The 144,179-nt window shown below is 44.1% G+C and overlaps 1 protein-coding gene across 1 annotated transcript; it reads right to left on the reverse strand.

Moving 5' to 3' along the window:
- Positions 1 to 5,911: 5,911 nt before the first annotated feature.
- Positions 5,912 to 98,739, reverse strand: Hs3st3a1 (heparan sulfate-glucosamine 3-sulfotransferase 3A1). The gene is made up of 2 exons (XM_041665467.1): positions 97,750 to 98,739; positions 5,912 to 6,533 (listed from the first exon to the last, which is right to left on the reverse strand). The coding sequence occupies exons 1-2, from the start codon at positions 98,307 to 98,309 to the stop codon at positions 5,912 to 5,914; spliced, it is 1,182 nt and encodes a 393-aa protein (XP_041521401.1). The 5' UTR covers positions 98,310 to 98,739.
- Between the last annotated feature and the right edge of the window lie 45,440 nt (positions 98,740 to 144,179).

The raw sequence follows: 144,179 nt of genomic DNA on the forward strand, positions 1-144,179 counted from the left end.
GAGGAAAGCAGTTTGGTAAGACACCATATAGCACGAATAATAAAAATCCAGAGCTGGATATTGGGGTTCAACCTGAAGATCAGAAAGGCAAAACAGTCAACCACTGGCTTTTACCTCTACCTCAGACTGAAAATCCTGCCTCCACTAATCTTCAGAAAGAGACTGAGCTGAAACCTTTCTCCTCCTGTCTTAGACTCCTCCCGAGTGCTGGGATTAAAGGAGTGTGTGCACCACCACTAGTGTGGCTGCTGGGATTAAAGGTGGAAGCCACCACTGCCTGGCCTGTATGGCGGACTAGTGTGGCTGTTCTCTATTCTGTTCCTCAGGCAAACAATTCATTAAAATACAAATGAAATACCACTGCAACCCTGAGGAGTAAGCACTGAAGACGTGGTGAGGGAACCCGACAGTGGGTACCGTGAGTGCGTGGTGATTTGTAACCTCAGCCGAAATAGACGAGATGAGGCCGGTGGATCATATAATTGTTTTTAATCTGTAATGAAAGGAAAAGACACTCAAACCTTAAGCTGTGTGTGACTGTGCTATCTTATTCTATAGAAAGGTCCAGTATCACCATTATAGAATATTTAGTTGGTCTGTTAGTAACGGAACAACTGATGCGGGATTTAGGGTAAGATCTTATAGCCAGGGATAAAAACGAGGTTTGGTTCTAGGGGTATCAATTGATGTTCTTGATAAAAGACCTTTATTTCTATTGAAAAATTACAGTGAACTTACTAGAAAGCTTCCCTAATTACTACCCTTCTCTGGCTGCTCACTGTTAGAGGCTTGAAATAAAGAACTCCAAGCACCAGTGCTTTATGGGAGGACAGGCAGGAGAGAAAATCCACCAGCAGCCTGGCGGGAGACAACCTTTCAGAGTAGAAAGCCACGTTATTGGCTGGATTCCTCCTACAGGTGGTGAGAGGTGAGGTGAGGCACTGGAAGCCGAGTGTCTGTCCTTCTAATAAGAAGGACATTCCCGTCTCCGACAGAGAGTGTGCCTCATACTTTGACATTGATTCAATGTCTTCATTTGGGACATTTTCTCATAGTGAAATCTCTTGGGGACAGAAGCACCTGTAGCTTCTAGGCGTTGGCATCAGGCATGCTCATTGCTCTTTGAGCGCTGATGCTGACGGCAGCTGCTCAGGGTGCACTACACGACTCTCCCCGGGAGCCTGCAACAGACCGTGAACATCATTGAGTATGTGAATTTGGAGAGGCTAGGAAAGCCAGGGACAAGTGATCAGTCATACCAACAACATACAGTTGGAGGAGGCACCAGACAACCAGAGATGGGAGGCAATATGACCCGCCACACAATTCCCAACAAAAGCAAGATTCCAGGGGTGACAAACACTCTAGGCACACTACAAAGTGACCTGGAGAGAGACCTGGGGCACATGAGCCTTAGTGTGACAGTGGGGAGAGTAACAGATTAGCCCCAAACTAGAAATACAGCCTAGTCATGTGCCACCAAGCAGAGCTAACCAAGGACCAAAACTTCTCATGCCTGATCCTCGAAAGTACTGAGACTATTGCATCCAGCCGTGTAAAGAAGGAAAAGGCTCAACAGAATGTATTCCTCCACTGACTGTAAAACTAGGGGAGAGTAAGTTGTTGAGTATATGACGATTAAAAGGACACCACCAACTAAACTAAACTAAACTAAACTAAACTAGGAGTGTGGGTTATAACCCAAAACATACTAGTGTTGCCTAATACTTCACAATGGGTTCATATATTAGAAACAATTTCTGTATTTAGTTTTATTTTCTCCCAGCACAGTGAAACTCCACTATGTTATCACTTCACTCAGGATGCTACAAGGTCTCATAATTTCCCCAGATCCATCTTTTGTCAGGTCTTAAAGAGAAGGCCTGCCATCTCAGTGCTCCATTATCTAAGGAAGAAGTCCGTAATTTCCTGTTCAGATTCTCCTCGCACAGGACTAAGGCTAAATACAGATGTGTCTGCATGTTGATGGCATTGTTTCAAGGGCCAAGGATACTATAGTATCACTGATGTTTCCCAGAGGGGCTTGAGGTGCAGGATGGTGAAGGCCTCTTTTTGTTGATGCTGCAGAATTTGAGTGAATTCTCACAGAGCAGCTTGCATGGGGCTGAGTATCAGTGACTCTCGCCCTATGTTTAGAGCCATGGCTGCTTTCCCCTGGTTCTACAAAAAGAAAACACAAGGATTTCTGTGCTTGGAGGCAATAGGAATTTCCTGTCTTTGCTGTTACTTAGCAGCCCGAGGACATTGATAACTGTAAGACATCAGTCTGAATTGAGCCATTTAGGTGAAATGGGCTATTTGCTTCTCTCTAGTCACTCTGTTTTTGTCATATAACAAGAAATACTGTCATGGTATTATGGACCCAAATTGAAACTACAGTGTTTGAACTTGAGAATGCCTGTTTCGTTAGGTCATTATTTCCCTCCTGAAGTTTACTGATCCCGCTTCATGGAGATGTCCTTCTTTGTCTGTTAGGAGTTGCTCCTGAAACTACAACAAGAAAGGGCCGATTTTGTTCTCTTTAGTATGTCTCTTGACATGTGGATGTCCTCACTACAAGTTCTGACAGAAATGCTGGACTGGTGTTGGAGAGGCTAGTAACCAAGCATCAATACAAATGTAGCTTTTATTCATAGACACACACCGGCCTTATGACTGACTGACTTCGTTTTAAGCTGGGAACCTCGGCATGATTGGCATCTTGATTGACACCATTCTTTGTCTTGAAGGTCCATCTGGGTAGTACAGGGTATTTGGTAGCAGTCGAGATGACAGCCTTTGAGATATCAGTAGCTCTGACCTCTAGGGACACCAAAAAGGGCCCCTGGACATTTCTATGGATGGGAAGTTACCTTTTGTTAAGGACCACACTCTGGAATCTCAACTTCCTTAGCTGTAAAGCAAATGCTAATGAGAGTTGAGAGCTGCTGTTTACAGTGTATGTGTGTGTGTGTGTGTGTGTGTGTGTGTGTGTGTGTGTGTGTGCGCGCGCGCGCGCGCGCGCGCAGGCGCATGTGGGTGCACACTTGTGGTGCTTCCAGAAACTAGAAGAGGGCATCGGATCACCGGACTGGATTCACAGGTAATTGTGAGTGCCAGGAACTGAGTTCTGGTCCTCTGGCAGAGCGGTAATTGCTCTCAGCTGATGAAGGGGTAGTCTGCTCTCTGACTATAAGACATTGCTACTTCAGAGATCCATTTGTGGGTGACAGCTTTGGTATGGCTCAGCTGGCAGAACAGACGAGGATGCTAAGAGAAACTCGTTCCATTTGCAACTGTAAAATTGGGGGCCGGGCATTTACTGATGCATCTGTGTTTATAAACCCTCTATTGGAATGCAAGCTGAAGATTTGAGTCACATTGCCACTGAAGTTTATTTTAAAGTTGAAGATCTTACAAACATAAGAAAATTAGAGTGTGGTTAATCCTTGTAGGATAAAAGATATATATTTTCTAGGAGCCTGTTCCTGCCCAGATCTTGGAATAATATCAATGGATCTCAGCTGTTCAGTGATACTCTCATATGCTGCACCCATGGTCCAGAAGCTGAGGGTTCAGCCTGAAGCTGCTGTCCTGGACAATGTTTCAGCCCAAAGGGAAGCGTGGGATGGTGAGCATGGCTTCACAGAAAACAGCTCAAGGAAGGAGGGTTCACGTTCCACCTGAGATCAAAGCCTATTGTTTGGTGTAGCTAAAGGGATGGCATAAATGGGAGGCCAATTCCATTCACAGCAGGAGTGCGCTCTCCTGGGAAGGCAGAAACCCTTCTGTTGGCTTGTCGTCTGTGAAACTGAGAGAACCTCAGTCTTGTTCATTATCCCTTAAACCAACATTCAAAACTTTAGACCCCTTTAAGGACACTTACAAGCTCGAAAGTTTGCCTGGAGGACTCTTTTCATTTGTATCTCAAATCGTATGAACAAAAACATCCGCAAACTTTGACAAAGCAAAATTCAGATCCTTGGCACTCAATTTTGTTCTTTTATTATCTCTTCCATGGGAAAAGAGGAAGGTTACTGAGTGCAGCTGTTAGATACAATTCTGGCTTTGTGCAAGCCGCTTTTGCGTAATGACAGGCAGAGAGAGAGGAGTACAAAAGATTCAGAAGCACAAACAGAACAAATTAAAAGGTGAGCAGAGCTTAAAGCGAGTCTCTTGTGGCCGCTGGTGATGACTCACGTTGTCTAAAAACAGACTGCAGTGCTGGATGTTGAGGGCGCCGAGGGGAAGGAGACAAAGTGAAAAAGGGACCTGAGTTTGGGGCTTAATTCCCATAAGTGGGACATTAACAAATAAACCTGCAGATGACAAAATACACAGAAAGTTAAAAAGCAGTTTTCACTCCCTTTGAACCCGTATTAGTTTTCTTAAGAGACATGGACATTCGTGACGGAGCACCTACGACAAGCTTAGAGTCATCCAGCACATTGTAAAACAATATTAACTTGATTGGCAGCAGAGGAAAAAAGAATATTATTTTAGTATACTAGAGTATCTGGCCCTTTAAATTTTAGTACGTAAAGACAATATTGATGGAATAGCAAACATTTTCTTCCTGGTCTTAAACCTGTAATAAAATGTTGCTGACGGACTAATTAAGAATGCTATATATGTTCAGTGCCTATGTGCTCCTCGCTAAAGCAATTTAATTCCCATTAATGCTAATCTCGTTAATACCCACTCAGAGAGCAAGGCGCACTCTCAATAAACTGCTGATTCATTTGAGCCATTTAGACAGGGGACAGGCAAGAAGGGGTGGGATTCCACCCACAACTGTGCTTCTCTGAATGCTTTCCAGTCGTTAATGAACTTTAGGTTATAACTCCTATGGGAAGGAAATGAGGAGGCGGGCAGAGTGACTGGGTGATAGGTCTCTCAATCTGAAAACCGGGGGAGCCGGAAAGGCTTCCTAACTGGGGTCAGGGATGAGATACTACACAGAAAGGAAGATTTTGCTTTCAAGAACAAGGAAAGTAGCACTCTGTTACACACGTGGTTGTTTCTGCCCATCTTCCCTCAATAGAAGAATTCAGGAATTTCTCTGCAACTCAGATGACCACCCATGGGTCAGATTTCCTAGGCTCAGTGCTCTTTGATCAGCCAAGAGGCAAGACAGGCTCCCCAGAGAGCTTGTGTCCCATCTCAGTGACTTCGTGAATACAGCTATGTAATGAGGCTGTGTGCCATAGGCCAGCCTGGAACTCAGATTGCAGTAACAAGGCCCCTCTGCCCTGTGGGGTCACTCCAGAGCTTATAAAGCAACAGGTGTCTTAAGCAACCCCCTCTCCCTGTCATAAAATAAAGTCAAAGTGGCAGACAGGATTTTGCTCAGGATCCAGCACCAGGCTTTAGGACGAGTCATTCAACCTCCCTGAGACTCAGTTTCCCTTACCTCTAAAATAGAAAATGATGATCTCCGAAAATGCTCTACAAGCTTCCAGCAGTAGTGTGAGGGTCAAAACTACAATGGAAAACTGCCCTGTGCCCACGTAGAGTATCATTAACTGCGAAGTGACTTAGCAGAAAAAGTGGTACAGGAGAAAGATAGAAAAAGGGAAGGCCAGGTCTCAACTCTATCAGGTTTCTGTACTTCACAGAAGGGAGGTTTACTCTGAGAATTTTCTTAAACAGTTTAGCGGTGACTGGTGCTTATCCTTGCAAAAAAGTGCTCAGAACATAAACAAACTGAAGATGGGAGGGGCTTGGATAAATGAAATCTCTTTTCCTGCTGCGCACAGATTTGATGCTGGTTATTCATGGGAACAGGAGAAAAAAAAGTAAACTACTGCAACACATACTTAATACACAAATATTAAAATGTCTTTTCTCTACCGACTGGTAAAAAAATATATTATATTTTGATATTTTTTTTCTTTTTAAATTATATCTGCTATCCATCCCAGCCGAAGTCGCGGCCGGTCATCTGGTAGAACTTGCGGTTGAAGGGCCTGTAAAAGTCACGCAGCTGCCGCAGCACCTCGCGCGCAATGGCGGGGTGCGCGCGACCCTTAGTCTTGCCCAGGCAGTGCGGCTTGCCGCTGCCCTCCGCCTTCTTGAGGCACGGGAAGCCCTTCGTCTGGTTGAAGTAGAAGTGCTTGTCGGTGATGATGCGCTTGAGGCCCAGGAAATCCTGCACGCGGCGCAGCTCCCCAGCCGGGTCGCTGACCAGCCGCTCCCCGCTCACGAAGAGCATCTGGCCCAGCGGGAAGTGGCGCAGCCAGGGCTCCAGGTGCTTGGCGTACAGGCCGATCTGGATGGCGCTCCAGGACGTGTCGATGAGGCCCGCGCTGCGGTTGCGGAACGTCAGGCTCTCGAAGCTGGGGATGTCCGGCCGCTTGGACAGCGTCTGCGTGTAGTCCGAGATGGCCCTGGTCACGGGGTCGCGCACCACCACGATGAGCTTGGTGTCCTTGGACATGGCCGAGATGCGCGCTGGTGCCTCCCGAGTCACGAAGTAGCTGGGGGTCTTCTCCATGGTGATCTGTCCCTCCAGGGTTCTGGGCATCAGGTCCCTGTGGGAAGCAGAAAGCATGTTAGAATCTGGGGAGAAAGTAAGCCAAGTCTCCTTCTGGACCCCAAGAACGGGAGAAGCATCCAATCTGAGTTCACATGTTCCTGGCTGGTTGTAGTTGCAGCTCCCGGACTTCCTGAATGCCAACTGGCCTTAACTGCTCTAGATTCCTTGAGCATGGGCCTCGGAACATGCATATCGCTCCTGTCAGACAATTCTTGTGGCAATATATGCACCTCAAGCGCTCAGAAATGTTCCCAACACAGAATAAAGACTCTGTTAGTTATCCATCTATGATACTCGGCAACAGCGCTTTCTGTAGGTGAATTACAACGTCATAATATCAAATGACATTAAAATACCTGATGCCATCCTGTCCATACCTGCCCCAAGTGTAGCTTTGTCCTTTATACACATGCCAATAATTTCTCTCAAAAAGGGTTTCCTCATTAACAAACGAATCCTTTTAAGGACTTATTTTATTTTTTAACTCTATGTGGTTTTGTACAATTATGTGTGGGTTTGTGCAAATGACGACTGGTACTTCTGGTGACTGGAAGTGGCCCTTGGCTCTCCTGGGGCCGGAGTTAAAGATGACTGTATGCCTCCTGAGGCTAAACTCTGGTCCTCTGAAAGTGCAGAAGGTGCTCTGAATCTCTTAGCCATCTTAGCCCCTCCTTTGAAGTCGAATATCAAAATGTACAACTGTCTCCCCTTTCAACGATTTACTCTACCCTACTTTTGGTTACTTGTCTCCAACAACAGCCCAAAATGATTGCACAGAAATTTCAGGCCTAAGCAATCTGTAATTTTTAAATCGCATGCCGTTCTAAGCAGCACAGTGGAATCTCCCACAGTCCCCTTCTGTCTATCCAGGACACGAATCATTGCTTTGTCCAGCATATCCATTTTGTATACACTACCTGTCTGTTAGTCACTTAATCAAAGTCCCTGTGCAACGGAGGCCCCAAAAGCAAAGGACAGTGACAAGAACACCCGTGTACCGCACACAGGAGCACACATAATGCTGAAGCTGCATGCAAAGGAACATGGCATGTGGAGAAAACAAAGGGGGGGGGCAGCGGTATTAGCCTGTATTTCAGACCCCCACTGGGGCTCTTTGTGGGGCTGGTAAGCCTCATGAGTCCTGAGAAAATGACTTTTATATAACACAAAATGCTTGTCTTAACAGCTCCTTGGGGTTCCTTCCATCTCATTTGTAATGGTTTGAAAAGTCCCGATTGTCCTGGTCTAAATATCTTTATTTCCTTTCTATTCCTTTGGCGTTTGATAGGAGTCCCTTCCATCCAGGGCTGATAATGCCTGTGTTGGGAACAGGAAGGAGAACATGGGCGCTGGGTGCCTTCCTCTTTCCTGTACGGACACTGACCTGCTCTGATACTCTACCTTGTCTTGGGTGGATTTGAGACAATTATAATGCTTCTAAAAATCATCTAGTGAGCATTCTGTCTCCATTCTTGGCCACAGTTTGTGTATTCTGTCTTTCTTCATTCCTTCTTGGTCAAACCCCTGCCCCATTTTCTAATTCACTGATTTGCATTTTAGCTTTTTTTTTTTCAATGTTTTCTTTGTTTTTTTAAGCTGTGCTTTGTTGGTCCCTTCCAACGGGTTTAACTATATGCTTTTTTTTTTTTTTAACTTCCAGTCTGTCTTCTTTATTTTTCAGTTGGGACTTGATCAACTTTCTTAAACATCATCGTTTTTGTCAGTACCCATCGGTTACACTGAAGAGTGCTGATTTTCCTTTTGAGGCATGTATCACCCATGCCTGTTTATTTTTTAATTCTCACGGTGGTTTTGCTTTCACAGTTCTGTAGTATCTATTTTGCGGTTGTACTAAAAAGGATCTGCTCTGTGTTGGGCGCTTCTCTTTGCTGCTGCATTGCTATCTTCCCCACCTACATTATCTGCTAAGTACATATAAAGTGGGAAATGTCAAACGTAAAAGATGAAAATATGTCAAGTAAGCCTCACACACGTCATACCTCCTTTAAGAACACATAACGATGGCCAATTTCATTTATGAGCTTCCCCCCCACCCCATCTACTCCCTAACCATGCCAACTGGATTGTCTTAAAGCCAACTAGCAGACATGCGCTCAATTACTTCGCAAGTATTCGTGCTCCCATGTGGGTTATTTCTGGCACACATTCCTTGGCCTTTGCAGTGTCTAGTGCTAACAATGCCTTGGCTCATACAATGGAGTGAGTCTACCTCCTCTATTTTTTACTTTGGCAATTTTAATCACATGATTTTCCTCTTCTTTGAGGGAGAATGCTAGTCGGATGCTTGATTTATGTTGCTCAGTTCTTATTTTTAATATTAAAAGAATTTTGCAATTTATAAAAGGATATGCCACATTAACCATTTCTTAATCATACCTCGAGGGCTGGGTGTAGGTGAGCACAGAGTGCATGCCACATGGCTGAGATGCCTATCACCCTTCCTCACCTGTGTGTGCCAGATTCTCTGAGGAGCCAGACCAACCTGCCTCTGAAACTTACGATGCCCTTGTACAAGCCTGTCTCAAGATGGTGGGATTTCCCAGTGAAAGGAATTTGGTCAAATTTATGAAAAAGTGTTGGGCTCTAAGAAAACACCAAATACTCTGAAGAGGTGAAGGGTGTGCATTGTCTTAAAGACAGAGGCAGATCTCTGCCTCTGTCTGGACTCTTTGAGTTATAATGACTTGACTTCACATTTTGCCTTGGATCTTAAAGAGATAGCAGACTGCTCTCTGGAACTCCTGGCTGGCTTGTCTCTGGAAACCCCCAGGGAACCTTCCTCGGAGACTGAAGTTGCAGTCTGTGCTTGGCCAAAACAGACACTCCCAAACCTCAGAAAAAGGAGCCATATTTTAAAAAGCCTATCCCAAATCGGTGCTTGAAGAGAGATAGCCCAAACAGGACTTCCCAAGAAAGCTAGCCTCATCACCTCCTATAACTCATGGGATGGAGAAACTCAACTTGTTAGAGCAGGAGTAGAGATCTGCTGCATCATGGGTACCAATTCAAGAGCAAGAGTTCTGGAGATTGATGGCACTGCACATGTGTGGTCAGCGCTCCCGACCCATTAGGACACGGAGACGGTAAACTTTCCACTAAGCACAGTTTACAACGAGTCTTCAGTTTTAAGCACTCAAGAAGGAACAAAGGCTTTGAAAGCTGGATCTAACTAGATTGCATCTTTCAACTTAAAGATAACTAAGTGCAGGGGGTGAGTACGCAAAGGGGCTGTGGTTTTGTTTTCATCTTGCTAGACCAAAGGGAAATAAAATAATTTTTGACAGTTTGTCAAGCTGATCTGAAATCAGAAAATTGCGTTTGTGGCTTATCCCTTCTAAAGGCTGCCAGGGCTCAGGGGAGACAACTTAAGCTCAACTTATTCATTTCAACAGAAAAGCCCAGTCTAATGCCTCAGGAATCCGGCCTCTAAAGGACTGTCCATGTGACTGCTGCAGAGCTCATAGGAAGCATTCTTCTGAAGGGGGTGATGACCTGTGCCCTGATTCCCAAATGGCAGGAGAACCCCTCGGTCCAAATAATAGGGCTCCAGATACAATCACAAATACCTTGTTTGTCATGACCCCGGAGTATCTAGCATCAGCACAGACATTGAAGGTCATGAGCCGGTCACTGTCTTTGGAGAGACATAAGTTGGCTGGTTGTGCTGTGAGAGATGAGCACATTCTGTAAGTGGATTGGTTATCTCCCACAAGGGGCCATCACGCCAGAAAGAGCTTCGGACATCACGGCACCTTCACTTAGGAGCTGATCCATTACTGGGTGATCTCTATGGGACAATAGTTTATGGCAGAAGAGTTCTAACGACCTGGTGGGCGCTCCCTCTCCACAATGAGCAGGGGACGCACCTGTCTTTGTGGTGGGGCCTCACAGATAGTCTGAGGACTAGGATGCCCCTTGGATTAGGCAACTAATGCTTCACCATTGTCTGCATACAGATACCTCAGTTACCATGAGAACCATCTAGAAAGAGCTGTCAAGGCTGCTCGGCAACTACATTCAGTATGCATCTAATATACACAAGAAGATACAAAAAGGACCTATGTGCTCAGTCGTTCCTACCAATTTGGGCCCTTTCTACTGGGTTCCTACTACCCTCACACTGTCTTCTTGATCCCCACCTTCCCTATATAATTGCTGACAGCCATCTCTGGAAGTAGCTTCAAATGAATAAATGGATGGATGAATAAATGAACAGATGGATGGATAAACATTCCTCTCCTATTTGTTGTTAAAAAGTTGCATTTAATCAATCAACCTCTTGTTATACATAAAAGTCAATTCCATATTGCTTATAGACATAAGCAGGAGGGAAATTTCCAAGAGCAGCTTCGTGATTCAGATGGAGGGAAAATGTATAGACTATGTTGAAGAAGTAAATGGAAGAGGATGATAAGTTGGAGTAAATGAAAAATAAGGCTTTTTGTTTCATCAGATGATACTACCAAGTGGGTAGAGGCAAGCTCCAGAGTGAGAGAAAATGTTTACAAAATATCTCTCAAGAGCCGTATCTGTAATATAGAAAGGACTCCAAGTCAATAAGTTAAAGAAAAAATAAACCGGTTGAAAGAAAATGAGGTTTCCAAGTGCATGTGAGGATGAGCATTAACTGGCATCTTGCTGGTGGAGAGCAAGTTGACATGATGATTCCAGAGCTGGTTGGCACCATTTACCAGAGTGAGCATGTGTCTCCAGCAACTTCCCACCTCGTGATTTTGTACAGCCGTTCATCCATGTTCACATATTAATGATGGTCCCAAATTCAAGATCACCAAATGCTCACCAAAACCCAGAAACATCCAACACAGGGCAGTCAGAATGGGTACCTTCACATCTGCCAGTCACAGCTGCTTGTGGATGAATCTCATAAACAACACTAATAAACACGGCTGGTCCTGGCAATGCATCTGCTGTATGACTGTTGCAATGGTTTAAATGACACATCCCTCAGAGTCTTTGGCACTGGATAGTCCTCAGTTGGTGTTCCTGTTTGGGAGTGGGGATGATTGGAGGTGTAGCCTTGGTGGAGGAAGTATGTCACTGGGGTGGGGCTTGAGAGTTTAAAAGACCTGCTCCATTTCAAATTTGCTGTCTCTGTTTCCTGATGGTTTGAGATGTGAGCTCTCAGCTGTTTCTGACACCATGCATAGTACCTGCAGCTATGCTTCCTTTCTGAGAGGGTGGGGCTGGACTCTTATCTATCCCTTTGGATCTGTCAGCCACAAATAAACACTTTTTTAATGGCCTTGGGCATGGTCTTTTAGCATAGCAGCAGAAAAGGAGGTAATACAGCTTCCTCCATGAAAAGCTGAGGTCAGAGCTGGGAAGAAGGCTCAGTTGATGAAGCACTTTCTGTAGAAGCCTAACAACCTGAGCTCAGATGCCTAGAATATATGTAAAAAGCCAGAGACAGCATGGTATGTCTGTAATCCTGGCACTGGGGAGACAGAGACCAGTGGACCCTTGGGGCTTGATGGCCAGCCTATTCAGCCAAATCAGTGGACTCCAAGTTCCGCCAAGTTTAGTGAGAGACCCTGGCTCAAAAGAATGAGGTGGAGAAGCAATTGGAGAAAACAGGGGACACCTAACATCAGCCGATGACTTCCACGGGCATGTGTGTGCCTCCTCCATGACTGTACACATGCTTGCACGCAAATGCGTGCACACACACACACGTATCTGTGAAACACAAAGCAAAATAAAAAACCATTGTATCTGACTAGATGTCCAAAGGGTTGTTGCCCACGGGGAATCAGTGTGGAGAAGGAAGAACAAAAGCTTTTAACGTGATGGAGCACACCTGTCTGGATGTCCCTCACACAGCGCATCCACTTTGTGCAAACTTACAGTGGAGCTGTATCCTCCAATTTGTTTGGTTTTATGTATTTAAGTTAGAATTGAATAAATATTTTACTATGTTTATATAAAATAAATGGCCAGTTTCCCACAAGGCTCCAAGAAAAACACGTACTTTGTAAAGCCCAAAATAGAACAAAAATCACATTTGCCAAAATAGGCTTATCTCCGATTTGTAGAAATGTAGATGACAGAGGAAAAGGAGTGGGCTTTGGCCACCTAGGCCACCCATGACCACTTTGCTCTCACCCCAGAAAACCAGAAACACAAGAACTGCATAATTTCCATCTTACACGTGGATGGCTGTGCCCACAGCTGGGCACAGTAGTGGGGACTGCCACAGAGGAGATGCTCAAGAATCCAGCCAACAAAGAGAAATTATCTGAAGATAGTATTGTGAGTGGTGATTGCAAAATGTTTTGGAAATGGCATTCTCAGTTTATTGTTGCAGATCTGTAAGGTAAAGTGCGCCTATGACCTCCTCATGTATATGTGAATTAATAATAACACAATAAAACTAGACACTAATGATAATACAGCAGTTCTCAACCTGTGGGTTGCAACCCCTTTGGGCGGTCACATATCAGATACCCTGCATATCAGATATTTACATTATATTCACAACAGTCGTAAAGTTACAGTTATGAAGTAACAACAAAAATAATTTTATGGTTGGGGTTCGTCACAGCATGAGGCACTGTATAAAGGGTCGCAGCATTAGGAAAGTTGAGAACACTAACCTAAATGGTAATTGGTGCTTCCCTCTGTGCTTTGGACTTGTTTATATTGATTCAGACAAGAAGCCAGCAATTAAAGGGACTGACAAAAGAAATCCATAAACAAAAACTTAAAACAATAGCTTGGAACTGGGCGGTGGTGGCACAGGCCTTTAATCCCAGCACTCGGGGAGGCAGAGGCAGGCAGATCTCTGTAAGTTCAGGACCAGCCTGGTCTAGAAGAGCTAATTCCAAGACAGCCTATGGAGAAATCCTGTCTCAAAAAAATGACAAAACAAACAAACAAATGAAAAACAATAACTTGAACAATGGCTGGAGAAAATGAGAACCCAAGAGAGTGACCCAGAGCACAATGGAAGATACAGAAAGGCCTGGGCTCTGGACGGAGGATGGATGGGGTGTCAGCCTGCATGAATGGGGTGGTCTCAACTGACTGATGCATAATCACTGACATGGAAATGACTGGAACCAGTGGGCAGGATAGAGAAGAACATGGGCAGCTGTGTGATGTAGAAAGAAGCTCTCCCAGTGTAATCCAAATGAGAGGAACTCAGTGGCGATGGTGGGAATGACAGAGGTGGGGAAAACAAAGGGTCATGTTTAGAGCCCAGAAATGAGGATGCCCTAGGTGATTTATGTAGGGGTGGCCTGGGCGTTTCCAAGCAAGATTACTCAGGTTTAAAGGAAGAACATGATGACTACTTTGCCAACTAGCAAGCTGTTTGGGGTGGGGACTACCCCACCCCAAAATAGAAACATGTGTGTAGTTTTCTGGTTAGTGGGGTTGGAATTGCTTGCAAAAAGCGGTTCTTTCTTCCCAGAAACCCAGATGGAGACTGGGTTGCTGTTGTTCTGAAACATGGCTGTTTTATAGGCCTGTGAAGTCCAAGCAAGTCACTGTAGGACTTAGGGCCTCCATTTCCTCATCAGCAAAACACGACTCGTGTATGGTTCTGGACACTAATTTGCCTAATTTAATGCTCAGAAGAGTGGCAACAGAAAGAGCAGGGAGTCTAAAGCTGGTGCCTGACTACACTTGATAAAAGCAAGTTGGCGACAGAGGAGATCAGTATCTACCCTTGCTTCCTGAAAATACGATGCCGTGGCTACAAGACGAAGTTCAGAGACCAGGCTTCATTAAAAAAGACCAGATCCGGGCAAGTCAGGAGTTCAAGCCCAGGCCTTGGGAAGACCCTGGTCAGAAAGTAGACAATAGACACTTAGGAAGTATTCACCACAGACTGGTCTCACCAGAGCAGCTAAGAATTTAAATTTTAGTTTCAAAAGACAGAGAGGTAATACGGTTTGTCCCAGTGACAGTTGTGATGAATAGGAACAGAATAAAATTCTAGGTCTTTCTCGTGCTAGAGCGCATGTTCTTTCAGCCCTTCCGAATACCCAGGCGGCAGCAGTGTGACTCCTTCTGTCCGCATCACTGGCCAGCTTGCACACTGTGCCTAAATGTCTCGTTATTAAAAGCATCCCATGCCCCCATTCATCTTGGCATGCAAATTGTCTGCCCCTGTGTCTTGAAACAGGAAACAGCCTGTTATCTTGTTTCCTAAAGGCCCTCTTCTACAAGGGAAGCACAGCTAGCTGCAAGGGGAAATCCTCGGTTGCAACACAAGGACGATTTACCTTAAGGGATCGATAAATCTTGCCAATCTGCGTGTGCATACTCTCTGTCTGGGTCTGCGAGCTGAGCCTCCGGCAAAGAGTACGCCAGGAAGGACTTTCTTTCTGGATGGCCAATGTCTACAGGTAGTCCCTGGAGATCCCTAACCGTGCGTGTCTGAGAAGGGAGGAAACCACACTGAGTCGGGAGCTGTCAGCTCGCTGTCCCTGGGGCCAAGGCTCACTTGTGCTAATATTTCTTTTCCTGCTGTTGGGATGTGAGACCTCACTCTAAACGTGACTTGTGAAGTTGGAAGGAAAACTCCCTTCTGCTGATGTTTGAGTTGGCTTCTGAGGAGGAAGGAGACTGCTGCTACGAACCAGCTCCCACTCCGAGAAAACGTGTATGGGCCATTCTAATAATCATACCATCAGTGAGAGAAGTTAAATGACAGACTGAGCGACTGGAATACGATCCGGTGCTGTGGACAGTCAATGCCTTCCCAGACTCTAAATGATCAAAGGACAGGAGGGAAGCGAAACGATTCTGACAGTCCCAGCATTCAGGATTCAACCCGTACCAGGGTTTATTTAAAGAATGAAACTCCAGAGGAGTACAGAAAATCGAGGATTCTTATTGCTCATTGAGAAGCTTGGGAAAGGCAGAAAATACATCTGTTGTCATAAAATACCAAGGAACCACCCTTAACGGAGAGGACAAGATGTATCTTGGATCCCAAGTATAAAGAGTGACCACGCCTGTAGATGCTGAGAGTCTCCCAGCCAACCCCTTTGATCACATCATTGTCAGATGAGCTAAAGCAGCGGTACTCAACCTGTGGGTCGCACCCTCACAGGGTCCCATATCAGACGATTACAGTACAATTTATAACAGTAGTAAAATTACAGTTATGGAGTAGCAACAAAATAATTTTCTGGTCAGGGTCACCATAACACCAGGAACTATATCAAAGGGTCGCAGCCTTAGGAAGGTTGAGAACCACTGTTCTACAATTAGACCAGTGACCCACAAGTGTCACTGACCCCCTCTGAACTAAAGTCTCCTTCACCAGGGAACTGGTGTTGTCCTAAGTTTAAGATGACATTTCCACCTCTGTTTATGTTGTCCCAAAGCTTGCTCCAAGATGGTGACAGATTCATAGGGACCAAGCACTCCTTTTGGAAACCAAGAAACCACACTGAGGGGTAGAACTATGCCTAGGTCCCTCCACAGAGGGCTGAGGCTGGCTCTGGGTCAAAGCAGTTCCTTACAGGACTCTCTGCCACCTGCAGCTCTTGCTCCTTGCTGTTGCCCTTGGCCCCAGGAAGGATCCACATGGGCAAACTCTAGTGGGTATGATGGGGTTTGGGAACACGGAGTCTCCCAGGTAAGCGCATAGAAAGAGAAACAGAATAACACAGTTGGGCTTTCTTCCACAGGGGAGGAGAGTGGAGAATGTAGCTTTCAACTTTATTTAGTGGAAGTGCCCAGTGGCAGTAAAAGTTTTAATGGAAAAAAAAGGTGCTTTTATACTCAGCTAAGTTTTATTTCACCTGCAGTAGCATTAAAGTGATGTAATGTTCAGAAGTGCAAAGATTCAGGAAAATTCACACCCGCCTCTGCCTTTGGAAAAAATACTTGCAGGTTCATTTTCGCCAAAGAACTGAACAAGCCAAGTTAAAATGTCTTGAATGAGTCTGTGAATTTCTTGAATCAAGTGTATGTATTAAAAAATAAAGTTAGTAACTTCTAAAATCAGAACAGAATAAAAGTCTTACAAAAGCACATTTAATGACGTTAGAAAGGCCACAAGTAGCAGAAATAAAACACGACATTACATGTTCTCTGGAAGCAATGCTGGAAACTCTCAAGCCCTGAGGGGCGTGCATGTTTATGAGCAATAGATAGACATTCAACAGATAGAGAGACAAACTAAGAGATTACAAATAGACATTGGACATCAGAGATACAGATATAGTAAAGGGGGGGGGGACATACATCTTTCAAAGATGGGAAAACTCCCCACGTGCTCTCTTGAGAAGTTCAATGGAATCATAGACCTGGGGCTGGGGAGATGTCCCCTGAGCCCTCCAGTGCCTTCCTGTTGCACTCCGTTTCTCAGTTTCCCTGCCCCAGCGCTGGCTGAGATCCCAGGTATCTTCACTCTTAGTCCACAGTTCTATCTTACTTTATTTTGCCCTAATTCTAAAACATACTGTGCCCAGAGCATGGCCACTCTCATGCTGGTTCTTGAAGAGTAGAATTTGCCATCATGTGCAACAGACATACGCTAACACAAGATAACTCTAAATAAATCACAGTCCAGCCACAGAGGGGGAAATTCCCTGAAGGACTTGGAACCAGGAAGACTCTGTTAAACGTGGGTCCTCATTAAAGGAAGAAAACACTTTCTTCAGCTTCAGGTGCTTTGACTATGTCTTAGGCCCACTACTTAGGAAAGGGAAGGAGAGTTTTAATGAAAGCATGGAAACCATGGGTCCAGGGCAGATGAGCTCTTGGGTCCTCTGTGATTGCCTCATCAGGTCGCCATCTGAGCTCACCCTGGCTCCTGACAGGAGTTCCATAAAATATGAGTTTGAGAACTACCATTGGAGCTGTGTCACTGTGGGCAGGGGCTTCAGCCAGGCTCTGTCTCAGCCTGGAGTTATCAGGCCTGTGCACATGCACAGCTTGAGATAAGGCTGACCCTGCTTCCCTGACTTGGCAAGCAATGTGCAAAGCTTGTGGGGAGAAGAACCTATGAGGACACAAGCAGGGAAAATCTGAGATGACAGGGAATCCCTTTGCTGCATTTTGGCAATGGTGGGCTTTAGTTCCTTCATTCCAGCCCCTTCTGCTTCCTCCGTTTTTTCTTCTTCTTCCTGTGTCTTGGTCCTAGACACAGAGTAGGAACAAAATCAAAGGTCTTCTTAAGTTCGAGACGGAAAAAGAGCTGGAAGCTACAATGCTAGCAGTAGCTGGAGGCCTGGACACCCTGGATGTTCCTTTTACATTTATCTTCAGCATCCTTGGTGTCTCTCTATTCTCCTGATTTTCAAGCAATAGAAAACAATACTAATGTAATATTGAAACATACCAAAAATAATTGCAGACATCACAAGCCTCACTCTACAGCATGACATGGCCACAATTAGCAAATAACCATAGCACAATTAGCAAAATAACATCCTGAAATGAAGCTGCATACATGTGCGTATCCTGTTTGTGTGTGGTGTGCATGTGTCCTTTGCCTCTCCTGATCCAGCTCCTGATGGAAGGAGCTCCCACTCACTGTGAACTCACAGCACTTACACTTGAAGACAAGCACACACCTCACAAGGAGACCAGCAGTACTGCTCTGAACCAGTCTCTAGCTCAGGCAAGAGGGGCGCTCATGACATTGACTCTACGAACAACTAGGAGGTGTCCGAAGCGGGTTCTGCAAGCTCGCTCATTAAACAAAAAAAGGCTTGCTAAAACTAAACTGCACAGGTTTTTACTATTTAACGAGTCAATTTTAAAGAAGTTGAATTTTCAACAGTTTCCAGAGATTGATGCAATGGTCTGACAGAAGCCCATCTGGGCTCTTTTGCTGGCTTTCATTTTCTGGCAGACAACTTTTTTTTTCATATTTTTAATTCATTTAATAGACAATGTCCCATGAATTGACTAAAAATTACAAATGATGTTTAAGTACATCCTTTAACCAGCCTGGTTGTGACATCATTGAAGGTATATTAAGTTGTCCGTATGCAATCCACACTTGTGACTTTTCTCTGCTATTCATGAATTATGCAGTCTTGCCCAACTCATGGAAGTGAAAGTGCACTCACTGCCCACTGCCACGCATTGCCTCTTTCTGTGTCCTTGTGCACACATTTCCACAGTCCATTATTCATTGAGGCATCTATGCAAGTGCTAATTCACACATATAATGTGGAAATAGTCACATATGAGCAAACAGCAATGAGACTTTTATTTGCAGATATATAGCCTTCATTCCAAGTAAGCAAAACTGTTAAGGGGTACCTCTAGTTCTTCTTATGAGTCACAGGTGGTAAACAACGCAGACATAATAAATGTCAACAATGAAGGAATTTCTTCGTGTGGGCTCTACAATACAGAAATTGTGCCCTTCATCTTTGACAGTCTTTAGATTTTTTATTGTGCTATACATATTTCTCCACTCCTCTTTCTTCTTCCCCCTCTCCTCTGCTACCCTCTCCCATGATCCCCATACTCCCAATTTACTTGGAAGATCTTGTGTTTATCTCCTTCTGGCAGACAACTTTTAAAGACACGCAAAAATAACTTGATCTCTTAAGCTTTACATTTTTTGCATTTTACATTTTTGATCACAGTATATTATAATCTCCATACTTCAAAAATTCCTTATATATATCTGATCGCCAAACTCAGTTTCATACTCCAAACCTGTCTATTTTCTTTAACTTTCTGATTCTACCTGCATGTAACACTAATAACCAGCATCCCACAGTGCCAGGGGATGCGAGAGGGGAGAGCGGTGAGTGACAGCTTAACCAGTGTGTGTTTTCTCATGAGGTCACAGAATCGAGTAATGCTGATAATTAGCTTTTTTTTTTAATCCACAAACTTTTGTCAAAAGATCCATACCTATTTGCCTGCACACTGTCTATTCAGCTTTAGAACTGAGAGCACACAGACAGAGGGGCGGAAGACATATGGCATGCACGTCTAAACTGTTTACTCTCGGGATCTTTTCAGAAAACATTTCTCTGTCAGTGATTGAGACCATTACTGTCAATAGAATAAAATTAATATGAGGAATATTGATTGCAGCATAATTAGTATTTACTGAAAGTTGGGTTGAAAAATAAATCTTGCTGTGTGAGTGTCATAGGTCATGATTTGTGTATATCTTTATTTTATGGCTCATCCAAACATGGCTGGCCCATCCACAGAAAATCCCAAATGAGCACTAATAATTAAATTGAGTCATCTTTGGTGTTTTGCCAACTTTCAGACATATGAAAACAATAGATTTAAGCTTGTTTTTTTTTTGTTTTATTGTTACCAAGGAATATCTGTCAAAGTAAAGGAGAGAGCACGTTTCATCTAATAGTGTATTAGCTTGATTTATAACTTTTAAAATGTTTAGACACATGGTATGTGAGCCTTCATTGGTATCCTTGTCCAGAGACCTGGAGATGTGAAGGGTGGGCCTGGAGAACATGCAGAAGACCCGGGGAAGTCATTAGGAAGAAAAATGAGGCAGCCAAACAGGGCCCTTGCTGCCAAAGAAACCCGAGGGCTGTCAGGAGCAGCCCTTGCAGACGAAGCGTTTCGCATGTGCTGGTGCCTCAATGCAGCAGAGATGTCGCAGATGCCTTGTATCTGTGCACGGGACATGGACCCTTCCTTCTGCACCTCCTGGCCACACCACCTTCAACTTCCATGGCTTAATTTTTTCTTTTAAAACTTTTACATATAAGATTGTTTTGTTGCATGCATGTGTATCTATGTACATGCCAACTGCCTGCAAAGTCCAGGCGAGGGTGTCCAGTACCCCTGGGACTGTAGTGGTAAATGGTTGTGAGCTACCATGCAAGTGCTGGGAACCAAACCTGCAGCTTCCTTATGAGAAGCTAGTGATCTCAAAAGCTGAGCCATCTCTCCAGCTCCCCCTGACACCTGTCTCTCTGCCTCTCTCTCTCTCTCTTTCTGTGTGTGCGTGCGTGCGTGTGTGTGTGTGTGTGTGTGTGTGTGGTGTGTGCAGGTAGCCACAGATGGTATGTGCTCTTGATTACATGGGCCACGTCATGTCTAAAAGAGTATCACAGTTCTCCACATCTCTTACAATCTTCCTGCCCAAGTTTCCATGGCTGAGTTAGGATTCGAAGTCCTATTTCACTTACCTAGTCCCTATGTGCCACCAAAATTTTATACTGAATTTCTCTCTAACCCTTTTTGGTCCGTCAAGTTTCTTCCATTTTATGTTTGCTCTGCTTCTTGCAGAGTGTTGCTACTATTTCCATAGTCTCAAACCTTACATGAATTTTCCTACCTATTTTACTCTTGTATATACTCTATTAAGTGTTGTCTCCTCAAGAATTAGAAAAATATTTATATAAAGTCCCTTTCCCCTCCTCCTGTACACCAAGAGTAGGATTTCATAAAATGCAATGATGAATTCAGAAAGCAATGCCATTCTCTCCACCCTAAGCCCATCAACCTGGGGGAAAAAAGCAACTTCCAACTATACAAATTTCCTTTTATGTTCCCAAGCAAATTTTTGGTTTATATTAAACTAATATATAAGAAAATAGACTTGGGGTGGGGTTCAGCTCTGTATGAGTACTGTGCTAGAGGTTTGCATAACTAGCCATGATCAGACCACAAAACTCTCCTCACTCCACTGTCACAAACTGCTTTAGAGTCTTATTCTCTCTCACCCTGCAACTGTCTATCTAGATCTGGTCTCTGTTGCTGCTTGATGTGAGATGTCCTTCTGTGTATTTGTTATTTTTATTGCTCAATGAATAAAGCTGTTTCAGCCAATGGCTCAGCAGGTCATTTGCAAGCAGAGATTGTTCTTTTGTTTTCTGGCCACCCAGACACAAATAATCACACAGAAACTATATTAATGTCAACACTGTTTGGCTGATGGCTCAGACATATTTCTAGTTAGCTCTTCTATCTTAATTTAACCCATTTGTATTAAGCTATGTATTGCCATGAGGCTGTGGCTTACCAGTAAGGTTCTAGCATCTTTCTCCTTTGGCAGCTACATGGCGTCTCCTTGACTCTGCCTACTCTCCATCTCTCTTCGGATTTCCCAATTGGCTTTACTCTGCAAAGCCATTGGTCAAAACAGCTTTATTCATCAACCAATAAAAGCAACATGTATACAGAAGGACACACCATATCAGTTGCTATTCAACTGGGATCATATGGCCTCTGGTTTCCAAGGATTGGCTCACTTCATTCACATGGCCTCCATGTGTTGGAGATCCAGTTCAAGCTGCCGTGTGCACCCAGAGTTCATGGCTGAGGAGTGCTCTGTTGTATAAACGCACTGCAGTATGTTTTTATATGCTATATAGCATGTTTTAGGTGTTGTATAGACACACCACAGTATGTTTTTATGGCTGAGGAGTGTTCTGTTGTATAGATGCACTGAAGTATGTTTTTAGATGTTGTACAGTCTGTTTTTAGGTGTTGTATAGACATACCACAGTATGTTTTTATGGCTTGGTATAGCTGCACTGCAGTATGATTGTCTAGTCACCTATCAGAGAATATTGATTTGGTTCTGGTTTTCAGCAACCATAGACACAGCAGCCACAAACTTTTGTTTAAGGGTTATTGTAAACACAAGCATTCTTTCTCTGCTAAGTAGCAAGGAGGGAGGCTGCTGCTGGTTCACTGAAGAACCCTGTGTTTAACTTTCTGAAATTACTGGAGTTCTGTGACGGGTGTTGCTTTCTTGCTTTTCCAGTGCTCTGTGTGTTTTATTTGTCCCTCATTTCAGCACTCATCCTTACCAGAGGCTTTCCAGTTTTGTGGATGGCTGGGAGCTATGGTTCAGAGCTCACGCCCAACATCATTGGAGAGCTTTATGAACAACTCTAGACCAGGACAAAATACCAAAACTCCAAATGCAAAATATGGTTTTTTACTGAAAAGGTATTTCTTTCCAATCACCATAAAGTCAAAAACTCTGAAGTAGAAGCATTGTATGTTGGGGAGTATATTACATAATTTGCTGCTCATGTCTAACAGATACATACTGATTGACTAAGTAGGTCAATGTGTGTTGAATTATTACTGTATGCACAATGGCAAAATTATTCTCAACCAAGATTTTAACTAAGCAAACATACACAGAGAGTCTGCTTCTGCCAAATATCCTATTAGCAAATAGAACTACTTGGATTACACCATTCCTGCCTTCAAAGAGTTTGCCACCTTGAATGGGTAGGCATTGCAATAAATACATTTCCATAGCAGAACCACCATACTGAGGAGGTTTTTACATTCGAAGAACATTGACTCTGCCTAAGGGAGTTAGAGGGGGCTGACCAAACAAAGATATGAGAGCAGAGAGTGAGATGTTGATGAACAAAGGCACCATGTTGTATCATATTTGGTTTATGTTCTGACAAATAAAGTTTGCCTGGCGATCAGAGGGCCGAGCTAGCCACTAGTGAACCATAGAAGCCAAGCAGTGATTGTTAAAATAGGAGCGGCGGGGCTGCGTCCCCAGCACCCCGACCGCCTGGCTAGCTTATGCCCCAAAATAACAACACACAAACTGTATTCATTTAAACACTGCCTGGCCCATTAGTTTCAGTTTTTTATTGGCTAGCTCTTACATATTGATCTAACCCATTTCTAATAATCTGTGTAGCTCCACGAGCTGGCTTACCAGAGAAGATCTTAACCTGCATCTGTCTGGAGTGGGAGAATCATGGCGACTCCTTGACTCAGCTTCTTTCCCCAGCATTCTGTTCTGTTTACTCCTCCCACCTATGTTTTAACCTATGAGGGCCAGCCAAGTAGTTTCTTTATTTTTTAACCAATGACCTTCCTCCATCAAGTGATGACACAGACCTTTGATCCCAGTGGAGGTGGGGACAGGAAGTGATAAGGTAGGGTGAGATGCAGAAACAAGCAGCTGGTGGCTGCTCCTCTGGTTCTCTGATCCTTCAGGTCCCCCATCCCATATTTAACTCCCAATTCTTTATTGATTAAGATTAATTAGATTGACACTTTAGCACTACAAATGGCCTTCAGACAATCTCCTTGAACTTCAAAATGGTGGGGCTGCAGACACAAGCAAGGGGCCATCTCCAGCTACTTTATATACAAATAAATTTTATAACAGTGGTTCATTGGAGTCAACTGAGAAATGGAGGATTTTGAAGAAAGTGTTTGAAAACACAGAAGAATAAGAGACCAAAGCATTTCCTGCTGGAAGATGAATAATTTAAAGAAATACAAGTTCAAATACACTCATCTTCCTCATTTAGAAGATCATCAAAAGTAGCATTAGTCCTACATTCCTTAACACAGGAAAGATGTTAATCATTATTAATTAAGACTACAGTTAGGAAATTGATTTGAAAATATTAACACGTTGTGGTAAATGCAAATAAAAGAGCATTTCTGATGATAAAAAGACTGTGCTTCTTCTCTTAGCAGTTACTTAGACAGACCTACAAATAATACCAGGTTACTTTTTGGGTGTTTAATTTGTGTAGCTCTTTGTAGATTCTGGATGTTAGCTTCCTGTCTAGAGTATAGCTGGCAAGGATTTCCCCTCATTCCGTGATCTATCTGTTTGCTCTGCTGATATTTTCTTTACTGTGAAAAAAAGCTTTGTATTTTGATGTAGTTCAATTGGACTCTTGTTTAGACTTTCTAAACAAGTTCTTGGAGTTACATCTTAGTGTGTATCCCCTTAGCTTGGCTCTAGAAGTTTCCGTGCTTTAGGGTCTAAGTTAATCCACTTTGAGTAATTTGTGTGCGTGGTGAGGGATAGGTATCTAATGTCATCTTTCTGTGGTTAGTAACTAGGTTTGCCAGAACCATTTGTTGAGTACACGTCTTTTGTTCAGTGAATGTTTCTTGACACCTTCCCCAGAAATTAGGTGGTCATGGCTGTGTGTGTTTATTCCATTTCTATGACTTCTATTCACTTCTACTGGTCTGTAAGTCTGTTGTTGTTATTGTTTGTTTGTTTGTTTGTTTTGTTGTTGTTGTTGTTGTTTGTACCAGACTGTCTTTGTCACTATAGTTCTGTAGTATAATTTGAGATCAGCTATTGCATAATCTCCAAGTACTGTTCTTTCTCCTTAGGATTGCTGAGGCCATTCATGATCTATTGTTTCCTGTTGGAATTCTTGGTGTTTTTTCTAGTTTTGTGAAGAATATTATGCTGGCTTATCAACTTGACACTAATTAGAATCACCAAGGGAGAGAGACCCTCAGTTGAGGAATTGCTACCACAAGATTGCCCCATTGGATATATCTGTAGGTATTTTCTTTATTAATGATTGATGTGGGAGAGACCAGTCCCCTGTGGGCAGTTCCATCTCTGGGCAGGTAGTTCTGGGTTGTATTAAAAGCAGGCTGAGTAAGCCAGTAAGCAAAGTTTTCTCTGTATGACCTCTGCTTTATGACATTTGCTTGAGCTCCTGTCCTGGCTTCGCCAGATGGTGAACCATAACCCCTGCTTTAGTCCTTGTCTTGAGCTCCTATCCTGGCTTCCCCAGATGGTGAACCATAGCTTATAAGCTAAATAAACCTTCTCTTCCCAAGTTGCTTTTTAGTCATAGTGTCTACTGTAGCAACAGAAAAATCAAACGAATACAAATGTATTTGGAGTTTTTCTATGGACTTTCTTGAATTTGTAGGTTACTTCTGGTAGCACAGACATTTCCACAATGAACAGAACTGTCCATTGACACATGGGCTGACGAAACGAAGAGCTACAAATGACCAAAAACAATTTTCAAAAGTTTTTGACACCCCTGGTCATCAGTGAAATGCAAATTAAAATCAGAGATAGCACCTTACCCCAGTCATAAAGGCTATCATCGAGGAATATGACAACAAATATTGCAGAGGATGTGGAGATAGGGAGCGCCTGCTAGTGGGGGTAAAAAGTAATACAACAATTATTGAAAGCATTTTGAATGTTCTTCAAAATATTTTTAGAAATAGCATTACCATATGACCCAGCTATACCACTCCTGGGAGTACACTTCAAGAGTAAGGCTCTGCATTCTACTCCAGACATCATTACAGAGCCATGTTTATCACTATTCTACTCACAATAGTAACATAAAAAGAAGAACATAGTACTTCCCAGCTCTATCCCATTTCCCTGAAAATTCCTGTGCTCTACCATCATTGTTAGAACATGCCTAAACCAGTTTCTAGGGGAGGAAAGATGAAGTGATGTTGTGTCAACTCTGCTACACCAGCTAAAGCCTCTTAAGACAAGCCTTCAGAAACTGACTCTCCAGACGTGGAAGATAGTGCAGCCAATCTCATCAGCCATCTGGTTGACCCATTGGTGACCATATGACCCAAACTAGCTAAGATTCCAAAGTAGCACGCATCAGCTAAATGCCACAGATCTGCTTAACGAATAGCTGTTGTACGTCTGAGGGTTTTGATGATGTTAGGAAGCATTGTTTTAGCCATTGGTAATGGTATTCTAAATTTTTATTAATATAAATTTAATAAAATATGGCGCATTACTAACACTGGGTGCCTCTAGAGAATGCAACTGCGGGGCCAATGTTCTACCTCCAAAGAATATAAGCACCGATAGACAGAATTGCTACCCCCTCTGGCTTGATCCATTCTTTTTCCTTAACTGTGTTTAAAATGCCAAGAATAGATAAGATAAGAAAATCAGTTCTAATCCTGGTGGCTGCCCGAGCTCTAAAATAGTCTGAAGGAACATAGTACTGGCATTGTTTGCCAAAAGCTTTAGAGTAGCCAACTTTTACTCTTGTCTCAACGACGATGGCCTAACTATTCATCAACAAGCCATTTCATCACGGTTTTATTTCCATTTTCCTTTGTAGCGATATAAGTGGCTCCAGCTGGGAGTGGAGTCATTTAGTTCATGACTATGCCTACTACAAATGGAAAAAAGCTTGGTAAGAAACTGTTGCAATACCCAGCATATCCAAACATAAGTTAAAAGGCTTTCAGATGGTGGGGATGATGGTGGTGGCGGCACTAGTAGTGGTGTTGAAGGTGAAGACAGTGAGTTTTGGTGACAAGATCTATGAACTCCTCGACATTGGCCTTTCAGAGGCCTGAGACAGTTGAGCTATGCTACAACGAAGTGCCAACATGTAGAGTTATTCCACCCACACACCAACTATCTGAGAGAAGATATGGCTAGTGTTTAACTCTTGCAAGAACGGAAGTATAATGAAAATTATTGGTTGACTTGATTTGGTTGGTTGCCCTACATTAAATTTCAACAAATACGTTTAACCATCTGGAAGCCATTTAAAACGGTGGCACACCTACAAAGTATCTGAGGGCCACATCCTGGTGTGCAGCACAGGATGCTAAAGGGAAAGTAGGATGGGGCACACCATGAAAACAGGTCAAGGTCAGATGAGCTTCACTGGGGACAGCCCCAGCATTCCCAGTCCTCTTCAATCTGTAATGTGCTTAGGGGAAAACAAATCTAGGGATTCTCTTACCCTGACTACACATTGACATATTAGAAAATCAGAGCCAGGTAATGCAAAGTAACTGGTCTGCTGGGATGGGCAGTTTGCTGCCAACTAGAAATAAGCTAAAACCGTCAGAGGAGGAAACAAACTTCAGTTAAGAAAATGCCTCCAGGTGGATGGCAGGCCTGTAAGGCATTCTCTTCATTAGTGATTGATAGGGAAGGCCCAGCCCATTGTGGGATGGTGGTCCTGAGTTCTATAAAAAAAAAAAAAAGCTGAGCAAGCCATGGGGAGCAAGACAGTAAGCAGCACCCCTCCATGGCTTCTGCATCCAGCTCCTGTCTCCGGGTGCCTGCCCTGCTTAAGTTTCTGTCCTGACTTGCTTTGATGATGAACTGTGATGTGGAAGTGTAAGCTGAATAAATCCTTTCCTCCCCAACTTACTTTTTGCCATGGTGTTTCTTTAAAGGAGTAGAAACCCTAACTAAGACACTTGCCATTAAGCCAAACAAACAGGATCACGAGGCTATGGTCTTGACTGCTCTAGACTACTACAGACTTTGAAATTTTTCCTAATCTGTGCATGTCTGGAGAACCAGCCTATAGTGACTACTGCCAGCATCATGGAAGAATCCACACATGTGTCCACCTGGCTTAATAAGAGCTCTCTTGCTCATAAAACCAGACCGTCCTTTCTACATGCCGTTGCCATGATCTCAAACCTTGCATGCCAAAGGAGATCTACCCATTGCAAGCTCTTTATCATTTAGGAGAGGTTGCAAGTTTTCTGTGATCCACTCTTGGCCTTTCTTTCCACATGGCAGCAGCTGTCTACCATGGCATGCCCCCAACTCCTGCCTCCGCATTTCACTCAGAACCTACCTCTTGGCTGGGCTGACCTACAGATGGCATTGTGTGCTGCTTTTGGGTCCTTTCTAATAGCTGACTCCTTTTGAGGCATACAAAAGCAGCCTGCACTTCTCTGCCCCAGTGAGCAGGATGTTCTGTGCTTTCTGATGCCCCAGCCGTTCCCAATATAGACTTCATCTTGGGAAAAGAAGCAATTAGCCTGATGGGAATGAAACAGCCATTTCAGCAGTTTCCTCGCTGCTGGGTTTGGACGGAACAGAGGCCCAGGCAGGTCAGAAAGAACTTGAGCGTGCTCGAGTCTCAATGCCCCACTAAGCTCAAATACCAGCCACTGGCACCCGCAGCTCATTAGTTCTGACCAACACAGCTAATCAACCGAGTGATGAATCAGCTTTCCTGAGCGCTCAGGGAAGCAGTCACTAATGTTTTAACCTCAGAGTACTCTGGATGGCCTGGAAGACCCAAGTCTCACGCACGGCTATAAACCTGAAAAAACAGTGTATTCAGCGCTGTGATGTGGAAAAGCAGGTTCACTTGGTAAGGTCCTTATAAAGACTAATACCGCTCTTGGAAGAACCTGGGCATGCGTTATAGGCAAGGTGCGTGCTTCTTGGGAATCTGGAGAGGTGCTTTATGATTTGTGCACGCCATCGTTCATATCTGCATCTCTGCTTCAACACAGCTGGCATCGCAGCATGGATGGCTTCTTGTCGTACGGCTGTTCTTAGATCTATATAAGATACAAGGGGCTTGAGCAGGTTCTTACATCTATATAAGCTATAAGGGGCTTGAGCAGGTCCTTACATCTATCCTATGGGTGTTAGCAGCACTCTCCCTTTGCTAGTCTTCCTCTAATGTGTGACAAGCACCAGAAATGTCTCCAGACATGGCCAAAGGTCCTAAGAAATCAAAGTTGCCTCTTGGTTGAGAATAGCTGCTTGAAAACATTGCAACCCACCATTTCACAAAAGACTAGACATGCAGGGCATGGTGGTGACTGCTTCCCATCCCTATACTCCTAAGGCAGAGGCAGGGTGGCTCTCTGTGACTAAAACCCTGTCACAAAAAGAAAAATAAAAGTTGAGACTATAATAAAATAGAACCGTATATAAAATAGACACTGTATTCAAGACAAGAGAAAACATTATTCATAACCATTTGTTTATATGTATTAGTTCTTTTGTAAATTTGCATGTAAAAAGTATTGATAAGAGCATCTAATTTCTATAAGTCTGCTGGTTTATTTGTATTAGTGCTAAGGGGTTGACTTTGTTACCCACTTAGAAATTTCTCTCTGTCCTCTGTTAGTGTATTTTATGCTATTCTGGATTGGTTTTAATTTAATGTAGCTTTCCTTCAAAAATGCTGGGCAAGCAGATTATTTATTTTACCTCATTGAGGCAAGTCTGACATTGAACTACTTCTACCTTTGAGATTATAAGGTTGTAAAAACAGAGCGCCATGGGTCATCCGGGAGATCAATGGGTCTTTATTACATACCGAATGAAAGAATACAACAAAACTCTGTATTTGGTCCTGGTGCCTATTTCAAGATACGTTCATGGAACAGTGTCTATTTCAGTTTTCCTTTAGGGACAGATGATGCAAGGTTAGTTGATGGATACCAGGTGTTCTTGGTTAGCTTTTACTGTCAACTTGACAAAACCTGGAGTCACCTGGAAAGTGGGCACCTTTACAGAATTGTCTTAATTAAAATTTTTCTGTGTCTGTATATGTGAGAGATTTTCTTAATTATTAATGTAGGAGGGTTTAGCCCACTGTGGGCAGCAGCAACCCTAGGCAGGTAGGCCTGGACTGTGTAAGAAAGCTAGCTGAGGGAGTCAGAGAGGGATCTAGTAGTGTTCTTCCTTGAGCTCCAGTCCTGACTTCCCCGCGTGATGGATTATGTGTGACCTGGAAAGGAAGCTATATAAACACGTTTCTCCCCTAAGATGCTTGTGACTTAAACACATTGAAAATTTGAGCAAGAGTGTAATGGTTAGTTAGTTAGTTTTCCAGCAATGTGATAAAAAAAAATACCTGGGGCAATGAACGTATAAGAAAGAAAGCTTTATGTTTGAGAAGTTTCTTGGTAGTTGACCCACTGTTTGGAAGCTTGTGAGACAACCCATCAAGTGGGCGGTGCCTGGTGGAAAGCCAAGAGCTTCATCATATCTGAGAAGCAAACAAAGTGAAAAATCAAAGAGAAATAGCCACAATAATAACCAGAGACAGACTCCAGGCAGAAAGGCTGTCACCAAGAAAAGGAACAGCAATAAATGCTGGTGAGGATGTGGGGAGAGGCAAGCCCTTATTCACTCCTAGTGGTACTGTGAACTGACCGTTGTTATGGAAACTAGTGTGAAGGTTCCTCAAAAAATGACAAATAGAATTCACATACCACCCAGCTATACCGCTCCCCAGAATACGCCCAAAGGACTCTCTTGTCTTCCACAAAGAAACCTCCTCCATCCATAGTCACTGCCACTCTGTTCACAGCAGCCAGGAAATGGAACCAGCAACAGAAAGATGGATAACGAAAATGTGGCATATATACCCAAGGGAATTTTGCACAGCTGTAGAAGTATGAAGTATACAGAAAACAATAGATATATTTATAAAATATTGTCTTAGGTGAAGGTGACCCAGAAAGACAAGAATGGCATATTCTCTCTCCTGTACCCAACTCAGCATCGTGTCTAACTGTATGCATAGAAGCAGGGGTAAGGACGAGTCAAGGACGAGTCAAAGCTATGGGATTAGGAAATAGATGAGAGAAGGGAAAGAGAAGCGCTGAGGGGTGGGGCTATGGGGCATACACAACAGGACGCCGAGAAAAGAGGATGGGAGGGTGAAGTGGGAGAGTGGGTAGGGGTGATCTTGGGAATAGAGGGATGGACAAGGAAAAGCAACAAAAATATACTTTGTTTGACAAGCATCTTAATAAAACCTAATGTCGTATGTGTTTAATTTAAAACGGTTTTAGGTAAAAGTGAAAGAACCAAAAGCAGGAGGAACAGCCCAAGAGGAGCAGTCACACCAACTAGGACGGTCACAAGAGGCAGATGGAACCAGAGTCCAACTCCTAAAACACAGGAGTCTTTTAAAAGAACAGATGAAGCCATATGCATTTTCTTCTTATGTTATTTCCTTTCTATAAAGTGACCCAGTCTGTGGGCCACAGTGAAATAATAAGGAAAACACAAAATGATAAGGTCCATGTGCTTTATTTCTCAAGAAGGGGGCAGGAGGCAGGATCTGTTAACTAAGACAGAACAAAGGCTGGCCCACACATGTGGGCTGGGCTTAAGAACAAAGAAAGTGAAGAATGAGAAAGGAACCCACAGGCAACAAACCAAACAGACACAGGGACTAACGGGAGGAGCGGTCCACAAAGGGCGGTGTCCAATACCTAAGTCCACCAAGACACAAGTGAAGATGCTGAGCCATCGGAAAACATGGACACTGGCGTACAAAGAACACGTTCCCAGATCAGTGTGCCCCAAAGACAAGGGTTCCTCTTGATTGGGGATTTCAACTTCCTTCACCATGATCATGTGAGATACCTGATGTATGCACACGTGTGTGGAAACCAGAGGTCCATATCGGGTGTCTTCCTCTATCACTTCCTACTCTACGTTTGGGGAGAGTCTCGCTGAACCTGGAGCTCCTAGATTTGTCTAGACTGCCTGACAGCAAGCATGGGACTGCATGCCTCTTCCTCCCCATCACACTGTGCTGGGTTGGTTATAGGGGTACACCAGCGTCCCTGGCTTTCACATGACTGAGGAGATCAGCACACAGGTACTCATGCTAGCCCAGCAAGCACTTCGCCCACTAAGCTGGCTTCCCGACACTGGTGATGATGGTTAAAAATCCCCAAATCATAAACATGTTTTCCTTGAGGCTATTCTCTGAGGCCAGTGCTTTCTCAAGTATTACTTGGGGGAAGACATGTAATGCCAACTTCCTGTTTCTCCTTTGAGGCACCCCATTTGCCCTGTAGACCGCTGCGGGGGTTGGTTCTGTTTTGGTTTGGTTTTCAGCTTATTTACTTCCTCTATGTCTTTTGATTAAATATTTCCTTTTAGAACCGGGAGACTTGCGGGTCATTTTCATCATTTCTTCCCTATATTCAGTAAGCCTTTTAAATTGCTGGATGAAGTCTAGAGAAAACCAATTGGTTATTTTCTCACTCATTTTATGCTTTAATTGTGCATCACGGAAGGACGGAAGAGGAGGACATTCTCTCTCCGTCTCCTCCAATTGAGCCTGCCCTTTTAATGACACAGCCTTATGTCTGATCAGGTTTCTCCCCGCTGACCTCCAAGGCCATCAGAGGTAAATCTATATTTGCCAGTAGTTAGGGCTAAACAGGTTCTTTGTTTTCCCTTTGAGTTCTTGTGGAAATCTGTCCAGGCAAGAAGAAAAGAGAAATATCACTTTCTTCTCTGTGATTTCCTTTGTCAAGTTAAAAGTCAAATAACTATCCCCTTGGGGAGGAAGCCGTGTGTGGGTGCTGAAACAGCGTGCCAAGGAGGATGTTCAAGCAGAGCAGGCTGTACTGAGCTTGGCTGTCCCCAGTGTGACCTCCATCCAGGGTCTGAGGTTAGCACTGTGGACTCTGACCTTGCCATCTGCAGGCCTGAATGCCGCTGACTTGCCCTGGTCTTCTGTCTCCAAGGAGTAGTCTCAGATCTGGCCTGGTCACTGCACTGTGACCTGCTGTCCCTTAGGCCCTAGATGTGAGTTCCTGATGGCTCCTCACCTTCCTTCCTACGCCAGGCTTTGCATTCTTGGCTCCTGGTGTGATTGTGATTCCTCAGAACAGCCTTCCCTGAAGGCTGACCTAGTGAGGTCTTTGACATGTGGCCAGACGATGACAGCCCTTGCTTCATCAGTATGTTTTTCTTTATTGCTAACCATTGGATAAGCCTTTACCCTGGCATCTTAGAGAAGACCAGACACACAGACTATAAAGTTCAAATTACTAAACTGACCTGGGAGGCATCACCAATTCTCCTATTTTTCATGTCTGGGGTTGGATCATGCTATGGATTGGAAGTGTTTATACCCAAGTATTCACACACTGACTGGCAGTTTGATCCCCAGTGTGATGGCTTCTTTAAGAGGTGGGACCTAATGAGTGGTTAAGAGGGTTCAAACCTTTGGATTGTATCTGTGTTGGTTCCATGGCGTCTTATAAAAGGGAGAGTTCTTTCTAGAAGAGTTGTTGTAAAGCCAGGACACCCATGTGGTTGACTCCTTCTGCACATGGCAGTTTCTCTTCCATGTTATAAAACAGCCTGCATAGTCCCCACCAAGAGGCCAGGCTTGCTGATTGCATCCGAAGCCCTCAGAACCACACGAATAAAACTTTTTGTTTATAACCTCAGCCTCTGGTATTCTATGAGAGCCACAGAATGCAAGCCAAGACAGCCCACAAATAATTTTCATTTCTTTCAGATTAGAAATTAAAAAAAAAAACAGATTCTCTCCAGCAGAGGGGACAGATAAGTTCCAGGAAGTAGGTGGGAGGGGCTCACACATCTTTGACATCTTTGTTTTGTGATCGTCCTTCAGGAAGTCACACATTGTATCAGGCACCATCCCAGGGACAGAGTTACACCAGAGACCCCCAGACCCACTTTGGGTGCCAAGCTCTATAGACACTTCCCATGTCCCCTTTTGTAGTCCATGAACAGAGGTTGTTTGTCTGTGTGGCAGAAACCGTGCATCAGGGACAGAAATCAGATGGTCTGGGTCTGTTCTTATCTTCCATTCCCCACCTTCATGCTTGTCAATGGACCTTTCCCCCTGTCCCTGCGGGGTTTAAAGATTCAGAACAGAGGCCTGCTTGATCCCCAAAACGATGCTTTAAAGAAAGGCGAGGGAGGGCCTGAAACATGATGGAGGAGAGAGACACTCTGGGGACGGAGAGTTGATTCTGCCTAATTATACTTTTTAAATTGCCCTAATTGTTCTGTTTAATTATTGATGTGGAAAGTGTTTCCTTGTAGAGAGGGGAGCGGAGTAATCAAGAGCCCCGAGGACCAGCAGCCAGACATCACCTGCGCTGGGCTTGGTAATTAAGGCCTTATCAGTCACCACTCAAGTGGGCCAAGCCCCTGTGGGGCAGCTTCCTCCCCCATGAGCAAGAAGATGGCTCCAGCAAGGGGCACACACAGGGCCTATAGAAATGCCCCGAAGTTTCTTCTCTGAGAGCAGAGAGGGAGACAAAGGTTTTGGTTTTCTTCCATTCCTGCTCACTGATCTTTCTTTTGCTAAAACATCTTCCCAGAACACCACCTACTTGCTGCTGATGAGTTGGGTCGTGGGTTCCAGTTCCCTTTCAGTATCTGTAACTGTGTGGGGATTTCAAGGGACAAAAGCCAAATATTTCATGTCACTAAATACTGTTTATATATCTAATAGAACCTCAAGACCTAGTACAGGTTTTAATGGTTTTTCTCATGTTCTTACCCAGTGTCTATGCCCCTTGGTCACCCTGGAGAAGGCAGTGCCTCTGGGGTGGTTAGAAAAGTGGGCACTGATACATGCTATTGATAACAGAGTGGAGGCGGAGATGGTTGGGTCGGGTGCTAGATTCTGATTTAAGCTTCAGTGTAGGGTGGATCAGATCCCACAAAGCCAAAGCAAGGAGCTTGTGTCCCAGCATGAAGCCTGCTACCACATATGCAAAACAAGGAGCCATCAGACAGCAGGGCAGCTAAATCCCTTCTTCATCTAACATTCTGAACCCAGGCACCACAAAAGGAATGAGAAAGATCTAGGGACTTGCTGTATTCCTGGGTGAAATGTGTGGTCACGTGACAGGCCCCATGGGGTCATCTCAGCAAATGCTGGACTCCAGGTGAGTGTTGATCAGTGACAGAACAAGACAGCGGTATCCAGGGTTAGCACAATGTTGACCTACGATGAGGGTCTTTACTGCATTGCACATGGGGCTGGCAGGAAGTGATTGGCAAGGGGTTAGACCTGTCAGTCTCAGCTTTCTCCTTTACGGGTGCCTCCCTCCGAGGAACATTTCCTTCTTGCTCTATCACTAGATTTGGTTCTCAGAGAAACCAAATAGTAAAAGAATGAGTTAAAGGGCAGGGATGAAGCCAACCACCGGGGAAACAGGAATCAAGATCGTGAATGTAGGGCTGTTTGGAGTTGAACTCTAAAGGATGGATGAGGGCTTGAGAGTAGGAAACAAGAAAATAGACGTTTCAAGCCCAAAGACATGCACAAAAGACTGGTGATGGAAAGAAACAGGATACGGGCCACAATAGAGGGGGACACTAGACTTCACTGTGGGGCTGGCCTGGGGAGGAAAGTTGCAAAGTATGGGATCAAGTATAAACAGCCCCAGCCATTGTAGATGCCCCCCCCATACACTCCTATTGGCTTGTACACTCCAATAAAGACAAATGGTAATCCTGAGAGAATAATGAGCTCCCCAGTGCAATAAAGTATATGGAATTCCGTAACAGAGTACTTCTGACAGCCCCTCGAAAAGATATTTTACTTCTATGTAGGTGGTTTCCTTGAGCAAGTAGCACCTGCTATTTGTTAGGCAGAGAATGGACTGCTTGTCCCATTGCGCGGCAAAATCAATCATATCATAACGTCAATCTATCATGGAAAATTCTAGGCTTGCCTTTACAGCAGAGAAATTGGCAGCCTGCTCATTCAGGACAGAAAAGGGCTTTCTCATGGGGCCCTAAAATAATTTCCTTAAGACCTAATTCTAACAATAAGGACCACCCATCCTAAAGAAGACCTCGTTTCATAGACAGGAATTTACATTAATTAAACAAACAACAATAGCAAAAAAAAAATCCATCTTCACCCAGATTTCAAGCCTGTGGACACTGTCCTGTGACTTCTCTTGATAAATGCTCTCTCTTCACTGCAGTGTAGGAAGTGCCATGGGTCACAAAGCTGCTCAGTTTTTCACAATGATCTCTAGAAACACAACCCTTAAAGGACCACTGCAAAATTCCATTTACATTTGTTGAATTCATTTCCCATTTGTATTTGATCACTACCCCCCTGCTTTCCCACCATTGTGAACACTGTGTTAAAAACACTCCAGGGGCCAACTCTTAGGAGGTCAGGAGCATTTCTCACCAAACTTGGATCATAAGAAAGGAAAGACTTGCCTCCTCGCTTCATCTCTCACTCTTGAACGTGATGGGTCTATCCTCGGCCACAAGGTTAATGATGGAGCTTGGTCCCAATTCAGCAAATTGACTATGGGATAGAGATTCCTGGTAACAGTGAGAGCTGAGAATATTCAATCTGCTATTTGGGAAGAAAAGCTCAAGCTGGAAACACACTTTTGAGTACATAAATAGGAAGTTCAAGGTCTACAGTTTGCCAGATTACTGAACATTCACACACAAAAGAGTAAAGTTGGGGGAATCTGGTATAGAATATTCTTACCAGGTGTGGCCACAATACAATATTCTATTTTTTTTGAGACAAGGTTTCTCTGTATAGCACTGGCTATCCTAGAACTTGCTCTGTAGACCAGGCTAGCCTCCAACCTGTAAAAATGCTCCTGCCTCTGCCTCCCAAGTGCTGGGATTAAAGGTGTGCACCACCACTGTCCTGCTACAATATTCGAAGCTTAACCACTTCTGACCTTAATGCAATATACTTTTTTGAAGTTTCCTGAAGGACACTAAAGTTGTTCATAAGAAAACAGTTACTCAAACCCATCCAACACAGCTGGAAAGAAAGCAATCCAGTGGTATCTGCTTTCAAAGGAGGCTGAACTAAATTCTGGAGGTTCCATGGAACTGTTTGAGAGTTACTCTGGGAGGTAAGAGGGTGTTGGAGCCAACCTCATCTTGTCTGCAAGGATTGCCTACGGTATCAACAGCAGCTCCGTTTTTGAGAAGGAGCTGTAGTGGTCCAGGTATTTGAATCCAACCCTCTCACCCACCTCTTCATCAGTCATCTCTACACATGCACTGAGGGCAGAAAACCAGCCATCAGGACAGGAGGTAAGACCAGGATCTTGTTTTCCATGAAGACACACCTACCTTCACGTCACTCTGGATAGATGTAACACAAAGCCCCACAAGGACACTCATGCTCAGACCTATACAGTCCCAGCTGAAACCTAAATTCCGACTTTTAGGTTTGAATAAAGTTGAGAAGAAACCACAGGGCTCCCTGTTTCCTGCCATGTCTTTGGGTAAAGGGTGTCTACAAATATTATGTCCAAAGCTGATGGCTTCATGAAGTCATAGGTTGAGGACAAAAATCCTCATATACCAACTTAAATGAGACAAACATCAAACAAGAAGGGCAGTGTCATCTCAACTTTACAGACAACAAAACAGAGGCGTCTGTCCAGCGTTAACTCAGCAGTTAGAAAGAATGGCAAAACTTGAACCCAAGACAGATTTCTGAGACAGTACTACTAGAAAGGCAATGGATTTTTACAGTCCTGGTCAGTCTGCCAGGATGTGGGTAAAACAGGCTGTTCTCAGTGCTTCTGGTGGCACCTTCTATTGCAGAAATCAGAGGGGACTTGCCATCACACACAATTTAGATTAAATTATGCCCCTAAATCATGGGCTTTCTCTGTATAATCCCCCTCCCCCAGCCAGAGTCAGTAAACTGTGCAGTCAGAACAAGTGTGAGACACTCAATTGTTCCATTTGTTTGCACGGCTCTTGCTTTGTGAGTGACAGGCAGCACAAGGCAGGCATTTTCCCTGACCAGTCAGTGGTTTCATAGCATCAGCTCAACTCCCCCATCACCCCAGCCCTGAGACCTCATTTGGGTGGGCAAGGGAGAGTCCCAAATGTTCTGCTATTTCTGGGAATAAACCCAATGGATTTCATATGCTGAGTAGCAGAACTGAGCTGCTCCCAGGTTCCCAACTGGCCAGTTGAAATGACCTTCCTCGGGGTCATCTTACCATCATCCAGAATTTAAGGGAATGTGTCTTGCATGAGAGCCTACCTTCTTAATAAACTCAATCCAATGCTTGGAGAATAAAACACAAGGTGAGTTCAATGTCAGCCATGACCTGAGTTTGTTCCAAGAGTCCCTGATTCTTTAGACGAACGCATAGCTGAAGATCTCATTCTTCAACATCCAGAACTTGGGGCGAGACTGTGAGCACTTCTTCATGGGGGACCAGCTGTCCTGGCATATCATATCCCCGAGCCTCAGAGCAGAGTTTGTAAATGGCTGTTTTACTTGGGGGGGGGGGGGTAAGCTTGAGGGGCGCGGAGTCCAGCTCCATCTCAGGATCTGGGAAAATGCAGCCGAGTCGGGTTTACCCCCTTTAAAAGTGTTGCAGTCAGGAAAGACCTCCTGAATGTTAGGAACTTGAATAGAGAAAAATGTCCATTCCTCTTCCCCTGCCCCCACTCGCCGTTCCCAGCATCTTTGTTTGAACCGACTCTCAAAAAACATGTAAATCTTGGGCCAGACTAAGCAAATCACCTTAAAAAGGAAGGTTAGAGAACTGTTTATTATTTGAAATGTCTCTCCCCAGACCTTGTTTTTGATGAATTGGCTTCAGCTTCATTACTTCATGATATATCTCCCTTGACATTTAATTATACTTACTCCAAACACATTAAGCGAATCAGTCTGAACAGCTTCTTATTAATATGCAAATTTCTCCTTTGAAAACCCATGAATCTGTGAAAAATCTCTTTAGGCTTCCATTAAACCCACTCAGGAAGTTGTATACCTCACACAGACACTTACCCCATTCACTGACTCAATGATTCAGCATTTACTAATTGTCCAAGTTAACTATTCTGGCCACATCAAGGGGAGGAGGTAAGGATGCGAGGGAGGACAGGGAACCAAATGGGATTCAGAAGCAGAGCGCTTAAAAGATGAATGATCAGAAGACCAGCCTTGAATTAGAGGCTGGTTATTAGAGTCGAAAAACCAAGCTGCATTGGAAGCTCTGTGGGCCAGATGAGCTGAGGCAGCCTGTTTAGCAGGGAGAGAGGCCCAATGCCCCTCATCTCTGACTTCTCTGGCAGTTGGTGTTAAAGCTGCAGAGGGGGCTGTAAAGGAGGACGAGGGGTCCCCCTGCACACAGACAGATTGCCTGTGCCCTCCGGAGTGCTGGATGCACACACGCTTATTTCTGCCTGCATTTACAAATGGTTTGATTGCTATCTGGAGCACGTGGGGATGTAGATAGAGGCATTCTAGTTAGCATGGGCCCAGGGAGATAACTGAGAAAGAGCTTGGGGCTCAGACTGTGAAGAGCATCCTGAGGCTGACAAGGGTCAGAAGCCCATTATAAAGAAGAAAGGGGAGGTCCAGTCACCGGGAAATGGAGCTCAGCACTTCAGGGACAAGCTGAGTGCATGGCAACAAGGAGATCAAGGCAAAGGGGTGAGAAAAGCTGATTGTTTTCAAGAGAATTCAAGGGCTGAGAGAAAGGGGAACACAGTGCATACCAACACAGAAAAGGAGTCTGGCATATGAGTCTGTGAGAAAAGCCGTTCTTCAGTCTCTTTGACAGGACACTGAAGATGGAATTTGGGGATAACCATTCCTCCTCAGACCAGCAGAAGGAAGTTTGAGACTGAACTTCAGGGCAGTAGAAGAGAGAGACACACATCTAAGGGCAGCACACAGTAGTTAGAACCTTCTGAGGTTTCAGTATGTCCATTGGGTAGTTCCAGTAGACATGAAACCAGTAATCAGTATAGGACTTTGTAACTACTTCCAAGCATATAGAAGCATATACACTGTAGTATAAACTATATATGTCACTGAAAATAATCCAATATATCTCTCCTATTTTAGCGAATCAAAGCACACATGCATTCTTTATATACAGCATGTATATAATCTTTATGTTTCATATTATACCATAAACATGTTTTTTCATATAGCATGCTACTTCATATTTCATCATATCTGTATAAACACGCACACACCAAGGATTCAAGAGAATCCATCCAGTGCATGTAATAACCTTGTATGCAGTTCTGCAGCTCAAATTCAGGATCTTACACACGCTAGGCAAGCCTTCCACTGAGCTTCTTCCTGGCCCCAAAGTGCAGCCCAAGCTGACATGAGATTCACAATCCTCCTGCTTTGTCCCCGTCATTTTCACCATAGGCTGCTTGACTTCCTGATTCCTTAGAAATTAATCACAGCTTCTCTGGATCCCAGTCTCATCACTTCACTTTTAGGGGTTGATAGCGTGTGCTCAGGAGGGGTAAAGCTGAATATGACAGGTGGAGTTAAGGAAGGGACCCTGCAAGAGACAAGGAATTCCACACATGACTGTAACACTTGTGCAAGCTTTCTTGTTCAGGCACCAAGTTTATAAATGCCCTCCTGGAGATTGAGATCCTAAGTCACGTTCACATTTATGACTTGCTCTAACCCAGATGTTGCATAAGGTGATTTTATGTTATCTCATTTCTGCCCTCACAGCTTCACGAAGGGACAGAGGGACAAGAGATCATTATGCTGAGTCCAGTCTGGGAGAAAAGGGTCTGAGACACAGGTCCTGCTCTAGAAGAATGCCCAGATCTCTAAAAGAAAGATGAGATTAACACACACACACAAGTTGTCACAGTATGGTGATGTTTAAATTAAGCTGTTGGTATCTGTCATTTAAGAGAGGCAACGTCCTTGGCAAAAAGTTTGATCAGAATAGTGAAAACTAAGAGAAATCTAAATGGATCAGAACGGAAGATGTTAATTCCAGGGCTATAACTGTGGCTACCACCTCCTCAAACTCTGGGCAAGGTCTACAGGTTAGTCAAATGGGGTAGCAATAGCCAACATGGCATTTACTGCAGTTCAGGTTTTCAATCTCCTGTTCTTTTTAGCTCCACCCCTTCTGCTCCACAGACTTTGAAGCAAGCACAGTCATTTCTTTTGTGATGGTGTAATTGATTTAAGTTTCCCCTGTGCCACTGTAGACAGGAGAGCATGAGAGGAGGATGGTGATGGAGAATCCAGAGATCAAGTTCAAAATCTGACTGTACCATTCAGCAGCTCTGCGGACCTCAATCTTTGCTTCTATGGGTGAATTTAAAAACTAACTTCAGTGTCGTTGGGAGAATTAGAGAAGATACAGTAAGATGGTGCTCGGCATCCCGACAAGAGCAGTTGCTGCTGCTGAACACACTCCCTGAGGATGGGGTGCATTTGTCAGGATTTGCCTCTTCAATTCATTTGACGGGCAGAGCCTCAGAGCACACAGTCAATATACTCTTCTTTTTTTTTTTTTTCAATATACTCTTCTTGATCCAAGAGGCTCATTAGGGAAAGCCACTGGAAAACTTGAATTACTCAATACTGGTCCATTTCTCCCAGGGCAAATACAGGGAGTTTCTGGGCTTAATATCAGGACTACTCAACTCTACCCTGAACAGGAGCCCCTTGGGTTGTCACACAAGCCTGCAGGATGCTTAGGCAGGACCTGCGTTTTCTCCACTGGACACTGGACACTGGCTAGCACTTCAGCTGTGTGCATGGAGCCGTCCTTCAGCGACAGCACCAAGGAAGAGTGTGGAAATGTGGGAAACAAGCCCCTGCACAGACATCCTAGGACAATCTGCCACATGCAGTCTGAAGCAGGGGGCTAATGTCACTTTGTTCACCGCAGCTGTAATGTTGAGGGGCTCAAAGTTTTAGGCATGTGTGTACACAGATTGTTAGAACATAGCTCAGCTTTGGGGATATATTTTCATGAGTGGCGCAAATCTGTAAATCAGAGACTAGAGTGTACTTAATGGATGGATAGATTGAAAGGATAATATGTAAAACCTGCAAAAAATGGCTAGTTAAACTGTGGTATGTCTGCACTCCTAGGTGTGTGTGTGAGTGTGAGTGTGTGTGTGTGTGTGTGTGTGTGTGTGTGTGAAATTGCTTCAACTCAGCTGGTCTATAGCTTCTGGACTTTTCCTGACCAGGAAAAAAGAAAACCCACAAAATTATTAGAGATTCTCTCAAGGGTACCAAAAATAGAATGGGTGCTGGACCAGCAAGCTTTTCTGGTGATTGCGGGCTCTTTGCAAAAGGTTGCAGAAGCTCCTCAACAAAGGAAGGCTGTTTCTCAGCATTCACAGGTCTAAGCAGTGGGCCTGCGCTCAGGGATATTGTCATGGTTTCTGTAGGAGAACTTCCGCTACATCTCGTCCTCATTCATCCTCCAGCCGTTTAGCTTCAGCGTCCAAACATCATAGGTACGTAGGCTTCCACGTCTCTTACAGTAAGTGTGAGCTACCATACCCATCCAAGACTAATTTTTAAATCACTAAAGGAACTGAATTTTCTTTCACAAATAGTCTGGAATATGTTATTTTTGTTAAAATAAGTCTTCCTTTGCTACATAAAACAGAAGCCACTGCCTCTTTCCTCCTTACTTCCTGTGTACCAGAGAAGGTATGGTAACCTTCTCATATCTCTGTACAGAATCATGGGGTCAAACACATAAAGGGAGAAGTTCTTTGGAATTAAGACTCAAATTCCGTAAGCTCAACTCTAACTTTACCATAACATTGCTGTCTGGACCCACTCACACCTTTAGGGTGAGGTGGACACCCAGGTTGCTAGCTTTAACACAGGGGAGAGGTCTTGTCATACAATCATGAAGCCAGGATGGGCTAAAAGGACCTTTGTGGTCCCATGAAGCCCACATAAACAAATATCTATGCCAGAATGGCTCTGCCCTGGCTGGAATGTTGTAGTCTTGAGTCTCCCATTTACTGTATGCACGTGGCTGTGTGTGTTCCAGGTATGAGCTTTAGTGTGTGCCTATGAAGACCAGGGAACAGCCTCAGGTCTCACCCCTCCGGCATCATTCACCTTCTTTTTATCAATCTGAAACAGAGTCATTCCCAGGCTTGGAACTCAGCAAGCAGGCTAGGCTGGTGGGCCAGCTTTCCCCAGGCATCTGCCTGCTTCCTGATGCCCACTGGAGGGAGGACAAGCATGGACCGCCATGACTGACTTTCTTAGGTGAGTTCTAGGGATCAAACCCAGTTCTTCCTGCCTGCAAGGCAAGCAGTTTATCAACTGAGTCATTTTACATAACCGTATGTATCTCCTCTGCCTTCCCAATCATTTTAATCAGGACTCCTGTGTCCTCTTGTACTAGCCTCACAGCGGGCTTTCTGACTGCATGAGGGTGACTACACAGATTTCTGCTCCAGAGTTTTTCAGCCTGTCGCTCACTGATCTGACTGTAAATTTTCAAGGGACATGAGCTCCCCTGGATCTGTGACAGCTCATACACACGGACTTCTGTGTGACAACCTGCCTCCACACCCAGCTGTCTGCCCATGTGGTTCCATGAGCCAATCTCTCTCTCCTTCCCAGAACCTAACACAAAGGTTCTTCACTCACCCCAGCTGTATCACGTCACATTTTTTAACGCACGTGCATCTTTATGCAGCAACTAGAGACCAGAAGCATCTTATATCATCTAAGGCCAACAGTCTGACTCGGAGTCTGGCAGGCCCTGCAATCCATCCTTCCACAGCTCCTTCATCTCCCCCCACCCCAACTCCTGGGGCAGCCTTCCGCCTGCCCCCATTACATAGCACAAAGGTGAATAAATCAACGTGAATCTCTTATTATCTTATTTTCTCTGTGGTCCCTCCTACCTTGCCCTCCCAATCCTGAATGGACTGAGGGAAATTAATGCCCGTGTCTCCAGCAAATGTATTGCACCTATAATTCAGTTTTAAAACAAGCTGACTAGCAGTGGCTAAACCTTGGGCAGAAGGTTCATTTTTCACACGTGTAATTGAATCCTTCCCTTCGGTTTTCCTCTATGTATTAAAGACAACTAGTGTCTCGCTGAGAACTCTTAGAAAATATCTACCAGGCACTCGTCAGTGGAGGGCAGGGCGGGGGGTGAGAGGGCTGTGGCCAAGTGTTTCCCTGTAGTTTACAGGTCGAAAGTCACTGTGAAGTTCTGAAAGAATTGCGAGAATTTTGTATTTCCTCAGTGCCTATTTGGTGACATCAACATTTATGCAAAGCTTAGGTATCACTATCAGGGAATTTAACTGACGTTTTGCACTAAATAAGTAGTCTGGCTGACTGCTTTGCCCTGTTGAAGTTTGAAAATGTGTTCTCTATAAACGAAAAGTCTAAAATCTTTCTGTTCTCTTCCACACTTGGAATGACGCATCTTTTACACACTGTTTTAAGCCAACAGAAGTGGGTTTAATCCAGCAACTACCCAGGGATGACGTTCACAGTGGCCCTGGGTGGATAAGATTCTTCTGGAGTTTACACATAATTATTTATTTTTCTGGATAAAACTATTTTGTATTTGACTTACATCAATCTATTACTAACTGACTTTTCAGCTACTTGAACCTGCTGTAGGTCCTCATGAGCTACTGTTTGGGTAGACACTGATGTTATGTCATGAGCTACTGAAATGACTTTCTGCTGGTTTTGTCTGGCAGCATTTTCTATCCCAAAGTCCATTCCATTAGCCCCGTTTGCCTTATCATATTCTCATCCCTGATTTCTGGTCCTTATCCTTACTTCTCCTGTGCTTATTTTTAAAAATAATTATTTATATATTGTATATAGGTGTGTGTGTGTGTGTGTATGTGTGTGTGTGTGTGTGTGTGTGTGTGTGTATGATGGCACATGGATGGAGGTCAGAGGAGAACTTCCAGAAACCAGTTGGGTCCTTTGACCACACAGGACCCAAAGATTGAGGTTGTCAAGGTTAGCGGGATTTGCTCTACCCACTCAGCCATCTCTTCGACCACTGAAATGCTGTAGATAGCAATTCTGTGACAGCCATTCCTTTATAACAGGATTTGAAAACCAAGTTACACTATAACAATTTGGAATGTGAATCAGGGCTGGTGGTACATGCCTTTAATACCAGCCACTGATAAATTAAAGTAGGCTCTTTAATTCAATGAGTTTGAGGCCAGCCTGGGCTATATAGGGAATTCCAGGCCAGTCAGGGCTATCTAGTGAAGGCGTAAATCAATCCCACACCAGTTTGGAATTATGATTAATAGAATTTGTTATTTATTTAAGGGGGAAAAAACTTACAGTTCACCGTCCCAGACAACAGCCCTCTGCACAATCAGGAAGGGAGCCTAGTCCCTGGAAGCGGAGCCTGAAGCCAGAGAGAGAGCGGAGGGCAGTTGCTGCTTTTTTTAAAGAGAGAGAGACCATGCCCCAATGGGCTGGTATCTCAGCAGCTATTGGCTGAAGGAGCAGAAGGAGCTCCTGCAACAACATAGTAAGACCCCATCTCAAAGAGTGTGTGTATGCGTGTGAGTGTGTGTGTGTGTGCATGCTTGTCTGTCTGTCTGTTTGTGTCTTTGTCTATGTCCATGTCTGTTTAAAATATCTGACTCTATGGTTTGCACTGGTAACCATGGCCACAAAGCCAAGGGCCACATAAGGGACTCTGGGCCACACTTTTAGCCCCAATGCCCATTTAAGCAGCACAGCAAAGTATACAGGGTCCACACCTCAGGAAGTCCCTGATGTTTTATTTGGGGGTTTGATTTATTTTTTACCAAGTATCTACATAACATCAGTGTCTACCCAAACAGAGGAGCCTCCATGTAGGAAGGAGAAGGGCCCAGGGAGAGTACACAGAACAAACCCAGCTTTTCTTGCTGGATGTTAGCTATATCTTGCTATACAAGAAAGCAGCACAGAAGGTGGGGCTTAAAAGAACCATGAAGCAGTTATTTGCTCCGACTCTGAAATGTAAGGAGAATGTGGCTGGACCTCTGAAACCCGTCAATCATTCACTCTCACTTGGCTGAGACCGAGCAGGCCTGGCAGGTCTGGACTCCACAGCTGGGTCCTCGGCTGTAACAGCTGAAGAGCTGAGGACAGGCGAGGCCTCTCTCTATGGCAGGACTGTGGCTTCTTTATTTGGTGGTTTGCAGCTCCAAGTGAGCCAGAGAGGAAACCTCCTGGGCTCTGCACAGTATTATTTCCACCAAATGGCAATGCGATCATAAGGCAATTGAACACAAGATGAAATAGTTAGCTTCCAGATCCTGACGGGAGAGCTGGAATGCACACAGCTGGTGGAGAGGAACGATTGGTAGGTCTTGGAGACAGTCAACTGAACTAGCCAATGGGGTTCTTCTACACTCATATTCTAGCAAGGGTAAGGGCTTAAAATTCACTTGGGTTAACATCCCCTCCAAGACTTTTACTTCACAGATTGGGGCATTGCAGAGAACCCCCCTTTTCTTTTAATGTCACCTAATAGTTGTCCTTTCATCCTCCTTTCAAGTTTGTTGGAGTCTGAAGCCCACATTAATTGACCTGTGGTTAAAATGGCAAACTTGCATAGGAATTTGATAGCATACAACTTCTTAACAAAGTAAATCACTTCAACTCAGCTTAGAGAATCTCCCTTTATTTACGCTGCTTCCTCGATTCAGAAGAGACCTTGGCTACTAATATCACAGAAGAACAAATATGTCAGTCAAATTTTCATTTATAGACAATGGAAAGTTTTTCATTGAGCGTCTATAAGTCTGAAGGACTCTTAGGGAATTCTAATGTTGTACAAGCTTAACTGTCCGTTTGATTTTATCACCACCAACTATGTAGAACTGGATTGCCTTACAGGGTTACAAATTTGACATTGTGGGCCTATAAGGAGATCATGACCATTGTGTCCCAGTTTGAACTTAGTAAATGAATCTAAATCTTCTCCATTCAATAATTTGAGGCTTAAAGTTACAGACTGAGAGTCATAGCCTCTGTGCCAAGAAAAGCTGGTTCATCGGGATCTACCCTAGGTATAGCTAAATGTGTCTTGGCCTAAGAAAAAGTAAGGTATTTCTTTTCCCTTTTATTGACTTTACTGTCAGAAGTTATCACAATGTCCTTGGGTGACAATCTTTAATGTTCTAGTTCTTTGTGTCCCTAAGTACTTAACACTGAACGGTAGAACTTCCATTTTCTGAGTTCCCCTTAGGGATTCAAGGTTGAATAGGAATGAAGAATTAAATAGAGTCTCGTTGGCAGTAGGAGTTGAGTATCGTGACTAAAAGTTGTTATTCTTGCAAAATGTTTGCCATCAAATAACACAACTGTCTCCTTTGGGTTCAGTTCCCCAAAACTTGCATGTTTTGTCATCATCATAGGGTTTGGAAGATCTTTAAAAATAAAAAGCATGCTCAATTGATAAAATATATTTATTTCTTCAGTAAATCTCTTAAAACAGTCATAGTTTTTTCAGAATTTCCTGCAGTGAGGGAAACCCACCTCCTTCCACCTCTGTCTTTATTCATGTTCACAATCTTTTTCAAATTTAAGAAGAGATGTGACTTCCTGCTCTTCAGTCAGGTTCATTCACGCATTTCCATGGCTCACTGACAGAGTTTCATGGTAGAAGGCCACAGCCCACAGGCGAAGTCTTCAATCTGTCCTCTAGGACAACCTCAAAGCTCATCCCCCAAGGACTGCTCAGAAGAGAGATACTGGAAGAAAGGGGTCCCAGGCCCCACATTCTCAATTAAACAGAGAAACTCACTTTTATCGGTTTTGTTCATTTTCCCTTCGGTATGAAATTTCACTTGAACTGAGAGTTCTCAGGTCATCAAGCGTTTGAAAGCAACTGAGCAAGGGAACGCATGTGGGTTTGTAAATCCTGCTAAATTCATTTCTACATGGTGATAGAATTCTCCCTACTGGTGCGATGAAAGACTTTTTTCAAGCTGAAAACTGTGATGTAAGGCTTCAGACTGACCCGTCTATCCCCAAAGGCCTCCTCGAAGGTCCTGCCCTGTGGCTTGTATGAGTTTGGAGTGGATGCCAAAGATTTCCAATCTTCTCAGTTCACAGGGCTAAGAAGCCAGGCCAAGGGGGAAATCCCAGCTGTAAAGTTTGAAAAAATTCTCAAATGTTAATTCTGACCTGTGCGCCGGCATGCCTGCCTGGTGGGTGATGCCAAGTAATCTTGCTTTAGACTTCTTAATCCACATCCTGCTAATGGATTTTATCCCTAGATCCAAAGGTTACAAATTAAAGACCCCATTTCCACCTCTTTTCATTAAATTATTCTAACCTCGCCCCGGGTAATTCATCACTGTCTCTCCAGCTCTTGGTAGAACATGTTGGGACTGGAAGGACCAGTTTGCATAGTCAACATCTCCACCTTCCACACACATCCTAAGAACACAGGCCTTGAGTCCAGCCTCTCGGATGTGAATGGGGTTCGTCTGGGTGTCACATCCTGTGCTGTGACAGTCCGTTCCAAGAGCCCTGTGAACCATAAAAATTCCCTTTTTAAATGGTATCGTACCCCTTGTTATTTTTTCTTGACAGTTTTCCCGTGTCATTCGAGGTTGCACCTTTGGATGTCTTGACCAGAGGATCATTTGCTGGCTGTTTACATAACATTCTTTCTGTGCACACAAATCCTGCCTGGCCACTCAGAGGAAGGAAATGGGGGTCAGAAAGTTCACGTGGCCCTAGACTCTCTGCACCTGTGAATGGTGCTGACTTCTCCAGTTTCTGTGCATTTAATAAACTCTGCTGATGAAATGGAGGCCTTGACTTCACCTAGTACTTGCCGTGAACCCAGTTTTGTCCCTAAAACATGAAAGCATTTAAACCCTAACTCCCAATGTGACTATATTTGATATAGAACGTTAATGCAGAGTTAGTAGAAGAAATGAAACTGTAGGAATGAGGCCCAATCTAATAGGATCCCTGTCTTTATTCAGGAAGGGATGATGTTGGTTATTAAAGAAGCTGTTTTGGCCAATGGCTTAGTAGAGTAAAGCCAAGCAGGAAATCCAAACAGAGATATAGTGAGAAAGTAGGCGGAGTCAAGGAGACACCATGTAGTTGCTGAAGGAGAAAGATGCCAGCTGCCAGCTAGAACCTTACCAGCAGGCCATAGCCTCATGGTGAGTCACAGATTAATAGAAATATACATAAGCTATTGGCCAAACAGTGTTGTGATTAATATAGTTTCTGTGTGATTATTCACATCTGGGTGGCCGGGAAGCAAACGAGCAGTCTCATACTTCAAAGGGTCACCAGAAGCTTGCTTGTATAGGGTAAAGGAATTAAAAGCCATGTGCACATATCAAATGAAGGACCCCGGAGAGATCGACCTGCCAATACCTTGATCTAGACTTCCTGCCCTGAGAATTATATCAGAATAAATTTCTATTGTGTGGACAAAGAAGGAGGCTCAACAGTAAAGTTATTTGTTATAAAAGCCCAACGACACGAGTTCCTTTGGTTCCCATAACTTGTAGTAGGAGAAAACAGAGTACCAAGAGTTGTCCTATAATCTCCACATGCACATCATGGCAACACACATACACACACCACCACCATCGCCAACAACAACAACAACAGCAACAACAATGTTAATAATAATTACAATAATACCAGCTGCCAAGCCTACAGTACTTTGCTATTGAAAGATATATTTTGCCTTCTTTTTGAAACACACAAGATGACTGATGGCTGGTGTTCCATGGCAGATAGGAACTGGCTACCAGGACAGCACTCATATGATCCCAGCATAAGGATTTTCATCCTCCGCTGGGCACTTGATCCACCAGGAAGGTAAGATGGGACAAAGATCCAATGACTCACTAATGGGCAATAATGGAATCAATCACACTTATATATAAAAAGTATCCATGAGCCTCCAAAGGAATCAATGCGGAGAGTTCCTAGAGAACTGAGCACAGAGAGATGCCCAAGCGTGCTGCTGGAGACAGTATCTTTCCTCATGCCTTGAGCTGTGCGTCATGCCCCCCCTCTTATCTTACGTCTTTAGTAACAACCTCCCCAGCAATGAGTAAATATAAGCAAAGATTTGCCTATGTTCCATGAGCAAATAATTGGATCCCAGTGAGAAACTGCTATAGCTTTTTGACAGGGGTGACAGGAGTGTAGGTGACAGCCTCCTACTTAAGTCTAACATCTGAGGTAAATGACCATCCAGAAGGACTGAACCTGTAACCTGTGGGAGCTCTCACTATCTCTAGGCCCATAGTGTGCAAATTGTAGCTCCCAATCAGCTGGTATCTGTTGGAGAAGCCATTGCCAGGAGCTCTGTGCTCAGTGCTGCATAAAAATGGAAAGAGAAAAGGGTGTTTTCCCCTCTGCAGTAGCCAGAGAAAATTTTTGAAGGGCCACGTGGCTTAGATACCTGAGATCAGTCTGGATAGTCACTTTCCTCTGACATAGCAATTCTTATCTGGAGATGAGGCTTCGGTGTAGAAGACAATCACAAAGAAATCTAGGAATGTTGAGAAATTATAAAAACAAAAGCTGGGGGGCTGGAGAGATGACTCAGTGGTTAAGAGTGTGCAATTCTCTTGAAGAAGATCTGCATTTGCTTCTTAGCACCTACATCAGGCAACTTATAACTCTGGGGAATCTGATGCACTTTTTAGGACTAGGTGGGCATTTGCATTCATGTGTAGAAATCCACAGACACACACACTCATACACATAATTAAAATAAAATAAATCATCATCATTAACTTCATCAGTATCACCATCATCATTACCAACATCTCTGTCATCACCTTCATAATTATCACCAGCTCCGTTTCAACACCATCATCATGGACTTTTGTGGCATCAAATAAAGATAGTTTAAAGAGGAAAGATATGTATATTCATCTTTAAAATATGATGCGTTCCAGCTATATAATGAAAATACATGAATAATATTTTCTATACTCATATTTACTTAAGAAACATAAATGCAAATGTGTGTCCAGTAAAAAGGCAACTAAATAGAGCCATTTACAAACACAATGCTAGAAGCATGTGTTACATCAAAAAAAAAAAACACAGCAACAAAAAGCTAACATGAAGATGGACAGAGGGTTCTCCATTCTAAAACAGATAAAACACACCAGGACAATTTATAAATTTATAAGAATAGAGAAACACAAACTAAACTAGTCTTCAATTGTAAGAGTCTGAGATGGTTCTTCTAAATTAAAGCAAAACTGCCGGTTCTGTGTGTCACCAGTGGAAGAGCCTCCATTAGGAACAACGACCAAAGTCCTCTATTCTGTCAATCATCACCAGAACCATCTGGGGTAGCCCAGCCCTTTTGTGTGTTCAGTTGACTCACATTGCTATGGTGAAGTGATGTCTGGAGGCTGTGACTCAGGTGAGCAATAAGAACCAGATGGCGACAACACAAATGCAGCAACTCCCACACTGTGGTCCTTGCAGCAAGCATAATTATTATAAATGGGAGGATGATGGCATGAGCAGGGATCCAGGGTTTCCAGGGGGACCCGCAAAGCAGCATCCTCTACACGGGGATGCAGCCGAGCCTCAGATAACACAAAAGCAGCCAGATTGGTTCATGTTTATGAACACGGCACTCACTCGATGGGTCATTGTCCTAATCTGATTAATGAAATGATGATGCTAACAGGGGTGTTCAGTTTGCTCCATCCTGTGACTGACCCACGTTGTGCCAAGTACCCTCAGACCATCAATTCTCAGTGCCCTTGTCAGATAATTGTTTATGAGAAGACAAATGCATGTGGCAATCTTGGCTGAAGGGGGCTGATGTATGTGTTGCTAAGGACAGAAATAATCAGCCTGGCAATAAATGGCCTGTGTGTTTGTCAAATGACAAACCAGGATGCATTAGCATTCCTTGGGCACTTCCTCTCTAGACTGGTGTCTGATGACTACCAAAGATCACCCATGAGTAAGTACCAGGCTTTACCCAGACATAATTACTTGGCCAGTGCAGACATACTCCAAACAAAATTGATATCTTAATGATCCCAGTTAGTGTCGAGTCATAAAAGCCTGGTGAGAAAGACATGGAGAGCCAATGAAGCCATCTACACTGTTCTGAGAGGAAGAACATCCTAACAATGTGCAGCAGCATGGATTTCTGACCTTTTGTCTTCTGCTGGATTCCTCAGTCCACCTAGAAGCTCCCTCCTCACCACACTCTCGTTAGACCTGGCAACTAAACATCTTTATACAGAGAAGAGGCTTTAGGGTTTGTTGTTGTTATGTTTTTCCTCACACTCTACAAACTCTTTATAGCTATGTGACCTCTGAAGGAAAGCAGCTAAAATCGGATCTGGATGCTGGTTTGCCCTGGAAACTGAGATAGAATCATCTCTTGTCAAGGAGCCATGGTAGAAACCTCTGTTGCTCATGCCCACATCACCCAGATCATCCTGCATCCAGAACTTCCTGCGCCCAGAGCATCCTACACAGTGCTCAGAAACTCCCATGTAAATCTCCATTCCTAACCACTTGCCAGCTGTAGGCATTGCTTGAATATGGGAGACGTATGTACATTGTCTACTTCCTTGCCAACAGACATCCAGCTCCAGCATCCTAAAATTCTAGGTAGCCTCTCTGCTCATCACTAGGATACACGCATGTTCAAACTGTCCTTTGTAGATCAGCTCCAAGAGAAAAATAGCGCCATCTCACCGACCCTTTTACTACCAGCTTCAGCTCCCTCCTCTAGTTTCATCATCTTCCAGTGGCTTTAAGCCCTAACTGCCTGATTGAACTCACACCCCCCCCCCTCTTTTTGAGTCTCTTTTCAACCTCCTTCCTTTACTAAAGCCCAGTGATTCATAACCTTAATCGCCTCACCTAGAAAAGGAAGAGGGGTGACATCATTTTCAAAATGTGTCCTCTGCAACACCAACCTTCCCTCCTACAGCTCTATGGATTAGGTGTCCAATAAATATTTGTTGAATGAATGAAATATGTGGAGCATGAAAGATGGATTCTGAAGACAGATAAGTTTGGGGAGAGTCGAGATTAAGTGTGTTTAGTCTTTAGTCTAAGATCCTTCAGATCTCTTAATGCGCTAAGAAGCTGGGTGAAGCTCCAAGATTATATGGAATGTGACATTGAGCAGACTTATTTTACATGGAATTCATGGTTTTCAGGTTGCCTAGGAACCTCTCACGGAATTACATTAGACTTAATGATTACCAAATTTCCTTCTAGTTATTCAGTTCTATGCCAAGTCTCTCTCACAGAGACCCGTCCCTCACCCCCATCCATCTTAGGGGGAGGGGGAGTCTTCAGCTTTATCTCCTGCCTAAGCATTCAACACTACATCTTACCTTCAAAATTCCAGTCATCACCCACACACGCACACACACGCACACACACTTAGTCTCTGTCTCTCTGTCTGCCATCCTCTTAGAATCCCTGGAGAGATAGATTATTAACTTTTGTAGGATAATGAAATGACCAGTAGCTGGGGATCCTGCAGCTTCAGAATGTGGACTCTTGCCAGAAAGTCCAAGACAGGCTTTGAGGGCTGAAACCTACGGTTCCAATCCTTCAACTTCTGAGGAGGGCGAATCAGCTAGAGATTAAGTTAAACATTAAAGACCAGTGGTTTACTGAATCTCACTTAAACAAGTGTTCATAGGAACCGCAAGCCAGAGTTAGGGAGATTCTGAGCTGGTGAGCATGGAAGATCCTGGGAACGTGATGTAGCCCAAGGATAAACAGATACTCCCATCTTCATCCCTCATGGCTCTTCCTAAACATCTCATCTTGCCCTGTCCGAGTAAGTCAAGTGTCTACCAGACTCTCCAAATTATTTTTGCCTATTACCTACTTTGAGAAGATGTTTACATAAGTCCTAATTTATATTCCAGGAGACTAGGAGGCTAGGGTTTTGGGGGAAGTGTCTGAAATGGGAATGTTCTTATGAAAAAAAGGCTCCCAACCAATACTATCCCAACCTAATACTAACCTTGAGCAAAACTCAGAGCTTTGGAGACTCAGTTTTGGTGAGTAAATAAAGCACATTTGTGTCAGGTGTGATGCTGGGAGGTATAAAATGCTAAGTCTCCATATTTCAAAGACAGAGTCCAAATCCGCACTGCCCTACCCACCTCCATGCATTGCAACAGCCACACCATTAACTTTGGTGACTTTGTGGCCACATACTTTTTCTATATTTTAGTATCATACAGTTGTTTGAGTCTAAGGTTACTGCAGCAAGATACTGTAGGTGCCATGACTTTAAAAAATTGTGATTCTCATAGTTTTGGGGGGTTCAGAAATCCCAAGGTCAACACATGGCCAAATGCATTATCACTTCTTGATTTTCAAATGCCCATGAGATTGTGGGGCAGAGGTATGGGGCTCTGGTCTTCTGGGTTAATACAAACACAAATCTCATCACAAGAACTCAAGCCTGATGCTCTCACCTAATATGTCTTCCCAAAGACTGTACCTCTGCTCATGATCACCATGGAGACTAAGGTGTCAACAAAGGAATTTTGGACCAACAGAGGTCTATTCTATAATATACATCCAGTATCTCTTTTTTCCTCTCTCCCTCCTCCCTTCCTTTTCCTCTTCTGCCTACATTTCCTTCTCTTCCTCTTCTACTTTCCTTCCCTCTTCTTTCTCAGAAATGGGTGTTCATGTAGCCTAGGCTGGCCCTAAATTTGCTATGAAGCCAAGGATGATCTTCGACTCCTGATGTTCCTGTCTTCTAACAACTGGAATTACAGCTGTGAAAATCAATGCTAAGCTCCACTAAATTTCTTTAAAATTTAGATAATATTCAGATTAACAAACCACTTGCAATTTGGTTCCATGTCTATGATAGTCCTTGATTTCACTGACAGTCTGTGACCAAGTTATTTCGTTGAACTCTTCATGTTACTCCCAAGGCTGTTTGTTCATTTCTTATTGATGATCATAAAACTTCTTGTTCTTCTGGATCTACCCTCCCCGCAAATGCCCACATATACTGATGGATGTTCTAGAAAAAGAAAATTCATGGTGATAAAGTTAAACTCAAATAAACACTTAGCCTGTCCTCAGAGGGCTAACTCGCTCGTATGTATTTTGAATCAGCTGGAGATATAGGTCATGTATAGCCCTTACAATTTTATTTTAGTTCATAACTGGCTCTAAACCTCTAGATCACTTTAGCCAAACTGAATAATAAAATGTTCTCTTTAGCAGTGTTGGTGAAACAGTGTGTTGCTTCTATACCGCTGTTCCCATCGCCACCCCTATACACACTTATTCCTGTTTTCTCTGGAGAAAACAGCTATATGCCATCTGCCAACCTCCTTCCCAGTCTCAGCAAGAAGAACACACATCACTTTCTTGCCTGGGCTTTGGAAATGGTCCCTCTATGCTGGCACAGAGTCGCCCAGAGCAACCTTGTCATACACACTTAGTAATAGTAACCGCCCCGGTTTAAAAAACCGTTCTTCTGAGGTGCCCCTAGGCCCCAGAACTGATTCCTTCCCTGCTGCTCCTAGAATTTCTTTTCCGTACATGGAACAACACTAATTGTCAGCTATTATATATCTATATATAGAATGGTTTCTCAGCTCTTGATCTTTTTCTTTTGCTAGCTCCTCCCCCCATATGTTCACTTCTATTTTCTTATCTATTCACATGCTAAGAAAGCAAGCAATTCCAGGGCTCTTGACTCTTAACCCCTTCTCTATGCTCTTTCCCCTCCCAGGTACTTCCTTCCAAAACTGGAAGTGAGTTCTTGACAGAAATATGCATGTTTTCACTAAATTTCCCAACAGGTTATCCAGAAGAAACACTGTTCTTTGAATGACCTTCAGCTCAATGACTGACCTAGGGATGTTCCTATCACATCTAAGGAGGAATCTGCAAAGCAAGTCTGTGTGAGCAGAGCCACTCATGGCATCCCCAGGGTGCACAGAAAGCCAACATTACACCACAGAGTCAAAGGGAAGAAGGAACCCCAGGCTGGTTCATCAACATATCCCCATAGCCATTCATCCCTAAAGCTGAGTGGCCAGGCTGTGCTGCAGATCGGGAACCCACTAAGGCCAGCTGGCCTGGGTCTGAAAAAGCATGGGATAAAACCGGACTTGCTGAACATAGCGGACAATGAGGACTGCTGAGAACTCAAGAACAATGGCAATGGGTTTTTGATCCTACTGCACGTACTGGCTTTGTGGGAGCCTAGGCAGTTTGGATGCTCACCTTACTAGACCTGGATGGAGGTGGGTGGTCCTTGGACTTCCCACAGGGCAGGGAACCCTGATTGCTCTTTGGGCTGACGAGGGAGGGGGACTTGATGGGAGAGGGGGAGGGAAATGGGAGGTGGTGGCGGGGAGGAGGCAGAAATCTTTAATAAATAAATAAATTTAAAAAAATAAAATTAAAATAAAATAAGAAACAAAAAGAAAGGGAAGGGAATCTGCAGTTCTACCAGGCTTGCTGCAGAGGTCAAGGTCAGAGTCTAGTTGCTCAAGCTGTTCAGAACCTTCCACACATTCCAGCGAGCAGCTGGGAATTCCCAGCACTTAGAAGGTAATTGCTAGTTACTGCTCTACTAGTCCCAATTTTAGTAGCAAATGGGCAATGTATAATGTATGGAGCTTATTAAAAATAAAAAACCAAAAGTGCCCATGAGAGGAATGAAAAAGTCACAGAGTTTACCAAGATACCATCATCATCAAAGCTGACCTGTGAGGGTCCCAAGCCCTACACAGCGTCGGGGAGTGCTGGCATCTCTGCCATGCTCTGTGCTCTGTGTCACCCCCAACAGTGACACTCAGCAGATGACCCCGTCCTTCCCCAGGGAGGAAGCCCAGTCCCTGACTTGCCAGGACAACCAGATGCTCAAACTTTCTTCCTGAAAGAGACATAAGGCAAAGGTTTGATTTTTTTTTTCCCAAACATCAAAGTTCTCCAATCCTGCTTGGCAGGGATAAACACTATCCCTGAGCTTCTAAAGAGAACATCTCTGTCACCTTTCCCATCCCACTCTAGCATCCCCTCCACCTGCAGCCCTCTGTGCCTCTCATCATCTTAAACTAGAGACAGCCTCACACACCATCCCCCAACGGAGTCTATCCTGCATCCCAAGGTGCCCAGGTTTACCCCAGACATCCCAGTATGGCACTGCTGAAAATCATTCAGAGGCACCCAGCTGACTGGCAAAGAATTAAGCAGCATTTACAATTTATACCGAGTTTTCCCCATTCATCCACACAGCCTCCCTCTGCCCTTTGCTCTAGACTTTTCTGGGGCATCACATCCCAGCTCACGACCTACATTTCTGCTGGTACAAAGCACATGTGTCCCCCTGCCCACAAACTGACCCACAACTCTCAGCTAGGCAACTGCCTACCTGGGTCCAGCCTCCACCTCATTCCAGAAAGCCTTTCCATATGGTGGCTGTACTAACCCACTTCAGGGTTCACAGAGCTGAGACATGACAGGTGGAAGGGAACCTGTAGCTACCCTTGTTGGAAGGGGTTGTGCCAACATTACTCTTTTCATTCACACAGATTCTGGTTGGCAACTGAGAGAAACGGCTGGGTGGGAAAAGCGTGGACTAACTAAGCAGAAGAATTTTAATCTCCCAGGGTTCCGTGGGGTTTTAAAATAAGAACAATTTTGAGAACTCAGAAAACTCAAGTTGCAACCATGTGGGCGATCACCATAGACCAGTCTGAACAGGAAAATGTCTCCCCGATTTGGCAGGTCAAAGCGCAGTGTGCAAAGGAGGAAAAAAGTTAAACCCCCAAAAGAGAAAGGATAGCTTGTCCAAAAGGAAACAAACATGAACAGAAAGCTCCCATGAGACGGAAGCCATCTACCTGCAGTTGTGAACAGAGGTCCTGGGATGCCACCCAGGCTCCCTCTCCTGTGGGTGGATGTGCTGAGAGCCTTCTGGCAGGTCCGGAATTCCTTAATTAGAATGGGATTTTCATTAGCTGGACCTCCTGTTGTGTGAGGCAAATTGTGCACTCTTCCTTCAGAAGGACCAAAGAGCCAGAGTGTATCCTTGAGCAGAGGTCAACACATAACACCTCACAACAGCTGGAGAAAGTGGCCACAAGGCTGAGGCAAGGGGACAGACCCTAAGTTAGAAGGGAAAATGTAGCAGACAGAACCCAAGGAGAGACTTCAGTGATGCTGCCCAGGCTTTCACAAAACCAAACCAGCTCCTTCGAGAAGCAGAGAGACAAACAGAGCTGCACAGATGGGCTAGAAGGTAGCATTTTGAGAGCAAGGAAAAATGAAATTGGGAAGGGTGCCTCGGGAGGAGGAGTGGAAACCAAAAAGCTAAAAACAACAACAGAAACCAACAAACCATCTAAATCTTAAATACCCCAGAGAAAGCTTTGAAGACAGGAGACAGAAGGAAGAGAGGCAGAGCAGAGGAGAGGACTCTGCAGGCAGCCCCACAGGGAGGACTCTGCAGGCAGCCCCACAGGGAGGACTCTGCAGGCAGCCCCACAGGGAGGACTCTGCAGGCAGCCCCACAGGGAGGACTCTGCAGGCAGCCCCACAGGGAGGACTCTGCAGGCAGCCCCACAGGGAGGACTCTGCAGGCAGCGCCACAGGGAGGACTCTGCAGGCAGCCCCACAGGGAGGACTCTGCAGGCAGCCCCACAGGGAAGACACTGCAGGCAGCCCCAGGAGGTGAGTAGCTGTTGGGAGAGCTCAAGACTTTGGAGTCACAGACTGAAAATATCCACCAAGCACAGAGTTAACTGAGGAGAGACAAACACAGACTGGTAGACATTTGGTATTTTAGAAAGAGGGAGAGACTCTTACAAATTTTCCAACCCCCTACAGAAAAAAAGAAAGAAATCCCAATGATTAAGGTGTCACTTCACACCATGATATGCCTTAAGTGCGTGTATGAGGGGAAATGCCTGCCTCATTAACGGTATGTTTTATAGGTAATTTATTTGAAAAAAATTTGAACAATTGGTCATACAAAATATTTTAATTAAATGATTAAAAATATGCCTTACTGTTTAAATAGTTCAACGCAGAGTCAGGTCAGTGGTGATGGCGAAAAGCCTCCCTGTGACTAGACTAGATTATTCCTCTAAAAACTGTGTGCACCTGTCTGAACCAATAAATCCCACTTCTAGTAATGAGAAGTTGTGTATAAAGTTAGTATATTTCATACATTAAATTTTTTAAGAAGTGGAGAATGAGGAAATCAGAGAATAAAGTTTGACCATTCAAAACCAAAATGAATATAAATAATTAGCATAAAACATTTAGAAAATGTCAGTGTCAAAAAATAGCCTTTGAGGGAAAACAACGCCTATTATTGGAAAGCATTAATAAAGTGTCCAGTGGTATAATATGATAGCTAAGGTTTGAACTTGCTGTCATGGTTTGAGTGAAAATGACCCCCCATAGGCTCATAAGGAGTGGCACTATTAGGAGGTGTGGCCATGTTGGAGTAGGTGTGTCCTTGTTGAAGGATGTGTGTCACTGGGGGTGGGATCTGAGGTTTCAGATGCTCAAGCCAGACCCGGTATCTCTCTTTCTCTCTTCCTGCTTCCTGATGGTCTGATGTAGAACTCTTGGCTCCTTCTCCAGCACTGTGTCTCCATGTGTACCACTATGCTTACAACCACGGATCTGTAAACCAGATCTGAATCTGTAAACCAGCCCCAGTTAAATGTTTTCCTTTATAAAAGAGTTGCTGTGGTCACAGTGTCTCTTTACAGCAATAGACACCCTAACTAAGACACTTGGTAACAGCACTGTTGTGGTGGTCCAGGTTCCGACTGTAGAGATGAGGAGCTGTTTGGCCATGGAAGGAGTTACAGTGTCTTCATTCTACTCTGTCTGTACAAGGGCTCATAGTGACACTTATCTCCCGGGGTGATGATAACAACTAAGTAAATTAATGACTAAAAAATTCATGCCCAGGGCCTAGCACATGTGGGTATCTAATTAATATTAAATGTGGGTGCTAATTTTGCGATAAAAACAAGAAATTGAATGAAGTGTCATGAATATCAAAGCTCGACAACTGGCTTATTTTACAGTCTGTGAATAGACGCTTTCTCTCCATACCATAAACATGAAAGATTATATTTTTAACTTGAAAAACTAAAGATAAAATTAGAGAAGCAAAGATTACAGAAAAAAAAACATTATTCAGTATTAATGAAAATCAAAGTCCCTGTAGAAAAGGAAAAGGGAACAGTAAATAGTAAGAACAGCAGAGTCAGGAAATGCAGGCTGTGTAGCCATGCTCCTTGATGACAGGGCACAGATGATGGTGGCAGAGGAGCCCAGCAGATCACACGTGCACTTCAAGCAACCAGCAGCGCTGTCCTGGAGAGACAGTGTACAGTAGGGTTTGGTTGTTAAAGGTGAAACGACAGCGAAGATGTCAGGCAATCAAATGCTAACAGAGCAGAATTCAAGAGTAGCACCTGCCAATAGCCGACCAAGTGAACTCAGAGCAAACCTGTACCAACCTCTCTTAGTCCTGCTGAAACTATGGCTTCCCCAGTAGAGCATCTGCTCAAAGTGCAGAAGGGTTCCATCCCAGCATCAGATGCTAAGTCTGCTTTAGTTCCTTGTCTGGATGCAGACACTCGGGGTGAATTTGAGACAGGGCACTTCATATTACGTATAATATTTCCCTTAAGTCACTGAGAAAGTCACACATGTAAGTGTCAAAACATCACACTTCGTATGAATACAAACTCTATGTGTGTGTGTATATATGAGCATATATGTGTTTATATATATTTGTAACTACAAGTTATATTCAAAAAATTTACAATTAGTTCATTACATAGTTATGCATCTGTATATTATATGTAAAATGTATAATCAATAAGTTTAAGTTTTATAAGTTATAAACATGTAACTGTTTTTATTGCATATATATTTTAAAATCCCAGTTCTTCGGTCACATTATTGTCTTTAAACGACTCTTCAGTTTGTAAAATCTAAGCAGTGAACACCCTGTGATAGGGTTCAGCGCCTCTGCTAGCAGCACACACTGAAGACATGCGCAGTTAAAGTAACTAAAGGGGCTGAGAGGCAGCATGCAAGCAAACATTTATGAGATTTCTTGGTTTTGGTTTAAGCAGCACAATTACCAATAGTAGTTTTAGTTTCCAAGCAATTTGTTTAATTTAGGTTCTTTGTTTATGCTGTTTTTTAGATTTGTTTTCATTTTTAATTTTGTATATGTGTGTCTGTCTATTGGTATGCACACGTGAATGTGCCAGGCCTGAAGAGTCCAGAAGAGGACATTGGCTCCCCTGGAGGAGTTAGAGGCAGTCGCGAGCTACCTGGCTGGGTGCTGGGAACAGAACCTGGGTCCTCTGGAAGGAAGAGCATCACGGGCTCATGACTGCATAGCTGCTTCCCCAACCTCCTGTTGCTTGGTTTTCATAAGTGCCCCACCAACATTTTTGTCAATAATTCTTTTCAAGCATGTATATTTTTTGAAATTTCCAAATTTTTGAAAAGTCATATTAGAGGCACATCCTCCACTAGAAATACGGCCAGTGTATGAGAATGAACATATCCTTCTGCTGACCCACACGTAAGAGGGCATTGTTCAGCGCTAACCCCTAGACATTTCCTCATGTGTTTCCAAGAACAACATTCCCTTAAGTGTCATGATGCCAGATCACTCTTGGGAACATCAACATGGACACCGAGTGTGTCTGTCAAAGCACATGTCCCGTATTCAGGTTGCAAGGCAGGGCTCTCCTGTGTCCAGACAGCTTACAGGTTATGCCCTGTATGATGAAGTGAGTGGGTTTCCTTCCAGAGAGCCATGTCAGGAAACGTCGTGGATAAGAGCCATCCCTAATTGCTGCATATTATAATGTTATTTGACTTGACGTACACGTCAGATGAGTGCCTGACACAGAAGCTGGCTCTAAGGTAAAAAGTGCTTAGCCCTTTGGGGAAACCTTCTGAAATACTTTCTTTTAAAGAGAAACCAGAATGTGGGAAACTGAAGTGAAGAAGTCCTCAAGTTTGCACACATGAAGGTTGGTGAAATTCAACCTTCAGAAAGAGAGAGAATTTAAACTTCCGCTGCAGGTCAGCAAAGTATAGGCAAAGCTTTAAAGCCTCTAATTCCTGGGGAGTGTGAGTGTGAAAATCACTGACCTAGTGACTGGAGAGGAAATGTTCCTCCTCCCATGCCGCTCACCATGCACTGTGGGCAGGAGGTCTCAGTCTTCCAAATACCACAGCATCACCTCCAGAGCCTTTAAATCTACAGCAGGATATGCCTCGGATCAATAAGAAACAAGTCTCTGGGAGTGGAACTGAGTCCACTGTGTTTATAAGCTTCCAGGTGATTCTAATAAACAGCCAGCCCTGGGCCCCACTGTCCTAGGACAAGGGATGCTCGTGCTGATGTGGCCATGTACTTCTGCCCATCACCCTCAAATCTCTCATCTTGGGAAGGAAAGCTAGACTGTATTTTCTAACCCTTTGCTATTGATTTCCTTAAAAATCCTTCCCTCTGAGAGAGAGCAACGCCTGGACCATTCCTAAAGGCTTTGGCTATCTGGCACCAGACATCCCGCAAGGCTGGAAACACAGGGGAATTCCAGTGGGAGTCAAAAAGCAAGCAAGCCAACAACAAAATAAGCCCACCCTTAATGCAGGCTGGTCACTGCCACAGTATCACAAAGTGAGGGTTGTGCATTTCGCCAGTGTGAGCATCCCAGACATGGGGTCTGGAGAGGATGTGAGCACAGCAGTGTGAGGGTATGGTTCGTCTGGACTCAGTGGCACTGAAGACAAACAGGCCTAATAGGCCAAAGAGCTTAGCCCCTAGCTGGGGACAGGGGGAGGCTGCAAATCTCTTTCCCAGACAAGAAAAACCCCAAGCAAAGACCAATATTCAGATCCTTTTCAGTCCTTCAACTGAAGAAACAGTAGACTGGATTCCACCCTTTTTTGCTTTTCTTCCGTCCCATCACGATTACCACCCTGTGTTTGGAGAAATGTTTGGGCAGTTACTTCAGCTCTGTCTCTAGTCAAAAGCAGCTTGGGCAGTCTGGGAGATTTTATTAAACTCTCACCTCATGCCAGAAGATGAGTCAGACACAGCCGTAGCCAGGACAAGCCGTGAGGGGCAAGGACAAACGTGTCTCCTGCAGACAGACACCCCAGTCCATTCTGCAAACATTTCACATCCTGTCACCAACCTGGCTGCCGGGGCACACACAGGAGGGACAGAGAGCAGAGGGGATGTAACCCTATCCAGTTCCTGACACTGCGGCCCCCTCCCTCCTGGCTCTGATCACCATTACATCCTGGGATTGAATGGCCCTATAAAAATGTCCAGCGTGAAAGACAGATTCAAAAACCGAGGAAACATTATCCTGATGGCCAGCCTTTAACATCCTCTACGCTCTGTCTTCGGCCCTTCCCCCCAGACCCTACCACCCCCACCTCATTCCCTTGTCTGGCCAAGCATAGAATTTATGGGCTGTAAGTTCTGTTTTTCTACATTGATGGAAATCACTGGCAGGCATTTCCACCAGGCCAACCCCATCCAAAGAGTCAAATATCTAGGCACCCAGCTGAGCTCCAGAGGTCTGCATTTATGAAGCTGATCGATGTGCCCTCTGACCATAAACCATCCTATATTTACCTATGACAGCACAGTATTAGAGTTCATAAAAGGATGATCTTTTTTTCCTAGCTTCCTATGCCTAGAAGACCCCAGCTTCTTTTACAAGAGGCTCCATGTATCAGGTGCACACGATGCTTAAATAAACAAAGCCTCTCACTCTTGGGGAGAAGGAATCGAAGAAGACCTAAAGAGAGCCTAACCGAGATTCCAGAGATTCCCAGGGGTGTCATGTGAAGTGGGAAAATATATGTACCTAGTGTTCTATATAGAACAGAAGGCAGAGGTCTAGAGAAGGCACCAGAAACCCCCATATGGATTCTTCATGGATTCACAGACGACCCCTGAAAGGGAAGGAAGTGACCGTTTCCAGTGTCACCAAAACCCAAAAAAAAGGTGGAACACATCTTTCAGTCTGACTGTGCTACTGAAGGATGCTGAGGTTTGCGTGCAAGAGAAGTGGGGGAATTAGAACCTGTAGAGGGAGGGTGTCTTTGCCACTTCTGGAAGGATCCCAGTGTACTGAGTTTATCTCACTGAAAGCCTTACACACAGATCCTCATTTGCTGAGATTAGGGGAAGCAGAGATAAGTATCCGTAGAAACAGGAGTAGGAATACAGGCACACTGAGAAGGTACTGGCAGCATCCAGGAACTGCACTGCTGTGGACTGCTGACCAGGGCATGCGTCAGGAGGACGGCATCTAGTTGCTTTCCTCACCACAGCAGATCAATGGGTTGGAAATCTGGCAAGTTCTTTCATTCTGACACTCACTGATTCTAGGAACCACTAAATGGATGGAATCCATAGGACAGAAAAAAACAGCAAAGCACTAAGGCCTGCCCTCGAGTCTGTTGACTGAGGTTTCTGTCCCACCAGGTCCCACATCCATTTAGTCCCAAATAAACACACAGAGGCCTACATTAATTGTAAACTGATTTGCCTATTAGCTCAGGTTTCTTATTAACTCTTATGAGTTATATTAGCCCATAATTCTTGTCTGTGTTTGCCATGTGGCTTGGTACCTTTTTCAGCAAGGCAGTTACATCTTGCTTCCTCTGTGTCTGGATGCCACCTGCAGACTGCATCTTTCCTCTTCCCAGAATTCTCCTGTTCTCATTGCCCCACCTCTACTTCCTGCCTGGTTGCCCTGCCTATACTTCCTGCTTGGCTACTGGTCAATCCTCTCTCTCTCTCTCTCTCTCTCTCTCTCTCTCTCTCTCTCTCTCTCTCTGTCAGTGTGTTACTGTATTGGCATTCTGAGATCCTCCTGGCTCAGTCTCTTGCAATGCACATTTTTAAGGCATGATCAACCAGCAGTAAGAATGTGTCTTAAATATCACAGAACTGTATCTGTGTGTATTGGTGCCAGGTACCTTGTTTTTTTATTATTAATTATAGTTCATTGCATGCACCAACCTACTATTACACAGTAAACCACTTGGATTCAGGCCCTGCACCAGGAATCTAAAGTGCCTAGAGAAAAGCCTACGCTCCTTTTAGCACACTTTCGTTCCCACATTTAATCAATCCTCAGGAAGGCCTCATGCTGGAAGCCACTGGCATCTTTATATATGCTGCTTCCTTACACCTCCTTATAGTACACACTCTCACTAGCAGCGTGAGACCAAGCACCTTATACTGCAGGTCCCAGCCCCACATGGGATATCATAAGTGAATATGGTGGGTCACAAAACCTTCACAGAAGAAAAGGTTCGTGAACCAGCAAAGGTCAAGCATGAATTCATAAACAATGAATTCAAGCTGATGGAGGTAGCAGTGGCCTGGCCTGTGGCACATGACTTCACAGCAGCCTAGGTTTAGTGCACACGACACAATCACACACTGTATACGCCCCGCCATGCTACACCAGCGAATGCCTCCGAAATCAAGACTAGTGTTCATTTTGAAATTGCATGCTTTTTCTGCACCTAAAAGTTTCTGTTTTTACAGAAACATAACAAGTTAATTACAGAAAGCAGACTTTTAATAATTTCGTACCATTAAGCCTCAGCATGCAGGTGTGAAATTAGTGTAGCTTTGGGATGCACCATGTCAGAGTATTTGATTTTGAAAACTGTGGTCTTAGAGGCTGACTTGATCTTCATAAAAAACTGATAAATAAATTTTGGCTTAGAAGTAGGAAGAGAATTTCTAATACTTCATGAAATAGCACTAAGTGCATTTCTGGTGTTTTGTATTATGCATCCATGTAAAACCATTTTCTCAGCCCTGACTATCATGAGGTAGAAACACTGATCAGATATGAAGAACAGTGAAGATGCTGCACATCCTGCACTATCAGACATTCAGACATTATGCTCTTTGCATTTTATTTGCCCAGTGGTGCGAAGCAGGCATGAGCATGTTCTGTCTTCTGAGTTTTCTATGGGTTTCTGACGTCTGCCCAGACATGCTGGATCCACTGGTTTCCCTCATGAGGGGTTTCTTTCCACACGCGATTGGGGTTTCTCATTGTGTGGTAATCTTCATCCTAGATTGTGGCGATTGTCTCCTGAGAAACGAGTTGTGAAAACCACCCAGAACAGTTTGGGTTTTTCTTCAACTGAAGACACCAAGAGTATCAGTGGCTCTGAGCTAAGTTCTTAGATTTGTGTGCTGACTTCTGGCTCTCACACACGTCACAAGTATCATAATCCCAAGCTGCCCAGAAACACGTGGCTCTGACTTTCAGGTTTTTTTTTTTTTAACTCCTTTAACTCAGTTTGTTTCGTTTTGTCTGAAAGCTTAGAGAAAAAGTAAACTCCCTTGAAACGTTTTTCTCAACCCAGGAAATGCAGTGTTTTCTAATCTATAAAGTTAGGCATGGATTTTGTGAAGGCAGCTGACTTGCTTTTCTAGGGGTCACGGTTTTCCCTCTCAGGTCAAACGCAGACCTGCTGTCCATTTGAGAACCCCAACCCTAGCCCCGCAACCCTTCTGCCATCCCCTCTCTCAGCTCTTCGTGAAGCCCTTCTGCCATCCCTCCCTCCGCTCTTCGTGAAGCCCTTCTGCCATCCCTCCCTCCGCTCTTCGTGAAGCCCTTCTGCCATCCCCTCCCTCAGCTCTTCGTGAAGCCCTTCTGCCATCCCTCCCTCCGCTCTTTGTGAAGCCCTTCTGCCATCCCTCCCTCCGCTCTTCGTGAAGCCCTTCTGCCATCCCCTCCCTCAGCTCTTCGTGAAGCCCTTCTGCCATTCCTCCCTCAGCTCTTCGTGAAGCCCTTCTGCCATCCCCTCCCTCAGCTCTTCGTGAAGCCCTTCTGCCATCCCCTCCCTCAGCTCTTCGTGAAGCCCTTCTGCCATTCCCTCCCTCAGTTCTTCGTGAGAACCATACCTATTATCCTGGCAGAATTCCCTTTTTGAACTTTGGCTTCAGGAATTGGGCAGCTGTGGTGTTTTGCTCAGCATGTTTTCGTGTTTAGTGTTAGTGGGAGAAAAAAAAAAAGATTGCATCTTTCCTCAGCTTAGTCCATCTCATGCTGGAAGCATTGTCAAGGTAAATCAAGTACCACGAAAGTAAATGGCCAAGGCTGTGTCAGCACCACATCTCGCGGAGAAAGGCGATGTTCAGTATCCACATGTCTTTCTGCGACAAGGCAGGCACACATGGCACATGGTACGGGCACATTATGCCACATGGTGCCTCAGGCCTGGGTAAATCAGCCGATTCACCTACTGATACTCTGATGTCATTCTCTGCCAGCCCTTCTGTTTCAATCTTTCCATACAACCAGGACTGATCTTCAGAGGTTGATGTGTCACAATCGTCAATAGCTGAGACTTTGATGAAGGAAAGCAAGCCTGGGAGGAATATGCTGATGGGAACTTAGTCCATTCGGACAGGAGTGGATAATAATAGAATAAGACGACGCCAAGTAGCACAGCTGGAGAATCTCAAGGCTGTGTCCTCTTTGGCACTGTCCCCTTTCTGTTGCCACATTCTCCATTCATCTCCATCTCAAATGTGTCTCTGGCCATTCCTGCCTCTGCCCACCTTCCTGCTCCCAGGAGCTGTGTCCTACATGTGTAGGCTGGAAGCTTTATTCTAGGAGACACTCTTAATCCCTTCTGGAGACCGGCACCACACGGAAGACAGAAGTCAGCAAACCAGTGACTGGTCCTTTCAACCTCCTAAGATCCCTTGTGGCTCTAAGGTGACAGTATCGTCCCACCACTGACATTCAAATGTTCTCATGACCCCTGAGAAACTCCAACCGTAGCCAGCGATGCAGAGTCACGGAACAAGGGTGGGATCTAGAGGGTGTACCACCAGCACTGCCTGAGTTACTTAAAGCCTCCCTGCTGAGGAATTTCAGTGTCTCTCCTGAGTGTCTGGTTGTGTCCTGCTCAGGCCAATAACTCAGAAACTCAGTTCTTGCTTTTTGTGCTAAAATGATTAGAACATCAGACCATTGTTTCTGACAGGTCTTTGATACTGAAGACAATGTTGCCTTATAATTGACTCTGGAAACAAGACCTTATGACCTTTCCCTGAACATAATTGAAATGATGAGACTATGTATTTTCTCACATGCTTACAGAAGCTTTAGGTATCCAAACACCTTGTTTTTAAAAGTCAAAGCAATTCTAGTTAAATCAAAGGAAAAGCATAATCATATTTTTGAGAAGAAACTGAGGCGCGGACATGGACAGTGAGTCCCAGGGGCAGGAGATGTGTACAGCAAACACGCTTCTCAGCCGCACAAGCTAAAGGTTTACCACAGTCCATACAAGCTCATACCAGTGGCGACTAGTGACCACAGAAAGGAGTAAAGGCAGGAATCTGGGAGGGAAGGTAGCCGTGAGAACCAGAGACTGTGAGGTCATCAGGGTGCTGCCTGTTCATAAGCAATGGGGCTCATTCTCGGGTGGGGCACAGTTCTGAGGGGAACCCTAGAAGAAGACTATCTATCAACTCCTCCGTGACAATAGGAGAATGAGCATTGTCCCTGCTGGAGTTTGTTGCACCAACATTGCTTATTTAAAACGACAATTTCTTTTTCCTCTTTATCTCCACCTGTCTAACTCAAAGGCTGTGAATCATTTAGCTGACGATTCTTTCAGCTGTTTGTGAGCCGGTGGGAAGAACTTGCTCAGAGCGCATCCAAGGTTCAGTGAGCTACCAATTTGCTCCTTATGCCCTGTGTCCACGGCTAACTCAACTCCACTTAACTTTCCTGGAGACCTGTGGTGTCTGAAAGGAAAGACAGTGCCCAGACTGGGAGGAAAACAAAGGCTGTGCACCAGATGGAAAACAGAGCTGGAAAGGCGTGTGACACGGTGACCAGGGTAAAAACTGCCAACAGAATCCAGGCAAGAGGTAGGTGGGTTTTCAATAAAGAATTCCTTAAGCTTTGCTGTATATTGAAGATTTTCATAATAAAATTATGTTTGTCCCTCACCCTTACTACACATCCTAGCTTCTGTGTATCACTTAGAGACATTTCTTTTAAGATGCCCAAGTATTTTCAGAAAGTTTTAAGCCAAGTCCCTTTTGGAGGGGTCTAAACAAAGTCCTATGAAGAAAGCTGACTTGTTCCAAACAAGTCACCAAATGCAGAAGTCCTCAATCCCACATCGGTCTGGCTTCTGTCCACAGAAGCAGGCTCCCTGGAGGAAGGACCTTGGATGTGAACAGTTTTCTAGGGTCATTTTTCCTGCCCTATCTTCAGACCCAAGTTCTTATCATTCAGGATTAAAGAGATGGACACTCAACAACTGACTTCTAGGTTTCTCATGCAAGTGTGCTCTGCCAAAACCACATAAAATAAAATAAATGAGCGAAACCCAGATTCAAGGAGTAGGCATCCTGTTTGGGATATGGGACATGTGAAAAGAGTGAGTTCACAGTTCCCTGTGAAGAGAGAAGAGACGAACTGTGTGCGCTATGTGATTGTGTGATGAACAGCCTAACCCCAAAGGACAGAAAGGAATTGTTCTCTTTTCCATAGACTTGGAGTTTAAGAGGATGTGGAAAAACATTACAGCAGACTCTACTAAAGTTTGACTCTCAAATATTGACCATCCATGAAATTGTTTACCCTACCGTCTCAGCTGCCAAGCCCATTCTATCTTTAGTGTTCTCGGTCCTCGGCAGCCTCTTCCCACAGTCCACAGTCTGTATCCCTGGCATCATTGTGGCCCAGTGTCTCATTCATTTTAAAGCATCTTTCCATAACCCCACAATACCCCTGAGATCTATCTCAAGGCCTCTTGCTCCCCCTCTTGAAACTTGCTCCAACCATGGCTTCCCTTTTCCCTAAGCAGCACACTCCAAGACTACAGTTGTAGTCTAGGCCTGTGTCAGGAAGGCTCCAAGCAGAACTCAGCACCTCCCATCTGCTGTAGGAGCTGAGGGTTGCATTCTGCCACCCAGCTCCCGCCACTGGCTAGCTTTACCCAAAATAACAACACACAAACTGTATTCTTTTAAACACTGCTTGGCCCACTAACTCTAGCCTCTTATGGGCTAATTCTCATATTTTGCCTAACCCATTTTTAGTAATCTGTGTAGCACCAGTCTTACCAGGAAAGATTCAGCATGTCTGACCTGGCAGCTTGCTTCATCGTGTCTGCCCGGGAGAGGGGAGCATGGCTTCTGAGCTCACTTCCTCTTCCCCCCAGCATTCTGTTCTGTTTACTCCTCCCACCTATGTTTTAACCTATGAGGCCAAGCAGTTTCTTTTTACTTAACCAATGACCATCCTCCCCGCAGCCATCCAGACCCAATACCCATTTTCCCTCACCTTCCCCATACCACACTGACATTTTTCTCCCACATTATGCAGACGCCAGAAGAGGATAACTCTTCCTTTTCGATCTCACCCAGGCCTTCATTGTGTTTAGCTGAAAGAGTTGCAGTCCTCTGCTTGGAGGAGTGTGTACCTCCCATACTTCTGTCCAACATGGACCCATGAGCTGTGGGTTTAATGTTTGAATTCCTCTAAAGTTCCCGAGTGAAAGCTCTAATTCCAAGTGTGATGGGGTTGGAACTGGGTTTCTGCAAGTGTTGGATGGAGATGAGGTCACGGGACACAATGAGTCAACACCCTCTAAAGGAAATCAGAGTGCTTGTTTTGTTTCCTCTGTCCACTCTACTTTGGGAAATTCGTCAAGAACGTAACAGTGTACAAACAAAGAAAGTTTCTCTTTTAGATATCACATCTAGTGGTATATTGACCTAGGACTTTCTGGCATCAAGAATAAGAAGAAGCAACTGTTTGTCATTTAAGTAACCCAGATTATAGTAATTTTGTTCTATCAACTCAAACAGACGAACAGAATTCTTGGTGGAGGATCCCCATTCATGGTTCATGAGACTCACATTCAGACACTTCTCGATTGATTTAGCCTACACCTGCCACAACATCTACTTTCCAAGACATTTAAAAGCTGACGTCATGACCCTGCTCAAAACTGTTGCCATTTCTGTAGAAAAATCACATTGGGGGGAGGGGCTTGAGCCAGGTTTACTCTGAGTAACAGCCCTGGCTGTCCTAGAATTAGCTCTGTAGATCAGGTTGGCCTCAAACTCACAGAGATCCACCTACCTCTGCCTCCTGAGCGATGGGATTAAAGTCAAACACCACCACTGCCTGGCTACAATCCTCTCTGTAGCTCCTCCTCCACGTGCAGTTATCTTAAAGGGAGTTTCTTTGTGATGTTTCACTGTTGATGTAATTCTTACCCATTCTTAAAAGTGCCATCGCATTACAGAACCTTTCCCCAAAATACTATCTCATTCAGGTGGCTTTTCCATAGCATTGTCTCATTCAGGAGGTTCACCTCTCTTTCTGAAATTCACTGATGCAGATCTATACACTTTTTTTAAAGTTGCATGAGGATGTTTGAGGTAAAAGAGCAGTGAGGTTCTAAGCCTCTATTTTGATTTCATAATTTTCCAAATTGCTAGGGCTTTGTTGGTGAGCTGTACCAGCCAGATAAGAGCAGGGTCATTTTCGGAGGGAGGAGAGAAAGGGTCCCTGGGCTCTTGAGTCTGCATCTTCTCATTCCTCATCCCAACTAAGATCTTGTTCTTTGCATCTCTACAACTGTGACCCAAAACAACCTTTAAAATCATGTAGACTCTGGGGCATTTCATTTTAATTTATACCCCTCCCATAGATGATGCACGAGATAATCTTAAGATTTAGTTCGTTATTCCAAAAGTGAGCAACCTTCTCTTAAAAATTGTGTTATTTTGTTTTGTTTTAATTTGCCAGTAAATTGAATGGTATAACTAGTCATAATTTTCAGGTTTGGTGCTGATGGCAAAGCGGGTATTTGCTTGGTAAGAGGATCTACCTAAGGTACAGTTGATGAATTGAGCTCAAGTTTCCACCAATACCGATTCTGCCTGATCTGGCTACACTCCCAGTCCTCCAAGGTGCTGTCACTTCCCAGTCCCCAGTCATACCCGTGCAATTTCTTGAGGGCTACCTTCCAGGATGCTTCTGACCTACACAGACTTTAGATCTAGAAGAAAAAAATAGAAAAGCTACAGACCCTGGTCTGAGTTTTCCTCTCTCTCATTATAATAAGACACTGACGAAAACCAATGAGGGAAGAAGAGTTTACTTGGCTTACGGATCACAGTCCATTCCAATGAAAAGCAAAATAGGAACTCAAGGCAGGAACCTGAAAGTAGGAACTGAAACAGAGGCCCTGAAAGAGAACTACTTACTAGCTTGCTCCTCACGGCTTGCTCAGCCTTCTTCTTTATACAACCCCGGACCTCCTTGCCAGGGTCGGCACCTTCCACACTGGCCTGTCTCTTCCTTCATAAAACATTAATCAACGAAATGTCCTAACGACTTGCCTATAGACCAATATAATGGAGGCATTTTCTCCATTGAGATGACCCTGGCTTGTTTCAAGTTGACAGACTTAACCAGGACAGTTCTTCTGGGAAGAGCAAGGGTGAGAGGCAGAGTTTACTCAGATCTATACTGATGCCACATTTTCTAAGTCACAGTCACTCGGCACAGAACACACTTACAGAAGGGGATAACTCCAGGCTTGGAGGGAATTCTTGTGAAAAATTTTAAAGACTTCTCCATGCAATCTCACTAACTTATTTACTGGATCTTCCTGTAAAGGCCTTTACAATGGAATTGACTGACGCTTGCGCAGTGCTCAGGCATGCTTCTTTTATGTCTCAGTCCAAGGAAGCCGGGCACTGAAAATAGATTTTTTTTTGGCATATGAGAAAGCATGCTTACATGCATGTTTAAAAAATAGTTAAATAAGAAGGAGAACCCAAAGAATAACATATAGGCATCCTCCTGAATATTAACCTTCATCAGGCGAGGAAAGGAGACAGAGACAGAGACCCACATTGGAGCACCGGACTGAAATCTCAAGGTCCAAATCAGGAGCAGAAGGAGAGGGAGCACGAGCAAGGAACTCAGGACTGCGAGGGGTGCACCCACACACTGAGACAATGGGGATGTTCTATCGGGAACTCACCAAGACCAGCTGGCCTGGGTCTGGAAAAGCCTGGGATAAAACCGGACTCGCTGAACATAGCGGACAATGAGGACTACTGAGAACTCAAGAACAATGGCAATGGGTTTTTGATCCTATTGCACGTACTGGCTTTGGGGGAGCCTAGGCAGTTTGGATGCTCACCTTACTAGACCTGGATGGAGGTGGGTGGTCCTTGGACTTCCCACAGGGCAGGGAACCCTGATTGCTCTTTGGGCTGATGAGGGAGGAGAACTTGACTGGGGGAGGGGGAGGGAAATGGGAGGCGGTGGCAGGGAAGAGACAGAAATCTTAAATAAATAAATAAATAAATAGCATACATATGTTCTGAGAGGCCATTCATAAGATGAAGATAGAAACTTAAAGTGGTTTTTAATGCAGCTCACCCACTGGGCATTCCCAGCTTGGCCTAAAAACAAGATGCCCATGCCAGTCTTAGCTGAATTGATCATCTAACACCAAGGCCATTTAGTAATAAGACTGCTAAATAACTAACAGGCACTTTGATGGGCATTTTTGTCCTCAGGACAAGTTATGAAAACACAAAACAAACACCCAAACCATGACAGAGTCTTGCTTGCTGCTCCACATGATAGCAGGAGATGAGGTGCTAAGGCTCGTTCCCAACAACCAGCATTGGTTAAAACAAACAAACAAAACAACAACAACAATGACAAGAAAATGGTTGTCCTGTGTGCCCCCAGCCTGAGAGCAGATGCAAATGCACAATTCAAAGTGTTATTTCTCCCAAGTGGGCACTGCTTTTGGACTATGGTACAGTCATACCAGATGTCTGGGATCGCCTGAACACACAGGCATTCTGAGACACCTTACTTCAGGCATACACGAGGATACATAGAGAAAGGTGTTGTAGACAGGCTATCAATCTAGAGCCCTAACATTATTCATCCTCTCACAGGACCGGCAAGATTCTGCTGCAGCTTTTACAAAGGACAGCTTTGCAGCCTCGGAGAAAGGCTTGAAAACAGCTTCACCCTGTTTACTCTAACTGTTGTTTCTCCTGAGACGTTATCCTGCAAAAGTCACTGTGAGTGAGCAGCAGTGATTGGTCCAGACAGTCCAAGACAGTTACGTGTGTGGAAGCGAGATACTGAAATTATGTTAAACACTGAACAACAGGGTGGCTGGCTCAGGTGACTTACCGTAACCCAGAGAGCAGAATCTATGAAACGTTTAAATTCATTTTAATAAGTCTTTAAAGTCTGATTACAAGCCAGGCCTTCCTCAGTGGACTCTGATTTATTTCTTCAACGCTTTCCAGAGCCTGGGCCCCTTGGCCTCTGTTCCCATCTGTATGTAACACAGGGCTTAGTTCAGGAAAGGGACTCAGTCATAGCTGATGAGCGGAAGTGAAAAAAGTTACTCACACTCCTAGTATGACTCCTAGTGTGGCCCTCACTTTTGATATTTTTATTTCATGTGTGCAGCTGTTTTGCCTGCTTGTATGCCTGTGTACCACAAGCATGTAGTGCTAGAGAAAGGTGAAATTCCCTGCAACTTGAGTTACTAGTTATTAGCTTCCATATAGGTGCTGGGAATTGAACCTGGATCCTCTAGAAGACTAGCCAATGCTCTTAACTGTCATCTCTCCAGTCCTGGATTGACCCTCTTACCTAAGTAAGAGCAAAAGCAAAGGCCACAGAATAGAAACAAGGATAGTAGTTGCTTGAATTTGATTTTTTCCCCCTGAATCAGAAATAGATGCTGATTGTCCACTATCAGCGTTAACCACCCAACCTGTGACACTCATTGTCTACACACCAAGGGATATATCACACGGGTGGACAATCAGGACACTTTTGAACCTACCACACACTTACTACATTCTCAGGTATCCAAATGTCTAGTACTGCATTATTTTTTACAAAGAAATCAATCATTCCATTAATATGAAATTCTGTTATCTTTTTTGTTCGACCACATTTCTACCTGCAAGAGCCTGCTCAGAGTGTGAATTCTCACAGCCCACTGGAAACCTATTTCATCCTATGGTTTGAATGTGCTTAGTCTTTGGCCTCATGGATCTCTTCCTGGAAAATATATCCTCACCAATTCCTATTGGCCATCACAGACAGCTGGCAAATGAGGATCCCATCGAGTGGACTATTTATATGAAACTCAAGCTTGAAAGTGCCCCGGAGACAATGCCAGTAAATCATGGTAGACTTCAATGTCACTGCAACACTTATGAAATACTTAACATTATAGTTAGAGGACGTGAATCTATGCTCCCAAATGATAACGGCAATGTAGGAAATATGTGCACACAAGAGACACATAGGGAATGACTGACAAGTTATGTATCAATCTGGTGACTAGGGCTGTCCTTTGGAATTCTGTTTGCTATTTTGTTTCCTGGTTTTCTGTAATGGATTTGCAAAGGCAATCACCTCTGCAGTTGTATGAGAATATCAGTCCATGCCACATAAAACTGTGCCAAGTAAGAAGACTGGCAATGGTGGTAACAATGTTTTACAAATGATAAATTGTCAATCCTTCTGTAATACTACAACCAACACATTACTTCATTGCTGGAAAGTCTCTAAGACAGTGGTTCTCAACCTTCCTAATGCTGCAATTCTTTAATACAGCTCCTCATGATGTGATGACCCCCCCCCAAGCAAAAAATTATTTCATTGCTACTTCATTTCTGTAATTTTGCTACCGTTATGAATCATCATGCAGAAATCGATGTTTTCTAACGGTCTTTCACCTCGTTGAAAGGGTCAGTCAATCCTCAAAGGCATCACACCACACAGGTTGAGAACCACCACTCCAGTGTTTTCTCCAGGAAGCAGGATTTGGAAGGTTTGCAGCCTGTGTGTTTCTGTGAAGCGTTGCATGGGGGTGCTCTAAAGGCGGCTCAGCCAAGCAGCAGATTTGAACGGTTATAATGTGGGATGTCCTTCCGTATATGTGTTGCTTTTATTAGTTGATAAATACAGCTTTGGGGGCCAATAGTTTAGCAGAGTAAATCCAGGTGGGATATCAGAACAGAGATAGAGAGAATGAGTAGGCAGAGTCAAGGAGATACCATGTAGCTGCCAAAGGAGACAGATGCTAGAATCTTACCTGTAGGCCACCCCCATATGGCAATACACAGATTAAAAGAAATAGGTTTATTAAAGATGGAATAGTTGGTTAAAGGAAGTCTGAGTTAACTGGTCAAACAGTCGTGTAATGAATATAGTTTCTGTGTGATTCTTCAGGTCTGGGCAGCGAGGAATGAAAGAGCAGTCTCATCTCACAAGGTGACTTACAAAGTGTCACCCATACATTTGGGGCTAACCTGCATGGCCAGTCACATACTTCTGGTCTGGATGCTTGTATGCCTGCTCAGGGTTAGGAGGAAACTAGCTGAGAGCACCCCAATCTGGGAAAGCAGCTGGATGGGGTCTGCTAGGTTTGCACAGGCATGGTGGATTCTCGCATCCATATAGAGAGACATTTCTAGTCTGCACAGCATGCTGCATGGCATATTTACCTTTTACTCAGACAAAAAGGGTTTATGTGCTGCACAGTACTTCTAAGAATTGACATGTGAAGCTCCCACCCAGCAGTCCCAGAGCTGGTGGTAAACGTACCTCGGCCATATTGAAAGGCCAAGAGAGGCAGAGCCAGCATCCAGGGCTGCTTGAGACAACACTGCTTACCATTTTAAAATGCTCCTTAAAGAAAAGGATTTCAGATACACATTAGGATAGATTCAGACATAAAAGACCTCTAAATGAGAGACAGTGTGTTTTAAAAACTGTATGTAGTCTTGGGAGAGAGAAGAGAAGGAGTATCGATAGGAGTACAGAAAGACATAGATTAAAGGAGTAAAGATAATAAATATTAGAAAGTAATAGAGTAAAAAAATAAGCTGTGTAAAGATGAAAAATACACAGAGGGCTTGGATTGTATGCATTATTGTGTTTTCTTTAAATTTTTTGACTGTTAATGAGATGACTGCAGAGAGACATTTGATTCTAGGGGCTGTAAGTTAAACCAACATAAAAGTATCTTGACTTCAATTTTGGGTATAAGGATATGTTACTTTGGAAAAGAGGTTCTGCTTTTGTTTCCACAGAAACTGAAAACCTGTGGATTCCTTCCAGTCTAATGTGGTTTGATGGAACAAGGCTTCTGATAGGTCTCCATGAACCCTAAAAATACTTTGCTCAACAAACAACAGGATGCAGTTTAGAGAAAACAGCCCTCAAATTTCCAAAATTATTATTTATAAATGTTTGTTTTCATTTAAAGGGGGATATGATATAGAAATGAATACTTGGTATTGGTATGGATCTTGGTTTATTGATACAAAATTAAGGTCAATTTTGTTATATGTATATTTCTACTCTTGTTTAAGGTATTGTGTTCATGTAGTTCATTTAAAAATGTAATGTATAGTTAAGAAATATAGATCAATAGATAGTCATCTATAATAATCAAACTTTTATTTACAGAGATATATTTCAACTATCTAGATAATCTCCAACACTTCAAAGATTTATAGAATACGGCATTTTAAAGGTTTTACGAACTTAGGCTTTTCTTGTCAGTGAGACATGTCTGTTTCTGGCAGCACCAACTACTTCAGAGAGATTGATGGGCATTGCAAAAATTCATTATGGAATTTGCTTTGAATATCACAAAGCTAGCCATTTGGGCAAGAAACTGCTCTTGCCTGAACTGCTTAATGGTATGCTGCATGAACTGAACATGCAGGACCCACAGGAAAATGACTGCTGAACTTGCCTAAAGAAGGTGAGGCAGTCCTTCAGGGTTCCTGCTTCCACAGAAGAAACTGCCAGACATTCTGCAGGACACAGAAGAAAGCACCTGATACACTTTGCCAGTACAAGGCAGAACAGATCTTCAACTTTCCTGCTTCATGGAAAGTCTGCCAGATACTATAGGCCTGTAGGCTGAAGATGAATGCCCCAATGTTATAGAAGAACTTTGGGTGACTGTCCAGGCAATGAGATGTCTCTGTCATTTCTAGAACTTTGGAAGTTGCTTGCAATGCACTTCCTGTTTATTTAGGTAAAATTATATCTTTCTGGGGTCTTTGAAGGAGTTGAAGACAGTTATAGTTATAGTTCTCCTTTTTATGATAAAAATAAATTAGATATAAAACTTTAGACTTACAAAGATAGGATTGATGATTGAGTATTTTCCTTAATTTGCCAAATAGTAAATGTACTAAATATTGTAAATCTAATTCTTGCTTGATAACTGTTTTGTATATTTAATTTTACTATGTTAAAGTTAAAAAAACTTTCTTTTTATTTAGACAGAAAAAGGGATATGATGTGGGATGTTCTTATGTATATATGTTGTTTTTATTGGTTGATGAATAAAGTTGTTTGGATCAATGGCTTAGCAGAGTAAAGCCAGGTAAAAAATTATAACAGGGATAGAGAGAGAGTAGGCAGATTTAAGGAGACACTGGGTAGCTGCTGAAGGAGAAAGACACCCAGAACCATTACTGGTAGGCCATAGCTTCGTGGCGATACAAGATTAATAGAAATGGGTTAATTCAAGATGTAAGAGCTCCTAGAAATAAGCCTGAGTCATTGATTGACCAAGTAGTGTTGTAATTAATATATTTTTGTGTGATTATTTAGTCTGGGCTGCCAGGAAGAGAAAGAGAAGTCTCTGCCTACACAGCAGTGTTTGTAACACAGTCACTGCTGCAGTGTTGCCCCTATCTGGCCGCATTCAGTGGAATACAGTTTTCTGCATTCTTCCAGTGTGTGTGTGTGTGTGTGTGTGTGTGTGTGTGTGTATGAATTTATACATAAGAAAATGTAAAATTCACATTATGCTCCAAAGGTTTCAAAAATATTAATCTCACTGAGGGAAAAAAAGTCAAATGCTATGAATGACACTGTTTTCCTAATAAATAATCAAACTTGAATATGAGCTAACAATAAAAATAAAACACTCCCGAAGTTGTCCATACTAACCATACTGTATCAAAACTACCAGTCCCAGGGACAACAATGTTGTAATGAAGGAGTTTCCTTCCCAAACAAGTCCTGCTATGCCAGTATGCAAGGGTTATCTTAGCATATTATCTGGAGGAATCTGCAGCTAAGAGTACTTAATCTTCTTCAGAGAACCTGGCTTCAGTTCCCAGCACCCACATGGCAGCTCACAATTCCAATCCCAGGGGATCCAATGCCATCTTCTGGCCTCTGTGGACCCTGCACAATGTGGTGCACAGATATACAGGCATACAAAACACTCACACACATGGAATAAATAATAACAATTTAAAGCATGTTGTCTGATGACTGCAATCACTCCATAAATGTCTTTTAAAATGTTGATCAGATAAGAACTGGATTAAATGACCCTGAGGTCATTTCTAATCCCAATAATGGAATTTAATAATAGTCTACTTTGTTTCTTAATTTTTTTTAAGGTATGAATTAACACACTCCATTCCCAGAGGGCTGAGCTTTAGGGCAAACTCCATCATTTTTCAATAGGGATCAAGTATTATAAAAATACAGCCAGTCACACATTCCTAGTGGATGTGTTTCTCATTTATATTAAAATTTTAATGCACTTTATGTTTAGTCATAGTTATATCTCAAAATCTGCAAGGGCATGAAATGTGTCTCCTTTCTGCTATTCATTTTTGCAACTGTATGCTGTAATCGTTTAAATTATTTGCTTCTGGTTACAGAGACACCTATTTTCTTAAATTGCCATCTTGGCATTTCTCTGCCAATAAAATACAGCCCACAGACTCATCCATTTTCTCTAAGTGTTACCTGAGAACAGCGTGAAGCCTTCCTTTCGCTTGAAAACTCCTTTGACATAAACAAATATAAAAGGGCTTCCCCGGGAAAGGGTTTATCCAGTGAATCACTTCTTTTTCTCCCTCATGGATAGCAGAGAAGAGAAACTACCCTAGAAAAGCATGGGACATCATCACTCAAATACAAGTTCAACCGTTCAAACTTCTGGAGGCCTTAGGGAGAAGAAAATGGGGCTTCCTGTGGACTGGGAAAATGACTTTACCTGGGCTTCCAGAGCAGAGCCAGTCTGTCCCCGAATTCTGAGAGCAGTTCTATGTAAAAAGTCAGGTGTTTACGTCACCACTACACTCGAGTTGCTTAGATACCCAGCTGCTAATTTATGTTTTTGAATTTCCTACTTTGAAGGGAAAGTAGGGAATTTGATTGGTCCACAGCTTTGACACCTGGCTTGTGTATCATGTTAGTAAGCGCATAGCAGTAGGTGTCAAGTCAAGAAGCTTGCAAAAGTGCATCCATGGGCTCTTGTTTCTCTGGTTTAAAAAGTTTTAAATTGCATTTAATGTGTGAGTCTGTGTGTGTGTGTCGTGTGTGTGTGTATGTGTGTGTGTGTGTGTGTCTGTATAGGTGTGTCTGTCTGTGTGTTTGTCTATGTGTCTCTGTGTGTACACCATGGCACACATATGGAAGTCAGATAACAATTTCTGGTACTCAGTCCTCCCCTTCCACTACCTGGGACCTGAGGCTTGGCAGTGAGGGCTTTCATATCCCACCAACCGCCTTTGATGTTTTACAAGATGCAGAGGAACTGTGCTTACAAAATCAGAGCCAAAACACAACCTGTCCACCGATGCCGTGTGATAAACAGTTAAACATACACATATACATAGAAAACGCATTTCTCATCCAGGGGTGTCTAAGCATGTCTAAGTGTTGCCTCTGCATGGCTGCAGGGCACTATTCTCTCCTTCATCACAGCATTTTATTAATGATTTCCATGGTATTGAATGAATTAGTAATGGAGAAAGTACATCTGTCGCATTTTCCAACACTGTCATAGAGAGGGGTCCTCAATGTGCACACACTAGAGATTGAGATTGACTGGACAGGATACTTAATGTGCACACACTCAGGATTGTGATTGACTGTACAGGATACTCAATGTGTACACACTCAGGATTGAGATTGACTGTACAGGATACTCAATGTGCACACACTCAGGATTGTGATTGACTGTACAGGATATTCAATGTGTACACACTCAGGATTGTGATTGACTGTACAGGATACTCAATGTACACACACTAGAGATTGAGATTGACTGTACAGGATACTCAATGTGCACACACTCAGGATTGTGATCGACTGTACAGGATACTCAATGTGTACACACTCAGGATTGTGATTGACTGTACAGGATACTCAATGTGTACACACTCAGGATTGTGATTGACTGTACAGGATACTCAATGTGCACACACTAGAGATTGAGATTGACTGTACAGGATACTCAATGTGCACACACTAGAGATTGTGATTGACTGTACAGGATACTCAATGTGCACACACTAGAGATTGAGATTTGCTGTACATAGTATGTTAAAAGTTGCACAGGTCAGGAAGTCCATCTGGTTGCTTGCTGTGGTAGATAGCTCAAATTTCTGGTAAGACCACACTGCTATCCATCCACCAAGATGTTTCTTTGTGAAGGAAGGTCAAGGGAACAAAAGTATGTACAAACTGGAAAGGTGGTCAATAGAGCGTATGAGGACTCACTAAAACTCTCAGTCACAGAAACAAGGCTAGAGAGAACCATGGAGAACAAGTACATGCTTTCTCCATCTGTGATCTTAGGGCTTGTCCATCTCTTGGGGGAAGACCCAGGAAATACCAATCTTAACAATCTACAGAATCTGAAACTACTTTCATGTGTGTGTGTGGTGTATGTGCATGCATGTTCTGACATGTATGGATGCACATGTTGCTAGGGTGTACATGCATGTGTGTGCATGTTGCTGGGGTGTACATGCATGTGTGTGCATGTTGCTGGGGTGTACATGCATGTGTGTGCATGTTGCTGGGGTGTACATGCATGTGTGTGCATGTTGCCTAGCAGTTCACATCAGGAGTCTTCCTTGGTTGCTCTCTCCCTTATTCACTGAGGCAGAGTCTCTCAGTTCAGTGCTAAGCTTGCAGTACTGCTGGTCTACCCAGCCAGCTTGCTCTGGGATCCTCTGTCTCGGCCTCCAAAGGCTGCAGTTGGAGGTGGACCACCCTGCTCCTTTGATTATTATGTAGGTTCTGTGGAACCAGCTCTACTTCTCACACTTGCTGCCCCCACAGCAAGCGCCTTAAGGGCTAAGCTGTGTCTGTAGCCTCAGACACTGTTTTTAAACCTTACTTTCCTTCCTGCAGGCCACTTTGTTCTGCCAGAGCAGATGCAATGCTGGCCCTCACCTGTGATGCCCGCCCCCATCTGCTGTCTGCTTTCTCCTTGCTGTGGAGTTTCTGCTCCCACAGTGAACCAACTGCAATGCCCTCACTCCTCTGCAGAGGCCACCCAAAGGTGGACTTTATTCCTGTCAGGGCTTTAGAGAAGTGAAGACTTAGGAACCCCTTCCAGTTTGAGCCAAGAGGGTTCTGCTTCTTCCTTTGGCTTCCTCTTCCAGCTCTGCCCTTCAGCCCACCTCCCTCCCGCTCTCTGAAAATAGCCCCTCATGAGTCACTCGGTACACTGGATCTGTGGTACAGTGGATCTGTGAATAGACCAGAAGGACAGTAATGGTAAAATAAGTTATTTGTAATAGTCTAAGTTTAGACTTAAACAGACATCCCAGGAATAATTGCTGAACTACCTACAACTCCACTTGTTTTAATTTAAGCTCATCTGGAAATTTCCAGGTTATTTCTCTGTGAAAATCTATGAGTTGGAGAAATAAAACCACTCTCACTTAAATGAGCACTCAAACACCGTAGTCAGGTATTTTAGAGCCACAAGCAGCAAATTTGTGATTCAGGTGATCAGGAATGAGCTGTCTTGGTTTTCTCATGTTGGAATTTTTTTTAATTTTATTTCATTTTTAGAGCTTTCTCATTGACACCTATATAACCAGTCCAGTGTTGGCGGCCGTGGGGGTGAGTAAGGTTAAATTTCTTCATTGGCACATGGGACTTTCAGGCAGGTGTTCGAAGTCAGTTTGGCTTCTCACGTGTGGAATTTAGAACAGGCTGATGAGTTGCCACTTTCGGGATCGGCCACCACTCTGTGGCCAAAATGTTCAAGAAACAGAACAAGCATATTGAATGCCATGCGTGTTCTACAATTAACAGTGCAATCCACTCACATCCATGCACAGACACACTACCTGATGAGTCAGAAGTTCAGGGCATGCATTTATTTATTGCTGGTCCAGAGAACCCAAGTTGGGTTCCTAGTACTCAATGCCAGATGGCCTGTAACTCTAGTTCTAGGAGATTCAATACCTTCTTATGGTCTCCACGGGCACACATGCGCACGTACACACCCCCCCTCCCACACACACATGCTTGAAACTTGAATTGGAATGGCCTGAGAACAAAGAAATTATTAGTGAAATCACCATAAGTAATAAGTAATAACATCAATGTGAAAAACAGGATTTAAACACACACACACACACACACACACACTTGAAACCCCTCGTCAGCTCAAGAAAATTTGTTTCTGTGAATGACAAGTCAGAGTGATCACAGAGCAGTCATGAAGACTCTGGTCAACTCACGTCCAAGACAGAGGGGAGGTTGAGAAGGCTGGACGCACACATGGTACCATCCCTGGAACCCCCCCCCTTCTCTGATGGTTCTCCTTCACCCAGCATCTCATTGCTACCTTCAAGGTTAGACTCACGGAGCCCAGAGGGTCTCAAAGTCACTCAAGACTTCCTAACTGACAATGCAAACAGTCTCAGTCTTCTAGAAAAGCTTTCCATGGCATTGAGCTTGGGACCACCCTTCACCCCACACTGGCATTTTATGACTTTTTTAAAAGATAGCTGTTTCGAGAGAATTTTACAATAAACACCCATCTGCCCGTGGACTCAATTCTAAATATGCATTCTAATATTTTATTGGCTATTCCTAACTATTCTTCTATTCAGTTTCTAAAGAGATGATTCTATCAACTCAACTTTTTAAATGTTACTCAAAATTAAGTCATAACACTGTGCAGTTCCTCCTGAATGTGTTTTCGTGCTCAACATGAATTGCAGAATCTACTCCCAGGAGTGAGCTCTTTCCACCCCTTGCTTAGTTCTGCCCCACACTCAACGAACTCATAATTGGCATGCCATGCCCTACTAAAGCAGCAGTTTCTCAATCTGTGGGTCGCAAGCCCTTGTGCCCAACCGACCTTATTAAAGGGGTCACATATCAGACATCCTGTATATCAGATATTTACATGAATGATTCATAACAGTAGCAAATGAAGTATCAACAAAATAATTTTATGATATGGAGTCACCAAAACATGAGGGAACTATATTAAAGGGCTGCAGCATTAGGAAAGTTGAGAACCACTGTCCAAGAGCCAAGGGCGCTTGCTGGTCTCTGACATATTCATGCACCCTGGCAAGCGACAGCACTTCCATTTCCCACGTCTAGACACAATTTGTTCTTTTGAAGAGTTGTTCTTTCTCCTTCCGCATTCACTGCTAACACCATTAATACAATATACTCATGAGAAAATGCTCAAATGTTCTGCAGTTTCTGTCCATTCCGTCATTACGGGTAGCCTTCCTCATGGGTTTATAATCTCTACAGACAAAACATTGAGCAAATCTCTCCCCACCAGCCTTACCCATCCTCAGCCCTGCACCATCCTCAAGATCCCTCAACAGCCACCTAAGTGGCTACGAATCCACATGCCACCAATGAGGACTGGATTTCCAAAGTCAAATCAGAGACGAGGAGCAAAGCCAGACTTCCGCCAGCCTATCGGTTCCTTTACACGGGATTCTATCCCGAGAGCTGTGTGGAACCATGATGGCAGCCTGTTTCCTGGACTTTTGGACCTTTTAAAGGGCAGCCGAGAAGAACTGAGCTGTGTGTCAGTGTGAAACGCATGCAGACTAGCTTATTAGCCAGTTTTGTTGTGATTGCACACCGCGTTTTACTGTACACGTATTGTTTTTAATTATGGTATTGTTAAAATTCTTCTCACCTCCTTATCCATGCCATTTAAATGTGAGCGCTGGATAGAATGTTTGACGTGCAGGGATTGTTTCCATTACATTGCTTTAAAAATTATTTTAATGATGCAGCAATCGTGCCTATTTATAAAATATAATGTGATAATCCAATACATTATACAACTTGGGCTAACCAAATAGTATAATTAGCATTTCCATCTCCCTAAGGGTTCCCATTCCTTTGTGTTAGGGATGTTTGGATTACGTGTCTGCTTTCCTGTTAGTTAGAACAGGCCTAAAATAAAGCCCAAACACTTTAAAAAAATGTCACCTGCTGATCCTCAAAAAATCTTTGCCCAACCTTCATTCCCGATTTGGCACCTCTTCACCCACACAGGCAGGATGGCAAACTCATCCACACTGGGAAGTTGTTGCTCAGATTGTAAGTCTGGTGGTAATGAGCCAGACTTCCTTCACCATGTCCCCAATTACTGGTACACAAATACCCAACATGCAAAAGGAGAAGCACCGTAAACCAAACACAGTCAAGTTCAAAGTCTAGGAAACATCAAAATGGATGCTCAAGCTTCAAAAAATAAAGAAATAAGCGACGCCTACTTTGGTGTTTGTGTGTCCAAAAACAGAATGTTTGTAGCTGGGCCAATAATTGCATTTCCACAAAATGGCCTCATCTGGAACCGCTCTGCACATTTCAAGTTCCAATGGGCTACAGCCATGCTGTGCCAAGGCAGGATGCTAGAGCACCCCGCACCACAGCAGGGGTGCTGCGGCTTCGGATTGGGATCAGGACGGAGCTGAACAACCTGCACTGTGCACCCATCCTGTGTCTCCCAAATGTCCCTGGTCGGTGATCTGCTGAGAGTAGCAAGAGGTAAGGGAAGACCTCACCTTAACCCCGAAGTCTGCAAGCTATAGGTAGTGCCAGACTGTCAGGGACAGCTAAGGTGCTAACAGCTGGGCTGGGCATCCGGGACCACATTGCAAGGTCCATAGGCCTGAAGTATGAGCTGTCTGGCCCTTCCCAGTAAAACAAAGCAAAATCTTCTGAGTCTTGATCTAGTTGGGGGGAGGCAGGGGTGGTCATTATTTTTTTTATTATGAAGTAGTGTGCAGATTCCCAAGCCCTAGGCTCTTTTGCATATCTCTTCAGCTGTATTTCCCATTTTACTAGCTGGTTGTTTTCCAACTTTCTCTTAGGTCACCACGCACCGTAACAGACATATTTCACATCCAAAGCTTTTGCATGCACTGCCTTAAATAGCAAATGACAAAGATGAAATTTGTCCAAGGGATAGGGTTCTTCCTGAAATGTAGGATCCACTCAAACTTCCTCCGCTACACTCCATTATAGTTATATCAGCGCTGGCTTTAAAGGTTGGTTTTATTACACACTCGTGAGAGTCCCATGCCATGTCACCCACCACCTTTCCTTTGATCTCTCTCTGGTCCTCAGTGCCCATCAGTCTGTGGGGTGACCTCAGCCTCCTCAGGTCGGGTGGCTCCACCCATGCTGATTCGCTTCCATTTGCCCATGGATTTCCAGCAGGTACGCTCCCTCCCAGAACACTCAGGCGTGAGTATCCCTGTGTTCTTCTGACGTGTCTAAAGACATGGAAATAACGAGCCTGCTTCTCTTCATGCCAAGATCAGCAGGAGCAGAGAAATAATTTCTTCAACACTTGCTTTCTTTCTGCCACTCATGGCCACGGGGCAAACACACCTGAAAATCCCAAGAATTTTCATCGCAAGCATTAGGTCCCTATGACCTCCCCTCATACAAATATAAAACAGATCCAATTTGTTTTCTTTCCATCGTTAAACCCTCCCAGGGCATTCTAAGGGAACCTCTGGCTTCAGGAAAAGCCTTTTAAACAGATACTGTTGCAATCCCAAGGCCTCCTACACCAAGAAGAAAGAGCAAGGCCCCATTAGGAAGAAAAACAAACCAACTTTATTTCTTAAAGAAAAAAAGAAGCAAACCCACATTTGGCGATGAAAGAAACTACAAGAATAATGAGAGTTCATCATAAAATTTTTTGAAAAGAAAAAAAAATAATCACGAGTTTTTGTTTACTTAAGGTCAGAGTTTGTGACATGAAATCACAGCACTATGGGACTATTTCCCTCCCTTTCCCAGAACTTTTCAAAACCTAAGGTAGGACAAACATGGCTTCAGTTAAGCAAGGAAATGCTGGGATATCTCTCTCTCTCTCTCTCTCTCTCTCTCTCTCTCTCTCTCTCTCTGTGTGTGTGTGTGTGTGTGTGTGTGTGTGTGTGTGTGTATTAGGTTTAATCCATACTGAGACTCTTCAAGGACTTATGACAATAAGACACATTATTTTTGAGTTTGTCATTCACCTCACTCTGGTCACTTTGATACTTCCTAGTGAGAAAAGAAATCTAACCCAAGAAAGAATGCTAAAAACGGCAAAGGAATTTTATTCCCACAATTTGATTGATTGCTTCCTATTCTGAACACTCAAGAGATTAAAAAACAAAACAAAATGAAGCCTTCCCTGGCTAGACTTGGGTTTCTCCAGCTAGTCTTTCACAAGCAGGCAACACCAGAAAACACAAATGAGTGACAAGGATCCAAGAGCCAGAGGGGGCCCAGACCAGCTTTTGTCAAAAACGGCTGAGGAAAGCGTCTAAAATCAGGTAGATGAAGAGTAAGCAGATTCAATCTGAGCTAAGGCTTTAATGAATCAGTTCTTGCATAACAGAAGGTTATACTTCACCTGGTCCCAGACCAGTAAGATTTCTGTCCTGTTCCATGTACGCCCCAAACTAAATATAGGTAACCTAGAGGGGGTATAGTTGTCAAAAGCCAGGGCATATGTGGCTATGGCCTGGGCACTGGGGACAGGTTCTCTGCTCATGATGGCCAGGAGGCTACAATCATGATAACAGAAGAATGCTAGGTTATGGTGGACTATGCTCTGACTTGGGATACTAACTAAGGCATCTTAAGACTAAAGAGGAAAAAATGTCAATCCAAAGGTTAGTGAGACAAACACTTTAGCAGAGAGAGACTTGGCAGCATACAGGGAGAAGGCCTCTCTTCACACTGCAAAGGAGACCTCAGGGCCACTGGTGACTCCAGACACTGAGCACAGTAACCGCCCCACCTAGGCCCTAGTGTAGGAATGCAAGAATCTTTCCCACCATAGTCCTGGCAGGGCTTTGGATTCTGTGTGCAGCCACCCAGAAGCCATGCGCTTGGCTCACTCAAGAGGCTGTTTGGTGGTTATTGTTCTATTTTAGTGGATATGGAAAGAGCCCATAGCTGGTTCAATCTTATCAATATACTCAATCGGATCAGTTGTCCAATTTTATAACTAATCAGAATCAAATAGTGCAGACCAGTTTTATAACTAATAGGTCCTTGATCAAATCGAACCAAAACTGCATGGCTACTTTCTGTAGCCAGGATCTCTGGGACCCTGATGGCTGAAGAGTTAGGCAGGGGCTACATGCGGCTGTTTCTGTCAGAGAGCATCCTAGAATGCCAAGGAGGTGGAACACACAGAAGGCCTAGATGTGGGACAACCTGGGGTCACATAAGTCTATCATTTCGGGGTAAGTTACTTCCCTTTTCCAAACCTGGGTGTTTTTAAATATAGGCTGCAGGAAATATCAAGAAAGACTTTAAATATTGGTCCTACTAAGATCAAACAGACTACCATTCACCTCATTCAGCATACAGTAAGAGCTCAACACAACCGGTTTCGGCCACTTTACACCTAGAGTGATGGGTTTTGGCAAATACGCGTTACAAGGTTTCCATGTTTTGTTTGCTGTTTTTTTTTAAAAAAAAAGAATAGTTTTAAAGAACACATTTTACCTCCACTACAATGGGGAGAACGCCAAAAGTAGAGAATGCATTAAATCACCAAAATTAATTTTATCTGCACAAGCATCCATGTCCATCTCTTGCACAAGAGATGCCTAAAGCAGATACACTAAAGACAGTACCATCAACCCAATCAAACAAAACACCGCTGACTTCCTGGGAGCTCTGAAAGAGCAGGTGTAGCTTTGTTTTTATTAAGAAAAAAAAAGTGATGTGGATTTTTTATAGTCCATTATAAATAGTTTTAGAATTATTAAATACATATGTTATTTTTACACTTGTTATAAATATCACAGGGGAAATGTTTGGAGGGAGATTTTCATCACTCTGTTAAATGAGAGGCCCAGCTCTGCAACTGTGTGGTTAAAAACAGCACCCAAGTGACAGCCTGCCACCTAGACAGGGACTTCAAGTCTGATGATGCTGTCAGAGAAGAGGGCCGCCAGCAAAGTAAGCCACTCCGCTATCGGACGCTTCATTCTATTGGTTCTCCTGCACTCCGCCATGGGGCCTTCTCTCCGCCTCTTCCATGTTGTCACCACTGCCCACATCCGTACCCCATCCCCAGCATCCCCAGCTCGGAGGCCTACTCTTCCTGTGTTTGTAATTGAAAAAGAAAACATTAGGGATCTGTTGAGATGGCTCAGCAGTGAAGAGCACTTGTTGCTCTTGCAGAGAAATTGGGTTTGGTTCCCCGCATCCACATGGTGATTAACAACTCTCTGTAACTCCAGTTCCAGGTGATCCAGCACCCTCTTCTGGGCTCTGCAGGCACCAGGCACACACATGGTACACAGATGTATGCACAGGCAAAACACCCATACACCATACACTTAATACACATACAAAACACCATAACCATAAATAAACCTTTTTTAAAAATAGTTTTTAAAAAGCCCCGTGTTTCATTTGTCTGATTCCCACTTTGGCTTTTCCCGTTTTTCAAGCCCAGTCACTTGTGCAAAGGTTCTCGGTCCACAGAGGGAGTTTCAGGGTGGGGGGGTTCATCCCTGCTTCACTTGGCTTTTGCCGTCTAGAAGCGAAAGACAGGACAGACACTGTCTCTGTGGATGAGCCAGAGGGAGTGTTGTTCTGAAACAAGCCTCGGGGGCAGGGTGTCATCCTGTCTGGAAGCAACAGGTGCTGAGAGGAGGGGAAGCAGCCAGCCCACACAGGCCCTCCAAAGTAAGGAGCAGGGACACACAGAATGTCTGTAGTGTGCTTCAGAACAAGCGGCCTTCGCTGTCCCCTAAGCTCTTCTTGACTTCTCTGTTGGCTTCGTGGGGAGCTTGGGGATAATTTTAGATATTTGAACCACACAAAATAGCACAAAGATAAACTTTGCCCTCTGGGAGATGGGTATCATTTACAGATACAGGCCAAGTATAACACACTGTTAAAAACCAAGACGTTCATCTCGGTCACCTAGACTGGGTGTGGCAACACAAGCCTATATAATCCCAGCATGTGGGAGGCTGAGGCAGTCAGCCTGGGCTACACGCAGAGATGTCATCTCCAAACAAAGCACACTAACATCAGAAAGTACCCTTCCTTCTATTCACTCTGGAATTCTTCCAAGAACCCCAGAGTGCCGGAAAACCATAGTCCTCAACGCAAGCAATTTATATGTGCGCACACACAAAGGTAATGGCCTTTACCTCTCTGCTAAGCACGTATGTGCTATGGCTGCAGCTTCTACAGTTTGGAGCATGCCAGTAAAACTTGTACAGCTTTCTCTTTCCTTCAAAATCCTGCAGACAAAAGACTCATTTTTGTCACAGACCTCAGTAAGTCAGCATTCAATAGAACTTCTCTTTCTTGACTGAGATTTGGACTTTTCACTTAAGGGAAGCACTTCGTGCCTTTTCTTCCTCAAGTTCAAGCTGCCAGCATCTCTACTCCTGCACTTGTCTCACTGTTAAGTGAAATAAGGATTAGTTGCGTTGGAAGCATAGGGGTACTTGGAGCGTGGAGCTGAGATGGCTGCCAAGTGGGTAACAGATAGGTGCTCTATACAGTGCGAATGCACAGGACGCAGGGGTGACTCACACACTAAGTGGAACAGCATAAGATCTCATCCTGCTATCCAGAAAGGCACCAAATTGAAGATGCCCAAATTCTTTGTTTCTGGAATTCTCCACTAAGATTTTCAGTCTGTGATTGGCCACTGGAAAGAGAAACCCAAGCTACTATCTAATGCCTTTCGCTCAATGAACCACATCATGCACTTGCCTAGTTTATTTTCAATTCACTTGTTTTTCTGTTCTAGCCTGAACCAATGTCTTGTAGAGGGCTGCTCAATTTGGGTTTTCTTGGGACTGTCATATTTACATGGGTTCTGGACCCAGAGGAAAATATCCCACAGATGAAAGTTATGTTCAATGAATAACATCAGGGCAATAAACGAGACCTCAGCAGAAGGCAGTGCTGCCCTCAGCCACTGCGTTACTTGATTGAGGTCACTTCTTCCAGTTTCCCAGTTATAATGTCCCTATCCCTCCCCTTCCCGTGGTTTTACCCTGACTCCATCTGTCCTTGGGCACGGGAATGCATCTTTGACTTCTGTCCCAGGAGTTACCCTGCATCTGGAGCGCACACAGCAGGAACTCCAAGGGTTAAGCCAGCTTCTGTATGCCTCTTGTTTCCTTAAGAACCGCAGGACCCTCCTCCAGAGCCTGCGCCACACAAAGTCATCTGGAAGCATTTCCATCTGAAGCCAGCTCTCAGAAACAGAGGCAAAACGCACTAACAAAAGTAATCTGGGGCATATGGCATTCCTTCCCCTACACATTTCTAATATAAATCCTCTAATCATTTGTATCTTGCTTTTCGGGTTTATTGTCAAGTCAAGTCTCTTTTATTTCTCTCCAAAGAATAAACTGCCTGACACAAAGAAGGGAACTGCCCCTACCTTAAAGAGGCAAAACGCAACAGCTGGGCTAGGCGCATGGTACCTGTTATGTAAGTGTCACATACTTCGTTATTCTCTGTCCCTCTCTCCCTCTCTCCCAGTCCCTTTCTCCCTCTCCTCCCTTTCCGTCTCTTCCCCTCTCTGTCTCTCTCCCTCCTCCCTCCTTCTCCCCCTCCTCCTTTCCCACTCTTCCCTTCTCCCACTTTCCTCCTCTCCCACTTTCCCTCCCAATCCACTGCTCAATTTTCTCTTCTAGAAGGCTACAAACACAACCTGAGCAAGCACCTCTGAGCTCTGGCAAGGTTTACTAACTGCTCATTTCACCACTAGATGGCGCTACACCACACATTCAAAGGAGACTGTTCTCAAGCCAGAAGGAATTTTGTTTATATCCGTTCAAAGAATCTCTCTTGCATTCCTAACGGCAAGTACTTAACTGCATTATTAACAAACACCCCCCCCCTTTCCTGCCACACATCTGCTGTTATCTGACAACTCCCGAGACTGCTTAAAACTCTACTCTGTGGTACAGAACTCAAGTGACCCAAGGACTTGCGTTCCGGTACCTGAGAAATGCCAACCAGACAAGGATGGTATCATTGGAAGCAGGAATTAGGAGAGAACCGAGCCCTGGCTCAGTTCCTACAGCTTGACTTCACATATGTTTTCTTACTAGTTGTAGTCATATACCCCACAGAGATTTTTAAAGTGTATCGAATTAGCACGCATCCTGAAGTGTTGAGCATCTGATCAAGGTGAAGGGCAGAGGGCAAGTGTTGTTTCCGTGCCATTTCCTCCCTTTGTGCATAGAAGAGAGCCACGTATCTGGTGAGAAACTTTACTTCCACAGTTTTAACTCAATTACTTAAGGATAACAAGACTTCTCTGACTTCAGGGTTTAATTCTGTTGGGAAAAACAGACCAAGAGACTACCCTATACTATCGAGTTTTGGAATCTGGTTTTTGGATGGCGTGCCTCGGAGGGAGCTAGGCTACTTTCAAACTTGTGATCTTTCCAAGTCAGCCTCCAGAGTCCTGGGGTTACAAGGTGGGGCACTGTGCCTGGCAAAACCAGTTCTCTTTATAGACCCATACCTCTATTAAGTGGGGGTGGAAGGTATTTCCTCCTCGGGAAAAGAGCTACCTATCCAGGGTTCCTGCCTGGACCCAGCAATAGCATTGCTGGTGACTACAGTTTGCAGTTGCTCAATGTGTCCCTGGGAGAGATGACCGGTTCTTACGGCTGTTTACATCAAGGAGGTTTGTTTGCTCTGTGACCAGCATTCTTCATGATGTGAACATCTGGCCTATGTAAGGTTAGCCTCTGCTGTCATTAATTGCACAGGCCCACTTTCTTCCCATGACCCGTCTGAAATACAGACTTGGCACTTATTCCTCCCGAGCCAATCGACCGGTTTATTTATATGAGACAAATATTTGGGCCAGAGTTGTTTTCTTTTAAGGGAAGGTGGGGCAGGAGATCACAACACTGTGGGGGACTTCCACCCAGAGATTATCTTTGCTTTCTCACATGAAGTAAAGCAGCAAACAGTACCCTCAGATTACAAGGGGAGGCATCCAGGAGGAAGTGCAGACTCAAGGTATGTCAGCTCCAGGATAATCGGAGCCTCTTCTGTACCTGGCACATCTAAGTCATTCCCTAAACATTTAGTGAGTAATTTAATTAATCATACAGATTTTATCCCTTCCCCATCTATTACATATATCCTTCTAGGCACATATACATGCACACCACACACACACACACACACACACATGCATGCATGCACACGTACATACTCCGCACACGCACACACGGCTGATTCAATTATCAGTGACATCTCCAGGAAAAGAACGCAGAATTCGAACAAAGACAGCAGGTGGGAAGTATATTCATGGAAGAAATAGCTCCATTTTTCTCCACAGATATGAACCCCCTGGACTCAGAGTTCTCCCCAGCCCGTGTTCTTTGCTTACTCAAGGACACAGTCTCTGGACTTCAATCCTTATGACCTTGCATGGGTGGCCAGGATCTGCACCTCCTTTGGCTTAAATTTCAGACTCTTTGTGCAGAAGGGGATGGTGGTGCAGGGGGTGGGAATGGTTCCTGGAGGTCCTCTGCAGCTGCTCCCAGCTGCCACAAAATGCAGAGTTCTCCCGGAAGCCGGAAGTTGCTCTGCTAAGTTGACTCTCTAGTGGCCTTGAAAAATAAAGCCATGATCATGAAAGGTTAAAACTTTCACATTTTGATGAAGTCAGGAGAACGCTAACTCCAAAACTCCAAGCTGAGTAATCGTCTATCTTTACTGTATGCTATAATGTGATAGTCTTTTCTGCTTAAATGGTCTCGACTTGCTAATGAAGGGAATTAAAACATGGGACGTGCTAGCACCAAAGACAGCATAAAGAATGCTTCCTATTATGGCCCAAATAAAGATATAGGGTGTTAGGGGAGCCACATATAAACATGTGTGTTTTTGTGAATGTGTGGATGGATAAATAGATACAGAACAGACAGATGCATAGCAGGCCCTCTGTATCTACAGGTTGTACTTCCAGAGACTCAGCCAACTGTGTATGAAAACATACAGAAAACATTACATCTGTGTTGAACATGTCCTGACTTTTTTTCTGTTATTGTTCCCTAGACATTACTGTAGCGACTCTGTACATAAAACTTGCATTGTATCACGCATTATACATAATGTACACATGATTTAAAGTGCAGAGGAGGATGTTTTAAGTTATGTGCAAATACGGTACCATTCGTAGGAAGAACTTGAGCGTCTGAAAAGTTTGACGCTTACCAGGGGATGGGACCAATGCCCCACAGACACCAAAGGAGGAGTGTATATACGCATGAATATGTACATGTATGGTTTATTTAAATAATTTACAGATATACGTCCTTTGTCCCCATAGGGAAAATGGAATCCACTTTCTCGGCAGATGTAATAAACAAGCGGGGACGAGACTCCTCTCATTCAGTTCAAAGTTCACCTGCCCTTGAACTGCAACAGCGGCCACTGGTTTTGACTCCCAGTAAAGATCTCTGCATTTTGGAGAGTGGAGTTATTTCCACGCGCCTTTATGATCATAGCACTCGTGCAATGGAAACAGATACAGTTCGCTTTGAACGGCCGCTGTCACGTGGCATGCAAGCCGCAGACATTTGTTGCACTGATAGCATGTCTGCTAAATTAAGTCGTGAGGAATGCTTTTCAAACCCAACAGGGTGGAGTTTCATACCCAGAATCCTCCACTGGAGTGTCCTGCGTTGTTAGGAACAAGCCTCCACACACACAAAAAAACATTGCCAGGAGACTTGTTGAGACAGCAAAGGCTTTAAATCAATAAGAAGAACCTCCTGTTTAGATGTTGAATAACACATTCATTTGCATTTTACTAGCAAAGATGGACTTACACTCTATGCTGGAAACACAGCTTATGTTTTATATTCTTCTCAGTGATGAAAATATATAGAAACATCTCATCAACAAGAGTTTCTAAGTCTCAAACTCCTTTTCCGAGAGATTTCTTCAAACTTCCTAAGAGCAAGTTTTCTCCCTTCATGAGGACAGTAGGGGGCACTGCCACAGCAAACTGTTAACAAACATTTGAGAGAGAGAGAGAGAGAGAGAGAGAGAGAGAGAGAGAGAGAGGATAAAAAGAAAGAAGAAACAAAAAGAGAAAGGAAAGGAAGGATAGAAGGAAGAGAGAAAGAAAGGATGAAAGGAAAAGAAAAAAAGAAGGAAGGAAGGAAGGAAAGAAAGAAGAAAGCGAGGGAAGAAAAAAAGAAACAGAGCCTAGACATCTTTTTTTATTTTCCCCATGACAATAAGCATCTAAAAATAAATATATATTACCCATATTTTTCTCTTCCTTAATTTTCTTCTCTTTAATTTTTAATAGAAAGTTTTTGTTTTGTTTTGTTTTTTCCTCTGCGTGTGTATATGTGTCTGTTTGTGTAGTGTGTCCATGTCTGTGTGTCTGTGAACCTGTGTGCCTGTGTGTGTGTGTGTGTGTGTGTGTGGTCTTAAATATGTGGTAGAAATTCTCTATTGCAGGTTTGGGGCAATTTAGAAAGGTCTACTCAGATCCTTGTTCTATATATTAGGTAGATATAAGTAGTCAAAATGCACAGAAACTTCCAGTTATTCTGTGTGGGATTTTCTCATACAGAGAGTTAAGTCTTCAGTCTTTCTCACGAACATCAAACTCCAAGTTCAGAGTCAAGAAGAAAAAGAACTGGGGGAGAAATTTCATTAAATAATCCCATAATCCAGGCTCCACAGGTTGTTGCTTTTTTTTTAAATGAGTTTTTCATTTTACTCGGTGAGCTTAAATTTATGCATTCAATAAAAAAAAACACTCACCGTGAATGTTAAAACAAAGACATTGTTCCGACACTTGGAAAATTAAATTCACCAAACCATGAAGTCTACTGTGCAGTTATTTTTGTAACCGCCATAAATTGCCTTTTAGAACTCCTCTGCCGGGGGTAAACAACCCGAGGAGATCTCCTTCACAGCTTACCACCAGTTTCCAAAGGCCAGGGCAGCCTCAAAGTTTATGACTTTTGCTTTTCATTCTTTCCCTACTCTTTTTTTTTTTTTTTAAAGTAGTTGTGTTTTTAGTTACCTTGAAACCTTCCTGCTTTTACACGATTTCAGAAAGTTCCACAGAAAATCAGATCCAGGTCTGTGGATATACTGTGCCCTCAAATATACGGTGCTGGAATAAGAAGAAACAATCCTACCTTGTGGAAATAAAGTTTATAGAGCAAAACGAAAATAAAGGAGGTCAGTACTAAATATTTCACTGTATTTAATAGGACCTCAGAGCCTGCGGCTGGCCTAGAAATCTCAGACTGATGGCTTGAAACGCGTCCCCCCCTCCCAGCACTGTACGAGGCCCAATTCAATTCGAGAGGCTATAGATAAGAGCTTTAGGGTGTTTAGCCATTCCTTTCCCGTGTCCTTGAGGAATAGCACAGAACGGCCTTTGTGTTCAGAAGAAGGACCTGTTGTCCAGATTCAACAGGTCAGTTTTTAAGAACTTCCAGAGGGTACAAGGTAAATGACGGAAGCGTGGGCAGGGGGAGGTTTTTAAGTGGCTGATGGTTTTAAATGATATATATTCACTATCAGGGAAGGCTGATTGTTTTTCTTTCCAGTGAATGGAAAGCTGCTGTTTTTAGAAGTGTTTAATGTTTGAATCTGATTTTTTTTTAGGACTAAACTATAAATTCAGCTCCTGAAATCGATCTGAACGTGTTCTTGACCCTACACGCAAATACACTCGTCACATCATGCCCGTCTCTGTTTTATGAATGGTTCCTTCGCTGTACCTCAATTGTGTCATAACTTTTCTAATATTGTTTCAGTTATAATGAGAATGAATGTTTTATGAACAGGCTGAACTTTATAAAATGGGAAAATTCTAACCATATGATTTTTCCTTGAACTTGGAGGGCGGGGGTGGGGATGATGAGTATTTTTTTTTTTTTCACCGCAAACTCAATCCAGGCCACACTAGAGTTTATTAGAGTTTGGCTAACTCTTACAGGTGATCTGGATTTGACAATGGCGAATAAGCTTACCTTGCTTTCTCCACGATTCTTTTTATATCTATATATAAACTTCTTTTCCCTTTTAAATTAGCTATCTTATTTGTAAAGATAATTGTTCGGAGCTCTTTGGAAAAGTTTCTGTCAGGACAATGGTATTACCAAGGAAATGTTCTTTAAAAACTCAACGACTGGTTGCTGGCACTTGCTGGGACATAGATTATCCGAACTACATGGACTCCCGGCACTTGACACTTTTACTAAGTCTCTATATGACTTACCACTTTGGACAACTATCTGGCAAAGGGTCAAGGCAAATAAATAACGGGGCAAATACCGTGTTAACCACAGGGAATTACCCTCAAAGATAAAGGAACAGAAAGAGGCTTCCTTTAGTGGGATAACCCAGTAATGACGAACAGGTTTCTGACTTTAAAGCAAACCCTCTCGAGTCTTTCTTTTTCTTTTCCTTCATCTGAATACAAGGGCTACTTCAAGGGGCAGGCTGTTTGCAGGGAAAGGGATTCCTGAGGATTAAAATGAAGACAACCCCCTTTCCTCTCTCTATCTGCCCTTCTCAAAGGAGAAGGGCGGAATGAGAGCCCTGTAGGGGATAGCTACTTCTTCCCCTTTGCCGCTCCTCCCAAGCCTCCCTCTCTGCCCTTCTGCTCAGCCTGCTCTCAGAAATACCCATGGGTGTTCCCCGCGCTCACCGGTACCAGGCGAGGCCCTTGTGGTAGCTGCGGTCGAAGAAGTGAGGCTCGGCGCCCACTGCGCGCACGTCGGGGTGCACGCGCAGAAACTCCAGCAGCGCCCTCGTGCCTCCCTTCTTCACGCCGATGATGATGGCCTGCGGCAGCTGCTTGCTACCCTCGTCCAGGAGTAGGGCCAGGGTCCCGGACTGGGCCTCCGCCACGCTGCTTCCCGCCCCGGAGCCTCCTGGAGCCGCAGTCAGCCCAGGGCTCTGCTCATCCTGGTCGCCGCTGTCTTCTCGCCCGGGCCGCCCGCGTCTCCGCCTTTGCCGCAGCTGCAGGAGGCGCTTCCTTTGCGCCCCCGCCGGCCACGCCGCCAGCTCCCTCGGTCCTGCAGAGACGCCGCTCCTCGGGACCCCCGCGACGGGGCCTGACCCGGGCTGGCAGCGCTCGGCCAGGCAGTAGAAGACGTAGAGGGAAGTGAGTAGCGAGCAGAGCATCAGCAAGAACTTCCTGAAGATGCTGCGCGACAATGGCTCAGCCGGGCCTGGCTGGGCACCAGCGGGGCCCGAGGGGGCCATCCTAGCCGCAGGCGACTGACGACGGGCGGGCCATGCTAGGCCGGGACTGCACCAGGAGCCCTGCCATCCCGCTCGCTGCCCTGAGGCCACATCGCCCGAGCGCCCCTGCCTGCGGGAGAGGTGCCCCGCGGAGCGGCGGCCAGAGTTGGAGCGGGGACCAGAAGCCGCCTGCGAGCCCTTCTCGGGGTCCCGGGCTCCGGACGAAGGGGCAGGAAGGGGTTCGGGGCCGTGCTTAAGAAACCATCGTCTCGGGTCTGAAATGTGCTCGTGTCCTGAGCCTAGTTGGGCAGAGCTCGGCGCCCCGGGTCCCCGAGAGTCGCCGGACAACGCAGTCTCTGCGGCGGGCGGCGGTGGCGTAGGCGCTGGGCTCAGCAGGGTTCCTGAGCGGCCACTCGGTGCGGATCTCGGCTCAGCGACCCTGCATTCTTGGCTCGGTCCCGGTGGAGGGGACGCGGGACTCCCGGTCCGCAGAGCTGTGTGCGCTCCGGACAAAGCGAGTGACCCTTTTCCCAGCCGCTGGCTGCTCGCTTTCCTGGCCCTCCCAGGAGCGCGCTCAGAGTCCTGGCTCAGATGGTCTCAGCACGGAGCCAGGTCCCCCTTAGCCCTTCGATCTGAGTAGAACTCGAACCTTCTGGCCTCTTGGGGCTTTCCGGAAGTCTACCCACTCCTCTGGGACTCCAGCTGGGAGCCTCCTGGAGTGGACCCTCTGCTCGGGACCTGTCAGTGGTCGCTGCCACTGTGCTCCTAGACGCTCCCTGCAGCCTCCTTGGCCGCTACCGCCACACGTGGAAGGCGAAGGACAGCAAAGTTGGTGGTGACGTCAATGGCCCAGGCCAAACCAACCCAGGGATCCGCGCCAGGGTGCCCAGCAGAGGCTCACGGCCCCGCTAGAGGGGCCAGAGGGGTGGGACCGAATTAAAAAATGAAAAAAGGCGGTGGCGAGGCACCGCCCAGTACACTGGGGAGGGCGGGGGCGACAGAGGCGACGCCCCTTCCCCACAGCCCCCCCCCCCCCAGGTCTCTCTGGCCTGCTGTCAACTGACAGTTAGGGCCTCTCCTTGCCTGGATCTGATGCCCACCCTGTCAGCCCCTCGCCGGATTAGGGATTGTCTTTCCAGCTCAGTTTAGCCCTTAGCAGCCTTGACGCTCCCCAGATCCCAGTTCCTGTTTCCTCTTGTCCAAGCTTTGGCATCCCTATTCCTTTCCAGCTCACCCATTCCCAATTCCCATCCCCTCCTTCTCATCCCAGAGATTTGAGAAATTTTGTTTTCAGGAGTTCTTGGCGGCTCCGGCAGGCCACGCCCCCCGATTTGTCTGGGCCAGGAGAATTCTTCAGGGTAGATTTGACTTCTACTTCACTGTCCACCAAGAGCCCTTGACAAATCCCTAGAAAGGAACCCCTTAGGAAAGAGATCAATAAATAAATCAAAAGTAGAAATTAAGAATTTTTTAAATGTGAATCTGATTCCAAATCCATATGCCCAGTTATTGGTAAAGTTCACCACTTTGCATGTGTGCACCATTGCGGTATGTGAGGCTGTGTTTGCACTTTCGAGGCTTAAGAATTCTTTTGTAAACAGTGATTTCCTCTTCCTGTTATTTCCCCTGACCCTGGATACACTTCCTGTGGCCCCAGAGCAGGTCACACAGGGGTAAAATCTGCCCCTTGCTGGCTCCTGGGGAGGTGGTCAGTAGAATCTGCAGATGTTGGGTGCTTCATTGTTTTCTTTGGGATCACTCTGTGGGGATTTTGTTTTTCAATGGTATTCATTTATTTTTATTTTATGTGTATGCTTGTTCCGCCTGCATGTGTGTCTATGTATCACTTGGGTGTCTAGTGCCAACTGGAGGGTGCTGGATCTCTTTGAACTGGAGTTACAGATGTTTGTGAGCCTAAATGTGGGTGCTGGGAATTTCACCCAGGTCCTCTAGAAGAGCAGCCAGGGCTCTTAACTGCCGAGCCATCTCTTCAGTTCCCAGATATTTCACTTTTGTTCCAGTCTTAATGTTTCCTTATGTCTGGCTGTCTCCTCAAAGGCCCTGGTCACTTTATTCCTATCCATGTGTTTGTAGACATTTTTCTGCTCCAACCCTATCCCCCAGTTACCATGAAGATACCGCAGTAGGAATTCTGGCTGCCCAGCCTTGACACTCAGATTTTCTCTACTCTTCCTGCCTGTACCCCATTTGACCATGGAAGTGGAAGTTAGGGGGTTGCCTCTCAGTCTCCCCAGGGGTGCTACTGACTCTAAGTTTGCTTGGTTAGAAGTGGATTGTGTGTGGCCTGCTGGCTAAAAAGTCACAGGTGGGTATAGTCTTGCATTCATAAAGTACCAAACACAGTTGATTCTACAGCCAATGAAGAACTGGGTAGATTTTTAGGGCCAGGAAATGCTGGCCTTTGCCCATGATGAGCAACAAACCCTGCCAACTTTCCATGTCCTATTATGTCTGAAAATTGGGTATTGACAAACCACTTTGAAGTTTAATACTGACTGAAAATTTAATTTATTTTGAAACTTTCCTCAGTGTTTTCAGTCTGGCTTGTAGAAGGAAGGCAACAAAAACAGTGGCCATTTAAAAGTTGTTCTGAAAGCAAGTAGTTTCACCATCACCGGAACATCTGTTTTCTCATCTGGAATGCATTGGGCTCCGAGTTCACCTGTAGCTCATCATGAAGCGATATTCTACCTGTATATTCCTCTGTGAGCATTAATGGTGTGGTCCCAAGCCCCCAGACTTCCCAGCATCCAGACACATAAACTGAACAAATGTCTATTGTGCGAATTGGCCCAGTCTGTGGTACTGTTGAACAGTGGGAAAGGACTACCAGCCCTTCTTTCTTCTTCTTTTCTTAATCCAAGTCTTTGGAGGTAGTGTGTGTTCTCTTCTTACACGCCTTAACTGAAGCCATATTTCAGATGCTTTCATGTGTAGCATGTGGCTACTGAAGTAGTGGCTTAGATGCCAGTGCTGTTTCAGGGGAGGAAGGCCCCTATAGGTTTCAACTGCCGCTGGGCACCCGCAGTCTAATACAGACAACTCCTAGAAGCTTTATCAACAAAAGCATCTGCTTATAGAGAAGCAACAGCAACAGTACCCATATATATCACAGGATTCCTGGGTTAGCGGCCTCATAGTGACTAAGTTTACATCTACAGAAGTGAGACAGATCAGCATAGAGAAGGGATTGTAGTTGGCAGGAATAGCTACATAGAAAAGCACCACACCTTGGTGTTTGGGCAAAGCTGGCCAAAGTTGACCTCCTAGGGAAGGAACCAGAGAAAGAAGTGTGTAGTGGTGGTGGTGGTGGTGGTGGTGGTGGTGTGGTGTGTGTGTATGTGCGTATGTAGAAATAAGCAAATGATAGATAATACAGAAAGCATTACTGCAGACTTTTTTTTTTTTACCTGCCCCTTGCTTGTCCCCATCTGTATCCCTGACTTCATCTGTAACATCTGGAATCAGCACACCCTACCAGACTAGTCAACACAGAAGTCAGAGAGCTCAGGAGCTGGCCGGTATCATGTATCCAGGTCAGGCCCTGAAGCAGGAACAAGAAATAATGCAAAAAGACTGTGTCCCATCTGGGGGGGAAACATGAGTTTTATGAGCTTATACTCCTTAAAAAAAAAATTATTTATTATGCACACAGGTTTCTGCCTGCATGTATGCTTGCAGGCCAGAAGAGGGCAGCAGATCTCATTACAGATGGTTGTGAGCCATCATGTGGTTGCTGGGAATTGAACTCAGGACCTCTGGAAGAGCAGTCTCTTAACCACTGAGCCATCTCTCCAGTCCTAAGCCTATACTCTTAATGAAACAAAATCTTTGCCCATGCTCATCAGAATATAACATTATTTTCGACAAATACCAGATTATATGTTCCACATTCAGTCCCGGATGGCCCTTCTTATTCTCTCAAGGCATGCAGTGCTCGTTTCTAATATCCTGCAGATTCCAGTTCAAAAGTCATCTTTAAGATTACTTCTTTGGTTTGATGAAAGCTTCTGGTTCAGAACCTGCAGTGATATTTTGTTTATGGTTTAACAAATAAAACTTGCCTGAAGATCAGAGTACAGAGCTAAGACACTAGAGGTCAGGGAGTGGTGGCATACATCTTTAATTCCAGAACTCAGGAGACAGAGGCAGAGGGATCTATGTTAGTTCGAGGCCACCCTGGACTGCACACAATTGAATCTGTCTAAAAGAGAACCAGAGCTCACACAAAGGTGATTCCAACACTTAGGATCCCATGCCTTTAACCCCAACACTAGGGAGGTGGAGACAGGAGTGATATGGCTGGGTGGAGAGGAATATAAGGAAGAAGCAAACAGGAGCTCAGGAAAGTCTGAGATTTGGTGGAGACGATGGAGTCTGGAGATGCAGTCTGAGGACAGGAATGCCCCATTGGTCTGAGCAATGGTAGAGGTAAAAGAACTCTCTAGTGGCTGGCCACTCTGCTTCTCCGATCTTCAGCATTAACCCCTTTATCTGATCCTGGGTTTTATTACTAAGCCCAACTAGAATTCATGGTACAAGAACCTCAGAAGGGACCATAGTTACACAGAGGTCTCACCACCTACGCTTTCCGGCTTCCTACTCTAAATACCTCTAGTAAATCCCTATTGCTGCTCACTGGTGCACCTAGAAGATCAACATATTTCCCACACAAGGATGTGCCCTGGAGAGATGCGCTGCATGAGTCAATGAATCAAGAGAGGAGCTGGAAGATGGGGTTGGGGGAGTTTCAGTGAGAGAGAAAAAATACCCGAGGGACCAGAGAAGCAGCACTGTGTGGCAAAGAGTCCATGTTTCGGTTGGAATAAACTATGTAATTGGCCTGGGGAAGGTGTTGATGAGAGCTAGAGATCACAAGAAATGAGGGGAGACAGAAAGCAGATTTTGAATACCTTGTGTGATTTTTACAAGAGATCCATCATGATAGGACATCTGTGAACATGTTCACACTGCTTTTGCCTTTGTAGTGGGCTATTTCTTTTACCAAGTCAAGACAGTGAAGTACGCCAGTGGAGTGAGCATCTTTATCACAGACATCCCGTGATTTACTGGAAATGAAAGGAGGGTGGAGGAGGTCATAGATTTCATAACAAATGCTGGAGGAATTTGGGTGGGGGGACAGGGCTGTATTTTGAGTGACAGCAGTAAGCATAGTGACCCAAAGGCAGTCAATAAATATCTGCTAGCTGACTATCCATAATCAAAATATCTTGTGGTTTTTGTTTGCTTATTTTTTTCTTTTTGCTTTAAGAAAGTATTTCTATTACCTCTTAACTTTAGAAAGTTCCCCAGAAGCAGACATTTCACTTTTTCATCTTCCTGCTTTGTCCTACCGTCTCCTTTCTCTCCCTCTGGTTTATACCTCACTCCTAAGCACAGAGTGACGGAGCTAAATTCTTTTTTTCTGGGTACTTTCATCCAATAGTTCTGTCTCCATCGTTTCTGCCTTTAGAGACCTGCATTAGTACTTGATTTCCAGAAGCCATCTTTTAGAGCAAACAAAGACTATGGGCAAGAAATTACTAAAGACCTTACAAGGTTTCCCTCCTCCCGTGTGGTATGAGAAGCAAGGGAAATCCCAACTTTAGGCATCGCTGGGCTGTGTGAGTCGGGAACAAATATACACTTATCCATTCACGTGGGTGCTCTATTCTGCTGCTATAAATGAATACCTGAGTCTATAAGGGAAGTTTTTCTCCCCTACAGTCCCAGAGGCTGAGAGGTCCAAGGGAGGAACCTTCTCATGAAAGCCTGATTGACTGGTGAATCCCTGGGCTAGGCTGAACAAGGCTGGACACACCAAGTGTGGTGAGGGGTTCATGAAAAAAGGCCACACTGTCTTTGATAGCATGCTCGCTCTTGTGATAACCCACCCACTCTCTTGATAACCATGCATTCAGTCAGTGTCCTTGTGACTTAGTCACCTACCAGAGGTTCTGCATTGAAGTGTCATTAGTACATGACTTGGGGGTGACTCTTCTTCTAACCCACAAATTCTAGGGTCGATAAAATTTCAAACCATTGTAGAACTCCATGAATAGTCTGTCAGATGAAGAAACACGCTCTGAGTGGCAAAGCCCTGATCTAGTTGGTGCAGTGAGATCTAGCCAGCTCGCACGGGTTCTAGGAATTTCCCAGACTAGTTTCTCCTTGGCCCATGTGAGCCCCATGGGAAGGTGTTTCCTGCTGTTTACATGGATTGACTACTCCAGGGCTACTGGCAAGCATCTGCCTTCCCTTCTTACAGAAGCACCTGGACTTTCTCCTGGGCAAATCCTTCTTCCAAACCCCGGATGAAGCTGGCCCCCACCTGGGATGTAGGCATGTTAGTCCATTTTCCTGTCCAGGGTGAGGGTGAAGTGCAGGTGTAAACGTTATAAGTATATCAAGAAAGGGCTTCCTGAAATTTCTGGGAAAAAAAAAAGACCTGCTATTTCTCAAATCTTTCCAGGTTAGGAGGATACAGCCTGAGCTGCTGAGGCCCAACTTTCCTATATGATAAAAGCAGGGGTGAGCAAGAGACCAGAGAACTTGGTCTGAGGCACTGGTTTCCTCCGTGCCTGGGAGCACACAACTGCACAGGCTGATGTACTTCGTAGCAGATGACGGTATTGTTTTCAACAGCCACAGGGCTGGAAGAGCATCGTGTCTCCCTTAATCACCCAAGATAGCCCTGCAGTGGTCTGATCAATGACTCCAGCTGGAACTGCTATGTTCACCAGTTGAGGCCAATCAGGACACACCGCCTCTCACCTGTCTGTCTGTCTAGACCTGCTCTCATACCCCTAGGCTGGTGCCCTAACTCGCATAGTAGCCATGCCATGTCACCTAACTCTAGAGAGCCTAGGACACACACAAAGAAAAGTCACCACTAAGCTACCGGATTATTTACTCTGTGAGGGGTTGAACAAACTAGTCTTTGTTTGCTTGCTTTTGCTATAAAACAGATCCTTTGCTTTTGAAATTCAGTTGATTATTCTCATGCAATAAATCCACTGGCTTTGGCTATATACACATCATCCCAGGACAGGTTCCGAAAAGTCTGTTATTTGTGGATAGAAACTCTTTCTCTCTGAACTTATTTCAGTCCCAACATTATTAGGAGATTGGAAGTCCAGTCCAGCCCTTCTCTGAACCCAAGTTACTTGGTCTCAAAACATCAGATATATGTATGGCTAAAAACCTGAAAAGAAGGAGACAGAAAGTTCAGGTTCACGATCTTCAAACCTCAAATTCAGTTGCCTCATTTTCTGTCCTCAGACTCAGAGCTAACAAAGAAAAATCATAAAAGCAATTACTCTGAGAGGTGGGTGCTGGGTAAACTGGACAAGTTAAAAGTCAGCTGCCTATTATGAAGCTTTCCTTTGGGGCCAGCTATGAAGCCCTGTAATGAAAGCTTTAGCAAAGGGTAAAACAGAAGGAGAAAAGTCTAACGTGGTTTACAAAGAAAAAGTACAGTTTTGTGATAGAAGAGACACACTGGTGAGGACAAAGAAGTCCAAGGCTCACCCATTCACTGCAGCTGAATTGAGCTTTTCCCAGTTAGCCTGGCATATTTGCTAGTCTGTTTTAGCATCTGTGTTTGCAGCCAGGCCTGCAGGTCCCCTGACTTGGGGACATGCTAAGAGGACAGGCAGGTGGAATAAATGGGCAGTAGACAATGGCCAAGGAAGTGTCCCGGTCAAGTCACTCTCAGACTCTAGCCCACGTCCAGGATCACAGCTATTTCCCACTCAGGGCCCAGGAACCTAAAATGACATTTCACTGTCTCCTCTGCTGTCTAAATCATACACAGTTCTTCCCAGTTTCATGGAGAAGGCAAGATTATTTTCAATCTCAAAATGAGGTAATGACTAACAATAGCTTGGATGTTAAGCTTTGAGATATGGAAAGTAGGCCCCGGTGAAATGCTACTCGGGGAATTTAGAGAGGACTTCGTAGAGTCTGCAGTGGAGATAAGAGGGTAGCTGCTCCAGAGTGAAAACCATAACAAATAAAAAGTTTACTTAGAGTACAGCTGTCAGAAGTGATCTTATTCCTGTGACAGAGCGGAAAGGAAGGAACGCGAGAGACAGAGCGTTGGTGGTCAGGGAGGGCTGGCCACCATGCTGGGCGCCGGAGCTTGCTCCTAGCAAGTGTCTCTTTTCGGATAATCAGTTCTTTCCCTGCTCTTTGCAATATTAGAAGAGGCCAGTGTGTCCCAAATGTGACCATGATCCTGGGAATTCCTCCGTAACACAATACATCAATCTCTGATAGAAGTCCATATGGGAAATGGCATCCCTTCTGGAATATTCGTGATACACATTAGCATATCGTCATCTCTAAGATGACTTTGCAGAACGGACTCCACAAGATATTATTTACTGCCTCTGTATTCCAAGCCTTTCGGGCCTCAGACTTCCCCTTACGTATCCCTTACCCAGTAATATTCATTATTCTAAGAACATGCACCAAGAAATCTAAGCCAATACTTTACAGGACTAGCTGCCATCGGGAACCCGGAAGGATGGATGCTTTCTGACCATACCGGGGCCTCAGCTGCATGGAGTCAGGGCTTGGTTTAGCTTGAGACCAGGTGGAGGGTATTTCACCAAGTCTATGGGATTCTCTTTGTTCCATCATTTCTCCTGGGGACCGCATTCCTCAAGGGATGGGTTTTAACTAAGGTCTTGACAAATGGTAATTTTCATGAATTATTGATTTGGCCAAAAATAATTGGAAAGGTTGATAATTACCCAGAGAGCGCACACTCCTTGCTTTTGTTCCCACTCTATTCTTTCTTGCGCTGTGACACATGAAAGAAATGGGTGCAGGTTTTGAAAGACACCTTATCAAGCACACATTAGACTGCTAGAGCATCAGAGAGATTTTTGGAGCAGACACTTCCAGGCTTTCAAAGTTGGCTGAAATATAAATCAAGCATCAAGAGAAACAGAATTCTCAGTTGAAAAACAGACATTTAAATGTGCCACACAGTGCTGCAAGGCTGTTTGATGATGTGATTTTATGCATTCTCCGTTTACTTTCCCAAAAACATACGACACAGGCCGTGGTTGACTTTATTTTAGTATTAATATTTGAGCTTTTCTTTTGAAAGACGTCATATACTTTTATAGTAAAATTAATTTTAAATGAATTTTTCTATTAAATAAATTTTTAAAAAAATTTTATTTAAGAAATTAGACTCGTCTTTTTGATGAATGTGTAAAGGATGTGGGACAGAAATAGCAGATCTGGGTAGTAAGAGGGTCTGTGGGCAAGTGTCATGGTCTCCCACCTCTTCAGGAGGGCTGGAAACAAATCGTGTCCTGTAGGCAAGGACAGCAAGTGAGGGATAGGAGATGGCAGTTCTGAGGAGCTGAGTGCCGGGCTGTTCCTAAGTCACAAGCCTAGCAGGAGCTGGGGCAGAGACATGAATCCATCTGTAGGTAAGTCCAAGGGATGCTCTTGGCACACTGGCTGCAGGCTGAGCTTCTGTGTTTGCAGCCATCGCCGAAGGATGTTAGTTCTTCTGTGTGCTATAGGGAGAATGGACACAGGTGGCAGGAGCGAAAACACCTGCCTACCTCACTCCTTAACAAAAGTATATAAATATATATATATGTATATATATATACATATATAAATAACTGAAAAGACTTTAAACCTTTTGCGTATTCACACACATATGTATGTATGTATGTACGTATGTATGTATGTATAGTGCGTGGCAATGCAGATCTTTCCAGTAATCCTACTAAACATGAAAAGTAAAGAAGTCCTGAGGGCTGGATGTTTACACATACTGCCTTGGATACAATGGCGTACAGTTAGGATGGTTTAATCTCCTTTGATCTAAATGGCGCTTATTTGATTACAGTCTTAGATGGCCGCGGGCTTTTAGGAACTGAGGGACTGGGGCTGGAGAGATGGCTCTGAGGTTAAGTGTGGATCCTGTCGAGGGCTCAAGGTTGGTTCCAAACACACACCCCGCTCCAGGACTATCTCTGACACCTCTTTTAGCCTCCGAGGGCACCTAAACTTGTGTGAACAAACATGTACACATGATTTTTAAAATGAGGACAAATTTTTAAAATCTTAAGATACTTTCACGGAAACAAACTGTCTCACGTTTGCTGCAAGAGGATTCCCATTGATTGTCCCCTTAGGACTCGTCTTATTTTCCCTCCTTGTAATTGATTTTTAAAAAAACAAATGTAGCTGAGTAAGAAAAGTAACTGGAAGTAGAGGACTCAGTGCCTATGGCCCTCAATTATCTGGTAACTCACCTAAGTGACTTTCCCTTGGGTGAGTCAACTTTCCATTCCTGCGACACACTTGAGAGGGACTGACTTAAGAGGGGGGAAGGTTTATTTCAGTATATGGTTCCGGTCCATAGCCACTTGGTCTTTTTGCTTTGGGCCTGTAGTGGCAGGAACCTGTGGTGGAAGACACCTGTTCACCTCACGACACAAGGATGCAGGTGGAAGAGGAACTGGGGTACAATGTCTCCTTCCAGGGCGTGCCCGTGGTGATGACTGAACCTCCGCCCATTGGGCTGCCCTTCTTCGAGTTTCCATTGCCTTCCAACAGCATCTGATAGCTAGTAGCCACACCTTGAAAACATGAGCCTGTGTGGGACGTTCAAGACATACACTGTATCTATACAAACAGGTGTAAATACAGGTATAATATAAAATTTCCAAAGGAAACGGAGCAAGGTTAGAGTGAGGTGATGAGGAAGGATGATATACAGGCAACAGGATACATGAGTCATGAAAGGAGACAGCAAACTAATTTTTTCCTAATTATGAAAAAAGGAAATGACTGTAATTTTACGTAGTATTGGATGTTTGTACATTCCTTTGAGGAAGGTGTATTCAAATCCACTTGGACTAGGTTGTCTGTTCCTATTCAGTTCTCTATTCTTTGTGAATTTTGAACATTGATCTCCTACCAGGTGTGATTTACAAGTATGCCCTCCTGCTCTGTGAATTAGCGAATTGCTTCTCTGTGTGAGTTATTTAATTTATCCCCAAAAATGTACCGGAACTTTCTGTATGGATGGAGTACTGGTTCCAGGCTCCTTGACCTAATGTGAAATATTTTAAAGTCATGAGACATGACATTCTTTATTATCACCTAAAGTAAAATGCAGTTGATTTTTTTAAAAAAAATATATAAAGTATAACATATCTTCAGCAAGTTTTCAAAGCATGCCAAACAAATGGCAATGAAGGCAGTTTTCACAGAGCGAAATTATAAAAACCTTTTCTGTGTAGGCAGCTAGGGAGGAAGCAAATGCTGGCCAGAGGAGAGGGGTCCTGCTTTCCCTCCCTCCCGGTGTTGCTGATCCTGCCAGGGCCAGGGCTGTGCACCACACTCCCTTCTCCTCCCTGTCCCCCCACTGCATGTTTGTCAGCAGAGCCGAGGATCCACAAGCATCCACCTTTTCCCTTGTCGATTTGTGGGTGAGTTATGCAGGATCTTGTGGGTCGAATGTTTGTATCGATTTATTTATTTTTAAAAATTAGGACATAGAGTATAATAGTGTGGTAAATGCACACGTTTAGTCATAAGTATTGATCCTTAGGCCACGACAAAGCTTTGAAGGCGTGTTATGAACCAATTAAAGTACACACTGTGCTCATCCCCCCAGGACTGCCGTGATGGATTGCCACAAACTAGGTGACTTCAGGCAGCATTCATTTATATCCTCATAGTTCTCAAGGCCTGAAGTTCAAATTCAAGCTGCGACAGGAGTCCACTTCCCTGGAAGGCTTTACAAAGGATATGTCCTGTCTTCATCAATCTTCTAACGGTTGCTGACATTCCCTGATGCCCCATGAGGCCTCATGGCCATCTTTCCTCTGTGTGTCTGCATCTATGTCTTTCCATGTAAGGGTACCAGGGATCGAACTTAGTGTTTATCCCATCCAATAGGACCTCGTTTTCAGTGACATCTCAATTTGCAAAGACACCATGGTGGTGTCTGAGTCTGGAATGTACTACACAGCCTCAGGTTTTGGCACATGGTCCCCAGCTGTGGCTCTGTTTTGTAGGCGGTAGAGCCTTCAGGAGGTGATGTCTATTTGATAGAAGTGGGTTGGTCATTAATGGTGTATTTTCTAAATGTTTTTGCTGCCTGGTCTGCCACCACAGGCTCCTGCTGTTATGAACTCTGCCCTATCTTCCCAGGCATGAGACACTGAGTTCTCCTGAGACTGAACCAAAGAACATCTTACCTACTTTAGGTTGTTGCTATCCGGCATTTTATTAGAGCAAAACCAAAAGTAACTAAGGCACAGCATTGCAATAGAGGATTGCATCTGGAGGCACTAAGGGCTAGCCAGCTGTTGAACGTGCCTTTGGAGAATACATAACAACTAGCAAGTGTTAGCTTTTACTGTCTGTGGACATCATGACCAGCGCTTAGCATTCTTTGTGTCAGTTCTCGTGTGGCCCACTGAGAGGGCACCCCATATGACAGATGGAGAAATTGGGCTTCAAACAAAGTAAGTAAGCACAGGCCTGGGTTAACTAGGTAGTGGTAGGGCCAGGCTGACAGGCAGCACTTTCTGCCTCCAAAGGAGGTGACCTCCACTATGAGGTTGGGTGTCTCCCGACCAAACCGTTGCCTCTCTAAGGTGCTCACAGCATCTGGGACTACAGTATATACTCCCTAGTCCAGCCCTCAGCTCCAGCTGATTGTGTTCATATTTGCAAGAATAAGGAGATCACCCGATTTTAAAGCCCCAGAGGTTCCCTCTCTGAGGGATTTTATCATCTGTAATTTTGTCAGTTCTTAGGAAAGACCACAGATGATTTTTTAAAATAGATTCTTCATTCTTAGGTTCTTTTTAAAGTTCCAGAGGAGAATGGTAGAGAAGAGGGACAGGAGGGAAAAGAGAGATTGAGGGGGATAGAAGGAGAGGAAGAGAGAGATTTTATCGGGGAGCTTGTTCTTTTGGAAAGGCCAGGCTATATTAAAATATTCTTTTTCTTTCTTTTTTTATTTTTTGTCTGTTTGGTTTTTGGTTTTTCGAGACAGGATTTCTCTGTGTTTCTCCAGCTGTCCTACAACTTACTCTGTAGACCAGGTTGGCCTCAAACTCAGAGATCTGCCTGTCTCTGGTTCCCTGAGTGCTGAAATTAAAGGTGTGCACCACCATCACCTGGCTTTTTTAAAAAGATTATAATATATATTATAAAATATCACATTGTTTCCAGCCTTTTGTCAGATTCAAGTTTAGGTTTTGACAATGATATGAAGAAAAGCTTCCCTTTTTTGCCATTTTCATTATGGTTCATATTTTTTACGACGTAAAATCATTATATTCAGATTGTCTAGATTTTTTTGTTCTACGTATTCATCCAACCACTCACAAGAAACACGAACAATGTGGTCAAGTGAACATATTCACACAGATTCTGATCCACTCAAAATTAATCAATGAAATTATGGGCAGAAAGGAAAATAGGACCGCTTAAACAAGGCATGTTGCATAATGCATGGATGCGAAATGGGGCGGTGGCTAGGGAGATGGAATCAACCTAGAGCTGACAGACATCCGAACTCGTTCAGCTTCTCTGCCTTGGAGTGCTGCCCAGGAAGGCTGTCTGTTTCACTACTTAACACGTCTCTGTTGATGGATATTTAGGAACGCACTAGTTTTGCTATTACAAGGACATGGAAATCAGATGTAGCTGAGCGTATGGTTTTGGCACAAGTGCAAGTTTTCCTTCGGCCTTGAGGACGCTGGAGAAAAGCATTTGGGAGACACTTGGGTGATTCCAAGGCCAGAGGCAGCAGGTGGGTTGTGGTGAACAGACAGGACAGGAAGAGGGCTCTTTGGCTCTTTCCTCCCCTCCCACCTCACTCCTTGTTTCGTGGCACAGTGGTTGAAAGTTCTCAGAGGTCACTGTCCACATAGCTCTACCAGACACAGTTCCTGCCTTCACCACAGTGACCAAACTCTACGGAAAAGCCAAGGCAAGAGTGTGGGGATGCTTGACAGCCTGGCCAAATCATAGGCAAAGTCGAAGATGAAACTGCTGTTTTGTTGTTTACAAAACAAACACCAGCCGTGACATTTGTTTACACCAGGTTTGAAGCACTGGGAAAGGACAGAAACTAAGTGGACCAAGAGCTAAAAGAATGCTGGGAGGAAAGATGGCTGTCACACAAACAACAGCAGAAGCTCTCTCCATAAGCAAAATTAGAATCAGTGCACATCAAGGTGCGTATGGAGAAAAAACAAAGATTAAATCAAGCTGATGGGCCCCCTCAGCAAACAAACGTGGTTGTCTCCAAGCCTGAACTTCCATGTTTCATCCCCAGGACCCTCATTATAGAAGGCAAACTTCTACATGCTGTTCTCTGACTTCCACAGAGATACATACTTATGTACACACACACACACACACACACACAGAGAGAGAGAGAGAGAGAGAGAGAGAGAGAGAGAGACACACAAAGGTAATACAAAAATTTAAAGAAAAAAAATGTAAGTACCCTTCTGTCATATGACTGCAATTTCTTCATAGAAAATATCTTTCCCAGTATGGCAAAATGGGGAAAATTACAAAACAATTTATTTCATTCCCATTGTGAAACCTACCAGCTTATTACGATAAATGAAAGCTAATTCAATTCAAGGCAGAGGAGAGGAATAAGACTGAATCCTGGGTCAATACCTTCATTTACTCGCCAAAAGCTATTCTGTGAATTTATACGAATTGTATTAAGATCTCTGCATCTAGAGAGAAGAAAACTGAGGAGGGGTCTTTACTTTTGCTCTTGTGGCCAATGAGTCGTAGGATTTCCTGCTGGGGAGACTTGAAATGTGTGAGTCCATTCCCAGGAGGCCCCCAAAACTGCAGCCTAAGAACACTGGAGGCAGGAAATGTTTCCAAGAACAAGGAGAGAATGGAAAATCTAAGAGTTATGGGGAAAATATTGACTTGCAGGAAGGCAAAGCTCCACCCCCAATTGATAGAGAAATGATGGCTCCTCTGGGGATGTAGGCGGAAGGAATGCTCGCAGGAGTGTCCGAGACTGGATTGATTGACATGCTGCATTGGTGACATCCGTGGGTAAAGTAGCGACACAGTTAAAAGACAGCCTTCCTGCAGAATGCACTGGGATGCTAAAATTGGGTGAGAAGGACACTTAGGCCACTACTAGGCTTATCATCAACTCCTTTGTCTTGCGATAAAGCAAGTCTCGAAGCAATGTGGACATGATACATGAGAAGATACAGATAAGTAGCCCTGTAAACGCACTGGCCTAGTCAGGACTTTACGCTATTGATGTGGGATATTTGTTTAAGCGGGCAAAGATGTGTTACCTCTGTTTCCCGTGTGGAATATGACTTTAACCGTGCAAAGGTGTGTTACTTTTGTGTATGCTGCATTTGCTTAACAATGTAAGGATGTGTGTTTAGTTATGAAAAGATGTGCTGTATTTGTTTCACCTTGCCTGTCTAAGGCTCCTGACCGGTCTAATAAAGAGCTGAACGGAGCAGAGCGAGGCAGAGAAAGGAGATAAGTGAGGCAGGCAGGCAGAGAGAATAAATAGGAGGAGAAATCTAGGCCTGAAAAGAAAGAATGAGAGAAGAGGAGATAATGAGGAACACGCCCAGGACAAGAAGCCAGGCAGATACCAGCCATTCATGGAGAAACAGTGAAAGTAAGATATACATACAAAAGTAAGAAAGGTAATAAACCCAAGGCAAAAGGAAGATGAAGAGAAGCAGGGTTAATTTATGTTAAAAGAACTAGACAGAAATGTACCTAAGCTAGTTCGAGCATTCAAGACTAAAAAATCCCTGTGTCATTATTTGGAAGCTTTTTGGTGACCCAAAAGAAAAAGCCTGCTACATACTATGACCACTGCAACTCATTTGTTTGTTTGATTGACTGATTTTTTTTTTAAGACAGTTTCTCTGTGTAATAGCCCTGGCTGTCCTGGAACTTCCTTTGTAGACCAGGATGGTCTTGAACTCTCAAAGATCCGCTTGCCTCTGTGTCCCATGTGCTGGCATTAAAGGCCTATGCAACCACCATCTGGCTACCAAGGTGACTTTTATAAGGAAAACAATTCATTGGAGCTGGTTTAGTCTATCATCATGGTGAAAACTTGGAAGCATGTGGGCAACCATAGTGCTGGAGAAGGAGCTGAGAGTTCTACATCTTGATCCACATGCAGCAGGAAGAGACTGTGACACTCAGCACATCGTGAGGATATATAAGATCTCACGGCCTGCCTCCACAATGACGCACTTCCTCCATCAAGGCCCCACCTACTAGTAGTGTCCCTCCCTATGTGCCAAACATTTAAACACGTGACTCCATAGGGGCCATTCTTATCCAGTCTACCTCATGCACCAGCAGGAAACAAAGGAATAGACACCCCTCTTTTTTTGTAGTGGCTGGAATTGAACCAAGGGCTTTGTGCTTACAAGGCTAATAATTTTGCCATTGACCTATGTCCCTATTCAAACACCCATCTCTTAGCAGGCACATGGGAGGGATGTGCAAATGGGAATAATTGTCATGTGTACGTTAGCTCTTTGACATCCTTCTAGGATAATACCCTTACTGAAGTGCAAAAACATTACGGGCATGCATAAACCACTGTAGCCATCAAGTCTCATGTGTGGTGTGGGGTGCAGAGCCTGTCAGGGTTGTGCTGTTTCTTTAAAACTCAGAAATAGAACTAACATCCTTATTTTCCCATTTATTGCTTTCTTTTCTTGCTTGTAACATTATTTCCTTTGCTCTTCCTTCAGTTGTGTGTGTTGCACAACTCTGGACTCTTGAGCAAGAACAGATAATGTGTTTTGTTTACTTTTATTTTTTTCTTACGCACCAATAGACGTGTTTAGGGTTAGAGGTTTTATCTGAATAGAACATCACCTATCTCCAGGCATTTAGTTTCGTGGTGTTCGTGTTCTACCCGGTTAACACTAAAAGGTGACTTGCTTGTGCCAGGACCGAGCTATGTGCGCTGTGCCTATAAGCCTTCCTACCAATCCTGAGTGCTAATAGTCTCTTGTGGGGAGGGGCTGTGTTCAGTCCTTGGAAGCTGGGGGTTCAAAGGAACTAGAGCAGTGAGTAACCAGATAAGCTTGGAGCAGTCATGCCTTAGCCACAGTGCTTAGCCTAAGACCAAGCCAGTGACCCACGCTCAGGTGACAGATGGACGTTGTCTGAGATTGAAGAAAAACACAAGGGGACTTGATTCTTCGGGAAACAGGTTCTTTCTCTACCTCATTGTCCTTGGCTCACTTTCCATCTACCAACTGACTATTTCTTGTATTTTTCTTTCTTTTCCAGCCCCTTTCCATTGTTTCAATGCCCCACTTCAAAGCCAGTGTGAGCTATTAGGAGGTAATGAGGCCATGAAAGCTCCTTCCTCGCAAGTGGGATTAAGGTCCTTAAAAGAGAGACTTTATCCAGTGTTTCTCCCCTCTCCCCCTCTGTCAGATGAGGAGACAGTGTTCTTGTGCCCCTAAAACATTCAGCAAGCAAGACAACAGCTTAGAAAATGAACCAGTCAGCCACCTTGGGACCCATGCTTTCACCTTTAATTTTCTTTTAGGTCCAAGTTGACCCCCAAAAAGACAATACCACTGGTAACATCATAAATTCCATCTGGGCTCAGTTCAGGATGGACTCTGTCAGAAGCCCCCAATAAGGTTTCTGTCTGTCAGGAAGGGCCATGACTTTCCTTATCTCCCCCTACAGCTGACTGCCTCTGGCAAAGGGGTCATCTAGTTCACTATTAACACATAACCTGAAACACACATCAAAGTCCCCATGCTAGCCCCTAGGCTCTTCTGGCCTGTCAACCTCCCGCAATGCCACTCTAACATCCAGGCTGTTCCTCACTTCCTCCTGCTTGCTCAAGCCAGAGGGAAGGCCTTGGTGGAGGCGGCTCCAGATGGGCAGCAAAGGTGTAAAATTTGGATCTCTAATACTGGGAGGGTGGATTTGTCAGGAGATAGGGTGTAGCTAGCTCACTCAGATTAAAAAGAAAAACTTTTAAATCAACATTGAGACATTTCCTGTGTCCTGCCTAGAGTTCCAGGGTGACAGAGTATATGAAAGCTCGTGGAGAAGCTGGGAGAAGAAAGAAAAGATTTCAACAAGAATGAGATAGTGACCAGATGTGATGATTATAGGACTCTGGAAACGACATAGTTATGGCCATAAGAAAATCTAATGTGACATCCTAAAGAGTGATTGATATTAGCCTATAGGTTAAAGCTTATTAAAGTCCAGCACAGATACTCACATACATAGTTGATAAACTTCACAGGCTTCTAATAATATTGGTCCTTAAGACTCAGATACATTCAGATGATGCCTGGAATACCATGTCCTTTCTGGCTAGTTGTGTCATGAACTGTGGACCATGATCTTCTCTATTCAGCTCACAACATGTTAATGAATCATGGTGTGGTTTGTAAAGATTTGGGCTGGGTATGACTGCAGAAGTTGGTAGCAGAGAAGGAATGAAGGGGAAAGCTAGAAATGTGGATGACAGTGTTAAACCAAACTTTAGAATGCATCGTAACTGTGGATTCTAAAGTCACCACGATACCTGGTGAATCAGTCTGGTTTTAGACAGCAGCCACATCTGTGTAAAGCAAAATGAAAGCTTTAAAATTTACTGTTTCTATTTTTATTATGCATAGATGTGTGCACATATATCCACTCACATATATCCAGCTACATGTATGTTGGCACCCCCGAGAGGCCAGAGGAGGGTGTCAGATCACCTAGAGGTGGCGCCACTTAACGCTGAAACTGGAAATCAAACTCAAGTCCTCTGCAAGAAAAGCAATTGCTCTTAACTGCTGAGTCATATTGAACTGTACTTAGAATACACACATTTAAAATGGACCTGTTTATAGCTTTTGACACATAATACGCCCAGAATCACAATCAAGATAAAAACTCTCTATGGCCCCTTTCTGCATCTTCCTGCTCCATCTCTGCCATAGCCCTTTCCCTGGCTCTCTGCTGTTTCTGCATTGTCTAGCATTCCACGTAACTAGGACAATGCCATACATGACCCCTGCAGTGTGACTTCTTTAAGTCTGCTCACTTGATGGTTCATCTGGGTTCTTATGACTACCTCCAGTCCGTCATACAGTAGTGTCTTGTTATATGGCTATATTACAGTTTGCTTATCTGTTTACATGTTATGGACATAAAGGTGTTTTTTTTTCCAGTTTGGAGCTGTCTGTGTAAGTTGCTATGCATATTCACGCCAATAGGCATGTGCTTGCATGTCCATTGGTAAATACCCAAGAGTGTTTGCTATGAATTCTGCTTAGCTTATATATTTTTTAATTTGAACAGAAATTGACATGCCCTGTCCTTCAAGGAAGAATCAACATACAGATAAGCCTGGGCTGTGTAAGCCAACTGTGGAGACTTTGTAATCACACTTTTTTTGGCAGTTTCTATCCATCAATGAAAATTTGTAATGTTCCCACTTTCCAGTAGTGTTGATAAATATTTGCCAAAGACCTACAATTTAAATCCTGTCCATTCTCATCCCAATATTACAGGAATTCTACTTAAACTCCCAACTACTTGTCACGAAGGTGACGGCCACTCTCTTTTCTATGATGCTCTAGCTCTTAGTGTGACAAAGAGATGAGCTCAGTGATGAGTAAGGCTGATCCAGGCACAGGCATTTACCCGAGAGGCTAGCATAAAAATTCACGTATTAATCAATCATTAGTAAGATTACATTTTAATGAAAGCCACCTGCAGCAGAGGACAATCTAGCAGGAGGATGTAAGTGTCACTGCCCTAGTTTGCTTTCTATAGTTGTAATAAACACCATGATCAAAGGCAACCGAAAGGAAAAGGTTTATTTTGCTTATACGTCTAGTCCTTCAGGGAGGGAAGTCAAGGCAGGAGCCTGGGGGCAGGATCCTGGAGGAAGGAGTTAAAGCATAGAGGAATGTATAAGGTCGTGGAGGAATACTACTTACTGACTTGCTCCCTGTGGCTTTCTCGGTCAGCTTTCTTGTACAGCCGAGGACCACATGCCCAGGGCTGGCACTGCCCAAGTGGCCCAGGCCCTCTATCATGAACCATTAATCAAGAAAATGTCCCACAGACATTCTTATAGGCCAATGTGATGGAGGCGTTTTTTCAGCTGAGATCCTTCTTCTCAGACAATCCTAGCTGTGTTATGTTGACAGAAAACAAACGAGCACAGACACTCTGCCTTGTGGAGCTCATAAACTAGGGACCACCAGCCCCACCCACAGGATTTCTTACAGGCCTAAATTAAGGTGCAGCAGTTTGCATTTCTGACTAGAGTTTACTAGGGTTGTTGCTTGAGGGCCAGTTCGAGGACCCCTGTGAGAGCAGGTACACCTATGGGCTCAGCTGAGTTCAAGTCATGGTCTAATTATTCAGCAGCTGTGGGACCATGGCCTTGCTACTCTAATCCTCATCTTATTTTTCTTTAAGATTTATTTATTTTTCTTTGATGCATATAGGTGTTTTGCTTTGTGTATGTCTGTGCACCATGTGTGTGTGTGGTGCCCATAGAGGCCAGGAAAGCAGACTGGATCCCTTGAGACTGGAGTTGCAGATGGTTGTGAGGCACCATGTAGGTGCTGGGAATCAAACCCAGGTCTTCTAGATAGGTGATTCGTGTCATTGGCATTGGTTGCCCACTGAATGCTTTCTTTATACTAATTTTAAATCTTATATGGTTCCAATGGTATTCTGAAATAAGGGACCAGGCACAGAATACTTAAAAAGGTATCAGTTATGTGAACATGGACCTGTCTGACTGTCTCTTTCCATTCTTCTGTACTTGAGGTTGCTTGATGCCTAAAGGTACACACTTAAGAAGGCTGAAGTGTGGAGGTATGTGCCTCTCGCTCTAGCTCTCAGAAGACGGGGACAACAGTATTGAGAGTCCAAGGACAGTATGACCACATAGTGAGACCTCATCTGAAAAATACAACCACAACAAAAATAAGCAAACCAAAAGGACTCTAGTAAATGGGCTTGACAATTTGGCCGACATGAATGACTTCACGGGGCAATAAGCATTTCTCAGTAGCCCATAGTTTCCACTGAGTAGCTAACTTTGCCAGGTGCCCCATCAGAATGCTTAGACCAGTATCAATCACAGCTGAAGTACAATGCCATTACTCATGGAATTTTGAGCCGCCGAAGTTTAATGGCATTCAATTTCTATCATGAAACTGACATAATGAAAGATCACCAGCAGAAGGAAAATAGGCATAAATTATAATTTCAAGTGCGCTTGAATCATGGCTGAGTCATAATCAAATTTTTAATCACTAAGTGATAACTCTCTCAATTCAATAAAATTATTATTTAATACTTGTTTGGAAACTTAGGCACAGATAAAATTCTGAGCAGAAATGCAGCTGCGCCGAGTTAGCATTCGCATAAGCCCACCGTAAACTGCACATATTCTGAGTTGAGACTGATGTAATAAACCTAGCCACTGGACACCTGAGCTGGGCAACACAGCACACCCCACATGGGCTGTTCCCTGGATGACTGTATGGCTACTGAGAACTGCCACGCCTGATGCCCATCGCTGTCTGTTTCCAAGAAAAGATCAAAATTCAGATTCCTGAGTAGAGTGAATCACCTATGTACTGTTGTAAAATGAAACATAAAACAAGCCCACAGACTCGGAGAATGGATCTAGCATGACATCTAATATGTGGTGACATTTTATGCACAAGGAACTGGTGGCCAAGACAGAGTGACAGATACGTGTTTCTTTTTTTTTAAATATTTATTTATTTATTATGTTTACAATATTCTGTCTGTGTGTATGTCTACAGGCCAGAAGAGGGCACCAGACCTCATTACAGATGGTTGTGAGCCACCATGAGGTTGCTGGGAATTGAACTCAGGACCTTTGGAAGAGCAGGCAATGCTCTTAACCTCTGAGCTATCTCTTCAGCCCCAGATACGTGTTTCTTGACACATTTTTAACACTTTTTTTTTTGCCTCTCATTAACAGCCCTACAAAGTAATTCTCATCCCCATTTGAAGACTGGGAAACTGAGGCAAGAAGATAGAATGCAGTGAGAGAATTTGAACTGCACAGTAAGGTTCACAGCCCCTACAGCAAGAAGATGCTTCTTTTTCTCCAAGTATCTTACATGTTGAGTTCAGCCACATTAGGATGATGTGAGACGAACATTCTGAGGCTCCTCTTCGGAAGGTTCGAATTTCTATAACCACTGCTCTCATGCTTGGAGGCTGTGGCGGTTTGAATGAAAACCATCCCCCATAGGCTCATGCACTTCCGTGGTCTCCTGGAGGTGACACCGTTTGCGAGAGAGGTTATGGAACTTTTAGGAGGTGCAGCCTTGCTGGAGGAAGTGCATCATAGGGGTTTATAGACTTATCCCATTTCTTGTTTTCTTTCTCTGCTTCCTGTGCATGGATTAAAATGTGATCATCTGCTTCCTGCTCCTGCCATCATGGCACGGCTTCCCCATCATGATGGACTCTCTCCCTCTGGAACATTAAGCCAAAATAAATCCGTCTTCCTTTGGGAAGTTGGTAACAGAAAAGTAACTAACCCAAAACCCCTATCACTGAAAGTAAGGGTTCCTTGAACACAAACATAAAAACATAATGGCAGTCAGCTAATAACCAAGAAGGCTCCGAAGTGACTCCTAATGGGAGGGTAGAGTGCGGAGAGGGAGTCCACTGAGCAAAGCGTGAGTCATGGCCTGGATGAGGCTCAAACATGCTGCCTTGAATGTCTCCTAATAAGACTTAGGCATCGTTTATTCCTGGGATTTGTCTTTTAGTATTTGTAGACTGTGGTTGACTATTGGTAATTGAAACCTTGGGAAATGAAACCATGGGTAAAGGCGACTGCTACAGTCTTTTCTAAATAAAATGGTCTCAGCGTGGAATAAAATACAATTATACAAATTCCTGAGTACAGATGAGGGCAATCAATAGTATCCGGTGCTATGGACTTACAAAGATGGAGGTGGGGAGGACCTCTCCTTTCTTCATGTGAATGGACAACTTGCTTGGGATCACAGATCCTAACACAGGCGGAACCAGCATATGCCCTGCCCTCTCCAGGAGCTTCCAGAAGCATTGCCACTTAAAGGAAGCTAAGGGGTTATTTGAAGGGAGGCAGTAGCGGTTCAGTTGTTCAGACTTGTTTTGAAATGAAAATTAAAAATGAAGGACTCACCACAACTTTACAATGACATGGTAAGATGTGGGGCTCTAACATGAACATTTGTTTTGATACCCAAAGTCTGGCTATCACCCATGTAACAGCCGGGGACTACTCGACCCCACTCAGTTCTGTAAGAAGATACACACTCACTATTCCCAAACAATTCAGCCCATTTGACCTTCTGACGTCCCTTGTAACCCAAGGGTCAGCAAGCCCTTTAACTATTTAAGAAGATGGAGGTTGAAATTAATTCATGTGCCTTGTTTTTCTTTATGCGACAGACTCTGTTTCACGTTTCCCATGCCCCTGTTTGTGAGTTCACTGGGGTTACAATACAAAACACAGACGAGTTCAAAGACATGTGGAAAGAACCAAGTCAAATCAAACGCAGTTCCTAGACAGACGCTTACACACGGTTGGATAACGGGAAATGGAAGAACATCAGACCTCAGGAAAACTAGAAGTTTCTGGCTAACACTCACAGGTAAACTCTTGAGTGCATTTGCTTGACTCTCAGTGAGATAAAGCAAAGGATGCGCTGCACACGGAAGCAAGAAATAAGAATGAGAAGCCAAGACAGACAAGAGGGAACCTGGAGAGCACAGGACAAAATAGAAGAGGAGATTGATGGAATGAGCAGGACACATTAAAATTCATCAGAAGTAAAATCAAAATCAGCAGTCAAGAAGATGGGAAATGGAATAACTTGTGGACATTTTCCTTGGATGGAGGAAAAGTTTTCATTTCCAAACTTTCCCATTTAATATACGTAGTCTATGGATGACTCTTTGTAAATGAAACCTTGGAAACTGAAACCATGGAGGGAAACAGTAAACACGAGAAAGGAGATAACAGAAATGGAGAACAAAGAAATAAAATTAACTGTATAAATCTCTAGTGTTTCTGAGATACAGCCCAGAACAAATGGAGCTGATTTCAAATGCAGGAGAATTGTCTTGAGGAAGGCAAGCACAGAAAGTCTTTGTCCTGTGAGGGGAAACTAATAAAGACAGGACAGCCAGGAAACTCAGAAATCAAGGCTAGACAAGCAGGGCAAGCTATTAGCCTCGGCCCTTGCTATAACTTCAAATGCTCAGAACAGTAGAGCGTTGCATATACAACCTTAAGGAACAACTGTCACAAATAAAGTGCTATAAACCCACTGTAACTACCTCTCAGAAAAGCAAAGATTATATTGAGAAGTAGAGAAAGTAATGTCTATTTTTATACTTATGGGGAAAATCTTGAACTACTAGTACTTCAGAAAAGCCAAACAACAATAAAAATTTAAACTGATAATATTAATTTTTTTTGGAGTCAGGGTTTCTCTGTGGCTTTGGAGCCTGTCCTGTAACTAGCTTTTGTAGATCAAACTAGCCTCGAACTCACAGAGATCCACCTGCCTCTGTCTCCCAAGTGCTGGGACTAAAGGCATGCGCCACCACTACCTGGCTGATAATATTCATTGTTTTAAAGATAGCACACTTTACAGGTAGTTTGGAAACTTAAGTAAGAAAAATAAAATCTGAAAAATGTAATAATTTTAAAATAGAAGTGAACTAAGCATGATGGTACACCTTTAATCCTAGTGCTTAGGAAGCAGAGGCTGGTGGATGTCTGTGAGCTCAAGGCCAGCCTGGTCATTATGGTGAATTCCAGGGCAGCCAAGACTATGTAGAGAGACCCTGTCTCAAAATACCCCCTCAAAAAATCTTAAAAGTACAAAGGAGATTGCAACATCATATAATGACAATTCTAGAAACAGGGTCCCTGGGCTGAGGAGTCTAAAACTGGGAGGTGAGCTACCTGGGTTGGAACCTGACTCTCCCATCTTGAAGCTGCCTCCTCTAGGCGAGCTATTTACCCCTCCTTGTTCCAGTCATCAGAGGCACAGTAACAGTTCCTCAAGAGACTATCAGGGTTGAGTTGTATACAGGGATGGTGTTTGTATTACAGAATGGCCCACTAAGTGTCTAGCCAGAAGAGGTGCTCAGTTAATGGCAAATACTGTCAGTACTGCCTTTGGCTGATTTCAGAGGGGCAGTGGGAATAGCGTGAAGCTGGACTCACAGAGGGAGCTCTGTGCTGCAACCTGAAGGCATCTCCGCAATGGAAATAAAAGACATTAGCCTGTGTGATTGTCTTTCGGGAGATACACGTGGTTTCTGTTTGGAGGCAACTGCATGTCCGAGCCTCGTTGGTGACAGCTAGGCTGGTTTGCTAAGGACGGTCTTCAGCACAGGAGAGGCATCCAGACAACCTTTTCTAGCTGACCCACTAATTTAGGAACATGAAGTAGACAGTGAAAAGCATATTAGCTGTGAAAGAAAGTAAAGATCCGTTACAGACATAAAATGTGGTCAATGGAACGCCAAACAGAGAGCTAATGGCGCATCTGAATGATGCTTAACGACACAGACAACAGCACTAAATGCAAAACTGGGTTGCAAGCAGTAGACACTACTAGAAAAGCAGGAGGCCCAGAGGAGTCAGAAGGTTGCATGAAAGGTGCTTTCTTTAGAGGGAAAGGGAAGAGATCATCCAAACAAGAGGGCTGTAATGAATGGGATGTCCAGGCAGGAAAAGGGACAGCAGGTGGCTTGAATGTGATCAGGGGAAGGGAAAACCCTTCTGCAGGGTGTAAACAGGGCTACCTCTGCTGAGTTGTATACAGGGCTGTGATAGTGGTCGACGCCATTCTGTGAGAGCTCTCTTAGATTCAGGAGGCAGAGAAGTTTGTACATGGATACTTAGGGGCATCTGAACAGTAGCTCATTTCATCTTTGATTCAGAAGAGCGGGTATACACCTGAAAAGACATGTGGACCTGGCTCCTAGGTAGAGGTAGACATTTGAAAACATGGGTGAGGATTTGAAAAGGTATAAGTGAGTGTGTATGTAAGGATATTCATCATATTCATCTGTCTCTCCTCGCACTCTCGCTCTAAGAGAGAGAGAGAGAGAGAGAGAGAGAGAGAGAGAGAGAGAGAGAGAGAGAGAGAGAGAGAGAGAGAGAGAGAGAGAGAGAGCCCGTGTATCAGGCTTACAGTGTAGAGGAGAAGACCACCGAGAGAAACTACCATGCAAGAAAGACACACATGTGCCCATCTCAGGACAGACCATCCCGGAGTGGTGATCTTGAGGGCAGAGGCTCCTTGTGCTTTAGGCCCCTGCCCTCCTAACTGGGACTCTATAAGCGCTGAAGTTAAAAAATGATGCTTTGACCAGAATCTCAAGCCACTGTTTGGGGAACACTTTCCTCTAGGGTACTGGAAGGCAAAGCCTAGAGAACTCCAGCCCTCCTCTAGACTTAGAAAAATGATGAGAAAGAAAGTCTTTCAGGATGGTGAGGGTGAGGTATCTGCAGAAAAATGGCTAGAAATGCCACAGATGTTAGTGAAGGCAGAGAAAGCAGCTGAGGTGATTACAGTCAGAAATGGTCCTAGCACCTGACCTGTAAAGGAAACAAGACAGCATTGTGACAGAAGAAGAGAGGCCAAGCAAGACAGTGCTTTGCTTGGATTACATGTTAGGCCTCATTCATCCTATGAACAGATCCATCTTTTAGCTATGTGCCCCAGAGGTGTCTGTTGTTCATGCTCACCTGGTATTATAATGGTCCTACTGTAGCTATGGAACTCTCTAAGGGAGCTGATGGGAAGATGCCATCTGGCCATTCTTGTAACTAGGAACATCTTAATTACTGACTGAAGAGAGCTGAGGGGTAGGAGAGAGATACCTTCCCACCTAGCATGCAGAGGTTCTGGGTGCAGCAGACCTGTTAAGGTGAGTCATGTGAGCTAGTGGGTGCAGCAGACATTCGGGTGGAAGGTGTAAACAAGCCTGAGCCAGCATGCCTTGCAGATGACAGCCTCTGTCTGTGGCATGCATTAAACAGCCCACAAATCCTGGGCAAGAGGGACAGGCTGCCATCAGCAAATGCATCATAAGTCTGTCTCCCTGTGAATTTTCTTGATGACAGTGTGGAAAACAAATCTAGATATTTGAGTGAATCAATGTTGTCATTAACAGAATTACCATTTCATCAATAATATAGGCACTTGGGTCAAACGAGCCTCAGAAGAGCAACGGTATCAGATGCCTGACAGCCTCTGAAGTTATTTATCTGTTTCCCTCTCTCGCCATCAATAAGAAAGGAGCTATGGACTGAAACAGAGGTAGATCCTTTGGACAATTAGCAGCTTCCAATTAAGCTAGCCTCAATTCTAATAATGTTCTAAATATAAAGTAATTAAAACATGACATGTATTTCTCAAGCAAATCTTTGGAGGCCAAGATACAAATTTCTTTCCTCCAAGGATGATGTTTTTACACAGGGCAGAGAGGAAGACATCACAGGACCTCGCTTGGAAGAGCCTCCTATGTCTTTCTGCCTTTATATTTTGTAAACGTTGTCTGCATCATAAGCTGGGCGTATCTCCCTAGCAATAATATTCACTTACATTTCTTGGATCACATTGGTTTGACTGAAATTCCCATAACCTGCAGCACTCACAGTCCCCACCAAATGGAAAGTCATGGAAGGAAGCTTCCATTCCTCTCTGGAATGCACTCCAGGCCCCTCCTTGCCCTCCCCCCTTCACCTTCGCCCCTCTCCCAGCCCAACTCTGCCCTTCCCTTTTAAAAAAGTTGCATTAGTTCTTTACAAGTGAGCAAGAACAGAGCCAAACGTTTCACATCTGCTCGGGGAGTTCACGGATTAGCATGAGAATGAGTAACCAGTGTTTCAATGATGCACAGTCCAGTGGATGAGAAAGGGGGCTCCAGCCTGGTATCAGAGGGCTCCCCGCTCCTGCCAGATGTCCTAGGCTCGGGACACAAAGGCATGAACCCAGGGTTTTAACAAATCACCTTTCTCTGGGGCTAATCACTCAAGAAAAGGTTTTGTTGAGGGCTGGAGAGGGTCAGGTTGGTATTTCCCCAGTGATCTGTAGCCTTGCCCAGCCCCTCGCGCCTTGGCCCTTCCAGGCTTTCTAAAGAGACCTCTTATTTCTTTCCTCTAAATGCAGGGCTTGGAGGGCAAAAGCTGCATGCCAGTGAGTCCCGAAGGCACAAGGGCAGCAGGGGGCTCATTAATCAATGGTGGCCATGTTACTGGTCTATCACTCACCCTTCTTCTCTGAACAATCGAGACCTTAGAAGAATAAACTAGCTAAATGGGCATGTACAAGGTCAGGCTTAGTGGCAAGAAGGTTCCGGGGTCATCACAGTTGGGGGAATCTGGCATTTTGTGCAGGAAGCACCATCGGAGGTGGAGCGTGCATCTCTGAATGTAGACCTGTGTAAGCAACACACTGTCATCTGGCTGTCTTTCAGGAGCTCACCCTCTCTGGGCAGCTCTGACGTAAAGAATCAGAACCCGGATGGGCTCTACCATCTGTGTTTCTCACACACCTTCCACAAGGCCCTGAGCTGAATACAGGCAGTCTCCTTGTTTCAAGGTAAAGGAAGTCTGGGCAGGGAGCTCCTGGTGTTCTACTGATTCATTATCTCGGCTTCAACCATTTTTTTTCTAGTTTCATCTCATTAAGATGGTGTGACCCCAGTCCAGAGCTCCGCTGTGGGTCTCTGCCTCTGTTTCTATCAGTTGCTGGATGAAGGTTCTACTGTGATATTTAAGATATTCTTCAGTCTGACTACAGGGCAAGTCACGATCAGGCCCCCTTTTTTCTATTGCTTAGGGTCTTAGCTGGGGTCATCCTTGTGGATTCCTGGGAATTTCTCTAGAGCCAGGTTTCTTGCTAACCCTATAAAGGTTCCCTCAATCAAGATATCTCTTTCCTTGCTCTCATCTCTGTCCTTCCTCCTTCTTGACTATCCCATTCCCTCAAGTTCTCCCACCCCTCCTCTTCCCGTTCTATCCTCCCTTCTCCCCCCACCTCCATGCTCCCAATTTTGTCAGGTGATCTTGTCTGTTTCCACTTTCTGGGTGGATCTATAATATATGTTTTTTAGGGTTCACCTTATTACTTAGCTTCTCTACGATCATGAACTATAAGCTCAATATTTTTTGTTTATATCTAGTATCTACTTATGAGTGAGTATATACCATATTCATCTTCTTGGGTCTGGGTTACCTCACTCAGGATAGTGCTTTCTAATTCCATCTATTTGCATACAAAATACAAGATGTCGGGGTTTTTTTTAACCACTGAGTCATATTCCAATGTGTAAATGTGCCACATTTTCTTTATCCATTCTTCGATTGAGATGCATCTGAGCTCCCAAAGTCCAGTTGAAGAGTGGGAGGAATGAGAATATGAACAAAGAGGTCAAGACCATGATGGGTACACCCATATAAAAAAGTCTAGCTAAACTAATGGGAGCTCACCAACTCCAGCCAGACTGGGAAGGAACAAGAATAGGGCCAAACTAGTCCCTCTGGTTATGATTGACAGTTTCATGGCTGGGACAGACTGGGGGCCACTGGCAGTGGCACCAGGATTTATCCCTACTGCATGTACTGGCTTTTCGGGAACCTATTTTCTTTGGATGATGTCTTGCTCAGCCTAGATATAGTAGGGAGGGCCTTACCCTCTCTGAGGATTGAATAGGAATGGGGTGGAAAGGTATGTGGAAGGAATGGGAGAAGGGGAGGGAGTGGGAACTTGGATTGGTATATATAATGAAAAAAGATAGTATGTTTTCTTTTAAAAATGAAATAGAAAATCAGAGATGGTGTGATCCATCATCCAGTGTGTCCAAGACTTAGGGGTACCTCAGGGTGCTAGGTTTAAGTTCTCATATGAGAATATTCAGGACAGTCAGAGGCAAGTTGGTCACATTAGCTGAGACTCAAAGCCAGTTTGCATATCCCTGAACTCAGGTGTAGACCTACTTACCTACCCCTCGAGACCCTACTGTTCCATCATGGACTGAGATCAGGGAAGGCCAAGGAGAGACTGACTACAAAGAGCCCCCAGCTAAGCATGGTCCGGTGGTGCAGATATAGAAATTGTTATTTAAATGAGACAGGATAAAAGCCCAGGATCTATAAGCTCACAGGACCCAGGACACACATGAGGGAAGGCCTAGTCCCACAGTGAGTCTGGAGTAGTGTTCATAGAAAAGGTCTGCAGATGTCCCAGCAAAGCCTCTAGCCTTGTCCCTGACATCTTGTGTCACAGAACGTGCTGCCTCTTGACCACACTAAATGAGGGGGGCTGGGGAAGGCAAGTGGTTTGGTTTGGTTTTGCTTTTTCCTAAAATAAACAGAGAAGATTTGGTAGTGATTATGAAAAATATGCTAATAATTGCATAGCATACAATGTGTTTGAGAATGCTTGTTAAAATATAAGAAGTAAGGGAGATTATTTATTTTAAGATTATTTTAAAATTATGAGTGGGGGTGTGGGGGAGTGTGCACATCTGAGCCAGGTTCTAGGAAGTCTAGAAGACAGGGTTGGTCCCCAGGAGCTGGAGTTAACAGATCTGTGTGAGCCACTTGAGGTGAGTCCTGGGAATAGAACTGGGGACCTCTGGAAGAGCAGCAAGTACTCTTAAGAGCCAAGCCGTCTCTCCAGCCACATTTTTTAAAGACATAAATCTGATGATATTGTGTAGAAAGAGCATAGATTTGTTATAAATAGTACAAAAATTGAACTAGAATCTTGTTCTTTTACTAATTGCAAACTTTACTAAAGTTTACTAAAATACAAATTACTAAATGTAGTAATATGGGGCGGCAGGGCTGCGTCCCCCACACCAGGCCGCCCACATGGCTAGCTTATGCCCCAAAATAATTACACAGACACTGTATTCTTTTAAGCACTGCTTGGCCCTTTAGCTCTAGCACTTACAGGCTAATTCTCACATCCCGATCAACCCATCTCTAATAATCTGTGAGAACCGGTCTTACCGGGAAGATTCTAGCCTAGTCCATCCTGGGTCGGAGCTTCATGCCAGGAGCGGGGCATGGCGTCTCTGCTGAGGCGTCTGCTCCCGAGAGAGCAGAGCTGTGAAGTCTCTGACCTCACTTCCTCTTCCTCCCAGCGTTCTGTCCTGTTTTCTCCTCCCACCTATGCTCTAACCAATTAAACGGGCCAGGGCAGTGCCTTTATTAGCCAATGACCTTCCTCCATCATTTCCCCTTTTTCGGTTTAAACAAAAAAAAAAAGGCTTTAACTTTAACATAGCAAAATTACATATAACAAAACAGTTATCAAGTAAAAGTTACAATAATCTTTATCATAACTAAGGAAAACTATAACTATAACTAACTATTCTTAACTCCATCAAAGACTCCAGAAAGATACAATACTACCTAAGCAAACAAGAAAAAAGCAACCTTCAAAACTCTAGAAATGACAGAGACATCTTGCTGCCTGGACAGTCACCCAAAGTTCCTCTGTACCGTTGGGGCATCCATCTTCAGCCTTCAGGCCCATGCTATCCAGCAGACATTTCCATAAAGCAGGAAAATTCAAAGTCAGTTCAGTCACTATCTGTTGTGTCCTGCAGAATGCCTCGCAGACTCTTTCATGAATCAGGAACCCCGAAAGATCATCTCACCTTAGGCAAGTTCAGTAGTCCTCTCTCTGCGGGTTCTCTGTGTCCAGTTTATGCAATAGTCCAGGCAAGAGCAGTTTCTTGCACAAATGGCTATCAAACTCCATAAGGTGCCTCTTCGATGCCCATCTTCCTCTTGAAGTACATTGGTGCTGCCAGGAGCAGAGTGTCTCATTGTCATGAAAAGTCCTCAGTTATTAAAACATTAAATGTCCTATTCTGTAATCTTTGAAAGACATGAAGAATGTCTATCTAAAATATATCTCTATATATCTAGAAAATCTAACTAACATGACTACAAGCTTTACTATTATCGATGATTATCCATTAACAACCGATATTTCTTAATTATACAGTACATATTTAAATGAACTACACAATCACAATACCTTAATCAAAATCAGAAACACTTATACATATAACAAAACTGACCTTAAATCTCTAACAATAAAGCAAAATCTATACTAATGCAAATTATTCATACCTATATCATATCCCCCTTTAAATGTAAAAGAACATTTATAAACAATATTTTGGGAACATGGGCGCAGTTTTTTCTCTCCAAACTGCTTCCTGCTGAATGGGGGCGTCGTTAATTAGGTCTTTCATGGTATAACCTGTGTGCTAGTTTTATCTCAGTTGGCAGTTGAGCGAAGCAATTTTCTGAAGATGTTCACAACAACCTTTCAGGAGGGCGTGGTCTATCATACCAAATTGTAATAGAAGAAATCCACAGGGTTTGGTCCTCTGTGAAAACAAAAGAAGAACCTCTCCAAAGCATCATATTCTTAAACCCAAATTTTGAAATTGTAATACCCTTATATCCATTCTGGTTTAGCTTAGCAGCCCATGTAATGAAATGTCTCTCTGTACTTAGCTCCTTTACAGTCAAAAATTTTAAAGAAAGCACAATGTACATAATCCAGACTCTCTGTGAATTTTCCATTTTTACGTGGCTTATTTTTCTTTATTTCTTTTAATTTCTTAACTATCTATACTCTGTCTCTTTAAAGACTTTACCATTTTTTTTAAGACATTTACTTTATTCTCTATATTCTTATTCTTCTCTCTCTCAAGCCTATGTACATTCATCCAACACTGTGATCCACTGAGGTCTGTTATGTCTGAATCTGTTTTATTGTGAATCTGTAATATTTTTACTATCCAGGAGCATTTTTTAAAATGTTAAGCACTTCTTAAAAACTTAAGTTGCACCATGTACAGGTAATACGGTACCACCTGTGTCCTGCCCAGTCTAAACCTTAACTGTGCTGTTATTATGGTAATTACGGTAGTTCCTGCCAACCAGCACAGTTCAGCAAGGAGCAGCCGCTCCTGCCTCAGATCCATTTGGTGCCCCTGAGCTGTGCACAGTTCCAGGCACACAGCAAGTCCTCATTGGAGCCGCACTCAGTAGTTTAATTTTGAGACTGAGCATGCAGCACAGAAACTCTTTTTATCCAAGTTACAACCAAATCTGACACGCAGAGCACTGCGCAGTCTGAAAACACATCTCTTTCACCATGCTCTTCCGCCTGCCTAAGCCTGATTCTGCCATCTGTCCAGGTGCAGGCGGGGAGCGCTGAGAACACTCTCCTTCTGATCCCAAGCGGGAACACAAACATCCAGTCCCATAAAATCCATTGAAATGCTTTAAAGCCAGAGTTTGCACTGGCGGCACAGTCCCAAGAAGCCGCACTTTAAAATGACGCAGCTTTTTTTTCTGTTGCTGTTGTCGAATCAGGAAATCTCTCTACAGCACGACACCAACAAACAGCAAAAATCTGTGTTAAACTCTCTCTCCCTTATTTTTAAGCCTTCTCAGGTTTCTTAAGTGGGTTTCGGCTGTCCACATGTCTGGGCGCCAACTGTAGTAATATGGGGCGACGTTTCTAAAGACTTATTTTACTCAAAAGTAGAAGCAATTGATACCTCAAAAGGAACCTGGGAAGGTTAAAAAAGCAATATACAAATTATATATTGGTATGCAGTAGGTATTCCATAAATGTTGAAAAACAATGTAATATAGAAAAAAATGGGGTTTTGTTTCAAATCACTCCCCAATTCCACCCCTGCTGTGACATTTTTGAGTGTGTCCCATGTGTGAAATGGCTTAAATTACATTTATCTCTTGGACAACATGTTTAAGAATTGGATGGGTTTCATGCTTGAAGTTCTCAGTACCTGATTAGGTACCAACCTACTTCCTCATTAGCCCCATCCTTCTGTGACTTCCATCAGCATGGCATCTGAACTTGTGCTACCCTCTACCAAACCACTTGTCTTAAAATGTCTTTTGTGTCTCTCTAGCATGACATCTGTCAATGGATTCTAAACAGTGGATCATTATGAAGGTTGAACATCTGGGAAAGGCAAGCCCAGGAACACTGCAGATGGCCTCCCTTCTCTCCAACCATAAAGCCCATGCACGGTGAAGATGGAGAGCGACTCAGGCTTCGCCCTCCCAGGGAACGCTGTTCTCTTTGTCCACCCTTCTTCCTTCTGGTACTCACCCCACATCTGTGAGGACATGGAATGGAGGTTAGAATCCTCCGTGCAGAATGGAATCTGGGTTGGATTTCATGGACCTCTGGCCTGTGTGCAAGCTTTGGTGCCCTTCTGGCCACAGACCGTGGGAAACGTCATGAAGTTAGCCACTGGGACCGGAACCATGGGCTGGGCCACTTCAGCTGTGAGCTGCAACTGAGCTTCACCCTGGGTGATTCTCACCATAGTCTTGTGAAGCAGATATAACAGGTGCCATTTCAGGATGTGGGGTCACACTAAAATGTGACTTAGAAAGGCTGGGATGTGAGGGGTCCCTAGCTGGTGAGATGCAGTGACAAAGCTTAGCAAGGTCCTTTTGGTTTTCAAACTTCTATACCACACTGACTCTTTGGTCACTGTATGCTCAGCTTCCTCCTCTGCAAGGTGGAATATTTCATTCAGCTCTGGCATGGAGCTCTATATGGTATAGTCAAACCAGACCTCTAGGGTCATCAGACTGTCCCTTCAGTGCTGTCATTGTGAGTACATTGTGCTATTAACTCAATACCACAGTGACCTAAAATAACCCAAGATAATCATCTAATAAGGAGGGAAGGTTTATTCTGGAATATAGTTTGAGAAATTTCAATCCATAGTCAGTGGACTTTGTGACTTTAGAGTCTGTGGAGAGTTATAAACTGGTGGGGGAGTGTGGCAAGAAGCCAGGTGACCTACTTCATGGTGTCTGGCAAGCAAAGAGAGAGAAAAGACCAAGATCCCAACAACCCCATCCCAGTTCTATCTCCAAGGGCCTAAATTCCTCTGTTAGTCCCCATCTATGGAAGGTCCCACCCCCTCCTAACAGTGAGTAAGGGAGGCCAAAGCCATTATCTTGCAGGCCATCGAGAGCAGTCCAGATCCATTATCTTGCAGGCCATCGAGAGCAGTCCAGATCCATAGCTCAATAATCCACACCAGCACCGGGATTCCAGTGTTCAGCTGTGTGACTATGGAGTTATTCCAGGTCCATAGGCCCCACGCTCTCTCACTGAGGAGATGGTGATAATGAAAGTAGTAATGACCTCCTAAAATTGTAAAATTTGTAAGGGGTTAATGTAGAGAAGTGACACAGAACTGGGGCCTGAACCTCTGCTACCCAGTGTGAGCCCTGTGGAGCGGATCCACTCACACTCATGTTAATGTCTGTATCTGCTTGATCCCCCACATCGAGTTTGGCTTGCTAAAGGAAGTGTGAGTGAAATATGGCCATGGTAACACTCACATTTGCTGAGACTCCCTCTGGGCCAGGTACTGGCTAAACCATCAGCATACCTTCCTCGATAGCCCTTAAATAACCCTAATGAGAAGATGAGAAACAGGGACACTGGGATGGGAGCTATGCCCAAAGTAGCCCATCAGTGACTGAGTTGGACATGAGAGCATGGAGGCAAAGATGCAGCAATTTACTGAACGTGAAGTCTCTGGAAGTGGTGAAGTCAGGGGTAGAGATGAATAAAGCCCAGAAGCCTAGACTTGATGTCCAGAACTACTCAGTAAGTCTAGCCATTCCCAGAGGACTTCCTGCAGCCACAGTGATCCTATAAGAGGAAAAGAAGAGGAGGTGGGGGCTTAGGGACTGATCTCTTAGCAGCAGTTGCCTAACAACCATTTCCCCCTGTGTTTGTAAATCATCACTGGAAGATGAAGCCTCTATAATCCCAGGGGTGACGTCTGTGGACCAGCCGCTGGCCCTGCATCTTGTTTAGCATGATGCTAACAAGTAAAGCATCCTTGGCTGGCTGATCCCATTTCCAGTCCAGAGTATAGCAAGCAGCTGCAGGGAGGGGAGGGGGGAAGATGGGCCGCTTTAGTGTCCCTGCTGCAGCATCACAAGCAGATGGCAGCATGAGCCCCGCTGTGGTGGGGACAAATTGACAAGTATCAAGCCCCAGTGTGCCAGAGGTTTTCTTCGTGCTGTAAATCAAGGCATAAGCAGCCTGTGGGCTCTGCAAAGTGAAAAAGGGACAACCCCATCACCCAACTAATTGCCCCTGAGCACGGGGGCCAAGAGGAAGTGAAACAAAAGGCAGGCCCTATGCAGAGTGGAGTGAGGAAGAAGAGCCCAGGCTGGCTTCCATAGGCGGTTCTGAATCTATAGTTGGGATTCAAGTGCTATTTAGCATTGGTGAATTGGGACTTGAAGCAGAATTAATTGCCTCCAAATTGTATCTTTCCTCCCAGCCATCCATTAGTTTGCTGTGGCAGAAGGATAATGACACTTCATGAAATATAGCTACAAAGTCAAGCCTTGTTCAGGCAGCTCTGGAAAGACAGAAGGAAAGTCAGAACTGTCAAATGATAGAGTTCCCCCGGGTGAGAATGTACATAAATATTAGGTCACCATAGCTGCCCTGGAAAAAAGAAAGAAAAAAGAAAATCATTTGTTTTCAAATAACAGAATTTCAGAACCTTACAAATAAAATCTTATAGGGGGAAGTGTTTATTTAAAGTCAAGGCTGGGAAGAGAATCTGATCTTTGTTTTTCTTAAAACTAGTTTATTCTTCCGAGTCTTTTCTACTTCTTTTTCTGGTCAAGACCACACCTCCAGATCACTGGGGACCACTGAGGCAGAGGGGGCACTGGAATGCAGCTCTTTTTTTTTTAAGAGTCTTGCCAGTGGCTTTGGAAATTGGTAGGGAAAGTCAGGGGCAAGGTGTGAATGCCAACAGATGCTCTTGTGAGGCCCATGATGCCTGAGCACCAGTGGAGAAAGAGCTATGTCGAGGAAGTCCACCAAGGATGCTGAATGTCCAATGTAAGCAGCAGGAGGAGGTCAATGGGGTATTTCTATCCCAACAACTGTAACCAAGAATGGCAATATTCTGAAAAGACACTTGTGCCCTCCCTCAGATTATTGAAACAACCATCGTTCAAAGTATTAAAAAACTGAGTCTCCCCAGAAATCTCATGCTGGGAGAAAAAGGCTGAAGCCTGGAGGATCTTGTTGTTAATGAAATTCTAACAACTTGCCAAGCCACCTTGCAGGAGAGACTGGAGCCCAGAAAATGATGGACCAGTGATGGGTGGGACCAGGGTGTGTAGTTAGTTACGTGCAGTTTTTCCCTTTGTCTAAACCTACACTTTGTGTTGAGATGATGGACTTGGGGGTGGACATGGCACCCCTGTATTCCTCTTTGCAGCATTACAGGGATCTCCATTTTCTGATGTTCACTATTACTGCGTCTCTAGTTTGGATTATGACTGCATTCTTCCTGCCTCTTCCTCTCCCACGTGCGTACTCTGTGCACATGCCTGGGACCAGAGGAGGCTGGAGATTGTCCTGCTCTACTATTCTCCACTTTATTCAGGTGAGACAGGGTCTTTCACTGCATCTTAGAGTTAGGCTGGCAGCCAGAAGTCCCCAGGGATTCTCCTGTCTCTTCCCATCACCCCACCCATACATGTAATCCATAGCAGTGGGATTATGAGCTTGCATGACATCATGCTCAGGTTTTACTGTGGATGCTAAAGATTCTGACTCAGATTCTCATGCTTGCATAGCAATCTGTCTTACCCACCAAGTCTTCTCCTCAATCCCTACTTTGTCTATTTAAGAAGTCGAGTGAGGACACGTTGTCTAGCTCTACTAACTCCAGTAATACTGACATCTAATCAAACAGAAGCATGAACTCTTGAGGGACAAACCAAACCATAGCACTTGGTGATGTGGACAGCAGTCATACCTTCAAGAGTCTCCTATTATCACCAGGTCTGAGATCCCTAAGTCTGGATGCGAAAGCACTTCACTGGCAAGTAATATTTCTCGTGGGAATTCTAAGGCTGTGACACCAGCGTTCAGCTCAGATCATAGCCATTGATTGATTATGGATTTCTCATGTAAAGCTACACTCCTTGGAGATGTCCAACTTCAACTTATCTTACCAAGCTCGTTGTGCGGATTTACTTGTGGTCTCATTTACTTTTTTACACTGATTTGTAGGTTCGTTCATATTATAGAGTAAAGTAAATGCACACTGAACAGCAGTACATCCATCATACATCCATTGCCAAAATCCAGAGCACAGACAGCGCTGACCACTCCACTGAGATCTGAGTGTTCTGAGCTCCACTTCCTTGTCTGCCAGGGACTAAATTGACCCCATTGGTTGGCGGTGGGAGCTTATTTGAGCCTCAACATTCACCTGCGAACAATGGGGATTTGAACTAGAACTAGATACCACGTCTGCCCCCTGCAGAGCTCTGCTAGCTGGCGGATGGCCTGCAGGGGGTTTGCCTCAGGGCGGGATTGTGCCCTGCACTAAGGGAGCTGGGATTACCTGCACCTGTGGCATTTTAGACAACAGGAACAGGAGCGATTTCTTCCTTCTGAAAGACAGAGACCTGTCTCTGGACCGTCTGGCTGCTGGTAACTTGGACGAACATCCACACTCAATTAAGCTGAACTTCCCAGGGGGAAACAAGGATGGAAGAGAAGCCATGTCAGGAAAAAGTCCATAGAACCCAAACTCTCAGAGCAACTGGCTGAGGTCGTAGACGACATGGGTGTGCACTCAGAATGTATCTGCCCTTTGATGTGAATAGTGTTCTGGGGGACTTTAGGAAGAGGTCGGGCTTTGGTTTCCTCCAGACTCTAGGAAGAAGAATTCAGCTTAGACTGTTACAGTGAGTGGAAAACTTCAGGGATTATTACATCCAAAGACGGTAACATGGTCTAAAGTCATAACACCCAGCCTGATTTCAGTGCACATACTATGGCCAAGAAAACCTCATTGTCTCAGCCTCTCCCCACGGGAAACCAGGCCATGTGTTGAGCTGGAGCTTGGCTCTAGAAGGTATTGGAGTTGTGCTTTCAAACTTTAAGTGAATAAATAAATATTTCATATACTCTATTTGAGCATTTATATACTCATATGGGTATATACACATTGTATACATTATAGACACATGAATGTATATTTATATATAACATAAATTCTTATCAACAAGAATTTGTATTTAAATTAAAACTCACATTCTCTCGTACCAGACAGAAAAGAAGGGAAGTATCTGAATTTCTCTGTTTTATCTTTTTTTGCCATCCAACCTCACTATTATTAAGGTTTAATTTAAATTTTTTCTTTATTTTTGAAAATATTTTATTGTTACTTTTACTTTATAGTTATGATTTTATTATTTAAAGTTCATGGGGCTTGAACCCGGAGCATGCTAAGCACATATTCCGCCACCCAGACACTCCCCCCAGCTGCACAGATCATTTCAGAATCAGCATATGTCTTTGAGACTTTAGCCTAGTGCTAGAATTGGGGTTTTCTGGGGAAAAACCCAGAAAATCATGGGCAAGTGAGATTTGCTTGTGCTAGGTTTCTTGGAAGCCTGGAAAAAGGAAGGACCAAATGGTTTCTAAGGAAACCATGAGTATGGAAAATAGGCTTTAGAGACACACTAGTATGAAGCCTTTCTTCATTAAGAACTCCATCAGAGTATGGATTTATGAGTCAAAAGATGCTAAGTCAGCTCTACTCCTATAGCAAAGGATTTCTTAGCGAGTGTCTTAGTCACAGTTATTATTGCTGTGATGACCAAAGCCATGGAGGGAGGAAAGGGTTTATTTGGCTTATACTTCCATATCCCTAGTCATCATCAAAGGCAGTAAGAACAGGTACTCAAACGGGGCAGGAACAGGTGGCAGGAACTGATGCAGAGACCATGGAGGGGTGCTGCTTACTGGTTTGCCCCCTGTGGTTTGCTCAGCCTGATTTTTTTTTATAGAACCCAGGACCACCAGTCCAGGGGCGGCCTGACCCACAGTAGGCCAAGTCCCCCCTCATCAATCACTAATTAAGAAAATGCTCTACAGGCTGGCCTACAGCCTAGTCTTATGGAGACATCGGCCCAGTTGAGGTTCCCTCCTCTCAAATGATTATAGATTGTGTCAAGTTGACATAAAACTAGCCAGCACTGTGAGTCAGGTCTGCATGGCAAAGTCAGTGCCCCATTTGGCCACAAACATAGCAGCTACCTTGGATATCACATCACATACCTTTCTGAACCTGGAACTAGTGATGGTGTATGACATCCTAGAAAGGACCAAATTAGCAAATATCTCAGATGATGCTAATACTGATTTAGCACTGTGAAACCATCATGTCCTCACTGGGACAGCAAGTCCTAGTTTGTAAAGCACAAGGGATCCCAAGAAAAGGTCATCATCACTGAAAGACCTCAAGGGACACGGCATCTTACTGTAAACTCTCATGCCCCACCTCTGCATGGAATGAAGCCCACAGCCTGCTTGGATTTTTCTCCCCATCTGGCCCTTTCTCCACCACGCTCCTAAAGGCACCAACTTTGCCTGGTGAATATGGTTTAAAAACTCCTTTTATCTTCTGAACACGGTTATCACTGTGTGTAAATGTGAACAACAGAAGAAGTTCTCAGAGCACTTGAAAGCTTAAGCCTCTTCTATATGGTACTTTCTGTGGAACTTCCATTTCCTTAGGGGATGCCATTGGTCAACGAGTCTCTAATGTACTCTTTCCCACCCAAATGGTCCCCCACATGTGGTGGGTGGGAACTGCCTATAATAGCTCCATTAAGAAAAGTCTGCAATAGACATTATTCAGAAATTATTTTGAATTTATTTATAGATATCAGATAAGGAGAACTTCTTAGGAAATGGGGAAACTTTATCACACAAGTTAGTTTGTGTAGCCCTGGGACCTCAGAGCCTACGTTTGGAGCCAGGCACCTCATCCCTTGTGTGCTCCGTCTATATACTTGTAAAATGAGAGTGTTAAACTGAAATAACAGATTTCCCAGCTCTACCATTCAAGGCTTCCACGGTTTTAGTATTTGTTGATGTTTTAAATAATACTATTTCATTCCCAGAGGGCCCCTGATCTGCCCTACCTCTCTCTCCAGATTCCTCCACAAATAAATAGTTCCAGGTGGGATTCATTTAGATTTATTAGTATTATTTTAATGGCTACCATATATCCAGCACTCACTATGTACAGAATATATATTATCTGACATAATCCATATGCAACCTAAGTATTAGTTTCAGCTTTCCTTTCTCTGTTCTTCGAGGAGAGGGAGTTTATACTCAAGTACTTGTCGAACTCCTGGCAGCTGCACCCCTATGCTGTACCCTTTTTTCCTTTTCTCTTGTGTCTTTTTTTTCCCCTTGGACTCTATTTTCCTTGCTGTCATCAGCCAACACTATAAACCGCACTGCAGCCAAGCTAAAAGTGGCGCTGCCTCAACCAGGGAGGCTTTGGGAAGTGGAGAGGTATAGAGGGGCACTTTCCTTTCTCTGTGTTATGGTTTGGATCTTAAAGGACCCTGGTATTGGTTACTGTTACTGTGTTGAAACACCAAGACCAAATGCAACTTGAGGAGGGTTTATTTAGCTTGAACACCCTGAATCACAGTCTACTGGGAAAAGGCAAGGCAAGAACTCAAACAGGGCAGGAGCCTGGAGCCAGGAGCTGATCCAGAAGCCATGGAAGAATGCTGCTTGCTGGCTTGCTCTCCATGGCTTGCTTAACTCGTTCTCTAAAAGCACCTAGGACCACCAGGCCAGGGATGGCACCATCCACAGTGGGCTGGGCCCCCCAAATCAATCACTAATTGGGAAAGTTCCTTACCAGGATTACCTACAATCTTATTTTATCAGTTTTTATAAGCATTTGTCAGTTGAGAGTCCCTCCTCTCAGATGTACCCAGTTGACATGAAATCATCCAGCACATCTCTCAAAGGCTTAGGTGCTTAAGTCCCGGTCACCTGCTTATGATGCTATTGGGGGGTAGAGGATCCTTTAAAAGGCGGGACCAAATGGAAGGCAGATAAGTCACTTAGGGAATGACTTTAAAAGGAATAAGAGAATCCTACCATCTTCCTTTCTGGCTTCCAGCAAAAAACTGACTTTACTCTACTCTGGACTCTCTGCCTTGTCTTGGGTTCATAGTGAGAAGGCCAAACTGCCACAGACCAACACCCTTAAAACAGTGAGCTGAAAAAAACCTTCCTTTATAAAGTAGATTCTGGGGTGTTTTGTCACATTGATAATTAATATGCTTCCTACTTCCTAAATCTTCTGAACACACTCATCTCTGTATCTGGAGGAGATATGACAAAAGAGTTGGAGTTAACTAAAGAGTTTCATTTGACAGATGAAATGGAAACCTAAAATCGGATGCAAAATTTGTCCCCAGTTACCCAGATAAGACAATAAACAAACAGAAGATGATTAGGTGAATAGCTGCACGTGTAATGATGAGCAATGTAGGAAGAGGCCTCGTTTACACCCTCGTTCAGTCTCTAGCACCCACCTTCCTTCCCACTGGGAGAAGCACCCTTCCACTCCTTACTTCAAATCCCAACTTCTCTTCTTAAAAGCCACACCTGTGATGCACAAGGGTTGACTCAGCCCAGCTTTTATCATCTCGGCCCTCCAAGACAAAAGGGGCCAAATTCTCCTACAGTTAACTTATTTCTCCAAACTCTGAACTACACATTGGAAATGACATCACAGGCTGGGCATCTCGAAAGTCCTTCAGACAAGGTCACGGGAGGGTTGAAGCCTTCAAGGCTAACTGCACTCAGATTCTCTTCTGTCTTCACTGTGGTCAGACAGGCCTTCCCTTCCTCCCCATGCTTTCCTCATTCTAAGGCAAAACAGTTACACATTTCCCAATAAATAACAACTTTTTCATAGAATGCATGATATTAATGGGAAAATGAGAAACATCTTTTCCTAAATGCACCATAATCTACAAAATGCTCTCTCTCTCTCTCTCTCTCTCTCTCTCTCTCTCTCTTTCTTTCTCTCTCTCTCTCTCTCTCACACACACACACAAACTAAAGTCTCTCTCTTTTATCTGTCCTCCAGTTACATCCAATGTAACATTGTTCCTGTTTTTTTGTTTATTTAATCCCCCAAAAGAATTGTCTGTAAGTAAAATATGCCAAGAAACTTGGAATTCAATCAAACCTGTGGACCGAATACCCTCTGCTCCTGGGCCATTTCCCTGTGTTTCATGCAGAGCCCCAGGACTGGTGAGGGGAATCTGCAAGTTGTATTTATAGTTGCTTTTAAGTAGCAGTCATTATTGTTGTCTTCAGTAATGGAAGCCCAGAGAAGCAAGACAAGTTAAATCTCACACACAGTGACTGTTGTGTGTTCTGATAAGAGTCTGTAGAAGTCAGGGAGCAGTTGGGATATTTTTGCTATGATAGGAAGGTTTCATTCTTTAGGAGTAGCTTTATTTCACTGGAGAGACCATCTCTGTTTTTCTTCCTCTTTCTCTGGTATTTCTATTTAAGCTCTTTTCTCTGATCCTTGGTTAATTCTACTTCATTATACATAAATTTGTCTTTGTCTCTCTGACAATGAATTTAAAGGAAAAAAAACAAATTCTATCAAAAGATCATCAGGATTTCAACCCTGGGGAGAGAATACACTTACCTTGAAGGAAACAGAACAAAACCATTTTAATGTTTCTCCTACTGTTGGTCTTACATGTGGAACTTAAAATTGTCAAACTTACAGAGGCAGGGACTGGATTGCTAGGTTCCAGGGTCTGAGGAAGGCAGGGTTGGGGAGTGAATTTATTAATGGTGACAAACTTATTTAGAGAATATATCTTTAATTTGTGGTATAACATGATGAGTATGTTTAAAAAACACATTTATACGTGGAAAACTGGTGAAATGGGAGATTCCAATCTATTCATTGCTCACAAAAGGGAAATCATGTTTACTACTTCAGTTAGTCAATTAGCCTTTCCACAATGCAAACACATGTCAAAATATCGCGTTTATTTGGCTTATAATTCCAGGCCACTCTTTATTATAACAGGGAGGTCAAGGTAGGGACTTAAAGTACTATATACAAAGTCAAGAACAAACAGAGAGGGAATAAATGCAATGTCCCTTGCTTGCTAGACTGTTTTCTCAGTCAAATCCTTTAATTTCATAGGTCCTAGCCTATGAAATGGTCATACCTACATTTGGGGTGGATCTTGGTCTTAGAGTTTCTATTGCTGTGAAGAGATACCATGACCACAGCAATTTTCATAAAGGAAAAACATTTAATTGGGCTGGCTTACAGTTCAGAGGTTTAATCCATTAGCACCATGCTGGGAAGCATTGTGGCATGCAGGTACACACAGTGCTGGAGAGTTAGTTGAGGGTTCTTCATCTGGATTGGCAGGCAGCAGGAAGAGACTGAGCTTCTGAAACCTCGAAGCCTACCCTCTGTGACTTGCTTTCTCTAAAAAGACCACAGCTACTCCAACAAGGCCACACCTCCCAACAATGCCATTCCCTCTGGGCTCATGGAGGACATTTTTATTTAAATCACGACAATCTTTTCACCTCAGTTAACATCAAGAGAATCCCACAGGTATTAGCCACTGTTCCACCTTGTCTAGCTAATTCCTTATTAAGACTCTTCCCAAGTGGTTCTAAGTTGTGTCAAGTTGGCATTTAAAACTAGTAGACCAACTCTTTTCATGATCCTGGTTATTTGATTTCTTGATGTGCTTAACCCTTATGATGTTTGTGGACTGAAAACACTTTGTAACATCTCATGAGCAGACTGATTGCATCTACCGTGTCTGCTTTAAATAATCACATGTTCTCTTCTGACTGTATTTCTTCCCGCCCTTTTGGTCTACCTTGCAAGTTATTGTTGCTAATTAGCAACAGGAACTAAAGCCTTTATAAACTTATTGTCAGGGCTGATTGTGATTTGCCTGGGATTGGATTGTGTTTCTAGTATTTGTTGTAGCTCTAGTGGAAGAGCTTCCCAATTCTGTGTGCCCTTCTTCATGACTATGGGCTTTCCTGAGTATTCTTGTAAAAGAATCTTTTCTCCAAGAGATTGTAGTTGGCATCTGAGGCTACTGTCCAGGAGGCCCGCCAACATTGTGGTTGCTTGTGAAGGACAATGGAAGTTCTATAATCAGAAACATTTCATATTTTGTTGGGCCTGATGGTGTCTAAAAGACATTTGTCCTGGAGGCTGTACCTCCTCCAGGGGCACCAATTTTCCTGCTTGTCTTTATATCCCTATTGAAACACTGTGTAGCACAAATAATAAAAACCCAGAGACAGATATTGGGGTTCTACCTGAAGATCAGAGAAGCAAAGCAGCCGAGCCAGCTATAGAGTTCTTAACTCCATGAAATCTTCAGCCCAAAAGAGAGCAAGTTGTTCCCGTCTTATCCTGCCTTATATTCCTTTCTAGGGCTGGGATTAAAGGCGTGCACCACCACCACCACCCAACCTCTGTGGCTGACTAGTGTGGCTGCTGGGACTAAAGGTGTGTGCTGCCACTGCCTGGCCTGTATGGCTGACTAGTGTGGCTGCTTTGCACTGAACTTCAGGCAAGCTGTAATTATTAAAATACAAATGAAATCTTACAGCATTGACCACCAATCCCTCCTCCCCAACACGCTCACCCTGACAAGAAATGGATGGAGAACAATGTGTTGTCCTATGTGGAGAGCATCCTGACAAAACTTCTACCTGGGAATGTCTTTACTGCTCACTCTTGGGTCACCTTGCATGGTGATTC

Source organism: Microtus oregoni, unplaced genomic scaffold, assembly GCF_018167655.1.
Source record: "Microtus oregoni isolate MIOR12 unplaced genomic scaffold, Mior012 000015F_ref0000493, whole genome shotgun sequence".
Taxonomy (NCBI): Eukaryota; Metazoa; Chordata; class Mammalia; order Rodentia; family Cricetidae; genus Microtus; species Microtus oregoni.

What these genes read in the sequence shown, in the direction of transcription:
- Hs3st3a1 (XM_041665467.1), bottom strand. Translation starts at nt 98,309, where the DNA reads ATGGCCCCCTCGGGCCCCGCTGGTGCCCAGCCAGGCCCGGCTGAGCCA. An exon ending in AAGGGCCTCGCCTGGTACCG is followed by an intron (nt 6,534 to 97,749) that starts GTGAGCGCGGGG and finishes TGCTTCCCACAG; the next exon opens with GGACCTGATGCCCAGAACCC.